The sequence below is a fragment of the Lontra canadensis genome, unplaced genomic scaffold (genome assembly GCF_010015895.1).
Source record: "Lontra canadensis isolate GAN:19392208 unplaced genomic scaffold, GSC_riverotter_1.0 scaffold104, whole genome shotgun sequence".
In the NCBI taxonomy this organism is placed as follows: Eukaryota; Metazoa; Chordata; class Mammalia; order Carnivora; family Mustelidae; genus Lontra; species Lontra canadensis.
Genome location: NW_022631098.1, coordinates 3,702,428 through 3,846,606, shown reverse-complemented (window position 1 = coordinate 3,846,606; position 144,179 = coordinate 3,702,428). Strand labels below are relative to the sequence as shown.

General features: G+C 43.4%; 2 protein-coding genes across 6 annotated transcripts in view; one reads left to right on the top strand and one right to left on the bottom strand.

Moving 5' to 3' along the window:
- RDX (radixin) overlaps nt 1-30,407 on the top strand; it is a 72,514-nt gene extending 42,107 nt beyond the window's left edge. Inside the window, exons 13-15 of one of the 2 annotated variants that reach the window (XM_032838364.1) lie at nt 1,292-1,452; nt 27,084-27,181; nt 30,256-30,407. In XM_032838364.1, the coding sequence (XP_032694255.1) occupies nt 1,292-1,452; nt 27,084-27,150 (228 nt within the window). In that variant the 3' untranslated portion in view covers nt 27,151-27,181; nt 30,256-30,407. Of the gene's footprint in view, nt 1-1,291; nt 2,160-27,083; nt 27,182-30,255 lie in introns of those variants that run through there. The other variant, XM_032838365.1, reaches the window with a different exon arrangement.
- A 31,727-nt stretch (nt 30,408-62,134) lies between these two features.
- ZC3H12C (zinc finger CCCH-type containing 12C) lies at nt 62,135-140,300 on the bottom strand. Of its 4 annotated transcripts, none has more exons than XM_032838337.1 (6): nt 139,964-140,300; nt 100,416-101,164; nt 72,980-73,119; nt 68,368-68,602; nt 66,356-66,462; nt 62,135-65,747 (listed from the first exon to the last, which is right to left on the bottom strand). In XM_032838337.1, the coding sequence occupies exons 1-6, from the start codon at nt 140,003-140,005 to the stop codon at nt 64,351-64,353; spliced, it is 2,670 nt and encodes an 889-aa protein (XP_032694228.1). In that variant the 5' UTR covers nt 140,006-140,300; the 3' UTR covers nt 62,135-64,350. The 4 variants fall into 4 exon arrangements, with proteins under 4 accessions (XP_032694228.1, XP_032694229.1, XP_032694230.1 ...); XM_032838338.1 differs by lacking the exon at nt 139,964-140,300 and adding an exon at nt 135,680-136,055; XM_032838339.1 differs by lacking the exon at nt 139,964-140,300 and adding an exon at nt 135,474-135,557.
- Between the last annotated feature and the right edge of the window lie 3,879 nt (nt 140,301-144,179).

Below are 144,179 nucleotides of genomic sequence, written 5' to 3'. Positions count from 1 at the left end.
TTCTTTACAGAAGAACATTTGATTTTTTTTTTTTTAAGCCTTTACCACTAGCTGGCCTTGTGGTTGGTTTGTGAGTGGTTGGCCTACAGTTACCTTGTTTCATTTCTTCCACTGTAGCAAATGTTTGTTAGCCTTGGGTGATTAACCCTTAACCGGTAAGTTATTCTTTTAATTACAGCTTGACTCAATGTTAAAAGGTAGGAAGTATTTTAATGCTGTCTTTTTTTTTTTTTTTTTAAGATTTTATTTATTTGACAGAGAGAGATCACAAGCAGGCAGAGAGAGAGGGGAAACAGGCTCCCTGCTGAGCAGAGAGCCCAATGTGGGGCTCGATCCCAGGACTCTGAGATCATGACCTGAGCTGAAGGCAGGGAACCAACCACTGAGCCACCCAGGCACCCCTTAATGCTAATTTTAAAAGACAAATAAATTTAGTTTTTAACCAGTGAAGTCTACATTAAAAACATATATAATAGACTACCTGTATGACATTACATAATCTGAATTATTTGTTCACATTTTGTAATGGCAAAAGATCAGTTTATTAAAAGCACATAATTAAACCAAAATAGGAAATTTTAACTTTATTAGACCTTTTTTCCATATAAGTTCTCTAATTTTTTAATTGGTGAAATCTTTAAATATTAATAAAAAGTGATGGGAGATTTTTTTTTTTTTTTTTTTTTTTTTTTTTTTAGATTTTATTTATTTGTCAGAGAGAGAGGGAGAGAGAGCGAGCACAGGCAGACAGAATGGCAGGCAGAGGCAGAGGGAGAAGCAGGCTCCCTGCAGAGCAAGGAGCCCGATGTGGGACTCGATCCCAGGACGCTGGGATCATGACCTGAGCCGAAGGCAGCTGCTTAACCAACTGAGCCACCCAGGCGTCCGTGATGGGAGATTTTTAATAAATAAAGACTTTGGAGAAAGTTTCTCTCATGGCATAGATTTCAGATCTTAAAATAGCATTCTGTAATATCTCCATTGAACTTGTTTTTTTAAGTTATTTCAAGTATTGTATGAGAAAGTTAAGGAAATGTAGAATAGTACACAAAATCATCATGGTTGATGAGCGGAGAAATGACATGCAAGGAGGGTACTCTTCCCTCACCTCTACCTCTGCTGTGACTACAAGCAAAACAGAGTTTTGCTTTAAAGATGTGACAGTGGGAATTTGACTATGGGAAAATGTAAGATACGTGATTTGTGTATTTTTGTCTTTAAAACTTTTTCATAATCTTTCTAAAACCTACCAAAAAAAAAAAATAGTCATTTTTTTCTTTCTTACTTATAGGCACTAAGTTCAGAATTGGCCCAAGCTAGGGATGAAACCAAGAAAACACAAAATGATGTTCTTCACGCTGAGAATGTTAAAGCCGGCCGCGATAAGTACAAGACTCTGCGGCAGATTCGACAAGGCAACACCAAGCAGCGGATTGATGAGTTTGAAGCCATGTGAGAGCTGTTATTTTGCATACGTGTTCTTCATAAGCTGAACCACCAACAGAGAAAAGCAGGCCTTTGCAGATGTGATGGAACGCATCCCACCTTGCCAAAGCACTTACACCAGTTGACTGTGGTGGCTAAAGACATACTTGAGGGGAGCTCTTCAGCATTAAGGCAGTGTAATGTCATGCTTGATTTTCTTTTCCTTTTGGCCCAGGGAGTGAAGGACAGCGTTCCATCGCCTCCTGTCACATTTTCAGTTTCCATTGTTTTTTTTTTTTTTCTGTTGGAGATTAACACTAAGGATCATGTCTGACAAATGTGTATGCGTGATTTCAGCACTTTGTACAGTTCAAAGGATGATGGTGACTTAATGAGTGTTTAGCTGGAGCACTCTGTTTTCTTTTGCCCCTTCCATATTTTGCCTGTGTGTATTTCCACATTCTGTCTCACTCATATCCTCAGCGTGCCCTTCTCCTTGCTGTGCCGATAGCCATAATTCTGCCATTATACAGGTCATCGGCATGGTTAAAATGAGGATAAGCGACAGGGTAGACAGTCTTTGATAATTATGTAGAAGACAGCTGTGAATCATGAAAAGGATTAGAATGTTTAATAGTGTAGGATGCAGCTGGTGGTTAATGTTTTAAGTCCCAGTTATATTATTGGATATTTGATATTTGCCTGCTTAATTACAGTCATCTTCGACAGCCGAATTGATTGGTGTTTCATCTCCTTTCATCTTTTGGTTTTCTTTGCTTACTGTTCACAAAGGTGTAGACAGCAGGTAGTAGTTCCCTGGGAGAATTTATTGATTAAACACTACCTGCAAATAATAATTGTCGATTAAGACGTCTGTTCTATCATATACGGATTTAGACAAACAGGTGTTTAAAAAAATCATTTGTTGGTAATTTATTGTAATCATTAAAAAAAAACAAAAACCCTGGACCTTTCTGGAAGGGCAGCACATGAAAACATCAGTTCCAAGGAGGGGACAGTAATACTACCTCACTCCTACACCTGTGGTGATTCTTTGTTCCAACCCAGTGGAGTGTGTAAGCTCTGTGTTCTAAAATACATACCAGTACTTTCAATCATGCAAGGAGTATTTCTGAGATTTTCCTTCAGAATATCTTAGAGTGCTAAATTTTTAACTGCCTTTTTGTTGAGCTTAATTGCAGGACCAGCTCTCTTGGAGGGATGTTGTATGTCCAAGGAAGAAGAGAGAGTGAATGAGTGTGTGTGTGTGTGTGTGTGTGTGTGTGTGTGTGTGAGAGAGAGAGAGAGAGAGAGCGAGCGAGAATTTGCCCTTGTAGCATATGAATGTCTGTACCTTCATTTCTTGATATAATTGTTACATAATCATTTCAGCAGATTTGGTTTCTAAATCATTGTGCTTATTTTTTTCATTCTCTAGCTAAAAATACGTAAATTTGGTTTGTTAATCCTACTTTAGAAATTTTAGTTTATATTGAGTTCAGTTATGTCTTAAGAAATCTTTCCATTTGAAAGATGTTCTAATATTCACATGTTCTGGTATTTTCTTTATTGTAAAACATCTAGACTTGGAGATAAGGAAAGCCTTGTTTTCTCTGTGTGGTTCAGCTACTTTTCATTTGGTATTATGCACTCAAATTTACATATAACTATTAAAATTGCCATTTTGTTAAGCATTTTTCATGCACAGTAGATACAAGTTGTGTCTGAAAATATCTCTTGTGCTTTTTTGATTTTGCTGACTATAAAAGGATTAATCTGGGCAGACATATGAAAAGGAAAGGCTTCACTTAATATATTTTTTTTGGACTTTGTAGGACAAAAGATAACTGGTTAATAACCTTGAAGTGACTGTTGTATGGTAGTTGTGCACATGCTTCAAAACACTGCAGAAGAAAATATTTCTCCTTGCAGCACATTAGAGGAATAGACGGTGAACTCTGCTCTTCATGCTTTAAAGCATAAGTGTTCACTGTTCCAAAGCATCAGGGCCATTGCCATAATAAGTGGAAACTTGGACTTCCATTGGATTTTTATTAATTTTCTACATTTTGAATTGTGTGCACTACCATTGCTACATCAGTTTGATATCAGTGTTGGAAAACTACCAGTTATATTTGCTGTTTATAATCTATTTGTAGATTAGGATTAAAATGGATTTAATCCATTTTTAAAGCTGTGTGAATTTTTCTAAACAGGAACAACTATTTGCAATATGGTTTTCATAGTGATTAAACCAGTTATAACTCTTATTAGCAGTTGAGAGCACATGTTCATATAGCAATGTAAAATATATTAATGAGTATTTGGTAAATTCCAACAGACTTCTACCATTAGCATAATTTTGTGTTGTACAATTAAGTTACAATTACATCTATAATTTTGGATAACATTCATTGGTTAACAATAAAGTGACAAAAGCTCATGGCTTCAAGGTCCACTGTTGTTATTTAACATGGATTTTTTTTATATTTCTCAAAATTAGATTCTCTATAAGACCCATGAATCATCACATCTTAAAAGTGAGAAAGGGATAGGGAAAAATTGCAAAATCCTCATAGATTTATCTTCCGCCAAATTACACCTCTTTTGGTATGGAAGTAATAGTGATTGTTAATTTTGTGAAAAATTAAATTGTTAAATCTCTTGGTAACAGAAATCATTTAGGATTTCCAGTCATTGCTTTAATTATATATTGTTTATAGTTTCTTTTTCCTAAAGAAGATATAGTTTCATTGTCACTGATTAATCTTGCTATTAAAATACGAATGTTCTTTAAAGAACTATATACCAAGTGCATTTATTTAAATACATATTTTTATTTTTAAGTGACATTACAGCACAGTTACCATAAATCTAGAAAGTTATTGTCTTTTTTAAAAGCTTCTTCCTGATTTTTAACATAAAGATTATTCTTCTTAAGTCATAAATCTGTTCTAAAAGGAAAAGCTGGGAGTCTGCTCAGTTTATAGTAAACTGAACTTTTAATTGTCTTAACTGTCACTTGATTATTTTTTTCTCAAAGTCAGGTAGTGATTTCTTTATTCCAATCTTTGCAGAAAAGAAAGGGGAATTTTATAGGATTGCTTTATATCTACAGTTTTTCTTTAAGAACTACAATTACCACTTACAAAGTTGTCTTAGACTGTATTAGAACTCTCATTCCTAGTGATCATTAGAGAAGAATTTCAGTATTAGTGTTAGGATTAAAAATAAAAAATGTCCCTAGTTTCTGTCTCAATTTTTGTTACTTTGTTGATTAGTGACATTTGTAGAAATGAAAGTAAAAATTTTTTAGATTCAAAACCATCCCATTCTATGTATGCATGAGAAAAACAATAGGTTTTTTTTAAATCTAAAGCTGTAAACTGTTAAGTTTTAAGTTAAGGAATTCTAGCCTTTATCATTAATTTGCTGAACTGATTAATAAACCAAAATTTAGATATCCTTAAGGATAAGGGAAATCATTTTAATAGGGAGCTAGCTATACTGGTAGATACCTTTTTTTTCTTTTTTTTTTTTTTTTGGACCCCTTCCCAAGTTTTTTAGATGAGCAGAACTCAAGCATTTTCTTTTTCTGCACTTCATTTTTGTAATTAGAAGATAATCTATCAAATACACTATTGTGGTTTCTTATGTAAAAGGGCAACATTCTAGTACATTTCAAAAGTTCAGTGGATTCTGCAGATGTTCCAATAACTTCATAAAATGTCAAGGCAATCCTCACATTCAACATTGGTGGTGAGGAGACCTTGGCTCATATAGTATTTCACATATTAAAGTATTTCCCATATTCCACATATTAAAGCTTATCACATTCTCATCCTTGACTTTTCTTTTTCTAAGAAAAATCTTAACTCCCATTTTTTCCTAGTGGACCTACCTCTTAATACATCCATCTTTCAAGATTTTAAGAGCTGCCATTTTCCTTCCAGAAAGATCCTGACTCCTTGCTTTGTTGCCTCAGTATTTTGACTTCCCTTAAACTCTGTGATACAAGAGTTACCTGATTTCAGATTACATATATTGCTTTAGGAGTTGGAGTAGCCATCATTTAACGACAGAATTTTAAGGTAAAAAGTCATGACTGAGATAATTACCCAATGGCACGTCTTTTAAATTCAGGTTTATGTTTGGCTCTGGACTTTCCCAGATTCTAATTTAAAGACCTTAATTTAGCTGTTTCATTTTTATACGCTATACTCTAGATGTGGCAGCAAGATTAGAATGATGGTGACTGTTTTGGACTGTCTTACAATGTGAAAGTTTCAATACTAATTTCTCTTACCTCTTAGATCATTTGCATTAATCTGATAAAATACTAGATTTCTCTTAAGATGGCACATCACTTTGTTGATTCATGTTGTTTGTATGCCCAGATTCCTCCGTGCTTATATGAAGTCAGTTGCTTCCATCCATGTAATTTATTATTTTTATTACTTGGTTTCAGTTGTTCGCTTTTATTTAATGATCATTTTAAAAAATTAAGATTCACTTTGATATTGATGCATGTCATTTAGTTTACTCCTAAAAGTAGTTATACTGGTTTTCAGTACTGTTGACCGAATCTAAAGAGCCAATGTCTGTCTTCCTACTGATAATACAGCATCAGAATCTCTGAGATTTAGGTGATGGTCCTTGGAAAAATTTCTTTTGATAAAATGTGGATTTATTATGTGGAATTCTTTGTTGTGTTACAACATATGCTATGATAACCCTTTTAATTTTTTTTTCAAGTTAAAATGTCTTAACTTATGTGTTAGACCTAGAAATGCATGTGTATTTTAGACTTAGAAGGCAATACCTCCTCCCTCCCTTTCTTTTGGTTTAAACTGAAAAGTCTGTGTAATTCAAGTCTAGCACTGGAATCCTGTACTATCACTCCATTTATGTCATTGTTTACTTTAAAATTTTAGCTGTTTTGGATAAAAGATACAGTTGTATGATGAAAGAAACTATAGCATAAAGAAGGTCAGTAGAAGAAATTAATAAGGGTGAGAATAAGAATGCAGAGTCAAGTTTTTCAAGTTTGCTTATTCTCTGATAAGTTACTTAATTTTTATTGCATAGGTCGAATTTTAAACACCGTATTTAAAGATATCTTTTAAAAAGTACCTAATTGCAAAAGTTTTTCTTTGTAGTAAAACTCATTTTATATCCTACTGACAAACCAGTCAAGCATAGTAATTCTTAATATTTGTGTTAAATGTTGAGAATTTCATGGAGTCAGTTTTCAGTTGAATCTTCATTTTTTTAGTTGTTAAAATATATATAACATAAAATTTACCATTTTAGCTGTTTTCAAGTATGTACTGTTCAGTGACATTAACTACATTCATGTTATACAGCTGTCGCCAGCTGTTCATCTCCAGAACTTTTTCATCATGCCAAACAATCTGTACACTCCAAACACTCATTCCATCCCTCCATCTTCCTAGTCCCTGGTTACTGCCACTTCGTACTTTCTGTCCTCTGAATGTGACTGCTTTAGTTACTCACAACGTTTGTCCTTTTGTGTCTGACGTCCTTCACTTAGCATAACGTTTTCAGGGTTAATCCATGTTACATGTATCAGAATTTCACTCTTTCCGAAGGCTGGTTAATATCCCAGTGTGTGTGTGTGTGTGTGTGTGTGTGTGTGTGTGTGTATGCCACGTTTTTTAAAAAATCTATCAGTCAGTGGACATTTAGATTGTGTCCACATTTAACTTGTGAACAGTGCTGCTGTGTACATTGGTACACAAATATCTGTTCTAGCCCCTGTTTTTAGTTCTTTGGGTACATATTCAGAAGTAGAATTGCTGAATCATGATCATCTTATATTTAATTTTTTGAGGAATTGCCATGTTATCTGTGTAGCAACTGCACCATTTTACAGTCCCATCAGCAAATGCGTAAGGGTTCAGTTTCTCCACATCCTCACCAACAATTTTTATTTTTTGTTTTTTTGTTTATTTGTTTGTTTGTTTTGGAGAATGGCCATCCTAATGGGTGAAGTGGTATCTCCTTGCAGTTTTGATCATTTCCCTTTGATGTAGTTCTCTGATACTGAACATCTTTTCATGTTCTCATTCACCAGATATATACTTTCTTTGTGGAAGCGTTTATTCATGTTTTGTCTACTTTAAAATTGAGGGGGGTTTTTGGGTTTTGTTTTTGGTTTTTTTTTTTTTTGGTGTTCATGAGTCATAGGAGTTCTTATGTATTCTGGATATTAATCCCGTGTCAGATAATGAGTTGTAAATAATTCCTTGCCAGATAGAGGAGTTGCAAGTATTTTCTTCCATTCTGTGGGTTGTTTTTTCACATTATTGATAGTGTTTTCTTTGTTGCACAAAAGCTTGTAATTTTAATGAAGTTAACATATGTTTTCTTTTGTTGTGCCTTTAGTGTTCATGTTTTTTAAGGAGAAAAACGTTTTTTGACAAAAATATTCCTGAAAAGATGTAAAGCAGAGAATGATTTTGTACAGTGGTTATAGTCTATAAAGAGTGGGCTGTCTTGACTGGGATAGGAAATGTGATTTCACTGTGCGCGGACGGCAGGATGGTGAGGTCAGGGTGGGCTAGGCCAGGAGTTTATGGAGCCTTGACTCCTGTGCTGAGGTGGTTTAGTTTGATTTGAAGACATCTGGTGCTTTTTGGGAACATAGTTACTAAGGGAACCATAATTAAACTTTGCTCCAGAGGAGAATTTATGCCACTGAGTAAGATATAATACTAGAGAGTGTGGAAATGTGAGGAAAGCTTAATAAAGAACTTCATATCCAGTAATTAGCCTGAAGAAAGGCTGTGGTGATGGTAAAGAATTGTATTACTGCCTTCAGAGAATTTAAAGGAAATATCTAGATGTAATTTTCTCTCATATTTGCTATGTGTAGTTAATATTTTTTCTTCTGCTTATTTTCCACATGATCTCTTTGGGGACAGTTGAGACCTCTGTTTTCATTCTTTTATCTGTGACCTTTCGGAGAGTTTCTACAGTGGCACAAAAAGAGAATCAGAATTGAAAGGCATTCAAGAACAAATGGATTGGATTCTGAGTGCTAATACCAGGTCTTACACTCTCCCAGTTTTGTTTTGTTTTGTTTTGTTTTTTAAGATTTACTTCTTATTTTACAGAGAGAGTGCGGTGGTTGGGGGTGCAGAGGGAAAGGGAGAGTCTTAAGCAGACTCTCCTCTGGGCTTAATCTCATAATCCCGTGATCACCACCTGAACCAAAACCAAGAGTCAGACGCTTTACTTACTGGGCCACCCAGGTGCCCCTGTACTCCAGTTTTTATTAGCAGTTACAGAGTTCTGAAGTAGATGGTCCTTGCAGCATATTTCTCTGGAATCTGATTTAGACACTTTGATGTAGTGCCTGACCAAGGTTAATATCCATGTATTTTGAATCACTAATACTTGTTTATAGTTGAAAACTCTTAATGCAGGTGCACCTGTGTAATTCAGACAGTTAATCGTCTACCTTCGGCTCAGGTCATGATCTCAAGAGTCCTGGGATCGAGCCCTACATCGGGCTCCCTCCTCAGCTTCTCCCTCTCCCTCTGCTTCTCCTCTGGCTCATTCTCTCTGTTTTACTCTCTCTCAAATAAATAAAGTCTTAAAAAAAAAAAAGGGAAAACTATTAATGCAGAGTGTGTTTACAGCAGTCATTGCATCAATGTCATTTCTGCTTCCCATTGGTCCTGATGATGTAGTGACTGGAAGAAAGAGGATTTTTTTAAATAGGTTTTAAGGGGTTAGAAAAATAGTTCTTTCAGATCATTATGAAGGGGTTAAATTACTTACCAAACAACTCAGATTGTCTGTTGATTATTTCAGAATATACATATGAAATTATTCACTGGCTGTGACAGCTTTGAACAACTTACTTTGGAAATTTCTGTAGGTTTTTAAAAGTTGAGATTTTTATCCCCCCCTTTTTCCTTTTTTTTTTGCTTTTATTTGCCCAAGAGAGAAAGAGGGCACAAGCAGGGGGAGTGGCAGGCAGAGGGAGAAACAGACTCCCCACTGAGCAGGGAGCCTGATGTGGGACTTGATCCCAGGACCCTGGGATCATGACCTAAGCTGAGGGCATACATTTAACCAACTGAGCTACCCAAGCGCTCTAAAAGTTGAGGATTTAAAAGTTAAGATTTGATTATGCTTCATCTGTGTGGCTTTTGCTAGAGGTAGGATTTGATTCATCTGTTTATGCCCAAATAATACGTTAGGGTTTTTCTTCCTTTTTGTTTTCCCCTAATATACTTTACTTCTTAATTTTTAGGCCATAAAAGTTTTTGAACGTAAGGAAGTACAATCTTTTGGTAATCTAAGTTGCAAGTGGATGGTTTTCTTTTCCACTAACTGTAAGATACAATACCTTACCATTGTAGCTTGAATGTAGAATATTACAACTTTTTCATTTGTGTTTTATTTTATTTCTTTAATTTATTTATTTATTTAAAAGATTTTATTTATTCATTTATTTTACAGAGAAAGAGACAGCGAGAGAGGAAACACAGCAGGGGGAATGGGAGAGGGAGAAGCAGGTCTCCCGAAGAGCAGGGAGCTCGATGCGGGGCTTGATCCCAGGACCCTGGGACCATGACCCGAGTTGAAGGCAGATGCTTAACCAACTGAGCCACCCAGGTGCCCCTTAATTTGTGTTTTAAAAGTACTTTCAGGGATGCCTGGGTGGCTCAGTTGGTTAAGCGGCTGCCTTCGGCTCGGGTCATGATCCTGGCGTCCTGGGATCGAGTCCCACATGGGGCTCCTTGCTCAGCAGGGAACCTGCTTCTGTCTCTGTCTCTGCCTGCCACTCTGTCTGCCTATGCTCGTTTGCTCTCTCTCTGACAAATAAATAAATAAAATCTTTAAAAAAGAAAATAAAAGTACTTTCAGAAGACATAAAATATTTCAGTGTATGCAAAAGGAAATAATTCAAAGGTCTGTTTACTTTCTAAATAGTATTTGCAAATGTGGTATCAAACAGTGTTTATAATAAACCATAGAATGAGAACCCAGAACCTAATCATCTGTATACTTATGCTGGGCCACATTATATTCCAGTATAAACTGATGCTTTAAGGATGTTATAATGAAGTTGGGAGACATAGACTGTATTAGAGGCTCTGCATCAAAGTGTATAGAAAATGTATTCATTGGAAAAGTAGTTTTGCATCTTTAGGGGGAATACTGGCGTTAACATTTTTGGGGTGTTCTCAAGCGTTAGAACTGGAAGTGAATGTATCTTCTAGATTACTGGTCTGGTGCTTTCAGGTAAGAAAATATTCTCTCCCACCTTTATTTTTGAGCCGTTGTGCTGTAGGCTTTAGACATGAGAAATTTAAAAGGCTTTCAGTTTAGTGGTGTTACGAAGGGAATGCTGCGTTGGAGACAAGGAGGAATGGCTTTTTCCATAAAGTGATAAGACTATTACATATGTACTTGTGCATTCATTCTGCCAGGGATTTGCAGAGCAATTGCTGAAAGAACAGTTAGGGGGATGGCTGAGGCCCTTTGACTCTGTTGTGGAGTTTTGTTTTTTTAAGATTTACGGAGTTGGTAGTCAAGTCACGGAGTTGAGCCATGGACCCAAACTGAGATGTAGAAAGTCAAGTAGTAAATAGCAGAAGTAAAGGTGCAATAAAATGTTGGAAGTTAATTGGGAGTTAAGTTAGAGGTTGCTTACTAGGTGCTAATTAGCAAATAAGCATAATACTGACTTGAGTGATCTGGCCGGGAAGTGTTTTCTTCATTTATAAAATGACAGCAGCTTGGGGAGCAGTGACGTTTATAAATTCATCACCAGGGCAGACTAGCTAATATTTTAGATTTTTTAACTGGGTTCTCTGCCACTGAGAAGTTGCATAGTCCTTAATATCCAACGTAAATGTGTCTGGTTTTCTTACAACAGTTTATTTAATATAAGCAACCTTATTAATAATGGTTTATATTAGGATACCCAGTATTGACACATAATTTAATATTAACGTTTTCATTCTATTGGTTTTAACTTGCTATTAAGTTGAACAGTTTTTACTACAAAACCTTTTTTTTTTTTAACCTTAAGTAAATATTAGGATATATATTCCCTCAGCAGTACAGGTAGGGTTTTCTTCTGAAACCCTTGTTAATTGTGTTGAGTTTTGTAAATTTATAATGACAATGGCTTATAACAAAGCATCAGAAAACGGGTTTTTTTAAAAAGATTTTATTTATTTGAGAGAGTATGGCGGGGGGAGGATCAGAGGGAGAAGCAGACCCCCCACTGAGCAGGGAGCCCAACGTAGGACCCCATCCCGGGACTCCAGGATCATGATCTGAGCCGAAGGCAGCTGCTCAACCAACTGAGCCACACAGGTGCCCCCAGAAAACAGGTATTTCAAGATTTTTTGGTAATTTTTCTTTGGAGACTTTTAAACACTAACGTGGCCCAGTTATTGTCAATTCCTTCCTATTCTATTAAAAACAAACAAACTTTTCACCATGCTTAAAGAAAATTGTTTAAAAAAAAAAAAACAAAACTAGAGGGTGCTGGGTGGCTCAGTTGGTTAAGCTACTGCCTCCCCGGCTCAGGTCATGATCCTGGAGTCCCAGGATCTAGTCCCTCATCAGGCTCCCAGCTCAGTGGGGAGTCTGCTTCTCCCTCTGACCCTCCCCCATCTCATGTGTGCTCTCTCTCTCTCTCATTCTCTCTCAAATAAATAAATAAAATCTTAAAAAAAAATCACTAGGAAAGTAGGTATTAAATTACAAGTGTTTTTAGGAAAACTGTGTATTTCATTGGCTTCCAGTGTTAGTTTATCATGTGTTGAAGTTGCCGAATTCTAAATTCTAAGCGTACTCTGCACTTTAGGTGCTGTTTAGCTACTGTGGCTAAAGCCGTATTTTAAAACGTTAAATCACTAGAATTTAAAAAAAAAATAAGTGATCTCTGAAACATGGAACAAGTCAATACCTAGACTAGGATAGCACTCAAAAAAGCCTTCTTTCTCCATCCACTGATTTCCAGCTCCTCCCAGAGGTCACTATTGTTTCCACCCGTACCTCCTGTTGGAGATGACCTGTATCCAAGAGTGTGTGTCATACGGACTTACTGTGGCTCATGTTCACCCAAGCCTTCTGGACGCATGGTTGTGCACTTCTCACTGCACAGTGTGTTTTGGAAATCATCACCTATCGTCCAAAAATCCTGTAGCATTTCATTGTACAGCTGCTCCATCACTGCTGGGGAACATTTCTTGTTTTTACCAACCCTTTGCTGTGGTAAACAATATTGTCACGTATTCTTGCACAAATACTGCTTGTGTTTTATTCCAAGAAATTGTGTTACAGTCTAGGGCATGAGGTAAGTTGACACAATATCTTTTGTGTATTTTAGGTATTCCAAAATTATACGAGATTATGTTTTATTTAAATGTGGGTATACTTTTGACATTTAACAAATTTAAATAGTAATATGTGCTTATGGAAGCACCTTTAATAGGAAAATAGACATTTCTCCTCTCCCTTAATTGAATTTCTGTGTATTAGGTTTACTTCAAAGGTAGGTGACCCAGCTATAATGGTTTTAACATTTCACTTTTGGGGGTCCAAGCGAGAAAGATCTGCCAATAACTAAAACTTCTCTGACTTCTTCAAATTCTGTAGTCAGAAAATGTTACTTAAAAAACAGTAGGGTAGGGTTTTCTAAATGTATGTTGGTGGCTTTTTGGTTCTTTATTTCCTTTGATTGCCACCATATCCTCAGGGGTTTGAGTCTGCTTTTGCCTGCTTCTATTAAAACAGCAACGACAAGCTCAGGTCGTTGTAAAACACTTAGTGATCTAAGGTACTTTACGAGGACACCAAACAATAATAGAAAAAGTATTACAAAGCAATTTGATTCTGCAAGTTTTTTTTTTTTTTCCAGTTTTAAGTTGACGTAGGTCAACTTAGTGGTTTTTTGAACCTGTTCAGAAACACTTCTAAGCTACAGTGTTTGTGCGTCTTCTCTTAATTCAGTGTGCTAATGTGGTCTTTCTGAAGTTAAGAAAATGTACTTTGATTTCAGAACTTTCTTTTTAGATCAAATATTGCTCTTGTGCCTTTAAACTTTGACCTAGTTCTTAAATGATTTTCTTGGGCCACAAATAATTGGGACATGTGGGGCATGCAGCCTAGATGTTCAAAAGTGCTAATGATATTTCATGTTAATGAGATAGAAGAAACTTGATCTTCATGGCTTGTGGTCTCCCTTTCTCCCCCTTTTTCCAGGAGACTCACACTGAATTCTAGGCTGATTTCTCGGGAAGGCCCAGAAGTCCATAGTGGTCACCATTTTCCATGGCTCTTCCTGCTACATTCTGCTTGCTCCTGCCTCTGTCCTTTTCCCAGTCAGTGGAGGGCAAGTCCATTCTTTCAGTGAATCAGGCCCAAACCTTGACCGTATCTATTACTCTTCTTTTTTTCTCACACCCGCATCCAACCCAACCACAAACCTGTTGGCCCAAGCTTCAAAGTGCATAATGTGTCCAGAATATGACCATTCTGTGCATCATCCCCAGCTGGCCCTCGATTCCTACTCCAGGGTTGCGTGGGTTGTTGCTAGAGCCTTCTGATGGGTTTTCTTGATTCCTATCTTGCTAGTCTACATTTATTTTTAAGACAGCAGCCTTAAAAGGCAAGTCAGACCCTACTACTACTGCTCAAAATTCTCGGGGCTTTCCATTTCAGAGTAAAGGCCGTAATCTTCTCAGTGGCGTCCAGAGCCCAAGATCCGGTCCCTTGTTGCTTTTGGACCTCATTGATTTCCTCTCCTCATAAATAGAAGTCTACTGGCTGCCTTCTTAATCTTTAAACTACCTCAGGGCTCTTATTACCTCAGCTTGATATGCCTTCCCACCCCCCAGATATTTATTTAATTCACTTCCAGGTGAACTCCAGGATTTTTGCTTAAATGTCCCCTCACTGTGGCCTTCCCTTACCACTTTATTTAAAATTGCATCTTTCCCAGTATTTCCTACACACGTCTTTCCATTATCTTTCTCTATAGCACTTACCATCTAGCGTACTATATGTTTATGTTTGTATGTGGATCGTGCTCAACTTATATGGGGTTACATCTGATAAGCCTTTTGTAAGTTGAAAATACCCTAAGTGGAAAATGTATTTAATACACCTAACTTGCCCAACATCCTAGCTTCCCCGGGCTGACGTCAGACAGACTCAGAACTCTTACAGGAGCCTGCAGTCAGGCAAAATTGTGTAACACAAAGCCTACGTGATAGTCCAGTGTTGACTCATGTAATTGGCTGAATGCCACACAAGGCAGAGACAGAATAGTTGGGTACAGAACAGTCGTCCGTGTATGGGTTGGTGACCTTCGGGATGGTGTGGCTGACGGGGAGGTCTGGTGCCGCATATCGCTAGCCTACAGAACTCACATTTTCACAAAGTCTGGTTTCTGCTGAATGTGTAGCATTTTCACATCACTAAAATGTCTGCAGCATTTATTGCCAGCCTTCTCCCATGGAACTTGAGCTCCCCGAAGGCAGGCATGCGGTGCAGCACTCTGGCCTCCGGGCCCAGAGCCGTGACTGGCACGGGCCAGTGCTCTGTGTTGCTGCTGAGTGAACAGGGCACAGTGTGGGAGCTCCGGAGGAAAGGCCCTCATCCTGCAGGAGGGCTCCGGGCAAGAGACGATCCCTGAGCCAAGTCGTTAAGAATCGGGTTATTCCTAATCAGGGGGACAAAGACAGGAAGACTCTCCGGACAGAAGGAACTCCCTACACAAATACACGAAGGCACAGCAGGAGTGAGTGTGGTGGAATTGTCCGTTTACAGTCGAGAAGCACGAAGTTCGAGATTCGGAAAGTGGTGTCGGGCAACCTAGAAAATCATGAGGGGAAGCAGTCACGTGTGTGCCCCTGACGTTTCTTTTTGGACAGCTGCAGTGCGGAACGCGGATGGAATGTCCAGTGAAATCTGCCAAGGTAGAGTGTAAGGAGAGGGACCGCGTTTCGTACAGAACCTTGATGAGAGTAAGGCATTCACACGCCGAAGCAGGAAGCGGGGGATGGCCCCAGAAGAGCGCCACACAGCCCCTCCACGACAGGGATGTGTGTGGCTGCTGGTGTCCTAGAAAAAAACGTCTGTTGCAGCATTTCAAGTGGACAATGGTTTTGCAACAGGAAAGTAATTGAAAAGAGGACTTGCCCTGCAATTAGAGTTGTTTTCTTTTTTCACTTCCCGGTACAGTGTCTTCTGGAACTTATTCCCACAAACTTCTGCATATGCAGGAAAATGCTCTTCCTGGCAGTGTCCTCCATCACCTCCAGACATCTGACGCTGACACCGATAAGGACCCCACCCGACACCCCTGCTCAAGTCCATGAGATGATGTCTGGCAAATGAACGTCTGTCTCCATGTCTGCCTTCTGGGGATGCTCCGTGTGGCACTTGAATGATTGAACCTACGTTAAATGTTTGTTAAATACTTGAAGAAGCTTGCGGATTCACAGATACTTTCAAAAATTCATAGTCTGGAGAAGGAAACAGAAGAGTTAAGAAACAGCGTGACAAAGAGACAAGTAAACAGGAGAACACGTACAAACATCTGGGCAGCAGCCAGCCTGCTGGGGACGTCTGCAAGCCTGTGGAGGCTGCGGAGATGGCCAGCAGTTACCTCAGGAACAAGCACCATTCCCCAACCCCTTCCCGCTTCCTTTTAAGGCTGAAGGAACATCTCAGTGGATGTCCGGTGGTGGTCTCAATGCTCTCTCCAGGGAAAGTCCCACCTTCCAAATCATTTCTAATGCTAGAGCTAGGGGTGTTCGCTGTGGGCAGATGCTGAAGTCCGGGACCAAAGCCAGCTCTAGAACCCAGTAGGGGGCATTGCTGAGTAGTGGTAGGACTGCCCTGGGGTGTGGATTATAAAAGTCCACTTCGAACTTGGGCTAATTTTAGAGACCTCGGGATTTTGTGTATGTTCTGGAGCTGCTAAGGAACTTTTGGTGGGAAGAGTCCTTGCATTTATTCACCCAGATATTTTAGTACCTACTACCAGTGAGTTACAGTATACATATCGGTCATTGAGAATGTAAGAGTCAGTAAGACCAGATCCTTATCCTAACAGACTTACTTCCTATAGAAATACAGGAAACACAGGCTGAGTAATTAAAAGTTTGTGAATTAGACTGAATTGTGAAATTGCCAGTATCCAACCATCTTTGACCTATAAAAGCTGCAAATTTGTATCAACACTATGAAAAAACCAAGCGACTGTGTTGGGGAAAATATGAGGATAACTGGGGTTAGGAAAGTCAGAAAAAGCCTCTGTAGGAGGTGGCATGTAAGTTGCCCCCTGAAAGAAGAGAAGGCCAGCTTCTCCCTTTTATTTACATCGGGGTGGCGAATGCCAACATGGGAGGGATCAGAGCAGTGCCCTGGGCCTTGTGGGGCTGGTGCGTCACCAGAAATCTGCTCTAAGGAGCTCCGCCGCATCTCAGATGCAGGAGGCCCACTGTTGCTGTACCTTCTGGTTTTCCAAGATAAGCCAGAAAACAGCTTTTTAAAAAAGAACATTCAAAGAATAATGCTTGAGATAATTAAGTTGAAATATAATTTTTATGTGAAATTTCCTAAGTTTTACATGTCAGCTATCAAAAATTTCAGAAAAAAAATTTTTTGTGTGTGTGAAGACAAGAGGCAAGAAAGGGCTTGACTTGGAAGAAAGGGCTTGACTTGTTGGAGGGCAGTCTATGTCCAGAGCTCAGTGAACCCAGAGGAGAGTGTTGTGTGAGATGAAGCTGGAGAGGAGCCAGGGCACAAGTGCAGGTGTAAATTCAGGGTGCACACAACTCAACTAGCATGTACCCTGGAGCCACACAGGGTCACATCTGCCTGGAGGAAAGGAGACTTTCCCTCATGCACACAAAGATGTCCTAAATGTCCCAGGTGTCCTTGAAGGTAGGTACGTGACTCCATTGCACAGTCGAGTCAGCTGCCTAAACACAACCGCACTGCCATGGTCTGCGTTTGTGTCTGGTTTTCTTTGGAGGTTCCGATCCTTGTAACTATAAAACACCAAGAGAGGGAGGTTTATGTGACACTGCCCCTTGGTGGATATTCTTGTCTGCATGGCTCAAAGAGGATGTGTCCATTAATTTAAAGGCCAAAGAAGTGCTTTAAATGCGAAGTTGAATACAGAGAAACAGTGACCTGAAGATCAAACCCCACAAAGTTGAAGACCAGACTTATTTATTCAGCTGTTCCGTGTGGGCTACTAACACCAACCTGCCAAGAGTTTGGTGCTCCCATTTTCAAGATAAGGTGAATATCACTTAAAGCTGAACTACATGTTTTACTCTTGTGGGGGTGAGAAGGCATCCTTTTCTTTGTATTGAGTGTTAAAGCCTTGGAAATCAAAAGAAGGATCTGTCTGTACTCAAGGGACCTCAGACATTCAGAGACAAGTGAATCAGAGAAGTGAAGATGAATGTGGATAGAATAGGCTTCAGCCACACGCTGGGCGTTGAATAAAAGTTTCAGGATCCCAGTGAGCAGGTCCTGAGTGATAAGAGCTGAACTCAGCCTGGAAGACATTCAAGAGGTTGGGGATCAGAGGGAAGAAGGCTCTTGCCAGGAGAGTCGTCCGAGGAAGAGGGGAAGGTGGCTGCGGTGGAAAGCCCGAGAAATGCAAGCCATGAGCAGCATTCAAGACAGGCTTACAGGCAAAGTTCGCCACCTGAGTGAAGGTCTGCTGGACGGGTTTCTAAAGTAGCTTTCAGAATGGGGCCTGAGAGAGTGTTTCATTAAAATTTACCAGTCGCTTCTTTGTCACTTACTAGAATATTTGAAGAGAGGAAGGAGCATCATTAGTAACAATTTCCAGATGCTCAATGTGGGTTATTTGATGTACTTTATAGATAAAAGTGGATCTGATTTAAATTTCCTTATGATTCTTTGAGCTGCTAGATTTTTGCCTGCAGAATTAAAAATGAAAATTGCATTTTTAAAAGAAATCACTGTGATTGCCTATATTTTGTTTTCAGATTGGTAGATTCTAGTTATCAAATAAAAGTAGAAGTTGGCAAACTCTCTCTGTATCGGTCCAGATACTAAACAGTCTTGACTTTATGTGCCAAAATTTTCTTATTTTTTTTTTAGATATTTTTTATTTATTTGACAGAGAGAGAGATCACAAGTAGGCAGAGAGGGGGAAACAGGCTCCCTGCTGAGCAGAGAGCCTGATGTGGGGCTCGATCCCAGGACTCTGGGATCATGACCTGAGCTGAAGGCAGAGGCTTTAACCCACTGAGCCACCCAGGTGCCCCCCCCTTTTTTTTTTAAGATTTTATTCATTTGTCGGGGGGAGAGAGAGAGAAAGAGCACAAGGAGGGGGAGGGCCAGGCAGAGGGGAAAGGAGAAGCAAACCCTCCACTGAGCAAGGAGCCCCATGAGGGATTTGATCGCAGGACCCTGAGATCATGACCTGAGCCAAAGACAGACACAGCCATGTGAGCCACCCAGCCAAATAGTTTCTATCAGTGACACATCTCTGCTATTGTGAAAAGGTGCTATATATAGGCATGTGTAAGTGAATGAGCAAGGCTGCCTTTGGAAAAAACTTTATGTATGGCATGCCTAGGTGGTTTAGTCTGTTGAGCTTAAAACTGTTGATTTCCTTGAGGTCATGACCGCAGGGTCCTGAGATTGAGCTCCTATGGGGCTCTGTGCTCAGCGTGGAGTCTGCTTGTCCCTCTCCCTCCCCATCTGCCCCTCCCCCTGCATGTATGCACTCTCTCTCCCTCTCTCCCTCAAATAAATAAAAATATTTTTAAGAAAGAACTTTATGTATGGACACCGTAATCTGAATTTCATTTAATTTTTATGTATTGTGAAATATTCTTTTGATTTAAAAAATGTGTTAAAATCATGGTTTCTTCCAAAATGGGGGTGGGTGGAGGGTTGAATTGGGCCCATGAGCCATGGTTTGATGACCCCTGAAATGAAAGGATTTGAAAATCAGTCATGTTCTGCAAAGGCCCGTGGTATGGTTTTCCTGGCTGTTCTAGAATTTTGTTTGATCACAGAGAGGTCTTATTTTGCTAGAGTGAAAAGGGTTTTGTTGTTTTTGTTTTTTACACATTTGAAAAACTTTCAGCAGTGGCTCTCACTAGCATACATCTCACCTGGAGTGTTTGTTTAAAATGCTGATTGCAGGCTCCCCCCCCCCCAAGTTTTTGAGTCAGTGAGTCCACATGGGGCCCAGGAACTTGCATTTTTAGCAGGTGAAGCTGATGCTGCTGTGCTGGGACCATTCATGAGAAGAACTGACTTCAGAGCTGAGAACGTCCAACACTGGGAATAACGTGGTTGCTTTTACTCAGTGTCCTTAGAGTAACTATTGACTTTTCCACCTAGATGGTTTCTCTGAGACCTTCAAAACTGGAATGGTTTAACAAAGATGACTGATGAGGTGCCTGGATGGCTCAGTCAGTTAAGTGTCTGCCTTTGGCTCAGGTCATGATCTCAGGGTCCTGGGATCAAGCCCCATATCAAGCTCCCTGCTTAGCGGGGAGCCTGCTTCTCCCTCCCCCTCTGCTGCTTCCCCTGCTTGTGCTCTTTCTCTCTCTCTCTCTCTCTCTGTGTCAAATTAATAAAGTCTTTAAAAAAAAATATATATATATATGTGTGTGTGTGTGTGTGTGTGTGTGTATACAAATCTATAACTTCCCTATCTGTTGTAGTATTTTTCCTTTTTTGATCTCTGACTTTTTTGAACACTTAAAAACTAGAGAATGTTTTATCCCAGTGTTAGGGAAAGAAATATGCCTAGGAGAAATACACACACACACACACACGCATATGTTTATATGTGTGTGTGCATGTGTATATTCTCATATATATTATTAAAGTATTAACACATGTTTCTTTTATAATATTATACAGTTGACCCCTGTACTACATGGGGGCTCAGGGTGCCCACACACTGCTCAGCTGAAAATCCATGTGTAACTTCTGACTCCCCCAAACTTAACTACTAAGAGTCAACTGTTGAGAGGAAGCCTTACCAAAAACCGTCATTTAACACATATTTTATATGTTATGTATATTATATACTGTGTTCTTGCAGTAAAATCAGCTAGAAAGAAGAAACATCATAAGGAAAATACATTTACAATACTAGACTATAAAAAAACTCCTCCTGTAAGTAGACCTGCACAGTTCAAACCCCTGTTGTTCAAGGGTCTGTGTATATATAAAATAGATACTCATGTGTCGGGTTTTGTTTTTTGTTTTTTTTTACGTGGGGGAGGGACAGGAGGAGAAAGAGGGAATCTTTTTTTTTTTTTTAAGATTTTTATTTATTTGACAGAGAGATCACAAGTAGGCAGAGAGAGAGAGGAGGAAGCAGGCTCTCCCTGCCTAGCAGAGAGCCCGATGCGGGACTCGATCCCAGGACCCTGAGATCATGACCCGAGCTGAAGGCAGAGGCTTAACCCAATGAGCCCCCCAGGCAGCCCGGAGAGAGGGAATCTTAAACAGACTCCACACCCAGTGCAGAGCCTGATGCAGGGCTTCATCTCACCACCCTGAGATCATGACCTGAGCCGAAATCAAGAGTCAAATGGTTAACGGATTGAGCCACCTAGGTGCCCCTCATGTATCAGTTGTAAAAATAGTACATTGCCAGTAACTTTGACATTCTGTAGCCCTTCTCTATCACATCAGCCTTGCCGGTTTTACACTGTTTGTATCCACAAGTGATGTGATGTCTGGTTTATGTGATGCCTAGGTTTGCGTGAATACGAGCTTCATGTAGTTTCACCACACGGACAAACACATCCGTTTGGATGACTATAGCCATGGCTCATTGGCACTGTGTGATTGTGTTTACTTTATGAATGTACTGCCATTTATCCATTCCCCTGATGAGGGACATCTGTTTCTAGTATTTTTTATTTTCAAACAGTACAGCCATATTTTTGTACATATATCTTGGGAATGTGAGCCTGAGACCTAGGCAGGGGAATTATTCAGTTACAGGGTACACCCATTTTCAACTTGACTCTGTAGCCATCAAATTATTTTTTAAAGTAAAGATACATTCACATCTTTGCTACATGTGATAGTACTAGAATTTTTTAAAATTATTTTTATTAACATACAATGTATTATTTACCCCAGGGGTTACAGGTCTGTGAATCGTCAGGCTTACACACTTCACAGCACTCACCATAGCACATACCCTCCCCAACGTCCATAACCCAACCACCCTCCACACACGCCCCCCAGCAACCCTCAGTTTGTTTTGTGAGATTAAGAGTCTCTTACATGGTTTGTCTCTGTCCGGGTTTCATTTTTTCCCTCCCTGCTCCCCAAATGCCTCACTCTGCCGCTTAAATTCCTCATATCAGGGAGATCGTATGATAATTGTCTTTCTCTGATTGACTTATTTCGCTCAGCATAATACCTTCTAGTTCCACCCACGTGGTTGCAAATGGCAAGATTTCATTTCTTTTGATGGCTGCATAGTATCCATTGTATATATATACCACATCTTCTTTATCTATTCATCTGTTGATGGACATCTAGGTTCTTTCCATAGTTTGGCTATTGCAGACATTGCTGCTATAAACATTCAGGTGCACGTGCCCCTTTGGATCACTACATTTGTATCTTTAGGGTAAATACCCAGTAGCGCAATTGCGGGGTCATAGGGTAGTTCTATTTTCAACATTTTGAGGAACCTCCATACTGTTTTCCAGAGTGGCTGTACCAGCTTGCATTCCCACCAACGGTGTAGAAGGGTTCCCCTTTCTCTACATCTTAACCAACATCTGTCGTTTCTTGACTTGTTAATTTTAGCCATTCTGACCAGTATGAGGTGGTATCTCTCTGTAGTTTTGATTTGTATTTTCCTGATGCCGAGTGATGTTTGGCACTTTTTCATGTGTCTGTTGGCCATCTGGATGTCTTCTTTGCAGAAATGTCTGTTCATGTCTTCTGCCCATTTCTTGATTGGATTATTTGTTCTTTGGGTGTTAAGTTGGATAAGTTCTTTCTAGATTTTGGATACTAGCCCTTTATCTGTTATGTCCTTTTTGAATATCTTCTCCCATTCTGTCTTTTGGTTTTGTTGACTGTTTCCTTTGCTGTGCAAAAGCTTTAGATCTTGATGAAGTCCCAATAGTTCATTTTTGCCCTTGCTTCCCTTGCCTTTGGCGATGTGTCTAGGAAGAAGTCCGAGAGGCTGAGGTCAAAGAAGTTGCTGCCTGTATTCTCCTCAAGTATTTTGATGGATTCCTGTCTCACACTGTGGTCTTTCATCCATTTGGAGTCTATTTTTGTGTGTGGTATAAGTAAATGGTCCAGTTTCATTCTTCTGCATGTGGCTGTCCAATTTTCCCAACCTCATTTGTTGAAGAGACTGTCTTTTTTCCATTGGACATTCCTTCCTGCTTTGTCGAAGATGAGTTGACCATCGAGTTGAGGGTCTATTTCTGGGCTCTCTATTCTGTTCCATTGATCTATGTGTCTGTTTTTGTGCCAGTACCATACTGTCTTGACGATGACAGCTTTGTAATAGAGCTTGAAGTGTGGAATTGTGATGCCACCAATTTTGGCTTTCTTTTTTAACATTCCTCTGGCTATTCGGGGTCTTTTCTGGTTGTATATAAATTTTAGGATTACTTGTATTTATTTGAAAAAAAAAAGGATGGTACTTTGATAGGGATTGCATTAAATGTGTAGATTGCTTTAGGTAGCATAGACATTTCCACAATATTTGTTCTTCCAATCCATGAGCATGGAACGCTTTTCCATTTCTTTGTGTCTTCTCAATTTCTTTCATGAATACTTCATAGTTTTTAAACTTGTGCCCATTTGATGGGTTTAAAATGGTATCATAATGTGTTTATAGTTTGCATGTTCTTGATTACTAATATAATTGAGAGGGTTTTTTTCTCATATTTATGGGCCTTTCACGTCTCCTCTTCCTTGAAATGACCTTTTTTTTTTTTTTATGCTTGTTTTCTATTACCTTCTTGATCTTGGTCTAATTGCTTCAAAGAATTTCTTTATATTTTGGTTATTAATCATTTGACAAATGTTTTACAGTTATCTCCTTCCAAGTTGTAACTCATCTTTTCACTTTTTTATGATGTTTTGATCGATAAAATTTTAAATTTTAGTGTAGCTTACGTTACAAATCTTTTTTCTTATGATTTTCTGGCAGGTTTTTTTGTGTGTGTGTATCTTGTTTAAGAAATTCTTCCTTTCCTTGAGGTCATGAAGGTATTCTGCATTTTTTTCTAAAAATTTTGAGTTTTTAAATTTCCTCTAAATGTTTGGTTATTTTTACACTTGGGTCTTTAGTCCAGCTAGAAATAACTTTTTGTATGGTATGAAGTATGGATTCATTTTTTTTTTTTTCTAGCTAGATGACCAGTTGCCTTAATGCTTGGATAGTCCATTTCTCTCCCACTGACGCATCACCACTTCTTCCCTACATCAAGGATACACACATACAGTCTGTGTTCTGTTCCAGGGGTCAATACCGTTCTCTCTTAATTTTAGCCGTAGCTTTATAACAAGTCATACTATCCTGTAAAGCTTTCTTTTTTTCTCTACCTTGTTTTAATAATAAACTCCTGACTAGTTTTGGGCCTTTGTTCTACTACATAAATTTTACTGTATTTTAAGTCGTCTCTACACACCACATGGGGCTGGAACTAACAACCCTGAGATCCAGAATCACATGCTCTACCAAGCCAACCAGACACCCCTTGTACCACATTAATTTTAGAAATCATTTAAATTGGGAGCACCTGGGTGGCGAGTTTGGTTAAGTGTCCAACTTGTGGTTTCTGCTCAGGTCCTGATCCCAGGTCATGAGTTAGAGCCCTGACTTAGGCTCAGTGCTAAGCACAGAGTCTGCTTAAGACTCTCCCTCCCTCTCCTTCTGCCGCTCCCTACTGAGCACTCTCTCTGTCCCTAAAATAAATAAATTTTAAATTAAAAAAAATTTAAATTATACGGGGGGGAAAAACCTTTTGTTTGGAAATGTATTAATAATAATTGATATTAATTAGATTCATTCAGGGAGAAGTTATTAAGATATTAACTATCCTTAGGAACTTGTTCTAGTTCTTGTCTCTAGTTCTCCATTTATTGATATCTTCCTTAATGCCTTTCAGCAAAGTGTACATTTTTGCCCTCAGATCCTACATATCTTTTGGCTTTATTACTAAGCACATTCATTTTTACCATCTTCTAAAAGTTACATTTTAAAACTATTTGTGGGTGGTATACAGAAATAAAATGGATTTTTGTTTGCTGTCCCTATATTCAGGAACTTTGCTTAGTTCTTATTGTTTCTAATAATTTGTGAAGTTTTGGGGGCTTTCTATAGAAATGGCCACCTGCCAATAATGTCAGTTCTCAATCTGTCTTCTCAATTCCTATAATGTGGATTTCTTAGTCTTATCTTACTGAGCTGACTTGACTGAAATTTTCAGTACAAAGTTGTACATAAGTGGCATCTCATTTCTGATTTAAGAGGAATGCTAACATTTCTAACATTTGCTGCTACGTGTTTGCTCTAGAGTTTTAGCTCATGCTTTTTATCGGGTTAATGAAACTTCCTTTTATATACATATGCCTATTTTGCTAGAGTGTCTTTTTTAATATTGCTGCCCCTCCATAGGTATCGACAACCCCTCCCTTCCCCTTCAAGGGTTGCAGTCTTCTACCAAGTTCTTTTTAAGCTCATGGTGCCACCTGGTGGCATTCTTTGAAATTTCTGGCTTTGATTATCTTCTGTATCTTTCAGGGAAATACATGGATATAGTTTCTTCTGTTAACATTGACATCCGTCATTTAATTCTGTTTTCTTCCTTGTCCTTTATATTTCTCCCATTTGCTCCCCCATCATCCTTTTCACTGGTTCTTCCATACTTCAATATACTCATGCAAATCATTTTTTCCTTCCTTAGTTTTCTTCTTTTATGAGTGTAAATCTACCTCACTTATGGTTACTCATGGTAAAAGTGATGCTGGTGAGTAAGGGGAAAAAAATGCAGCACATACTTTTTAATGAAATCTGATCCAATGATGTTCCAGCTCTGCTAACCCTCGAAGTCCTTGAAAATATTTAAGGTCCCCTTTAAAAACATTCTCAAATTTCAAGTACTACTTAATCATTTAATTAATTGATTTTGCCCAGTTTAACATCAAGTATTACAGAAAAATTTAAAAGATTTTTAAAACCATTAGTAAGTTTCATTGTTTCTCTGTTCCTTTACTGCCAGCTTTGACAAATTTGGGGTTTCTTTTTTTTTTTTTTTAAGATTTTATTTATTTTATTTGACAGAGATCACAAGTAGGCAGAGAGAGAGAGGAGGAAGCAGACTCCCTGCTGAGCAGAGAGCCCGATGTGGGGCTCGATCCCAGAACCCTGGGATCATGACCTGAGTCGAAGGCAGAGGCTTTAACCCACTGAGCCCCCCAGGCGCCCGACAAATTTGGGGTTTCTACTGTATTTTACTGCAAAGCCTCAGTTTATCATGGGTTAAACTGCCCGGAAACTGCACTACAGTTGATCTCCCCGGGAAACAGCCCTCCACAGATGCCCTGTGGGCACATAACTGATCAGTAAGGCAGAGATAGCCACTACCTGCATTTCCAGCTGCTTAAACCACAGCCTAGAAACTACTGTCCTCGGCATTCTCCCCAGTCAGGGACCTCACGCATGGATAAGCTTGGCTGGGTCAGTGGTTTCTTTGTAGGGTTCATTGTGATCTCATTTTTGGTGTCTCCAAGGGCTACCCCTGAGCATGGCAGGGGAGACAGACCTGAGACAGTAGGGCTGACACTGACCTCTTTAGCCACTGGAGGGCCCTGTGGCTAGGGTGGAGGTGGTTTTTACTGTTCCTTGGTCTTAACCCAGCCCAGGCTTTGAGCAGGTAGGTGTAGCCTGTTGAGAATTTGCTTAATCAAAGACAGAACAGGGCCCCTGGAGGGCTCACTACTTGAGCGACTGACTGTTGGTTTCGGCTCAGGTCGTGATCTCAGGGTCAAGAGATTTGAGTCCATCTCGGGCTCTGTGCTTAGCATGGAGTCCACTTGGAACTTTCCCTCTCCCCCTCCCCCCTGCTCTCTTTCTCTCAAATAAATAAATCTTAAAAAAAAAAAAAAAAGACAGCAACTATTGATTTCAAAGGAAGTACCACTAAGTGTTTTGGGCCTATAAATGGTTGGTGCCCAAAGGACATTTTAAGAGTACCTAGATGAATTAGGAGAGAGCCTTCAGTGTTATTCTAATACTTAACAAAACTTTGGTGTGTAGGACTTTGAGATCCATCAGTATTGGTGTAAAACTGACTTGTTTGCGTGGGGTTGCAAAAACTATTAGAATTCTCGCGTCCATCTGAAAGGGAGATGTCAAGTTATTCTCATTTCCACATTGTCATGGTGCAGATTCAAGACTGGATTAGGAAGAAAAAAAAAAAGTTAAAATTTGAGAAGATCGCTTTGGCTGCTTGGCTGCCCCGTTGGCCCTCCCGGATCCAGGGTGATGAGGGCGCTCCTGTCATTCTGTGATGTCTGACTTCCTTCTGTGTTCTTCTGCTGAGTACTTCCTAACCCCTTGATGTCTCTTTTGAAAGGTGGGGACCCAAACTGTATGCATTGTTCCAGATGCGTTCTTGCCAAAGCAGTATAAAGCAAATGTAACGGTTAGGAAGAAGGCTCCCTCCCTCGCTAGGTAAGTACAACTGGCCACCGGGGCCAGCCCACCTTTCCGTGACACCTGCCATGCCTCTCCCCAGCCAGGATGCTGCCAGGACCCCGTAAAACCCAAACCTGTGCATCCACAGCCCAGAGCCTTTAATCTCCTGGAGTGAATTCCCAAAGGAGCCCCCCATAGCAGCCCCTACCATTACAGGTCCTAGTTCCACCCCTCCCGGTGCTTTCTCCGTTGTTTAACTCTCTTGGGCTTTCAGCCAATCAGGAACATCTTCCTCCCGTGTGGTAATTTTGATGTCAGATGAAATGAGATTTTACCTGTAAACTATGTGAACCGATGGGATGTGCTACTGCAGACTGTTCTCTTTGGTGACGTGGAGTATTACAGTGCAAGTCCCCACATATGACACCACGTGGTGCTGGAAGACTTTTTGTCTTATCTTAAAAAAATTCAGATATATTTAAAAATGAAGGGAGATATATATATGTGTGTGTGTGTGTGTGTGTGTGTGTACATATATCATATATATATGTATATATATATACATATATATATGAGGAAATCTAGAATTGGTTCATTAGCCAGGTTGGTGTTCTGCATTGATCTCAGTCTGGAAATACTTTAACATCATGGACCAACAATCATGGATCAACACGATTACCTTGAAGCAGGTTATTTTGAAAATTTTTTTTTAAAAGATTTTATTTATTTGACAGACAGAGATCACAGGTACGCAGAGAGGCAGGTAGAGAGAGGGGCGGGGGGAAGCAGGCTCCCCGTGGAGCAGAGAGCCCGATGCGGGGCTCAGTCCCAGGACCCTGAGATCATGACCCGAGCAGAAGGCAGAGGCTTTAACCCACTGAGCCACCCAGGTGCCCCTATTTTGAAATTTTTAATTTATTTGGCACAGACTGTTCTGACCCATCCCATTTCTAAGTAAAACCACAGTGATAATGTTTACCTTGTAGATCTTGAATGATATATTTGAGTTCTCCCAAATTGCTGATTAATCTGCTCCAAGTTCTATAAACCTACTTCTAGCTGGATGAGAATGTGTTTGAGGTAATACTTTAAGATGTGAATAAATGTCTGTAATAACGATATTATCTTTTAGATTTTTTTTTAATGTGACTTTACAAAATGATCATATATGTTCAGCTCTGGGTGGGAATTTTTAGAAGTGATTTGCTTCTTTGGCCTTGAATTTTATTTTATTTTTATTTTTTAAAGATTTTATCTATCTATTTGACAGACAGTGAGAGAGGGAACACAAGTAGAGGGAGAGGGAGAGGCAGGATCCTTAATGAGCAGGGAGCCCGGTGCGGAGCTCAGTCCCAGGATCTCAGGATCACGATCTGAGCCGAAGGCAGAGGCTCAACAACTGAGCCACCCAGGCACCCCTGGCCTTGAATTTTAGATTGCTTTGCAATGAGTTTAAGGTTCTGCAAGCATCTCTGACATTCCATGACATCATCAATACATTGCCACTGCGTCAAAGGCCATGTGAAGGGCGTGTGACACATCTGTCATCGTGAAAGCAGTATAGACGTCATAAAATGGGAGAGTCCTGTTTGTCCTACTGCTGGGATCCAAGCTAAAATCCATATTTCAAACCTGTTCTTAACATTCTGTTCATAGCCACAAACTGCACTCTTCCCAGTTACTTGACTTTAAGACATTTCTTCCAACACAGGAATTTATGTCACTCTTTTCCATTTTGTTAGCTGATGGGTGAAAACCCCCCAATTAAAATTTACCTGGTGTTCTGCAGTGCTTCCTCATGGGCTGTCACCTGTTAATGTTTTTGCTTTTTAGAGTGAATCCTTTGAGTGAGTTTAACTGTGTGCTCTTGTCATCAGAAGTAGGAAAAGAAAGTTTCTGCATGACTCACCAGAAAAGTCAAGATCAAATGAGAGATTTTTGATTCATCCAGAGATGAATTTATTAAAGGATCAAAGGAGCTGGCAAGCGCCACATCCTTCAGCTAGAAATGTCACCACCAAGCTGGCGGCCTTGGAAGAACTCCGGGGCCCCTCTCTGGCTGATTACAATGCTGTTGACCCAAGAGGAAGGACAGGGACTTCGAGTGGTTTCCGGCCCTTCTCCCACTGTCCTTAGGGTTTCTCCAGCGGAAGTCAGCCTGTGGGATTATGGTGATGAGGAATTAGAGGCACGTCTATAGCCATGGACAAGTGAGAGCCAACCGAGTTCTTCAGGGATAGAGGCCCTACGGCCTCAGGTTTCAGGGATCACTTTCCCAAAGGCCTCTGGTCGTCTGATGTGTTCCGACTCCCAGATTTCTTGCTCTCATCCTTCAGGCCTTGTCCTTTTCCTGATGTGCCAGGCGCTTTGAGCCTCAGAGGCTGTGTTAGACCTGATCTGAAGACCCTCCCTCCCTGGCTGGATCCTGAGTGGGAAGAGGCCTGAGGAGGGAAGGCATAGCTGCTAGAGATGAGGGGAGCTTGTGGCTTGGGCGCGCCTGCGCCACGGGCCACTCAGCTGGCTCTCTTGTGATTCCCGGCGCAGCGGTTTATGGAACTGTGACACGAAAGGGGGTGGGTTTCTTTTCTTTTTTTTTTTTTTTAAGATTTTATTTACTTATTTGACAGACAAGTAGGCAGAGAGGCAGGCAGAGACAGAGAGAGGAGGAAGCAGGCTCCCTGCTGAGCAGAGAGCCCGATGCGGGGCTCGATCCCAGGACCCTGGGATCATGACCTGAGCCGAAGGCAGAGGCTTTAACCCACTGAGCTACCCAGGCACCCCAGGGGGTGGGTTTCTACCATGGTCTCAGAGCCACCTCACAGTCCTGGATCTGAGCATCGCAAGATCCCCTGTTAGATCCCCTCTGGGATCAGGACAGTAGCGGGGCTGAGTGGAGGCTCCGCAGAACCCCCTGTGTTTTGGTGCAGCCCGTATTTCCCTGCACCCCCTGAGCACTCAGTCCCCGCAGCACACTCCACGATGGCCAAGGGTTACCCGCGACACGCGGGGGGACGTCTAGGGCCGTGCCCTTTTTAGCCCTAGTGTGGTCCTATTAAAATGTTGTCTTCCTTCCTGCCTAACCTTCCTGTTGGCTGTCTGTCTTCACACAGGTCCCTGGCGTCTGACACACAGCGAGCTGTAGGATAAGGACACACCGAGGCCGGCCTGCTGTCCCGAATCCACAGCCTCAGCGGGAACCAGCCGGACAAGCCTTCCTTCCACCCGGGCTCTGGCTGTGGTTCTCTTCACATCTCAGTTTACTGTTGGTTTCCCCTTTCTTGGCTATTCTGTCTCCAAACCCTTCCTGATTGCCTTTCCTAGGGACAGACCTTAGAACGGTGGGCCAGGACTTGGGGCTTTATGGCCTTGCTCTCTGCAGCCCTAAGCCCACAGCCCCTGCCCCCCGTCTTCAAGGCACCACCCCTTAAAGAGATGCCTGAAGGCATTAGCTTCTGAGAACCCACTTTCTTTCTGCATGACTAGCTTGTGAGGAGGGATGTAGGGAGAGAATTTCCAAGAATTTTCCACTTTTTCAAAAAACGTATGTGACTTATTTTTGGCTTTGAACTGAGAGCAAACTTTGTGGCATACAGCTCTGTGTACTTGTGCTCATCTGTGGGATCCAGAAAACTCCATGCAGCACTCCCTTTCCTGTCTGGGCTGTTTGTATAATTGTATATACATGTAGCAATAAATACGTTCTAACATCAGCCTGGGGCATTCCTTTCCACTTGGCTCCGCATCCCCACAGAAGGCCCCGGGTCCAGTTCTTGGCCTTGCTGATCTCACCAAGCGTTAGGTGTGGAGTAACCCGGTGTTTGGAGAAAGAGGCTTGAGGGTCCTGGTGGCAGAGCTGGGATGGGAAGCGGTGTTATGTCACTAAGGGGCACCAGTCCTGATGCTCTGGGGTACCTCAAAGGTCCAAGGCCTGAGGCTCAGAGGATCAGGTGACCATTTGCCTTCTGAGCTATGTCAACAGTCCCTCCAAGAAAGTCTGGGGCTACAATGATAGGACAGACACCTACGGGTGCAGTTACCTCTTAAAGCTTTTCAGAACACACACACACACACAAAATACGCCCTATGATACTGAATTTTGCATCTGTTCCCGATGTTTTTCAAGGGTACTAAATTGTTTCAGAAACCATGTCCTCCTAAAGGGGACACGTGAGCAAATAACCTCTTTATTTGGCAGGGATAGTGCTGTTTGTCACACGAGGAGAATTTGTTCCCAAGCGGTCTCATGGTTCATTTGAAATCTTTGGTTCTCAGGCATTTTTAGAACTTAAAAGAGAATCACATGCATTGTTGTGGTTTCTCATCAAATTGCTATTTCTCCGTCTCTTCTTCAATGATGAACGGAAATCCAGGTAAAAGGTGAAACCCTTCAGCACCTGGCCTGCGGTGGGGCCGAAGGGGCCGGCCCTAGGTCAGCATTTGAAAAACAACTTTTTCTGGATTAAAGCCACATGGCCTGAGCGCCCGAGGAAATCTCGCGGTCCGGCCGGGGAATGGCTGGTCTCACCTTGTAACAGACCCCTCGGCACCTGCGGCCTGGAGACCAGGGATAGAGAAGGCACAGTGTGGGCTGCGCCTCCCACCGTGAATTCCCGCGAGAGAAGGCCGCACTGACCTTCCTACACATGGAGTCTGGCCAGGACCTCGGGGTGGGGGGAGAAGGGTGTTTAAAAAGATACGGGACAAATGATCAGTTGCTTCGGGTGATAGCGTGTTAACAGATAAGCCCTGTCCCAGAGCCTGCGGTGTAGCCCACACTGCACAGGCTTGTCCCCGGAGCCCTGGAGGCTGGGGGAGCGCCCGCCTCTGGTCTCACACCTGGGCACAGCCGGCAGGACCTCTGATGGGGTGTCAGGGCCTGGCTGCGTCTCTCCAGCCTTCTGCACCCCATTCGTCTGCTGCAAAGTGCAGTGTTCTCCCTGAGCAATTTCTGAGAGCCCTTCTGTTCTTCCCGTCTCCTCTCCTCGGGCCAATGGAAAGGGGCGGGGGGCGGGCGTCCCTTCAGTGCTCCAGGCGACGTGGTGGGGATGGCACAAATGGGCCATTGAGAGGCAGGAGATAGTTAGGAAGGGGAAAGGCCAGTCCAAGCACCGCCCCTCGGACCACCTGTGAGGAGACGAGGGCCTCGACTTTGCACGTCCCACTGGCTGGCTTTCTTCTCGGGCTGTTTTGCGGAGGGCAGCAGGATGGCAGTTGACACCTGTCCTTGGGACAGACAGGAAGCAAACGCCACCTTCTTCGCGAACCGCCCACCCCTACCATGAAGGGCTCCGTGTGGCCCTTGGGTCCTGCTCACGCAAAGCTGACGGGACGTAGCAACCAACAGGGAGAAAGTTTGGCTCCTTCCAGTCACCGGCTGTCACAACACAGTGTGTTGAGGACCGTGTTGGCGTGGGGGAGGGGCGTCTCCCTCCGTGGGCCTCGGGCCGCGCTCCGCCGGGTACTCCCGCGTCTCGGCCCACCTGTTCCCTCTCCAGGCAGGTGGGATGAGCGGGCGTGGAGAGGAGCGGGGTACCCGGGGCTCGCCTCCCCTCCCCGCTTTGGGGGTGCTCTCTGCAGGAAGCTCGCCAAGCGCGTCCGAGTGTGGCTCTGGCGCGGCCGGGGTCCGGGTCGCCCCGCCCGAGCGCTCGCGCCGCAGCCCGGCTGATGGGCGGCAGCTGAGATCCCCGCGCTCGCCTGCGGCCCCGCGCCTGCGGCCGTGTTAAAGCGCAGACGCCGGCTCCGCTCCCGCACTTTCGGATGCCCCGGCAGGCGCGGGGCTCCGGGGTTCGTACCTCGGATCAACTTCCCGGGGCGCCTGCGGGGCCGGGGCCCCGTTTCCAGACGCGGGGAGCGCGCGGCGTGAAGGCGCCCCCTTTCCTGCCCGCGAGTCTCAGGACCGGGTGTTCTGGCGGCGGAGTCGCGTCCCCGCGGCGGCCGGAGCCCGCAGACCTTCCCGGGCCGGCGCGAGCAGCTCCGACCATCAGTGTCCGCTCCCACCGGGGCCTCGGGGAGCTCACACGGTTATAAAGTATCCTCCGCTCGGTTCCAAGTAGAACGTGGGAGGAGTCCCCGGCGGCGCGACAGCAGGCCGGGAAGGCCGGTTTCAAAACACGCTCGGAGAGGCCCGGGCGCGCGCGGCCTTGAACCCCGGCTTCGCAGTCATGCGGGAGCGGCTGCAGTTTGAAAACTTTCCATTGACCAGGAGATACCAACGTTTGCACATTAGCGCCCAGGCTGAAGAATCTTCAAAAACCTGAATGTACCCGTGCAGTGAGCGTAAAACCGGGGTGGGGGGGGATATGTGAGCCCCGGAGTGTCGCTGGCTTCTCCCAGGCACCAGACCCCCTTCTTCAGGTGAGTGCCGCTGCACAATTCTAACCCGGAGAGAAGTTTTACCCCTTGGTACTTTACAGAAATGCAGACATTCAGCATGTGAATTCTTTAGTGTCTGGTTTCTCCTACTTAAAAACTCAGGAATTCTTAAAAATCACTTTTCCCCATCTGCCCTGTTGACTCGCGTGCACAGCGGTCCCCCCATCACACCCCCCACCGCCCACCCCCCGTCGGGCCTCTGGGCCTCTGCTCAGGCTGCACCTGCCTTTTTCCTTCCTTCCCCATCCATGCGTCCCTTCTAGCAAAGTCAGCTTCCTATCGTCCCTGTCAGCAGTTGGACCCCCCCCCCCCCCCCGCCCCCGCCCCCGCCGGCCCCAGGATGTTGGCCATGTCTGCATGTATTTCCCATGGTTGGGCACTGGTGGGCAGGATGAAGGAGCTCCCAGGCCCGGTGTCCACAGTGGCACAACTGGGCACCCTCCACCCACACGGGGTGGGGGTGTTCCTGGTACACAGGAGCCATGTCCTCCTCCCCCCAGGGTGACGCCTGTGTAGGGAGATGGCCACACAGGACTAAGGGCAGCCGCCTGTGCCCTCAAGGGGGCCCAGTGACAGGAAAACAAGGACATGCAGACATGAGCAGATTTTGGTCTGGTGGCAGAGGAGGAAGGGGGCTGAGCTGGGTATGGCACCCCCTCCCCAGCCTAAGGGAAGGGCTGCTCATCCAGCATGCTTCTCCCTGCCCCCAGACCTTGGGTGCCTCTGGGAGGAGGCGTGTGCACCCAGACCTCTCACCCCTGCCCCTCACTGTGACATTCCTGGAGTTGTGGTTAGACCAAGGAGAAGGCAACCACCCAGTCCCTCTCATCTCTGGCCTCACAGCAGATGTCCCCAGGCCTCTGAAATGAGCCTTCCTTAAAGTCCAACTCCACCATTTTCTCCTCTGTGGCTTGGGGCAACTCGTTTAACCTCTCTGGACTTAAAATCGTTCTCTCCAGATCAAGTCAGTAGCTGCTCAAAACCTCATTTTGGTTCCTTTTGGCTGAAATGAACTCAGCAATGTTCGTTGTACACAGTTCTGGGGCGGCCTGCTCTCCTCGCCCCAAGTGGCTTGTTCCAGAAGGTGCCCTACAGGCAGAGACAAAGAGCTCTGGTATCCACTCTGACAAACAACCCCCCCCCCCCCCGGGAGCAATGAGAATGACCTTCACCTGAGGGAACACTCGTCTCTGGTTTATTTATCTCACTGCTGTGCTTGGGGCCGGGAAGGAGGCAAGCTCGCCCTCACCGTAGAACTGGGAATTGCCCCCTGTCCTCCAGGGAAGCTACCCCCACAGCCGGCCTCGCTGCTGTGTCCCCTCCCATCGTCTGCTTTCTCTCAGGCTCTGGCCTAGTCCTGAAGTCAGCCAGCAGGGTGAGGGGGAGCTCTGGGAGGGACAAGGAGGTGCCTGGAGTGTGGGGATGGTCCCGAGACACATGACTTATACTTGGATCATCGAACGTTGACTCTGGGGTCCCAGTGTCCTGAGCGTGAGGTGACTAACCATGTCTGGGAGTAGAATCTGCCTGTTTCTTCAGGCGGCTGCTATGGGGGCGGGGCTGTCCTCTTGACAACCTTGGCTATGTGGTAAGCAGGCCCCGATGCCTGCTTGTCTGCGCTCTGTTGGGAGAGGTTGCTCCACTCCGGATGGCACATTCCAGGTCCTGATTGTGCCCCTTGTCCTCTCTGGGGATACCCTTCTAATTCCTACATCTGACACTGGGGTACGGGGCCATGACCCCTTTCCTAACCAGGCCCCGATGCTTTCCCACCAATCTCCTCTGCTCTTTCTGCTTCTTGCCCCCCGAGGAGGAGGTAGTGGAGGGTCCTGGGGAAGAACCCGGTACCCAAGCGGCTCATGGCCTTAGATCCGAGTTAGGACCCACTACCCTGAGACCTAGAGTGTGTGCATGTGTATGGAGCCTGGATCCCGGCCCCCGCCTAAGCTGTGCTCCCTCAGCCAGACCTAGACACATTTGAAGGTGACGCCTGGAATGCGGCCACAGAGCAAATTTGTCCATTGGTTCATCGTCTATGTACTGAGATTCAAGTAAATCCCGTCCCTGCCTTAATGGAGTCTATGTTCTAACCCAGGGAGATGAGCAGTAAATCAACCACATGTTAAGTCAGAGGGTGGTAATTGCTCCAGAGAATGGGGCATGTCCCAGCAAATACTGGCAATGCGATTTTTAGAACACCTGTTACTGAGGTAGGGCTGACCTACAATGCTCTATTCATTTCGGGGGCCCAGTAGACTCCACAATTCAAGACACTATGCAGTGGTCAGCAGCATAAGTTTAGTTGCCTTCTGTCCCTCTAAAACATGGTTATGATATCATTGACTGTATTCCTAGGCAATACTTTATATCACTGGGACTTATTCTAGAACTGGAAGTAAATACCTCTTAATCCCCTTCACCTAGTTTGCTGATCCCACCATCACACCCCCAGCTTGGCAGTCCTGGTTTGTTCTTGGTGTTTGGAAGTTTGTCTGTGTTGGTTTGTTACTCAGATCGCATGTATCCGTGATATCCTCTGGCATTTGTCTATTTCTGGATGACAAATTCCACTTCAGCCTAGTTCCCTAGAGGTGTGTGCATGTTGCCAAGAAAGGCAAGAATTTAACCTTCTTTATGGCTGAGTAATGTTCCACGATACATATACCAATGCTTTTTAACTATTTATCGATTGTCACAGGTTTCTTCCCTAATTGGCTAACGTAAATACTGATGCAATAAACATGTTGGGAGGTACATGATTTTGAATTAGTATTTTTGTTATGTTTGATAAGTACACAGTAGCAAAACTACCAGATGGTATGGGATATCTCCTTTTATGGGATGATTCTTCTCCTTCTATGGGATTTTTGGAGGGACCTCCATATGGTCTTCCATGGCATCTATAAGAATTGACTTTCCCACCCACTGTGCACAACGATTCCCTTTTCTCCACATTCTGGCCAACACTTGTTAATTTCACGCTTTTGATATCAGCCGTTCTGACTGGGGGAAGGTGATATCTCCTTGTACTTCTCAATTGCATTTCCCTGATGAGTGATGTTGAGTGTCTCTTCATGTGTCTGTTGGCCATCTGCATGTCTTCTTTAGAAAATGTCTGTCTGGGCCCTCTGCCTGGTTTTCCATCAGATCATTTATTGGTTGGTTGGTTGGTATTGAATTGTATCAGTTCTTGATTGATATTTTGGATATTAAGTCCTCACGGGTTATATCATTGGCAAACATGCCCCAGTCAGTACTTGGCTTTCATTGAGTTGATGGTTTCCCTTGCTGTGCAAAAGCTTTTTATTTTGGTGTATCCCTAGCATTTATTTTTGCTTTAGTGTTTAATTTTTATTTTGCCTGAGGAGACATGTCTCGGAAAATGTTGCCGGGCCGATGTCTAAGAGATCACTGCCTATGTCTTGTAGGAGTTTTATGGTCTCAGGTCTGACATTTAGGTCTTTAATCCATGGTGGGTTTATTGTTGTGGATGGTGTAAGAGTGCTTCCTTCTTTTGCAGGTGGCTGGCCAGTTTCTCCAATGCCATTTACTGTAGAGCCTGTCTTTTCCCCGTTGTATGTTCTCGCCTCCTTTGTCTTAGGTTAATTGACCATGAGTGTGAGTTTAATTCTGGGCTCTGGTTCTGTTCCATTGACATATGTTTCTCTTTTTGTGCCAGTAGAATACTGTTTCGACTATGTTAGTTTTGCAGTAAACCTTGAATCTGGGACTATGACATCTCCAGCCTCTTTGTTCTTCCTCCTGGTTGCTTTGGCTCTTTGGAGTCTCTTGTGGTTCCATGGACAATTTAGGATTACTTATCCTTTAAGGAATGCTATTGGTGTTTTGATACAGATGACTTGGAATCTGTAGGTTGCTTTTGGGAGGATGGACCTTGGAACAACATTCTTCCATTCCACGAACATGGAATATCTTTCCATTCGTTTGTGTTCTCTTCAGTTTCCTTTGTGTGTGTTTCGTAGATTTCAGAGTACAGGTCTTTAACCTTCTTGGCTGAGTTGATGCCTAGGTATTCTCTTTGATGCATTGGATCTGAAATCATTTCCTTCATTAGTCTATCTGCTACTTGGTGATTAGTATGTAGAAATGCAAGAGATTTCTCTGTATGAATCTTGCGTCCTGCCACTTTCTTGAATTCACATCTTCTAATGTTCTTTCGGAGGAGTCCTTAGGGTTTTCTAGGTATAGTATCATGTCATCTGCAAAAAGTGATGGTTTTCTTCCTCAGCAATCTGGATGCCTTTATTTCTTCTCCTTGTGGGGTTGCTGTGGCTAGGACTTGCGATACTACCTTGCATCAAAGTGCTGAAAGTGAACATTGTCCTTCTGTTCTCGATTTTGCACCACTGGTCATGATGCCACAGTGTCTTTGTCACACATGGCTTTTATTATGCAGAGGTATGTTCCCTTGAAAACCATTTGTTTTGTTTTTGTGATCAACTCATGCGGAGTGTTGACATTGCTACTTTTGTATCTATGGAGATATTTTCCTTACTGTTATCTTTCATTTTGTTAATGTGGTACATTATTTATTTTCTAATATCATCCTTGTATTTCTTGGAATAAAGAATTGTTCATGTTAAGTGATTATTTTAATATATTTCTGAATGTCGTTCATTACTGTTTTATGGAGGTACTTTATGTGTGTTTATCTGGTTTATTTGCCTGTAGTTCCTTTTATTATAATAACTGGTTTTGGCCTTGGGTAATTTTTCTTTTGAAGAATGTGTTTGGAATATTTTTTTATTTTTTTTGAATAGCTTGAGAATAGAAAATAATGCTTCTTGAATTTCTCATTGCATTCACATTTTAACCCACGTATCCCTGGACTTGGATTTGTTGAGGGTTTTTTTTTTTAATTACTTCTTCAATTTCATTATTAATTTTTCTATTCAGATTTTCCATCTATTTTTGGGGAGATATTGTTGTAATCCTTTGTTTCCTTTTTGTTACTAGATATTTTGCTATATATAAATATATATATATATATCAAAGTTGTCTCTTCTAATGTTTTCTAATTTCTATGGTGTCAAGTATTACTTTTGTGCTTTCACTTCTGATTTTTTTTCCTTTTTTTTTTTTTCTTCATGAATCTAGCTTAAAGTTTATCAATTTATTAAAATTTCAAATATCCAGCTTTGGTTTCATTGATTTCTTTTCCTTTAGTTTCTTCTTTCATTATTTCAACTCTGATTTTGATTATTTTAGTTTTTCTACTAATGTGATTCATTTGTTCTTCTAGTTCATTTAGTTGTAATATTATTTTTTGCCATTTTTCTTTTTTTGGCTAATTTTATTAACATATAATGTATTTTGTGATTGAGTTCTAGTTTCAGAGCACTGTGGTCTGAAAATATGCAGGGAATGACCCCAATCTTTTGGTACTGGTTGAGACCTGATCTGTGAACCAGAATTTGATCTATTCTGGAGAATGTTCCATGTGCACTAGAGAAGAATGTGTATTCTGTTGTTTGGGATGGGATGTTCTGAATATATCTGTGATGTCCATTTGGTCCAGTGTGTCATTTAAGGCCTTTATTTCCTTGTTGATCTTTTCCTTGGATGATCTGTTCATTTCAGTGAGGGGGGTGTTAAAATCCCCTACTATTATTCTATTATTGTCGATGTGTTTCTTTGATTATGTTATTAATTGGTTTATATAGTTGGCTGCTCCCATGTTAGGGGCATAGATATGTAAAATTGTTCTTGTTGGATACGTCCTTTAGGTATGATATAGTGTCCTTCCTCATCTCTTATTATAGTCTTTGGCTTAAAATCTTAATTTTTCTGATGTAAGGATTGCCACCCCAGCTTTGTTTTGATGTCCATTAGCATGGTAACTGGTTTTCCACCTCCTCACTTTAAATCTGGAGGTGTCTTTGGATCTAAAATGAGTTTCTTGGGGCACCTGGATGGCTCAGTGGGTTAAAGCCTCTGCCTTCAGCTCAGGTCATGATTCCAGGGTCCTGGGATCGAGCCCTACATCGGGCTCTCTGCTCCTTGGGGAGCCTGCTTCCTCCTCTCTCTCTGCCTGCCTCTCTGCCTGCTTGTGATCTCTGTCAAATAAATTAAAAAAAAAAAGAATCTTAAAATGAGTTTCTTGCAGACAGCATATTGATGGGTCTTGTTTTTTTTATCCATTCTGATATCCTGTGTCTTTTGATTGGGGCATTTAGCTCATTTACATTTAGGGTAACTATTGAAAGATATGAATTTAGTGCCATTGTATCACCTGTAAGGTGACTGTTACTGTATATTGTCTCTGTTCTTTTCTGGTCTGTTACTTCTTAAGCTCTCTCTTTGCTTAGAGGACCCCTTTCAATATTTCCTGTACGGCTGGTTTGGTGTTTGCAAATTCTTTTAGTTTTTGTTTGCCCTGGAAGCTTTTTATCTCTCCTATTTTCATTGACAGCCTAGCTGGATATACTATTCTTGGTTGCATATTTTTCTCATCTAGTGCTCTGAATATATCATGCCAGTCAGTCCTTTCTGGCCTGCCAGGTCTCTGTGGATTGATCTGCTGCCAACATAATATTTCTACTGTTTTATGTTACAGACCTCTTGTCCCAGGCTGCTTTCAGGATTTTCTCTTTGTCACTGAGACTTGTAAGTTTTACTAGTAGATGACAGGTTGTTGCCCTATTTTTATTGATTTTTGAGGGGGTTCTCTGTGCCTCCTGTATTTTGTTGCTTGTTCCCTTCTCCAAATTAGGAAAGTTCTCTACTATAATTTGCTCCAATATACCTTCTGCCCCTCTCTCTCTCTCTTTTTCCTTCTTCTTCTGGGATCCCAATTATTCTAATCTTGTTTCGTCTTATGGTATCACTTATCTCTCAAATTCTCCCCTCGTGGTCCACTAATTGTTTGTGTCTCTTTTTCTCACCTTCTTTATTCTCCATCATTTGTTCTATATCATTGATGCTCTCTTCTGCCCCATTCATCCTAGCAGTAAGAGCCTCCATTTTTTTATTGCACCTCATTAGTAGCATTTTTTATTTTAACTTGGTTAGATTTTAATTCTTTTATTTCTCCAGAAAGGGATTTTATTTCTCCAGAAAGGGATTCTGTAGTATCTTTTATGTTTTTTTTAAGCCAAGCTAGCATCTTTATAATCATTATTCTGAGCTCTAGTTTTGACATCTGACTAATGTCCTTTCCATATTGATTACATCCCGAGCCATTGGTCCATATTGATTACATCCCTAGCCATTGGTACTGTGTGTTATTCTTTTTTCTGAGTTGAGTTTTTCCATCTTGTCATTTTATCCAAAGAATAGATGAATGAGGGAACAAAATACCAAAAGGGTAGCAACAACCCCAGAAAAATATGCACTAACCAAATCAGAAGAGACCTGAAACTGGGGGGGAAAAGGAGAAAAAAATATATGTATGTGTGTATATATGTATATGTATATACACACATACATATATATAAAATGTACATATGTATTATGATTAGACTGATGAATAGAGCAGAGCCACACACTTGATTTTGGGTGTAGTTTAGTCTGTTAGAAGAAAATGCCTTTAAAGAAAGAAAAACTTACATATATACAAAAATATGGGTGAACATGATGAAGAGATGCAATATGACTGTAAAGATGAAAATTAAAAAAGATTTTATGAAAAGGAATTGATAAGTTGGTTGAAAAAAGAAAAAAAATGTGATCAGGCTGGAGACTAGAGCAAAGCCATATGCTAGATTTAGGGTATATTTTGTTCTGTTAGAAGAAACTGTATCCCAAAATTTTAAAGAAAAAGTTTTCTGTATACAAAAAATAAGGTTAAATACAATGAAGAAATAAAATGTGACTATAACAATGAAAATTTAAAAGATTTTAAAAAAGGTATTGATAAGATAAAATAGTTAAAGAGGTTAAAATAGGAAAAGGGAAAAATTAAAAAGAATAGAATAAAAAAATTGAAAAAATTTAACTTGGAAAGACTAAAGAATCATGGGAAAACGCCATGAATTCTAAGTGCAGTATTCCCTGATCTCTGAAGTTTTGCCGTTCTCATTGATTGGTGAACTTGGTCTTGGCTGGATGTTCTTGCTGATCTTCTGGGTCATGGGCCTGTTGCAGTGATTCTCAAATGTCTTTGCCGGAGGTGGAATTGCACCGCCCTTGCCAGGGGCCGGGCTGATTCATCTGCGCGGTTTTGGTCTCGGGAGCTTTTGTTCCCTGATCGCTTTCGTACCGCTTTGGAGGACGGGAATGAGGATGGCGGCCGCCCAGTGTCCAGCCTGGAGGCGCTGAGAGCTCAGGGCCCCCCTCCTCAGTGCGCCCTCAGAGAAAAGCCGTCAGTCCCTCCCGCCTCCCTGGTCTCCAGCAGCACTTGTGCTCCCCCAGCCTGTGACCGAGCATTTCTGTCTCTGACACACGGCCCCGTTTGGAGTCTCCAAACCCAGCAGATTTCTGCTGCTCGCTCTTGTGCCCATTCTCCCAGAGGAGGAAGGAGGAGGATCTCCCCAGATCTGCCACTTGTGGGGTCCCTGCTTGAAGAGCAGTGGCCTGACTGTGCCTCGGATCATGGTTTAAGGTAACCCCGAGCTGACAGTCCCCCTCAGCTCCAACTCTGCAGCGGCTTCCCAGCTCTGATCCGGGGCAGCTCTGCCACACTCAGACACCCCTAGTCTTTCTGTGACCCCACGGGACCTGAGACCACACTGTCCCCACGAGTGTTCCACCCTTCATTTAGCGTCTGCAGTGATGTCCATCAGTGGAGCAGACTTCTAAAAGTTCCGATTTTGTGCTCCGCTGCTCCACCGCTAGCCGGGAGCCGGCGCCTCCCCCCACAGTCTCTCTTACCGTGGCTACGGATTCATTTCTCCGCACGTCCTGCCTTCCAGAAAGTGGTCGCTTTTCTGTTCCTAGAATTGCTGCTCTTCTCTTTGATCTCCTGTTGAGTTTGTAGGTGTTCAGAATGGTGTGATAACTATCATGCTGAACTCCTGGGACCTGATGAAATTTAGGTCTCCTGCTCCTCCTACCCTTTCTTACATTTACTGATGCTTGTTTTATGGCCTCACAAGGGATCTGTCTTGGAAAATATTCCATAGGTACTTGAAAAGAATGTGTATTCTGTTTGGTGTTTTTCTTTTCTTTTTTTTTTTTTTAAGATTTTATTTATTTGACAGAGATCACAAGTAGGCAGAGAGAGAGGGGGAAGCAGGCTCCCTGCTGAGCAGAAAGCCCCATTCGGGGCTCGATCCCAGGACCCTGAGATCATGACCTGAGCTGAAGGCAGAGGCTTAACCCACTGAACCACCCAGGCGCCCCTCTGTTTGGTGTTTTGATAGACTATTCTGCACATATTTGTTAATTAATCTTATTGTAGTGTGTCATTCAAAGATACTGTTTTCTTTTTAAAATTTTAATATTTAATTCAGTGGCCCAAATATTATGTCATGCCATTGTGCAATCAAGGCAAATGTGTCGATTTAAAAAATGTCTCCTATTCTATTTGAGTTGATTTTTGAACTTTCTAAACCTATTCCATGAATCTAGGTGGGGACTCTCTCAACAGTATCATGAGTGTGGTACTTTATCTTGAAGTGAGGTAGTGACTTTTTAATTATCAAACATTCCAAGGAAAGGTTAATGTGAAAAAACAAAGTTAAAAGAAATTCCAAAACTATTGGATCGTTTCTCTTGTGCATTAAATTTGAGAGAAATGTTGGCAGTGTGGTTGCATGTATGTTTATACCCCATTGTGACCCTGCTTGATACAGATTGAAATTTCATATCATATATGTCAATCCCGAATTTTTGGTGTTTTTTAAATTATGGTAGTTAACATACAGCATTTTATTAGTTTCAGGTTTACAACATTTTTTTGGGGGGTATTGAGTTATGTAAGTTCTTTCTATATTTTGGATACTAATACTTTATCAGATATGTCATTTGCAAATATCTTCTCCCATTCAGTAGGTTGTCTTTTAGTTTTGTTGGTTGTATCCTTTGCTGTGCAGAAGCTTTCTATTTTGATGTAGTCTCAAAAGTTTATTGTTGCTTTTATTTTCCTTGCTTCAGGAGCCATAGCTGGGAAAATGTTGCTAGGCCAGTGTCAGAGACATTACTGCCTGAACTCTATTCTAGGGTTTTTATGGTCTCAGTTCTCATATTTAGAACTTTAATTAATTTTGAGTTTATTTTTGTGTATGGCATAATAAAGTGGTCCAGTTTCATTCTTTTGCAGGTGGCTATCCAGTTTTCCCAACACCATTTATTTCAAAAAAATGTCCTTTTTTTCCCCATTAGCTATTCTTTCTCCTTTGTTGAAGATTAATTGACCATATAATTGTGGGTTTATTTCTGGGTTTTTTCCTCTGTTCCATTGACCTAATGGGTCTCTTTGGATGCCAGTATCATACTCTTTTGATTATTACAGCTTTGTAATATAACTCAAAGTATGGAATTGTGATACTTCCAGCTTTGCTAATGCTTTTCAAAATTGCTTTGTCCATTTGGAGTCTCTTGTGGTTCCATATAAATTTTAGGATTGTAAGTTCTAGTTCTATGAAAAATGCTGTTGGTATTTTGTGTAGATTACTTTGGGTAGTATAGACATTTTTAAGAATATTTGTTACATAAAATAGAGCAAATATTTTAACAATATTTGTTCCATGAAGCATGAGCATGGAATGTCTTTCCATTTGTGTCATCTTCAATCTCCTTCATCAGTGTTTATAGTTTTCAGATTACAGGTCTTTCACCTCCTTGGTTAAATTGATTCCCAGTTATTTTGTTATCTTTGGTGTAATTATAAATGGCATTATGTTCTTAATTTCTCTTTCTGTTGCTTCATTTGTAGCATGTAGATCTGCAACAGATTTTTGCACATTGATTTTGTATCCTGTGACTTCACTGAATTCATTTATCAGTTCTAGTAGGTTTTTGGTGTAGTCTTTAGGGCTTTTCTATATTTGCATCATATCATATGCAAATAGTGACAGTTTTACTTCTTCCTTACCAATTTAGATGCTTTCAAGTTCTTTTTCTTGTGTGATTTTTGTGTCTAGAACTCCCAGTACTAGGTTGAACAAAAGTGATGAGAGTGGCCATCCTTATCTTGTTCCTGACCTTTGGAGAAAGCTCTGTTTTTCCCCATTGAGTATGTTAGCTGTGGGTTTTTCCTACATGGATTTTATTATGTTGAAGTATATTCCCTCTAAACCTGCTTTGTTGAGGGCATTTTATCATGAATGGATGCTGTATTTTGTCAAATGATTTTTCTGCATTTATTAATATGATCATATGGTTTTATCCTTTGTCTTATTGGTGTGATGTATCACATTGATTGTTTTGCAAATATTGAACCACCCTTGCATCCCAGGAATAAATTCCACTCAATCTTAGTGAATGATTTCTTTAAATGCATTGTTGGGTTCATTTTGCTAGTATTTTGTTGAGGAATTATGCATCTACATTCATTGGAGATATTGGCCTGTAGTTTGTCTTCTCGCTCTCGCTCTCTTTCTCTCTTTTTGTGGTGCTTTTATTTGGTTTTGGTATCGGGGTGATGCAAGTTTTAGAATGGATTTGGAATTTTTCCTTCTATATTTCAGAATAATTTGAGAAGAGGAGGTATTAACTCTTCTTTGAATGTTTGGTAGAATTCACCTATGAAGCTTTGTGGTCCTGGACTGGTGTTCACTGGGAGTTATTTTATTACTTATTCAATCTCCTTGGTGATAATCTCTTCAAATTCTCTATTTCATCCTGGTTCAGTTTTGGAAGGTTACATGGTTCTAGGAGTTTATCCATTTCTTCTTGGTTGTCTAATTTGTTGGCATCTAGTTTTTCATAATATTCTCTGAAAATTGTATTTCTGTGGTGTTAGTTATTTATTCTTTCATTTATGAATTTGAGTCCTTTTTCTCTTTTTGATGAGTCTGGCTAGTAGTGTATCAATTTTATTGATCTTTTCCAAGAACCAGCTCCTGGTTTCATTGACCTGTTCTATTGTTTTTTAGTTTCCATGTCATTTATTTCTGCTCTAGTCCTTATCATTTCCTTCCTTCTGCTAGTTTTAGGTTTTGTTTGTCATTCTTTTTCTAGCTCTTTTAAGTGTAAGTTAAGTTTGAGATTTTCCCTGTTTTTTTGAGGTAGGTCTGTATTGCTATAAACTTCCCTCTTAGAACTGTTTTTGCTTTATCCCAAAGGTTTTGGACTATTATGTTTTCATTTTTGTTTCTTTCCATGTACTTTTTAATTTCTTCTTTGATTTCTTAGTTGACCTATTCATTATTAAGTAGCATGTTATTTAACTGCCATGTATGTGTGGTCTTTCTAGATTTTTTCCCTTGTGGTTGATTTCTAGTTTCATAGCATTGCAGTCAGAAAAGATGTATGATATGAGTTTGATCTTTTTGAATTTGGTGAAACTTGTTTTATGGCCCAATATGTGATCTATTCTGGAGAATGTTCCATGTGCACTTGAAAATAATGTGGATTCCCCTGTTTGAAGATAGAATGTTCTGAATAGATCTGTTTAAGTCATCTGGTCCAATGTGTCATTCAAAGCCACTGTTTCCTTGTTGATTTTCTGTTTGGATGATCTGCCCATGGATGTAAGTGGGGGGTTAAAGTCCATTACTATTACTGAATGACTATAGATTAGTTCCTTTATGTTTGCTATTAATTGTCTTATGTATTTGGGTGTTCCCATGGTGCATGCATAAATGTTTATAATTGTTGTGTCTTCTTGTTGGGTTATCTCCTTTATTATTACATCATGTCCATTTCTCTGGTTATAGTCTGTTTTGTCTGGTATAAGTGTTGCTACTCCGGGTTTCTCTTGACATCCATTTGCGTGACAGATGTTTCTCCATCCCCTCACTTTCGATCTGCAGATGTCTTTAGGTCTGGGGTGAGTCTCTTGTAGGCAGCATATAGATGGGTCTTGTTTTTTTATCCATTCTGTCATCCTGTGTCTTTTGATTGGAGCATGTAGTCCATTTACATTCAAAATAATTATTGATATGTATTTATTGTCCTCTTGTTACTTGTTTTGGTGCTGTTTTTGTAGTTTTACTCTGATCCTTCCCTTGCTCTCTTTCATGGTTTGCTAGTTTTCTTTAGTGATGTTTACTATAGTGATGATTTCTTTCTCTTTATTCTTTGCATATCTGTTATATTTATTCTTTGCATATCTATTAGTAGTTTGTGATGTGGTTACCATTAGGTTTGTATATATCATCTGCATAGAACAATCTCTAAGAGGTTGATAGTCACTTAACTTTGAACCCATTCTCTCCTCCCACTCTTCCCCTCCCCCAACATTTTAGGTATCAAGTGTCGTATTTTATATCTTTTTATTTTGTGAATCCCTTGATGAATATTTTACAAAAATTCTTAATTTTATTGCTTTTGTGTTTCCTCTTTTTCATACTGTCACTTATGGTCTTTCCTTTCCACTTGCAGGGCTGGTTTAGTGGTCAAGAGTTTTTGTCTAGGAAACTCTTTATCTCTTTATCTCTCCTTCTGAATGACAGGCTTGCTGGGTTGAATTGTTGGCTCCAGATTTTTCCCTTTCAGCACAGATCTTATTTGCTACTTGATTTTCTTCCTGAATGTTATATCTATTAATGCAAGTGGGCTGTAAGGTCTCCTACTTTCATTGTATCTGGCAGTTTCTCCCTTTTTGTCTGCAACTATTTCCTTATGCATGCATTTGCTTGAGTGAACCTATAATTGTTACATACTATTGTTGGATTTATTACTGTATAATGCTCTTCCTTGTCTCTTGTTATACTTTCTGGTTTTTTTTTTTTTTTAAAGATTTTATTTAGTTATTTATTTGACAGACAGAGATCACAAGTAGGCAGAGAGGCAGGCAGAGAGAGAGGGGGAAGCAGGCTCCCCGCTGAGCAGAGAGCCCGATGTGGGGCTCGATCCCAGGACCCCGGGATCATGACCTGAGCTGAAGGCAGAGGCTTAACCCACTGAGCCACCCAGGCGCCCCTATACTTTCTGTTTTAAAGTCTATTTTGTCTGATGTAAGTATTCCTACCCCGATCTTTTTTTTTTTTCTTGCCTTTACATGGACAATCTTATTTCATCTGCTTATTTTTAATCTGTATGTTTCTTTAGGTCTGAAGTGAGTCTCTCACAGGCAATGTATAGATGGGTCTTTTAAAAATCCATTCCATCACACTTTTGATTGGAATATTTAAACCACTTAAATTAAAAGATATTGCTCTGAGGGTTGCTGGAGAGGAGGTGGGTGAGGGAATGGGGTAACTGTGATGTAATGAGCACTAGATGTTGTAAACAACTGATTGAACTCTACCTCTGAAACTAATGATACATCATATGTTAATTGAATTTAAATAAAGTAAAAATTAAAAAATTGCTGATAGGTATTTACTTATTGCTATTTTGTTGTTTTCCGTTGTTTGTTTTTTTTGTTACTCTTCTCTGTTTCTGTTTCTTGCTTGCTTGTGATTTATGAATTTCTTTGATGTTGTGCTTGAGTTTCTTTTTGTATTTTGTATATCTTTTATAGACTTTGGTTTGAGGTCACCATGAGGTTCATATACAACCTCCTAAGTCTGTAGTAATCTATATGAAATTGACAATTACTAAAGTTCAAAAACATTCTAACCAAACTCCATTTTTATCCCCCTTCTATCCCCCCATCCCTCTCATATTTAATGTGTATGTTGTCATATTTTACAAGTCCCTTAACTAATTTTTTGAATATAATTTTACCACTTTTTTCAACCTTCATACTACCTTCATAAATTACTGACCTACTACCTTCACCATATGTTTGTTTTTACTCATAAAATTTTTTTCTTTTGTAATTTTGTCCTAATTATGGCCTTTTCTTTCCACTTAAAGAAATCCTTTAACAGTTTTTGTAATGCTGGTTTGTTTGCTTGTTAATTTATTTTTTGGTGTAAAAAGTTGGTTTTATGGGGCACCTGAGTGGCTCAGTGGGTTAAGCCTCTGCCTTCGGCTCAGGTCATGATCTTGGGGTCCTGGGATTGAGCCCCACATTGGGCTCTCTGCTCAGCAGGGAGCCCGCTTCCCCCTCTCTCTCTGCCTGCCTCTCTGCCTGCTTGTGATCTCTGTCTGTCAAATAAAAAAAATCTTTTTTAAAAAGGTGGTTTTGGGGTGCCTGGGTGGTTAAAGCCTCTGCCTTCGGCTCAGGTCATGATCTTGGGGTCCTGGGATCAAGCCCCGCATTGGGCTCTCTGCTCAGCAGGGAGCCTGCTTCCTCCCCTCTCTCTCTCTGCCTACTTGTGATCTCTGTCTGTCAAATAAATATATAAAATATATATTTTTTAAAAAGTGGTTTTATTAGTGCATGGGTAAGACCCGTGGGCAGAAAGAGCTGTGTAAGTCTGGTTTAGTGGGGGATAAACTCTTTTAATTTTATGTTTGTCTGGGAAACTCTCTCTCTCTCCTTCAATTCTGAATAATAACTTTGCTTGGATTGTGTTTTTGGTTGTAGGTTTTTTCCTTTACTTGGCTATATCATGACATTCCTTTCTGGTTGTTGCATTTTCTGCTGGAAAATCAGTTGATAGTGTAGCTGTTGATAGGGTTTCCTTTATACATAACTAGTTGTTTTTCTCTTGCTGCTTTTAAAATTCTCTTTCCATTTTTAATCTTTGACATTTTCATTATTATACACTGTGGCCTAAACCTCTTAGCATTCGTATTGTTCAAGTCCCTCTGTGCTTCCTGAACCTAGACATCTGTTTTCTTCTCCGCATTAGGGAAGCTTTCAGCTCTTATTTCTTCAAATAGATTTCCTATCCACTTCTTCCTCTTTTTCTCTTCCTTCTGGGACCCCCAAAACATGCATATTCTCTTGATATTATCCATGAGATGCATTCATTATCCTCATTTAAAAATATTTTTTTTCTTTTTGCTGTATAGCCTGGGTGCTTTCCATTACCCTGTCTTCCAGATCATGGATTCTTTCTTCCACAGTCTCTAATCTGTTTGTTGATTCCCTCTTGTGTATTTTTCATTTGAGTTATTCTTTGATTCTGGTTGTTTCTTGTTCCCATTTGCTATCTCTTTGTTGAAGCTGTCATGGAGCTCATTCACTCTTGTCTCCAGTTAAGCATCTTTATGTCCATGTCTTTGAACTCTTTATTGGGTAGGTTGCTTTTCTCTGTTTCATTTACTTCTTTCTGAGGTTTTTATCATGTTTTATTTGAAGCATAGTTCTCGTTCTCCTTACTTTGCTTGACTTTCTGTGTTTGTTCCTGTGAAATATGTGGAACAGCTAATTACTGCTAAACTTGTAGGAATGATTTGTGTGTGGGTGTCCCACTTGGAGATTTTGTGTGTTTGGTGATATTGACTGGCTGGCTGGAGCTGTGGCTGGCATCAGATGGGGGTCCCGGGGCACTCTGTGCTAGGGTCTGCATGGTGTGATGGCCAGAGATGACCTGGAAGTGGGCTGGGGTGGTCTCTGGGCTCTCCACACAGAGAGTTCCTGGTTGGACAGCAGAAGCCAGTTGGAGCATGTTTGGGGGCAGTCCCATGACTCTGTATGCAGCGTGTCCTGGCAGGAAATTGGAAGCCTGAGCAGGTGTAACCTGGGTAGCCCCAGGACTATCTCCCAGAGGCACCCCTTAAGGATACATGAAGCTGAAGCAGGTGCAGGCCAGGGAGGTCCTGGTGCCCTCTGTGCTGAGGATGCCCTGGGTATCCTGAGGTACTCTGTGCAGGAGAACCCTTGTGGGGTGGCTGGACTTGATGCGGGTACAGGCTGGGGTGTCATGGCATGCTATGTAAAGGGGGTGCCCTGGCAGTGTGAGGTAGGCAAGGTAGGTGTGGGTGAGGGGATCCTGGTACAGTCCTGGCCAGACTGCTGAAACTGAAGTGGGTGCATGCTTGGGGGGTTCTGGAATGCTCTGTGAGTCCTCTGGAGCTGAGCTAGTGTGGGCCTGGGTGTTCCTGGTGGCTTTGTGCCTGTGTCACTTGGGTGAGATGGTGGGAGCTGTAGTTCAGGGACGTCCCACTGTGGATCACTCTGGGGCTGGCTTGGTGGGATGGCTAGAGCTGGCATGCCTCGAGGCCTGGGTCTCACTGAGCTGGGCGGTCAGCTGTGGTGCCCAGACCCTGCTCCAGCTCATGCTGTCGAGGTGAAGGGGTAATGTAAACAGTGGTGCTTGCCAGTGCCTCTGAACCTCAGAAGGCTCAAGAGTTCTAGAGCTGGATTCTTTCTATTCTATTTTTTTTTTTTAAACTTCATCTTTTTCCTGTGCCTCAGGGGATCTGGGGTCAGGGCTAGGGCTTGCTGGTGTGGTGGGGTGGCAGGACGCCTGGACCCATTCCCATCTGCACTATCAAAGTGGAGGGGGACATACACAGAGGTGTTCACTGGGGCTTGGGGTCTGTCTTGGGGAGTCTGGGGCTGGTGGGGGTGGCAGGCAGAGAGGCGCGCTAGAACCCTGCTCCTGTCTGTGCCATTGGCGTGCAGGCGGGGGGGGGTGCCAGCTGTTGTACTCACAAGCACCTTGACCCTGGAGAGTGTTGGAGCTGGCAGTTCAGCAGATGTTCTAGGGCTGGTTGCTTTATATTCTGGTTGTCCTTTTCAACTGCAACTTTTTTGGTAGTGCCCCAGGACAGACAGATCAGCTCTGGGTCCTGAGTCCTGACCCTCCCCGCTGCACTGGCGACACTGGGTGGGCTATGTCTCTCCCACTGTTCTCTCTGTGTCCCCTTGTCCTTGGGCGAGCAGAAGCTGTCCTGTCAGCCGTCCGTTCTTGTTCAGGAGGAACTGCCTATGTGCAGATATAGATTCGGGGTGACTTGCGAAGGTATGGTGAGTCCACAAGGAGGGAAATTCACGGTCTTCTGAGTTGCCTTCTTGGACCCTGCAACTTTGCAACAACTACTTCAGGGCTGGTGGTTAGGAAGGCTTCACTAAGAAGGGGACACCTGAGGACAGACTGCAGAAGTGCGGGTGGGAAACATGCCGGGATGTGGGGACAAGCGCAGGGTGGGGAGGGTAGCCGGCAGAAATGCCCCAGGGGCGCATGGATGGCAGATTGGGAAGCTGCCAGGAGGCTGGGAAGGGGCCCAGTTTCCCTGGAGTGGTGTCCGAGAGACCCTGCTTCCCGGGGTGACGGTGCTGCTGTCGACTGCCCATGGAGCAGCGGGGGAGCCAGGTGACCGTGTGGGGTGGGACCTGTCCTGAGAGAGGCGACGGAAGACATCTCCAGGGGGGATGCTCCCAGCATGGGAAGACTCAGCTCTGCGCCTGGGGTGGGGAAGGCTCCACAGGCAACTGTGGGGAGGACCCAGACCAGCCTGGGGTGGGAGTGGATCTGGACACCCTGGGCCATGGCCAGCGCTCACCTTGCAGAGCACTGATGGGCCGCCCGATCTAGACATCTGGCCTGACGTTTTGCGACCAGATGGCTCTCACCCAGAGCAGTGGGGTGAGGCCTGAAGGATGAGTCTGCAAAACCCACCCCGCGGTTCCCAGTGCAAGAGTGACCGACCTTATTCACAGCGGTGAGAATATTCTGGTTGCTATGCGGAGGGGGTGGGGGAGAGAAGAATTGGAAGAAGGGGTTCACATTCTAGAAGTTCTTTAGAGACCTGGGCAGGTCAGACATTGACACTGGGCAGGCTGCCCTGGACCCGCACAGTGCTCAGGACAGTGGCCTTAAGTGGCACTCTTGGTGACCAACATAGGACCTTACATGGCCTGGATGGGCATGTGGCCAAACCCTCATCCACCACCACCCAAATTAAAAGTCTGACTTGAGTCGACTTCCGAGGCGAGTCGCTACACGGGCTCCTGTTCCACACACTGAGTTCATCTTGTTGAACCTCTCAAGGGAGGGGCAACCGTAGCAGGACCCTGTTGACGACCGTCTTCTAGATTTGTCTTCCTCAAAATTGTGATCCACCATTTGCTTTCTGTTTACAGACCTCCAGTATTTTTACTGGCCCCAGTATTACTTGTTTGCAGGGACTTCACACCCCAATTCTTTTTTTTTTTCACAGCATCAGGTATTTTATTTATTTATTAATTAACACATAATGCATTGTTTGTTTCAGGGATACAGGTCTGGGATTCATCAGTCTTACACCATTCACGGCAGTCACCATAACCTCCCCAATGTCTGTTCCTCAGCCACCTTAGCCCTCCCCCTCACCCCCCCAGCAATACTCCGTTTGTTTCCTGAGATTAAGAGTCTCTTATGGTTTTTCTCCCTCCCTGGTCCCATCTTGTCTCATTTTATCCCTCCCTACCCTCCACGACTCTGCCCTGCCTCTCAAATTCCTCGTATCAGGGAGATCATATGGTAATTGTCTCTCTGGTTGACTTATTTCGCTCAGCATAATACCCTCTAGTTCCATCCATGTCATGGCAAAGGGCAGGATTTTGGGGTTTTTTTGATGGCTGCATAGTACTCCATTGAATATATATATATATATATACCACATCTTCTTTATCCATCTGTTGTTGGACATCTAGGCTCTTTCCATAGTTAGGCTATTGTGGACATTGCTGCTATAAACATTGGGGTGCACATACCCCTTTGAATCACTGTATTTGTGGGGTTTTTTAACGATTTTATTTATTTGACAGACAATGAAAGCAGGAACACAAGCAGGGGGAGTGGGAGAGGGAAAGCAGGTTTCCTGCTGAGCAGGGAGCCCAATGTGGGGCTTGATCCCAGGACCCTGGGATCATGACCTGAGCCGAAGGCAGATGCTTAACAACTGAGCCACCCCGGGGCCCCTACATTTGTATTTTTAGGGTAAATACCCAGTAGTGTGATTGCTGGGTCATAGGGTAGCTCTATTTTCAACTTTTTGAGGAACCTTCATGCCGTTTTCATGCTGGCTGCACCAGCTTGCATTCCCACCAACAGTGTAGGAGGGTTCCCCTTTCTCCACATCCTCGCCAGCATCTGTCATTTCCTGACTTGTTAATTTTAGCCATTCTGACTGGTGTGAGGTGGTATCTCACTGTGGTTTTGATTTGTATTTCCCTGATAGCGAGTGATGTTGAGCACCTTTCCATGTGTCTGTTGGCCATCTGGATGTCCTCTTTGCAGAAATGTCTATTCATGTCTTCTGCCCATTTCTTGATTAGATTATTGTTCTTTGGGTGTTGGGTTTGATAAGTTCTTTCTAGATTTTGGATACTAGCCCTTTATCTGATATGTCCTTTGTGAATATCTTCTCCCATTCTGTCTGTTGTCTTTTGGTTTTGTTGTCTGTTTCCTTTGCTGTGCAGAAGCTTTTGATCTTGATGAAGTCCCAATAGTTCATTTTTGCCCTTGCTTCCTTTGCTTTTGGCGATGTTCCTAGGAAGAAGTTGCTAGGGCTGAGGTCGAAATGGTTGCTGCCTCTGTTCTCCTCAAGGATTTTGATGGATTCCTGTCTCATATTTCAGCCATTTTGAGTCTATTTTTGTGTGGGGTGTAAGGAAATGGTCCAGTTTTATTCTTCTGCATGTGTCTGTCCAATTTTTCCAGCACCATTTGTTGAAGAGACTGTCTTTTCTCCATTGGACATTCTTTCCTGCTTTGTCGAAGATGAATTGACCATAGAGTTGAGGGTCCATTTCTGGGCTCTCTATTCTGTTCCATTGATCTGTGTGTCTGTTTGTTTGATCTGTGTGTGTCTGATCTGTGTGTTTGTGCCAGTGCCATCCTGTCATATAGCACTCTAATTCTTGAGGCAGGCGTGACAAAATGGAAGGGCTGGTGGTGAGGGCTTCAGTCCAGAGCTGCTCACACAGGGGCGTCTGCCGTCTGGCCTCTGTGTATCTCCTAGCTTGCTCCCCATGAGCTCAGTAACTCAGCCAGTCCAGATGTGCCTGGGTGGCTCAGTTGGTTAAGCATCCCACTCTTGACCTCAGCTCAGGTCTTGATCTCAGTGTCCGTGAGTTCAAGCCCTGCATTGGGCTCCATACCCAGTGGGGCATTTTTAAACAAATTTTAAAACATTTTAAAACAAAACAATTCAGCCACTCGAAACCCTCTGTCCTTGGAAGGTGCTCTGAAACACCCCTGCCCTCTGTGCATGTTTCTTCTGACTAGTATGTTCTCTGGCTCCCTAAAGCCATCGCCTGATTGCCTGAAGCAGCATCCCTGGTCGTAAGCCTCCTGGACTGCTTCCCTTGTTCCCTTTTCCCTGGACTATGATCTTTCCTGGGCAGAAGCCAAGAGACATAATAGCTAACTTGTAACCCTGAACGTGAAGTAGGTGGTGGTAATCGTCCGTTCTCTCCAGGTATTTTCGTCTTCAGCACCTGCCTCAACAAGAGCTAACTTAGCAACTGATGAATGAATGAATGAGTCAGTCATAGGGCAAAACTGAGCCCAACACAGCCACTGTTCTTGAGGCACACTGACTTGGCCCAAGGGAGAAAGGCCATGGGTCAACCAGCCAACTTCTCGAAATCCTACAGCCCAACCCCACAGAGGCCTGTCCTAAAGGAGCGTGGGCCTCCCCTCTGTTAGAAAGGCTGGGGAAAGCTGTAGGGACGGGTAGGGTTTCATGCGGAGCCGTGCATTCTGTGTAGGCTGGTGAAGAAGGGATACCTATAGGTGCCACCTGGAGGGCTCAGGGCCTTCCTGCTGCTGGTTGGGAAGGGTCGGGGGTCTCGAGTCTGCGATGGCTGTGCGGTGGGACAGTGCATCTGTTGGTCACTGGGACTGGGCGGGCTGTGACGATGGTGATAAGGCGTCTTGCCTTCATCATCCAGGCAGTGTCTGTGGTGGGGAGGTGGAGGTCAAGGGCTTCCAGGAAGCGCATCAGGAGAAGCGTAACTCCAGGGAGGCCCACGTTTTGCTGTGAGCTGCCATTATCTACTTTACTACCGGAGAGAGCCAGTGTCTCTCAGAACGTGCTCTTTTCCTCTGGGAGCACCGCCTGCCTCAGAAACACGGTGTCCCCGAGGGTCGTGTGGGCAGAGCTTAGCGGGTGGTGCTGTGCTGTGACCCGAGGCTGAGTCCGGTGGGGGGGTTGCCTCCCCCTCCAGGTTAGCAGAGAAGGGTTGGGAGGCACCCTGGTGGCAGTGCCGCCTGTCGATCGGGACAAACAGCGCCCCACGAGATGGCCAGTCAGGGACACCCGCCCCTGGCTCCCTGAGGGCCAAGGACGCGAGCTGGGACGCTGCTGCCTGGCTTCGGCCGGGATGCCCAGTGCCTGGCTGCTCCGTCCTTGGTGCGCGTCGAGCTTTGCACCATGACTGGAGCTTGTGGCTGGATTCCCATGTTCCCTGCATCACCCTCTTAGCCACGGGACATTTTCTGCTTCCATCTGGAAGGTGGCCTCGGAAGTCTGTATATTAAATTCATCTTGGAGGGATCAGGATCTTCCTAGGCCAGTTGCCAGGGTCCTCTTTCCCCACCCCCATGGCCACCGCCACCTGGTGAGCTCAGTGTCACCAGGCAGCCTCTGGAGGGGTGGGGTTGTGGGGGTAGAGAAGCAGCAGAGTGGAGAATCCTGATCTTCCTGGACGACTGGGAACCAGGGGGAGCTGGGGAGGGCGGCCTGTGAAGGCAGGGATGGAGGCACTGATGTTTTTAGGAACCTGGGACTGGTGGAGCCTCGCTGTGCTGCCCCTAGGCGAGGGGCGGCCTCCGGTCCCACTTGGGTCCCACCCACGGCTGCGGGCACCGCCCATGGCTGTACGCCTCCCTGAGTGCGCAGAGGCCATGAAGTTGAGCTTGAGCTAGAAGAACGTGCATGTGCTCTGCATCTCCCTTGACGGATTCAGAATTCCCGGCCTCTCAGGGCGCCTTGCATCCGTGCCTTGCCGCGTGCTTGGTGCTCGCCGTGTTCATCCGGTGTCCTACACAGCAGCCCTGCAGGTCTCCTCCCGGGCTGGACTGAAGAGCTCTTCGGGCGGTTACGATTGTGTTTGCCATCTCCGTGAGTCTTCCCATGTGCACACTCGAGCGTTGCCCAAATGAATGATAATTACAGGTTTGGAAAGTGGAGTGGGGAGAGAGGAGTCATGAAGCCTGGGGTGGAGAAGCCCGTGTCCTGGCGCCCGGTGTGGGGTGCTGGCGGGGCTCACGGTGCCAGGGGGTGGCCCAGCTGGGACGCTGGCCCACAGAGGCTTCTGAGCAAGAGCGAGAAGGGCAGGGCATTGGGTGGGTGAAAAGTGCATTTCAGTCTCGTACTTCCTGCGTTTGGAGAATTCTGCCCCTCACTGAGCTCTCCCGGGGAACCGAAGGGAATCTGCTGGGCCACCTAATTAAACTTGTCTGGCTCTAATCTCATGCTGGATTTGTGCAAATAGAAGGCCTGGGAACTGCCAATGGCAGCCCCTTCCTGTGAAAGGTGTCGTGTTTGCGGTGGGCATTGTGAGTGCCCTCGCGCTAAAGGGGGCTTCTCGAAGGATGCCTAAGAAGGGCTCTGGCGTGATTGGAAACATTAGAAAAAAATGCACTGCCTTCTACTGTTTACGTGCTTCGCATTTGCAGAACCAGGACTAGGTCAACTCTCACATGCATGTGCGAGTGCAGAGGGTCTGACTTGGTCCTAACAGGCCGCAGATGAGGTGGTGGTTCTCTCTGGTCACTAATCTGCCCGTCTCTGCACACAGCGGGTGGACGCCAGTGCCAGTTCTGAGAGCTGCACAGAGAGGAATGCAGTTTTTAAAAAGTTGCTTTAAAAAAATCTTAAGGCCAGGTAGTGCCTGGGGGGCTCAGTTAAGCATCTGATTCTCCATTTCGGCTCAGGGCATGATCTCAGGGTCGTGGGATTGAGCCCTGCCTTGGGCTCCGTGCTGGTGTGGGGCCTGCTTAAGGTTCTCTCCCTCACCCTCTGCCTCTCTCCCTGCTTGCTTGCTTTCTCTAAAACATTTTTAAAACAACATCTGCGGCTGAGGCACAAATGTTCATAGGTGTTGAACTGGTGAGAGACCCTGTGATAGGTATTTTGTTGTAAATAAACTCAACCTTTGAGTTGCCGTCTCAACTCTCCCTTTCCCCAGCATGACTTGATTCATCAGGATGTGAATCCTCGCTCTGTAGACGGAGGAACTACACGGGGAAGGATTAAGGGACGGGCACTAGCCCACGGGGCTGCCTCCTTGGACGCCTCCCTGGAGCTTGTCCCGCCCCTCCGGCCTCACACAGACTTGGAACCCACTGCCTTCTCTGCCGGCTACAGCGGGGCACCACAGTTAGATCTGGTGCCGGTGAGGAGAGGAATCCCCTCACTCTGGATCCCAGGTAAAGAGCTTACGGGGAAGAGGGAGGGGGAAAGAAAACACCTGACAAATGGTGATTGTAGTAAAAAAAACCAGAATCAAAACCAAAAAACCAAGAAGCAAAATGAAAAACTGAAAAACAACGGAGGAAAAAAAATCCTGATCTGGAAATAGAAGTTTCTTAGACATAGACCTAGAACATGAATATGCTAGATCCTGAAGATCCGGACACCATTTTGGATTTGTGACTACAGATGACAGACTATTTTCAGTTCCCAGTGGGTATCAAATAAGAGAAGTGACGCTACTTAGAGTAGGCATTAGTGGGGTCCTAAGCTTGATTCATGCCAGGGAAGGAGCCGCAAACAAGAGACATACAACAGAGACCTCATCAGGTCACGAGATGATGCAGAAGGCCCTAAGAAGCTTATGTTAATGACTGGTGGGAAATTATTAGAATAGTGAGGAATGACTAGATATCTTTGGCCTTTAATTCCAATTTTCCCATGAGTTAATGATGGCTCTGACCCATTGGTAGTGAACATGTGTGTATCCTGTGTTCCTAACCACGGCCTCTAGGCAAACGGCGGGACCAGAGAAAGGGGTTCCTGATTACTTAGAATCTGTGCTGCTGCAAGGAGGTCAGTGTTGTCATGACACAAAAACAAACCACCATTTAAAAAAAAAAGACATTTTTAATTTTTTTTTTTCTCAGTGGCAGATTCACATCGCTGTTCTGATACGGATTTCCAGTAAGTCTAAAATACTGCTTTTTGGAGTTGTAAAAATTCCATGACAGAGACACAGAGCACAAACAGAGGATAAATAGAATTGCATCGGTTTGTTGGATGGTTGTTCTAAACATTCTTTACCTTATTTTCCTCTAAGAAAAGTTGGAGGGACCGAATTGGAAATTCCATCAGCATAGGATTAGGGTTGGGGGGGGGAGGGGGGAGACAATCTAACAGGAAACAATGAGATCAGTCATCTGGTTTGCTAGCAGCAATGGGTTTATGTCTCTGAGGACATCTGCGTGTTTGTGGGTATTTTGTGTTAGGTAGGAAACATATAATTTCAAAAAACAGAAGATGTAAAACATACACTGTATAAAAAACAAGCCATTGCTTTTCAGTTTTTTTTTTTTTCCTTCCCTTGAGACAGGATGCTTTAAGTAAGAGAGGGATTGAAAGCTTTAATGGACAACAGTTATTCATCTGAAATATCTATTATAGACAGTTGGCCAACTTGGTACATGTTTCAAAAGTGAAGTTTTACAAATTTTATCAAACTGAATTAAAAGATGGACAGACTTTTCAAAAAAAATTTAACTGCCAAAGGGTCAAAACCTTAAACTGTTTTTAAATCTTCAGACTAGGGACCATAGGGAAAAAGCTACTCCTAATACATAACAGCGTTATTGTGACAAAATAAAGAGCAGGTTATCAGATGGCACTTAAAGAAAAAAATAACCATTCTGAACCGTAAACACTTAAAAAGCTAGCGTTGTATTCCAATTTTAAAAGAAAGTATAACTGAAGTGGATGGTAACATTCAAAACTATTTAATGATCTTGTGGAAATGTTATAATGTTAACACGATTTATAAAGCACTGAGAATGAACACGCTCAGCAGTTGTAGTTTCAAATCATGTTTAAAGTCAAATCATGATCATGTTTAAAATCACACATGATCATGTCAACAATATCGTTCACCAAGGACAGTCCTAAGGTGTCTAAAAAGATCTATACTAAAGGTCTGGACAGAGAAAGCAGGGATATGCTTGGTTTCTTAAGAGTCACAATACAGCAAATGCACATTTTAGCTACAATTACACTAGTCACAATTTTTAATCTTACAGAATAAAGGTATCGTATGTGAAATTACAATATATTTTTCTTTAAAACCATTTTTAAAGAAGGGCACATCTGTCATTTTTCAGAAGTCAAAAAACCAGCAGAAAGACGTAACTGACAAACACAGTCTTTAAAATATTTTGTGGCTAATTACATGCTAATTGTCAAAGTACAACAGAATTTTTGGTCCATGAGGCCCTTAAAAAATGAAATGTAGGTAAGGTAATTCCCATTTATCAATAGAAATACAAAGTTCATGAAAAAACTTCAATACTTATTAAAACCTCTGTTGACAGAATGCTTTTTTTGTGTGCGGTTTAACACTGAGAAGTATCTCTAATAAGTAATGGACAGGACAGAAGAAACAAGGAAATGAAGAGGCTTTAATAGGGCCATCTCGAAATCCCCTGTTGAAGGCCATCAGTAATAACATGGTGTTTGAATGTCAACTGAAACACTTCTCATTTCTTGTGTTAACACGGTCAGGACTTCCGGCTGAGCCACGCCGGGTCCCCCCTGGGACAGGGACGCGCGAACTCCCGCCCACCAGCCCAGCCCGCGCAGCTACCCTGTTCACGGACACTCTGGTCTGTGCGGCTTCCGGGCCGTGCGAGCGGCGGTGAGCAGCTTGGAGAAACCAGAGGATTCCCCAGGCCTGGGTTAGTTCCTGCCTGATCTGTGACTGAGAAGAGCCGGTCAGTCCCGGCCCTAGGGAGCTGGCCAGGCCCATCGGAAACACCGCGGCTTCTCCAACTCGGATCAGCTCTGCTTTCTCGGACGCTAACGCTCGTGTGTAGTTCCTGGATTTGACTCTTCATTTTATTTGTGGGTGTCGACCTAGGAAGCTCATCTTGAGTAAGGCAGTCGGAGAGCAAAAACGAGAACAGAGGGCGCCTGGGGGGCTCAGTGGGTTAAGCCGCTGCCTTCGGCTCAGGTCATGGTCTCAGGGTCCTGGGATCGGGTCCCGCATCGGGCTCTCTGCTCGGCAGGGAGCCTGCTTCCCCCTCTCTCTCTGCCTGCCTCTCTGCCTGCTTGTGATCTCTGTCTGTCAAAGAAATAAATGAAATCTTAAAAAAAGAGAACAGAAACAAATCTACCTTAGGGCCAGTGCCATTAAATGGTGGCCGGGGGGGGCGGGGAGGAGAGGGGACAGCTTGAGAGTTCTCAAAGCACACACACATACGTATCTCGAGCCCTATCTAATCTATCACAAACTAAGAGCTACAACGTAAAGTATATTTGTTTTATAAATATATTACTGTCCATATACATAGATACAACCGTAAAAGACATGTTAAATAATTATCTGTATAATCAATACTACTTTTAAGTTTTTTGTGTGTTTTAAAATTACACATTCTATTAAAATTATCAAAATAACTCTTTAAAAATACCAGGAATAAAACCACTGAAGAGTTGCTTTCCATTCAAGTGGTTCTAGAATCTTATGGTTGGTCCTCCAGACTCCAGGCTTGGTCCTCCACAAGTCAGACAGAGTCCAACGGAGGGAACGAAGGTGAGCCACCAACGGCATGACACCCTCTCCCGTTTGTAATACTTCAGGACAAGTATGTAGGCATGTATGTATATATACATATAAAAATGCTCTTTTTAAAGTTATGTTACATATTCTCATAAAGGAAATTTCATAAAAGCACAAAGTTCAAGTTTCTACCAGTATCACCACACACTGGATACTGGCGTGCGTTTCTTTCAAATGTTGAGGTCAGTGACAAACTCTATCAGGATACAGAGGTCATAAACGGACGGAAAAATGGACGTATCGCGCGCAGGGAGGAAACCGTGAGGGCCAGGATTTGGCCAGCTGCATGCTACTCCCTCTGTACGGAGACACAGAGACAGTGAACCGGCTAATTACTGGGGAAAGGACAGTCAACTGTCCAGCGTTCAGGGGCAGAATATTCCAATCCAAATTCTTTCTCTTCTATCAGTTGACCACTCTGGGCAGTTTCTCTGCTAACCTCTCCCTCTCCAGTTATCTACTAGCACATCTGGTAGAAGATAGGATTAAGGTTAAAGTTTTGGCTACAATGAAGGTTCAGAGTCAGCTATGGATTTAATTTAGTGATGGATCCTTTTACTTATTGCTTTAGAGAATTAAGAATTTGCTGTATCAAAACTCTGCCAAATATCTCATTCTTAAGCTCTGAAAGCAACACGGGTATTTAAAAAAAAAAAAAAAAAGGGAGGGGGACACATTGTCTGCTTGACCTAAGAAAACTGCTCTTTCTTCCCTCACAGGTCACTATACTGAAGGATTTCAGCGTGAGCTCTCAACTGCTCAGTGGTGGCGAGCTACACTCTCTCCCCATAGTCCAGAATGCACGGAGCGACGACAGACAGTGAGCTGACCCCACGAGGAGCTCAGACTAAAAGTAAGATCCGCACGTCACGGGCGATCTCCCTGATACAGGTTTAGTGAAGTTTGGCAGAGTCTTCAGAGAGTAGAAATGCTAACATGACGAGAATGGGAGCGAAACCTACAATTTAAAAAGGATTTCATACTGAAGAAAAAAAAAAAAGAAAAGGTTTAGAACAGGACTAAGAAGGTACTCCACATCTGTAACCCTACTTTTGGCACTCGTTTACTCCGACACTTAAACTTGTCCTACGGAGAGTGACCGACGGAATCAGGGAGAAGAGCTTGACAAAGCAAGCAGGGTCGCCCCAGACCTCGCTCAGATGGCGTGTGGCAATGTCTGCATTGTTTCCGGGTCCAGAGGAGGGCCACACTCCGCTCACCACCACCAGTAATTGTGTAGAACACCACTTTCCTGAATTAAGTTTGCTGAACACGGTTCAGATTATTGGATATGTCAATATGCACAATGCCTTTTAGAAGCATTTACTGTATACCCAAATCCTACTTCATGCAACACACAGTGTCACACAAGTAGTGAAAATGTTATCCTAGTCAAAGGCGCTGGACGTTATTTTCAGGCAGCATTTTACCTTTATTTTTAAGTTCTCACTAGGTAAGTTTTAGGAGAAAGAAAATGCCAATAACTGTAGTGAATATTTTTAATATAGTCTATAAAACGAAGACAGACACTTTTATTTACCTAAATTGTTGCTTTTATGTTTCTACCCTATCCTAGACCTCAATTTTACTTTAAAATTTTGTACTTAAATAAGGGATAAAATGTTGCCCAAAAGTCTAATCATAGTTACACATTTGTGTTTTCACTAGATCTACAAATCAAAATAGTTCTTATAGTTAAAAAGATACAATTTGTATCAACAGTAAAAGGTACTTTCTGGCTTTTTCAGGGCTTTACTTCCAACTGTAGCATGGAGGACGGTCAGAGTACCCAGGGCATCGAGGCAGACGCCAGACGCAAACTAGGAGTCTGTCGCGCAAAGTGAAATTCAGAGCCTGGAGGCGACAGTGGAGTCATGTGAGGTACACGACCCTCTACCCTCAATGCAAAGGTCTGTCTGCTGAGAACAAAAAGGAATTCGCACCTAGCAAAACCCACTTGGAAACCAGAAATATCCCTTACTAATACTAGAACAGACTTTAGTCTGTAGCTAAAACTACACTATTTGTGGCAAGAATCTGGCCTTAATAATATAACAGGCCCCCCAAAAAACGACCTTCAGGAAAATGGAAAATATACAGTATCTTACAAACATTTTTAAGTTACCACTTAAAATGCCTCCACCGCCCTTCCTATAGTGCAGTATCAATAAATTTTGCATATCCTCAACACGTACACCCACCTCAGGCCAGCCTTGATAAATAGCAGGAAAGCGAAGAGTATATTAAATATAAAAGTTGCATTGAGAATAATTAGATTCATTAAAAACAGGCAAGTACTGTGAAAGGGTTCTTTTATCCAGTCTTGTTGTGCCCCGAAACAAAAAGGACGAACACATTAAAAATACAGGTTCATGAGAATCTGGGAATTCAGTTCCATTTTCTACCGCCTAGAAGCACATCAGCTCTGGGTCACAAAGCTCTAAACTGGCACAGTTACGGCTTTTGCCTTCTTAAAAAAAAAAAAAAATGGAAACAACTTTTTCCATTGATTGCATCTGCTTTCCTTTAAGTCATCCATATTAAATTAACTAATTACCTAACGGGGAGGGAAAAAAAAAATCCAAACAAAAACAAAACAATGAAAAGTGCCGTACTGTAAATCATTCTAATATAGACTGTTACCCATTTCCATATAAACTGGTAACTTACATTTTGTTTAAAATATAAAGTCAGTGCTGTAGTATATCTTTGTTTCTATAAATAATGATTATAGCACAAAGAAGCCCACCTTCCCCAAATAAAAATAACTTAAAAAGCTGTAAAAGATTCCAATTAAGCTTGGCTTGCAAAAATAGTTGGCTAGGGTCTAGTCAAAGGTCCGACATTCGGAAAGTATTGTAATTGCTTGCAATTGATAGACAAACACCAAGGTAATAAAACACGAAACAAGGATAAAAAGTGCTGCATATAAACCCCTGATGCACCAAAGATTAATATCAAAGATCACAGAGACATCTAATAAATCAAACTGGAACAACTTCCAGCCGAGGAGAGAGCTTTTAAAAAGGAAAGGTTTTAAAAAAAAGTTTGGATGTAAAGCGATCCCGTGCTACTTCCGCTCTGGGGGGGCTCTACGTCCAGATTCCATGATACAGTAGTTCACATAAATGGATACTTTATAACCTCCTTGCGCCAAGGAGATCACGTGTGCTATTGTAGCAAACCTCCCTCAGCATTTGAGCTGAACAAAAAACTACTAAACACCACGAAGATGCATCGTCTCTCAGTAGCCCAGCTGCGACTTCTCCACGAGGATGGCGGCGGCCAGCTGCTGGGCGTCTGTCACGTGCGGGTTCCGCTTCATGACCGTCCGCACGAGGTCCGGGGGGAAGATGTTGCACAGGTTGATGTAGATCTTCTCTCGGTTGTCCTGGTACCGCGGGGGGTCCGGCGGCACCGCGCAGTAGGGGACGCGCCACGCGGGCTCCGGCGGCTCGGGGAGGCTCTGGAAGGGGAACTGCTCGTAGCCCGGCTGCGTGGGGTTGTCGGGCAGGGAGTAGGTCTGCCGGTAGCCGTAGGCGTCCAGGCCGTAGCTCTGCCGCTCCCAGCTCGCCAGCCCGTCCTGGTGGGAGTAAGGCTTCCTCGGTCGGGAGGGAGAGCTGTCGTACAGCCGCGAGTCCGAGATGCTGTCCAGCCGCGTGGCCACCAGCGAGCGGCCCAGGTGCGGCGCCTTGGAGTGCGCGGAGCCGGGCGGGGAGGGGTAGTCGCCGGGGCAGCTGGAGCGCGCGCCCGCGGCGGGGTGCTGCAGGTGCACGGCCAGGTGGGGCAGAGGAGGCTTGTGATGGTACTTTGGTTCTTCGTGACTGTAACTTTGCACTCTAGCTAGGGGGTCGTGGAAAGTCTGCAGGAAGGGCTGGGAGTTAAGGCGGCTGTGCGGGTGCATGTGTTGACACTTGAGACTCTCTTCCAGCTGAGGGTCGGGAGAGCTGACGTAGGACCGGTCGTTGTACCCCACGTAGGAGTCACTGCTCCCACAGCTCATGCTCCCTTCGCTACTGCAGTCAGAGGCGACGGAGCTGATCCTGTAATCTGTGTCCAGGGAGAAACGCCTTTCGGGACTGCGTGGGCCTGAGATGCTCAGGTTGGAGTACGCGTTCAACATGGAGTAGTATCCGATGTCGACGGGCGAGTCGCACTTGGGATACTGTTCGTAAGGCATCGGCGTTCCGTGATTTTTGGTTGCCATCATCAGCGGAGGATATTGTCCCTGTGGTCTTTGATCCTGAGGTGGGAAGTGAACTCCAGATGGAAGGCCATTGCTTAGAGACGGAGCGCTTTGGGGTTTTGCGGTGGAAGTAGCCGGGATACTGACTAAAGAAGGTACAGACCTGGTTTCCAATTTGTTTTTGGTGGGAAGCTTTTCCTCGAGGTCTTGGTAGACTTGGGTCCTTATGCTGGGGTCCGACTGCCTCTTTGGAGCACCCCGCTTGACGTCGGCAGTGCTGTCCGCTTTCGTGCTGCAGGGCACACTGTTGCTCTTCACCAGCCCTCCCTCGTTGGCCGTTTTGGCCGTGGTGTTTCTAGACATGGCCCGAAGCTCGTCGGCCACCGACCGCTGCGGCTGGCTGCCCCGCTCGGGATGGTAGTATTTGCACTTGTGGCCGTAGGTGCACTTCTTCCCTACGGAGAGGAACATCGATTAGGCAAAGGAGCGCCCAGTCTGGCACAACTGCTGTAACTCGGGAGACGAAGGTGGAAATGGAAGGGACACTAAGTTGTTCCTGTCCCTTCCTCGGGAGACCTGCCCCCTCTCCGTCGTCCCCGCTTCGGTCCTCTTTAGAGCGACCGACACACTGGCCGGGTGACTGAGTCACCTCCCGAGGGTTGGGTTAATGCCCTGAGCCCTCATCTCCTCCCTGCCCATCCTCTTCCCGTCTGGCTTCGAAAGTGGGACCTTCTGTTCTGGAGAGCCACGCGCACCGCAGTGACGCGCTTGCCCCTGCCCGTCTGAGGTGTGGCTCGAGGTCAGAACTCCACATTTTGACCTGCCTGGACTAGCGGAGTTTTTGGAACCACGTTTTAACTTTGGGAAATGATTCTGCGTTGAACTTGACTAGGTAAAAATAATAACTTTTTTTCACGGCTAAGATGTTTTCTTAAATTTAATCACAATCCAAAGAACCACATACTATGCCATCCAAAACATAACACGTTTATTTTTAGTAACAAAAGTTTAACAACAGACTGTGCTCTGAAGGCGTATATTAAATAGTTCTAAGGAAAGTTACCGTATGGACAAGGCTGCTTTTTGTGTTCAGGAACGATAGGTTTCTTCCTCAGAAAATTATCCAGGCTGGGGCCGTGTCTGCCAAGAGGGTCATCAGGAGGCATGAACCTGTCAGGGATAGAATGAAAAGTGATCCCTGAGTAGGAGGTTGATAATTTAATTCTGAAGACAGAAGGTAGAGATTGATTCACTCTAAGGACTTCAAAACATATATTTTTTTAAAGATTTTATTTATTTATTTGACAGAGATCACAAGCAGGCAGAGAGGCAGACAGAGAGAGAGATGAAGGGAAGCAGGCTCCCTGCTGAGCAGAGAGCCCGATGCGGGGCTCGATCCCAGGATCCTGAGATCATGACCTCAGCTGAAGGCAGAGGATTTAACCCACTGAGCCACCCAGGTGCCCCTAAAACATTTTCCATCAAGTATTTTGATTCAGTGTCTATGGGGTAAAGAATCTCAGTACACAGAATTTCCTTAATGAGCACAAAAGTGAAACGTGTCAAGCCGAACTTGTATTGGTTTTAACTCAAGTAAGTTTTGAGCCTTGCATACTCTCATGAATTCTTTCTTCCTGCCAGCCTCGGGATTCTGTAAGGACTTCAAAAAACAGCACCAGGCCATTTTAGGAGGGCGCTGTGAGCCTCGATCCTGTCCAGTACAGAGGCCGGGTGAGCAAGGAGCAGCGGATGGGAGGACGGACACCGGCCCAGCCCCGGTCCAGGCCCGAGGCCGTGCGTACCCCCTCGCCTGTCTTCCGGACAGTGGGCCCTTCAGGTATTAATTTTTGCAGATTAATACACTTTCCTAATTAGCGGACTTTGATCTGAGCTCACACGGCACAGCTGAGACTGCACGTCGAACCCCCCAGCCCATTCTCTTGGTGCCTCGGCAGAGATGGACAAAATCTCCCGGACACAGGAGTTCCCAGCCTGCACAGCACGACAGGAGGGAGTTACAGCTGAAGAGTTGTGCTACTTGTGAGGTCAGTGGTAGAACCTGAAATGGGCCAAGCAGTTACCCAGAAAATGTGAACGTTAGACCAACTCTTATGGGAGCGTCAACGTGGCAGCATTATTAAGAACAGAAGAGTCACTCAATCCTAGGACCTGAATACAATTGTTTTTCATTTATGTGTTGCATTTTAGTCGTTTCTGTATGCATACACATTTCCCAAACACAAATACAACTTTGTGTTTTGTCTTTTTAACACATAAATGTCCGTGTCCCTCAAGAGCCTTCATGCTCCTACTCGAAGAGCCGGAGAATATTCTACTAGGTGCAGCGTGGCTTAATCAACTTCTCTGCTGTAGCTTTAGCTGCCTCTGAACTGTTGCAATTCTAAAACACACAGAAATGACCCTATCTGGTCTTCCTCTCAGATCCACTCCCAGAAAGGAGATGATGGGCCGCAGAGGGTACGTGTATTTCCAAGGCTTCTGCTGACCCACGGCAAACTGTGTGAACAGTTTCCTTCCATCTTTAACAGCACAAAGCACATGCAAAAATATTTCTGTGAATTAAATGGGTGAAAGAAAGGTTCTTTGTAGATTTAGTTTGCATTTTTGATTACCAACAAGTGAACCTGCCCCCTCATCTGTGAATACACTTATCTCTCAGGAGACGGCTTTTTATGGTCCTCTGCCCATTTACCAACTTAATGGTGGCTGGAGTCTTACCACTGGCATAGGATTTAAAAAAATCACATAATTTAAAAATAGATTTAAGGCTCTGGGTAGCTTTGGAAAGGCAGTGTCTTGGGGGCTGATCTGTTCCAGAACCATCCCTCTCCGTTCTGACAGACGGGCCGTGTGCGCGACCTGCCCCGCAGGCCCCGTCCCTCCTACACGGCTTCCTTCCTCCCACGGAGGAGCAGAGGGCGTGTCAGCCATGGGAAGAGACGTGTCTTGGGTCTGGTCCGTGGCTGGCGGGGCGAGCGCTCCTGCCGCAGCCGGCCCGGATGGCTCCGTGTGCAGGGCGGCAGGACCCCGGGGTCCGGGAGCGGGTTCACTTACTTGTCGTTGACGAAGGAGTACATCAACAGTCGCTCATCTATGAACTTCTTCCACTCGGGTTTCTCGTTGGCCAGGTCCCTGTAGTTGTCATTGGACACGATGATCCCGTCCGACTCAAATGCCAGCTTCACGATGAACCGGTCATCGTAGCACACCACGCGTCGGCCCTGCACGCGTCGGGACGGCGTGAACACCAGGATTTTCTCCTTCTCCAACTTCCGCAGGATTTCCTGATCTGCAAGGACAAGTGGGGCTGACTGTCAGGAGTGAGTACATCCCGAACACGGAGGGCGACGCGTGTACAACGTGACTTTTATGAGACGGCCTGGATGGATGCCATCATTTCACCAGGGATATGATTTACAGCACATTTTTAACTCCCAGTATTTTTCCTTGAGGACTACGGTAATAAAGCCTTTTAAAAATAGCCCCCAAGGTGACTAAACAGGGTTTCAAACTTTAACAGAATAAACATCAGCTTGCTCAGTGACGTTTTCCAGCCATTCTGACAACACAGCCGTGTGGGGCTCAAACCCGTTGATTCTGCCCTGTTTTCTGACGAGGGGAGGGGATGGGAGAAGAGTTCAAGAAGCAGGAGCAGAAGTCGCTGAGGTGGCCGGGGAAGATCCTGAGGTTGCGGAAGGGTCACGGAGGCAGGGAAGTCACAACTGTTACAGACGTGACCGGTGCATGTTTTGTGTCCTTTCCCGGGACACATGTGGCAACAAGTGCAGTGTCCTCCCCGAGGCTGGGCTGCGGGAAGAGCTTAGAAGGGATTGGCCGGGAAGGGGCCCCTGCGGAGTGAGGAGAGCTAGGGGGACGCGCCTGCGGGCTTCTGCGGGCTTCTGTGGGCAATGCTCACAGCACCCGGGACGTACTCGGACTTGTTTAGTGGCTTTTTTTTTTCCCCCAAGGGGCTGGGGTTTCTACTTTGATTAATGATAAAAATGCTCTCTCTACCTTGCCTTCTTCTTGCTTTGGCTCTTCTACCTCCTGTCTTTCTATCGTACATTCTGGCCCAGGATCATGAGGTCGTGATTTTTTTTTTTTTTTAAGATTTTATTTATTTATTTGACAGACAAGAGATCACAAGTAGGCAGAGAGGGGGAAGCAGGCTCCCTGCTGAGCAGAGTGCCCGATGCGGGGCTCGATCCCAGGACCCTGAGATCATGACTTGAGCAGAAGGCAGAGGCTTAACCCACTGAGCTACCCAGGCGCCTCATGATTTTTTTTTTTTTTTTTAAAGGCTACTTCTCCATGTTTGTTAACTGGAATTGCTAACTTTTAAAAAACCTCTGTCTTCAGGGACTGGATGTGGCGGGCCTATGCTACAGTGGGTCACATATCAATGGCCACCAACATTAAGAATAGCCTCTTCTCAGGAAGGTGTCCATCACGGGACAGGCACGCAGACTAGGTAAGCAAGGGTTGTAATCACCCCGCAGGGCGGTGGGGGTGAGCCAGGGTCCCGGGGAGGGAACAGAAGCGGGATTAGGGGTCGGCTGGCTCCCAAGCTGGCATGGAGATTTCATGATGTTCCCGACATGATTTCATCAAGGCCAGAACTTTGGTTTAGAAAAGCAGCAGAGTAGAACTGGAGGACATGTGGGTGTTAGAAGCAGCAAATCATAGGTAAATCTCAGGTTCTGGCATTTTCTCTATCTGGCGGTCCTACCGTATTGAGCCTCCGATGCAGTCAGGAAGCTGGAAGTCAGGGAGCTGTGACAGGGACAAGCACAGAGCACAGTGTCTCCTAAGCTCTCAACACTGTTCAGCTGCACTTTAACAGACGGAATTGTTGATCTCTTCGTTACAGAAGACCAGGACATACCCCAAAGCTCCGTCTTAGCTACAGGATTTGTCATAAGTAAGTATTTTTGTGTGTTGCCCTGGTCAATGAGACGCGGTACCTGCCCTCAAAGTGTTTGTTTCCACTAGCGCTCTGCCCAGGAGCAGAGCAGGAGCGAGTCGTGTCTGGAGAATGAACGCGTGGGGCACTTAGAGACGGCGCTTCTGAGGGCTTCCGGGTTAGCCACTGCGTTCAGGAAGCAGCCACGCTACTTTATTCGCGGGAGTGTTTGCTCATACATGATAGGCCACGAAGTGATCAGAGAAAAATGGTCAACATCACCTTGCTTAATCTGCTTTTTCTAGGATAGCTAATGAGGTAAAAAGGACATCGGTCAGGGTCAGTAATCCTAACTGACATAGATCCGGGTTCAGTAGGGCTACTAAGCGGAACCGAATCTCCTTCCCAGCACAGCACTGACCTGGAGCTCCGTGCTTGTAAGATAGGCGTTAGTTAGCTTGCTGGAAAAAAGCGCTATTCAGAAACTCCAGGGGTGCGCCTGAAAATATGGTCAAGCTTCCTTTTTTGTACAGTGAAAAATAATGGACTACTCTGTTTACCAGGTTTTAGCTGGAAGTATTACCCAGGGGGAGAAAACACCTCCAGACCTTTGAGCAGCCCTTAAACAAGGCAGGGGTTAGGGTGCTGACCCCCTTTACTTTTGGACCCCCCCAACTTAACCACCGTGTAGAAGCCACATCTTCTATGTTATGTGTATTTTATACCTTTATATCTTAAAGTCCTCTAGAGAGAAAATGTTACAAAGAAAATTGTAAGCAAAAATGTTTATAGTACTGTATGGTAAAAAGTCCATTTCTCTGTTGTTCAAGGGTCAGGTCGAGTGGTGTGGTCCAGAGCCCTGGTGCGCGGCTATGTTAAAAATTAAACTGAGACACACCTGTCATGCCCGTGATCATTTTGCCTTCTTTCCAGTCATTTACATGTTCAAATATTTTCTCCTTTTTGATTTATTTTCCCCCCTGACTTTAAAGTACTCTAAGTTCCTTGAGCAAAATTAGGAAAGTAAGGGGAAATACTCAGAAGGAGGGAAACATAAAACCTCATAAAGAGTGACAGAGTCACTGTCAGTAATCGACAGAGTCAATTACTGTGACTACCTTGGCATATTTCCTTCTAGTCATTCTCTGTGTATTTCTGTTCTTGCTTCTGTTTAAATATGCATGTGTGTACGTGTGTACGTGCAACACAATAAAACTTTTATGGAAAAGAGCACTTCCTCAGCTCATTAGAAATTCTGCCTAAATATTCTAAATACTCAAACCATTATAGTGAATGTATGGTTCATTTCCGTTTTTTTTTTTTTTTCCAAGTAATAATGCACTGAATGTCTTTATGGTCCTAAATCTTTGCCTGTAACTCTGCTTATTTTCTGAGGAATTATGCCTAGAAGGGGAACCAGCAAATCTAAGAATATTAATATTTTGATTCAACTGTTTTTTTAGATAGGTTGTAAAAATCTGTTTCCACAGCAGTGAAGGAGGAGCTCCCGGAGGCTTACCAGTTCTCCAATCTCTGCTGATTTGGTGGGTGAAAAGTAAGTTGTTTAGTTTGTCATTTCGTGACTTGCTTCTCTTATTGGGTCCTGCATTCTGTGCTGCCTGTTCCTACCATGTTACCATTTATATACCGGGGAGAGCCCAGAGCCTGCTTTCCCAGTGTCTACGAGCTCTTTAGATGTTAAGGATGTGGATTCTTTGTTTCTTTTCTCCCTTAGGCAAATGGAAGTTCTCATTTTAAAGAAAACTTCTCAAAACACAGAAGTATACATTTTCATGCAACGAGACTTAGCTTTTCCTTTGTCATTTCTTCCAAAAATATTAACTTTAGTAAAGTTTACCCCAACCATGCAAAGACTACGGTTTCCGATGATTCTTCGACCATGCGGAATGCGCCGTTACACGGAGGAAGATGAGGATCTAAATGTGTCTGTTTTTTCAGAGCGTTACCCAGGGTCTTGGTGCTCTTGGTTGAATTCTGGCACCTTCCTCCCTTGACAGTTAACACGGACTAGAGTCTGATTGCACAGTTCTGACTCGAGCACGTCCTTATGCCAGCTCAAGTAATGACTTAAGGATTAATCTTCCCTTCAGGTCTGTGGTCTGTGCTCTCTGTTTTTGATTTGAAAAGTATAGTTTTCCTCATGCAGGTTCCTCCGTTTCTGTTAATGTTGGAGGTGGATAGAGGGGGAGGGAACGGTTAACTTCATCAAAATGTTCAGCAAAAATCATGAGCAGTTTCTGCCTAAAATGCATACGTTTAAAAATGACAAAACAACGCAAAATAGAGACACTTTATTGAGACGGAGTCCCTTCCTTCTACTTGACCCCAGAGAGCGGACCCCCAAGGGGCCTGCCAGTGTGTTTTGAACTATGTTACTGATTTTATACTGCAGATGAGGAGCAGAGGTCCAAATGTGGCTCAGAATTTTAATCAAGGTCTCCTGACTCCTAGGCATGTCCCAAAGTCACAACTTTACAAAATCTGAAGTAAAAAGCTTCCAAATCACAAAAGGAAAACCAAAAACCCCAAACCACTGGTTTACGGAGCAAGGCTATTACTGCTTTCTCATCATCAGCAGTGAGTTTGTAAAGACCAGCAATGCCGAGGTCTCGCCGCGGGGAACTGGGCGGTCACACAGACCAAGGAAGCAGAGGGACATCTTCGTCAGCGCAACACTTGACCGTGTCCGATGGCCCGCCCGGGAAGGTCCGAAGCCGCGACCAGACCGCTCACAGGGCTTACCTGTGATGAGAGCATCGGGTCGAGACTGCTCTTTTCTCCATGCCGGAACAAAAACTGTAACATCTTTGTGGCCTCTTTCCAAAAACCAGTCCACTGCCAACTTGATTCCCCGGCAGGAAAATACTTCTTTGTTTCCATGGCTGAAAGGTGATTTTAGAACACGTAAGACACCACAAAATCTAAATTCAACTCAATTCAAATCTGTAAGCAGAAATGGCCACTTAATTGCAAAAGTAATGGACTTCAAATTTAAGATGGAATTGTACAGCTCAGAGAAACACTGAGAGATCCTGGAAAGGTGAGACTCTGAGGAAAACTGGGATCATCATTGTGGGGAGAACAGATCAAGTTGTAAAGGCTAACTGGTATGAAGATACAAGCTCTGTTTAATCAGGATGGGGAGAAAAGGAAGGGGTCTCCACCACAGCCAGAACTGTCAGATGTGAAAAGAAGTCACCTAGGAAAACCCCTGTGAATGGAAATTTATGTTCACAATGCTTACACTGCCTGTAAGAAACGCTTCCCATGTCCTTTAATGAAAAGACACCTGGAGGGCACCTGGGGGGGCTCAGTGGGTTAAAGCCTCTGCCTTCAGCTCAGGTCATGATCCCAGGGTCCTGGGATCGAGCCCCATGTTGGGCTCTGTTCAGCAGGGAGCCTGCTTCCCTTCCTCTCTCTCTGCCTGCCTCTCTGCCTACTTGTGATCTCTGTCAAATAAATAAAAATCTTAAAAAAAAAAAAAAAGACACCTGGTTTTAACAGTATCGTGTCGGACAAGGATTAATGATGACAAAAGGGCACTCAAAATTGGATTACGCAGTCTTAGTGCCTATGAGAAAACGCTCAGATGAAAGTGTGGTCACTCAATTATCTAGCACCAGGCTCTGCCTGTGCACTTGAACCGAATAATTACAAAATTAACACCGATTCTAATGGTTTTAAAAGAAATAGTCTCCTCCTCTGAATGTAACAACTGTTTTTATATTTTTTTTCAGCTGGAGTTCCATAATGGAGACAGATCTTCTTCACTTCTCTGGGCCGAGGAGGGCTGAGTAAGGTAAGTAAATGCTCTGTTAGTGTTTAGCACAAATCAAATATTAGGTATATTAACACATTCTACTAAACCCTGGGAAGTACTAGAACCATCTAAATAATCATTTTAAGGACAAAACAGAGATAGACCAACTTGCTTTGTACATCCTGAGGCCTGCAAATGCAAACCACGAGATGGTTTGTGTTCCATAGGGTGGTCCGGGGCAAGGAGACAGGTGGACTCAGATGCTGGGGAAGTTTCAGAGGCAAGAACCAGGGCAGGGCAAGTTTGAGGTCTGAGCTCCTAGGTCAAGTCGGTCGACTGGATGTCCTGCCAATGCCCCAGCAGACGACACACAGTGATGCAGAGTTTCATAGCAAATACTGAAACTGGCCTTCTGAAAAACTCTAGAAAACACTGGTATCAGCTCTTGAGAGAATAAATTTATTATTCCTAACCACAAACATTCCCTGCAACGGACCATATTTTTATTTTGTATTAATGCTCTGAAATCTAAGTGTATTGTGCCTTGCTCGTTGTTAATGACATGTGGTTTCCTGAGGCTTGAGCATTTAACTGCTTCTGGCTCTAAAGAGAGCACTGCATCCGCACTTTCTCCCTGTGACTTCGCTTGGGAAGGGAAATGGTCACATCTGACTCACCACAAGATAAGATCTTCTATTTCTGCAAAGAATGTTCACAAAATGTGTGGCAACAGCAAATCGTTTACAATCATGGGACAGAGATTCTCTGGAGGCTGAAACAGGTATTATCCCATGTGATGCTGACGGTTAGGGCTGTTACTGCCCTCTCCTTGCCCCCCAACCCTCCCCCATCCAACAATACCTCACAGGGAGAAAGCCCACAAGAGATGAGGGGTGACACGGTATGGGTGATACACAGACAAAGAGCAAGCGGTTGGGCCCATGCCTACCTCTGACCTTGTGCTTTGAGAAAAAAATACCTACTTCGATTTAAGAAACTGTAGTCAAGTTTTCTATCATTTATAGCTACACTAAAGTAAACTTGGAAAGCTCTATGGATATATTTTAAAATGGAAAAACATTAGAAGGACAAAAAAGCTATCAAGACATAGTAAAAAGAGAATTCACAAGGATGCTTTAATAATTGAGAACTGAGTCTCCACATGAGTAATGCAAAAGATGACTCAATGAGTAGAAAGAAATCATTAATTGAATGATGAAGCAGAAAATGTAGTAATAATACAGATCAATTACAAGATTGACCTAATGGACATAGACAAAGCCCTGCACAAGACGAGAAATCATTTCAAATACATGTGGAAGATTTAGGAAATTGGCTATGTACTAGGCCCTAGAACAGATTTCCATAGACAGCAAGAAACTGTATCATATGGACAATATTCTTGGACAATGTTATTACCCTGAAGATACAAGGTTCTAGTTCAAAAATTTGTATTGCTCTACACTAGCAAACCAACTAAAAATTTGAACTAAAAAGTCCCATTTGTAGGGGTACCTGGGTGGCTCAGTCAGTTAAGCTGCACTCTTGATTTCAGTCCAGGTGATGATAGTAGGGTCCTAGGATCAAACCCCGTGTTGGGATTTGTGCTCAGCAGGGAGACTGCATCAGGATTCTCTTTCTCCCTCTCTCTCTCTCTCTCTAATAAATAAATAAACAAATAAAATTTCTCGTGCTCGCTCTCTCTAATAAATAAATCTTAAAAAAAAATCCCATTTGTTAAAGTAACAAAAACTAAAATCTAAAGAGGGGAAAAATAGACAAGAGCTTTATGTAGCAAACCAAAATGGAAAGCCTGTATTGAAGGGCGTAAGTGAGGACTCGAATGAAAGGAACAAAAACATACTATTTTCATGGATGGCGAGACTCTATTTATGAAGCCAGCAATTCTTAGATTAATCTGTAAGTCCACTGTATAAAAGTCCTTAAAAGGGATTTTTAGGGAACCTGAGAGGCTCATCATAAAATTAGAATGGGAAAACAATACGCAAAGAATGGCTGAAGAAAAGAGGAGGAACTGTCCCATTAGCTATCAAAACGTAGTATAAAAATACAGAGATCCAATCAAGGTTATATTGATACAGGCAAAAATTAAAAAAAAAAAAAGTAACAGAAGAGTGAGCTGAAGGTAATACACGTGTATAAGTGACATTAGAAATTAATGAAGCTGGACCATTTACCATGGTCCTAGGGCAACTATTATTTACATGGAAAACAACTATATTTTTATCTCCTACCCTACACAAAAATGAATTAGAACAAAGATTTAAACATGAAAAATACTGTAAAGCTTTAAAAAGAAATTACAGGACACACACATTAGGATGGGAAACACTTTTTTTTTAAAACATTTCATTTTAGAGCATGTGCACATGTGCAAGCGGTGGGGGGAGGAAGGTGTAGAGGGAGAGGAAGAGAGGATCTTCAGCAGACTGTGCTGAGCACAGAGCCCCAAATGGGGCTCGAGCCCATAACCTGAGAGCAGGACGAGTTGGAACCCAGAGTCAGAGGTTTGACTGACTGAGCCACCCAGGCACCCTGCTGGGGAAATACTACAGAAGACACACTACCATGTGCTGTCAAGGAAAAGATGGACAGATCTGAGTACACAAAAGCTTTACGCAAAAGAATAAACAAAAAATGCCACAGATTGGGAGAAGGTATTTGCAACGTGTAGGACCAAAGACGAGGCTGGTGCTAAGACTATATAAAGTATTCCTACCCACTGAGAAGGGTAACCATTTTTTTTTTTTTTAAGGCAAAAGATATGAACAGTGAATTCACAGAAGAAGAAACCCAAATGACCAACGAACATATGAAAAGATGCTCAATAGTGAAGACATGCAAATTAAAACCAAAAATGAGACGCCACTTCACACCCGTCAGATTGGAAAAAATAAAGTCTGCAAACACCCGATGTTGCCAAGGATGTGTGAAAGGAGCTCAGACACACTCAGACACTACAGGTGGGAGTGTAAACTGGTATAACTACCCGGGAGAACAGTTTGGCGGGGCTTTGTCAAGTTGATGGCGTGCTTTCTCTGAAACAGAGTAATCCATAGCCAGGTACAGTAACACCCCACACGAGTATGAAACCAGATTTCACGCAATTAGCAACTGGCTGTCATGCTTGACCCAGACTAGGAGCTCACGTGGGCCGAGGAGAGGCAGGCGAGTGTGGATATGCACAGCAGGTCTCCTGAGTCTGTGACACTTTTCCAGCCCATCTTCTCCCGATCAGACCAAGGCAATGAGGGCTAACCATGAAATCCTTGGAATGGTTGCTGTTGCCCTGCTACCAAGGCCCAGAATCGTCCCCTAAAATACTGAAAGCCGAAGCAGATAACTGACAGGTGGTTCCGAACTGGAGATGGGACTTGTACAGACTAGGAGAGCTTAGGAGACTGAACTTATCTCCCCTTCCTGAGGCGTGTTCAAGGACATGCGTCACCACGCGTGCTGGACAGGATACTTGTAGGAGGTTCTGACAAAGAATTATACAAACAGGACGTCAGAGCAAGCATGCTGTAGCCCCTGGTGCAAATGAACTGTCTGTTGAGTATTTACTAAAATAAGTAGGATGATGTTTAAGAACTGAAGTTTTAATTCCATATAAATAGAGAAGAAAATTCATTATAGTTCTGTAGTCACTTGTGGGCTCTGTCTGCATGCATTTTCTCAGTAGTAAAAATAGCTAATTCTATATTTATGAGTTGGCATGTTCCTTTGGGCCGTGGTTTCTTTTTTATTTCAACAATTTGGCAATAAAGATGGTATACCTCATGTGAGGCCTTCTGATGCTGACTGGCTGCAAGATTTGTGCCCACCTTTGATTAGGTAAGAGATCCCAAATGTTTGATAAAACCTGTCCTGTTGACTCAGTGGGACTGGCTTCCTGGGGATAATTCTAAACTCTCATGGCAAATTCTGAGTTCTTGTATAATACAAACTCAAAGTTTGCATGGGATTCTCCACTGGCTAAAATGGTAGAAGAATACAAGAAGTCTACCAGCAGGTACCTTTCTTTAAAAGGCTTATTTTACTGTCATGTTTGGAATATAAGCATGCTTATAAAAATCCTGCTTTGTGATGACCAGAGAAAGGCTCATCTGGAATAGGGATTTTTAGGAAAACCCTACTTAGGGGGGCCTGGGTGGCTTTAAGGGTCATTAAGGGTCTACCTTCAGCTCAGGTCATGATCCCAGGGTCCTGGGATCGAGCCCCAAATCAGGCTCCCTCCCCTGTTTATGCTCTCTGACAAATGAATAAAATCTAAAAAAAAAAAAAAAAACAACCCCCCCCCAAAAAACATAAAAAACCCTACTTAAAAAAGGATTACTGGTTTCTTTGAATATCAGGAAAAAAAGAATGAACTACGACAGCCATAAAGAATGCATTAAGAAACACTAGGCTCCTTCCTCCTGGTTCTCAAGACTTTTTGCTGTTGCTGCTTCTTCCCCTAACTCCCCTTCAACTCCTTTGTCTAGGACTGAGAAGAAAGAGACGGTGACTTTTTGAATGGCTACTTCCCAAGGCTTTGGGGTCTGAGAATAACTTCCCTGCGGAAGAGAGACTTGCCAGCCGCACTTAACTGTTGTGATGTGAGCTCCACCTCCAAGATCCCCTACGTTCAACAGGCAGAACACAGGGAAGCAGAAATGATGAAGAAGAAGGAAAAAGGAGTCTTGAGAATTTGGATAAGAGACGTCCTAGATGAAAGTATGTGGCTAGCAAACCGTAGCCCTGATAATTTGGAAGAAAGGGGAACTAGAGGAGTCAGCCCGGTAAGCAGTGTACGGAACCGGACAAACCGACTTTTTGGCAGAGGGTGAGCAAAATCCGACTGCCTTTAGGGCTGCAAGGACCCCCTTGCCTCTGAGACGTTAGCCAGGACTGCTGGGTGCATCAGCTCTGGGAAAGAGTACATGCGCCCTTTTCCGAGCTGATATGCGCCGTCCTAAGAGTTACTTTCCAATACTCTGGAGAGATCTGCAAAGACACACCAAGGTCCTCAGCAGCATGTTTTCAGTCCTACAGCCCTACGCCTGAGGATGGATACTGGCGGCCTGCCTGGAGTGGCGACCCCGCACGGCAGAGGTACGATGGGGGCCCAGGCTGAGCCCTCACGGTGCAGAGCCATGGCCTCATGCGGCCGCTCCTCCGCGAAGCACCGCTGGTGGCAGTCCTTGAACTCCTGCAAAAGGGGACGTGGGCAAAGCTGCAGGGCTGCTGCCGGAGCGGTCCGTCAGGGTTCACGGAAGCACTTTCTACACCAATGCGGGGGGCAGATGAGCGAGACCCTGCCTCCTCTCGCTGCTGTGGCAGCCTCGCTGTTCGATTCAGGCGCGAGGAAGAGACGGGCTACTTGCTGGTAAGACTACACAGGTCCTCAGAGACTGGCTTTGGGCAAGACGTTCTCCCAACATTTTGGGAAAAAGTTCACTCAAGACTGCAGTGTTACCAAACCTTATGAAGCTGTCTTTTCCCTCTCACCTTAGTCCTTTCCTGGCGTTTCCTGTGGCTCCTACAACAGTGTGTTCTGCAATTTCTGTTGTTTTCTCATGTTTCACCCAGGTCCAGACACACACGCCAGTTGTGGTTATGTCCAGACAGCCTTTCCCCTGGGAGGCTCCCGAGCAGATCAGAGATCCCCTCTTGTCTCCCAGTGAGGGTTAATCTGCTGGGAAAGGCTACCCTATTCTCTGCTCCAGGTAGAGTGTTTCTGAAACTTCTGGGAGACAGGGCACCTCAGCTCGTTAATGTGGGCTGGGGAGCCGCCGGGCTCTGGGCCAAAGTTGGAAAAAGAGAGACTTTAGACCATCAGTGGCGACTAATAAACCACAAGGGAAACTAATTGCGGATTTATTAGTCATCACAACTTCCCCAGCAGAGTCTGTAATTCGTTACACAGCTGCTTCCAGACAGTGGGATGGAATTAATTTGCAGACCGAGCTGCAGAAAGGGTTACTAAGTTGGCTGGGGTCTATGGAGGGAGCAACTCCCTGTGAACTAGAAACCGGAAACCAAGGGGAACCCAAATAAACACAGGGCATCTTGACAAACATATTCCTGGTTAAGCCTTTTGCTATTCCAACTTTTCCGTACATGCACGGTCGCCATGTCTAACAGAACTATCTTTAATGTATTCATATATACTCCCGTACTAAATTTGAAAAGTACATGAATCCTCCTTTTTTGTCAATTCCATTAGCACTCAGAATTCCATGATTTACAACACAATAGACGCCTCCCAGTGGAGAACTATGGAGAACCAGCTGTGATGGTTAATGGGTATAAAGGCATATTCTGCAGAGAAAAATTCAGGTAAGCACATATTTTCATGTAGTTGGCTTCAAAACAGGACTTAGGAGAGGGGGACAATGGGCCAGCCATTCCATCAGCCATATCTAGCAAAGAGAATTTCCTAGATAACACTTCCCTTAAGCTAGCTAGCCAGCTATCTCTTTCCCTCAATCTCTCTCTCGCTCTGTCTATATAGATCACTAACTGGGCTAACCCAAGGATGGGAAGGGTTACTTTAAAATGATAACTTGTCCAGTGGTGGACATGAGTACCCCAAAACACGGAGAAATATAAAAACGGAACAAGGCTTCTAGTACAAGGGACTGCCTCTTTTCAATTCTTTCAAGGGCACTGAAAAAGGAAAACAAAGGAGTCTCTTTTAAATTACCTTTGGTTTGGATTAACACACTAGCTACCAGCTTGTAAAGATCGCGGGGGGGAGGGGCAGGGAGGAAGCTGGTGCGGTAAGAGGATCCCGGGTGCACCCGTCCCCGGGCATGCAGGTACCGGCACTCCCTTGGAGACTGAACTGAGACCCGAGAGGGGATCACCACACGGAGGAGGGTAGGCAGAGAGGAGGTCTCCCCTCCCGGTGGCCACTGTGGGGCGGCCACCCACAAGTGGGAGGGGCATCACAGGCTGAGTGTGTGCCTGAGAAGGGAGGGACCAAGCAGGGCGCCCCTGACCCTGGGACCCTGCCCTGAGAAGTCAGGCCCATGATGTCTGGCTTTGAAAATTGGTGGGACATCACCCTGGGAGAGCTGAGGGATGTAATAAATCCTGTCTCTTCTCTTAAAAGGCCACCACACTGCATCTCTTAGCCCGAGACCCAGCAGCGTAGCAGCAGTTTGGAAAAAGTACCTGGGGCACGTGTGAGGATTTACTCATCTTGGACGTGTGCAGAGCAGACAGGAGGTGAAGGTGCCGCTTCTTGCCCTCCTTCATTCTAGCCGGCTCCGTGTTTGCTGGAACCAATTCGGACATTCCCCTGAGGACTGGTCCCAGCCGGCAGATAGCCCTGGTCAGGACTGGCGCCCCCTCGTGGTAGCTTTCCCCGGGATGGGGCAGTTAGCGCCCCCAGCCAGCGCACATACAGTGGCTGGAGCCAGACCACTCGGCCAGAGGCAAGTCCTGCCAATCACGGGCCACAGCAGTAGCACAGGTGGTCTCTGCAGGCAGCCGGGCTGGGGGCCAGGTCTGCCCACCAGAGCACGCTTATGAGTTGAGGACAGCCACGACAGGAAGGTGCCCGGTGCTACTGGGCACCACAGAGCACCTTCTACGTCAGGCCCCTACCTGCGGGACCAGGAGGTGTAGCTGAACTCAGATGCAGTAATACGTAGACTGGCAAAATGAAGACAGAGAGATATCCAAAAGAAAGAAAATGACAAAAGCTCAGATAAGGAGCTAAACAAAAAATGGAGAGAACCAGTCTACCTGATAAAGGGCTCAAAGTAATGATCGCACAGATGCTCACGGAGTCTCCAGAGTATGTGAACTACGGTGACATCTTCAATGAATGAAAAAGGAACCGGTCAGAGCTGAGGAATACAATGACTTAATGAAAAACACACCAGAGGGAATCGACAGTGGATTAGAAGATGCGAACCATCAGTGCACTGGAAGACAGGTAATAAAAAGCACCAAGTTAAATAGCAAAAAAAAAAAAAAAAAAAAAAGATTAAGGCATCTCTGGGATGTCAAGTGTCCTAATGTTTGCATTACAAGGGTCCCGGATGAGATGGGGTAGAAAACTTACAAGAAAGAAGAGCTGAAAACTTCCTTAACCTGGGAAAGGAAAAAGACCTCCAGGTCCAGGAAGCAACGAGAGCCCTAAACAAGATGAACCCAAGGGGGTCCACACCAGACACTAATCAAAATGGCAAAGATTAAAGAGCATATCCAGAGCAGCAAGAGAGAGGAAAACCGTTACATTCAAGGAAGAGCCCCTAAGTCTATCCGTTGTTTTCTCAGCAGGAAGTTTGCAGGCCATGAGAGAGTGGCAGGGACTATGCATAGTGGAGAAAGGGGATCAACCTCCAACCAAGAGTGCTCTGGCTGGAGAGACTGTCCTCCACAACTGAAGGAAAAAGTTTTTGTACACAAACGAAAGTTAAGTTCACCACCACTAAACCTGTCTTACAAGAAATACTAAAGGGACTTCCTTAAGTGAAAAGAAAAGGCCCTAACTAGAAGAAAAATAAAAAACTTCACGGGTAAAGGCAAACATAATGGTAGCAGATCCATCACTTACAAAGATTAAAAGACAAAAGTAGTAAAATTAATTATATCTACAAAAATTAGACAATCGGCTCAAAGGGGCGGGGGCAGGGAGGAGTAAAAATGTTTTAGAATGTGTTCAAGTGACCATGAGTTCATATAGACTGCTGCAGATTGAGGCTGTCCTGACAATCACAACCTAAAACCTGTAATAAATACACACGAACAGGAAGTCCAGCATCACCCTAAAGCAAGTCACCATTCCCAAGGAAAGATCAAGAGAAGAAAGCAACAGAGAAAGTGTTACAGAAACGAGCCGGACCCAAGGACCGGAAGGGCCACTGGCAGGAAGTACACGCCCACCAGTCACTACTTAGGCGGACCCCGTGCTGCAGTCAGGAGGCACCGGGCCACGGAAGGGTAAACTGACCCGATGACAAACTTGCCTATGATCCTGCAGGCAACTCATTCAGCCCAGAAGACGCACCTGGACCGGAGGCGACGTGGCAGAGACACAGGCGCTGTACACACGGGGGTGAAAAATGTGGGGATAACAATATTTATATCACAACCGACTTTAAAACAAATGATGATAAATCAACCCAACCAGAGGCGATAACACTGGTGAACACCCACATTCTCAGTCTAGGAGCACCTAAATACATAAATATTAACATAAAGCAGAATCGACAGCCCTCTGGCAGCTGGAGGATTTGGCGGCCTGCCTGCATCGGTGAATAGATACCCCGGACAGAAGATCAACGAACAGTGGCTCTGAGGGACACTTAGACGAGACAGCCCTGACACACAGCCCGAACATTCCCTCCAGAAAGAGGAGAATCCACGTATCCTTTTTGAGCACACATGGAACATTCTCTAGCATAGATTACACACGGGCCACAAAACATGTCTCAACAAATTTAAGATAGAAATCAAGCATCTTTTTTGAGAACCGGGGTATGAAAAAAATTGGAAGAAACACAGGAAATGAAATTCTGCTGCATTTCTATACCTTAATAATGAACTAGCAGAAAGAGAAATTAAAATAATCCCATTTACAACTGCATCAAAAAGAATAAAATACCTTGGAAGAAATGCAATGAAAGAGGTGGAAAACCTGTACTCTCACAAGGATAAAGGTATTGAATAAATGTTACTCAAATGTCCATACTACCCAAAGCAATCTTCAGGTTCAATGCAATCCCTATCAAAACACCCACTGTATTTTTTACAGAGTGAGGACAAGCAATTCCACAGTTTGCATGGAACTGCACACGACCCAAATTAACGAAAGCAATGCGGAGCAAGAACACAGCTGCGGGTGTCCCACAGCCGTATTTCAAGACCGACTGACTACAAAGCTGTAGTAATCAGAAATAGCAGGGTAATGCTCCCCAAAACAGGCGCAGAGATCAACGGAACCAACCTGAGAGGCCGGAAACAAGCCCACATTTCTATTTAATCCTTTAATCCATGATGAAGGAGGCATGACTCTACAATGAGGAAAAGACATCTCTTCAAGAAATGACGCTGGGGAAACTGGTCACTTTCTTACCCCAAACCTCAACATGGATTAAAAACCTGTAAGTCCTGAAATCATAAAACTACTAGAAGAAAACTTAGGCTGTGATCTCCTGGCCACTGATGTTAGCACTATTTTTTGGGTCTGTCTCCGAGGCAAGGGAAACAAAACCAAAATAAAAAAGCAACCTACCTAACTGGGAGAAGATATTTGCAAAATTAATATATCTGATGAAGAGTTACTATCCAAAATATATAAGGAACTCACACAACAAGCAAAACAAAAACACAACTCAACACCCCACAAACAATCCAATTAAAAAACTGGCAGAGGATCTAAACAGACATTTTTCTAAAGAAGAAATAGATGGCCAAGAGATACAGGAAAAGATGCCTAACATGCCTAATCATCAGGGAAATGCAAATCAAAACCACAATCAGATATCACTTCCAGCAAGTCAGAATGGTTAGTATCAAAAATGCAAGAAATAACAAACGTTAGTGAAGAAGTAGAGAAAGAAGACAACCTTGAGCATGATTGGTAGGATTATAAATTGATTCATCCACTATGGAAAACAGTATATATGTCCCCCCAAAATTAGAAATAGAAATACTATACAGTCCAGTAATTCCACTTCTGGGTATTTAGCCAAAGAAAAAGAAAACACGAATTTGTAAAGATGTATGCACCCCTATGCTTACTGCAGGATTATTTACAATAGGGAAGCAACCTAACCACCTACCAGTAAAAGAATGGATCAAGAAGATGTGGTACAGATAATGCAATGGAATATTACTTAGCCGTAAAATCTTGCAATTCATGAAGACATGGATGGACCTAGAGGGTATTATGCTAAGTGAAATAAGCCTGACAAAGACCATGCCACATGGTTTCATATGAGGAATCTAAAGGAGAAAACTAACAACATACCAAAACAAACATACAAATGGTAAGAACCATGAATACAGAGGACAAACTGGTGGCTGCCAGAGGGGAAGGGTATAGGGGAACAGTGAAACACGTGACGTGGACTGAGAGGTACAAACTTCGTTGTAAGTCACAGCGGTAGAAAGTACACCTGAGGGAAAACAGTCAACATTTTAATGACTTTGTAGTGACACATGGTAACTGGGCTTACTGTGCTGAGCATTTCCTCACTCACATAATTGCTGAATCACTATGCTGAACACCTGAAACTAATACCATGTATGTCAACCATGCTTCAATAAAGTGGTGAACTTAGGAAAAAATAAAAAAAAAAAACCCAAAAAACTTGGAAATCACAGGTGACTTTAATTCTTGTTTTGACATTTGTGTAGCAAGTATACTACTTATATGATCCAAGGAAAGCTATTCTTAAAATGATTTTCCCATAACTGATCTAAAATCTAATTATAAAAATAATAGAATGTCATACTGTAATACATTAGCACAGCTAGTTATTGTAGTAGTTCCAACACTAGGACTACTACATGGGGATGGCTTAGAGAGTTGCCCAGTATGGTGAAAATGACACGACCTTTGGGTATTTTCTTTACCAGTTTTCTGTGTGATGGTGGGAGTTACTTGCTCTTAGTTTTCTCATCTTTAAAATGGAGATAAACCCAGGAACCTTGCAGGTGAGAGACGAACAAGGCAGTGTCCATAAGGTGTCCTGTACACACAGTGGGCAGGAACAACTTTTAGTGCCTTTACACTCTCTTGACCCTGTAATCCTAATTTGTGGAAGATGGAGAAAACTTGCTTTGGAGTGAAAATGAACCCAACAAAATCTTCATTAGCTTTAATCTCACCACTGATAGTAAATTGTGATTTTGAGAGCAATACATTTGAGGTCTGGAGATCACTGCACTGTTTCGGTTTTCAACAGAAACCAAAAAGTAATCAAGGTTATCAGAGGGCTGCAAGGAGAACGGCTTTTTTTATAACCTTGTATATGTCATTTTCTATTTAATCAAGAATGTGACTTATAAGTACACTCTGTTCTGCACGGGATGGTCCAAGGAGGACTGTAAACCCCAGGGGCTTTAACGGGCCATTGTCACATGAAGCCACCCATAAGAACACACATTCGCAAGGTTGTCAAGTCGTTACAATGAAAAACTGAAGAGCCAGAGGTACCCCTTTAAACTCGAGAACCAGGTTTGAATCTTCTGTGCCAAGCCCTTCAAGTTCAGATTTAACTCCGTCACATTACAGGAAGTCGGGCGCACTAGATGCTAATCACAGAGTAACTGGAACGTGGAAACACTCACAATAAAGACAGCGAACACTGAATTACTAAGACACCCAGATGCTCTTCAAATATTTCATTGCTTGATATTTTTTCCCTCAATTTTTAGAGGCCTGATCATACATAAACCATGTTGGACATTTGAATGTATTTTAACTTCAAAGAACTCTTTGAAAAGTGGCTTTAAGACCTTCAGTGATTTAAAAGAAATTCTCACATCTCTCCTACGTTCCTTAAATAGGGAGAAAGGAGTGCAGCTGGATGGAATCTTGAATACAGAAATAAGATAAAATCCTACTTTCTGTCATTGCAGTCTAAATTTCATATTGTATGATAATGTATAATGAATTCCATGCACTGTCTTATGGAAATCCAAAATTTTCTTTTACGCTGAAGACTCATGCGACTGATTGATTGATGTCTCTTTTGTCACTCTAATAGCTCCTCAGATTTGTGATCTCTGATCTTTTTTCCAATATACCAAGGGCACTCTGAAGCTAAACCTACCGGTTAGGATGCTAACCACTGTGTGTACCACCAGAAACCAAGTCTACGCTCCCTTACTGGAAGTCATTTAATCAGTGTTCATCAAGTTGTGTTCACCATTTCCACACTGTGGCTCAGAGACACCTCTAGGTAGCAGGGAAAGGAATTTTTAAGTGGAAAAAAGCCCACCTCTAGGAGTCCCAACAGAATTCTGATTTTGTCTGTTTTAAAAATATGCTTCCAAGATTTGCAGGATTAGACCGCTTAAAAAAAAGTGAAAAATCGCTGATGTTCAATAATGAAAATATACGAAATGTAAACTAGTTTGCTATCACCCTCCACTTGGTTATGGATGTAACGGCATTAGAGTCAGGAGAGCTTTGAGAACAGAAAAACATAAGGAAGAAGGAAAGGGGAAAGACTGTGTTGACCTTATAAGGTCCATAATTTGAAGCCAAAATTAATAATAAGCATATCTAGCTGATCCTGACCCAAGAGGGTCATTAGTCTAAAGATGTTGAAGAGAACATATCTGTTAAGTAGGTATAAAAATGTCTTCAATTTCAGCAAAAGTAGAAAACAGAGACCCTAGTCACATTTTCCTATTTTTATAACTGGGTAACATTTCCTATTTCTTGTAACTGGTAGCACTGCTTAGGGGATCTGTAATTAGCTTCATTCGTATGTAATGGGATTGCTACTGTTGCTGAGTCCTAGGTTAGGTTTAAACACATCTGAGATAACATGAAAGTTTTCTGACACCGGCCTGTTAAAAAATTCCTGGTTAATGACAACCAGAACCGAGAATTCAGGGTTATAGAGAGACGCAGCGGAATATTACCAGTATTTGTCTTTGTGGTCCTCCGTACCGATCTAATTAAAACCAGGAAAAACTAGTCATGCTCGTTTCTTTTTGTAGTCTCTAAGGACTTTTTTTTTTACAACAGTAAGAGAAATGGGACACTGCCAACTAACCTGTAAGTAATACCTAGAGTGCTCACCTAGGGGGAAAGTAAGCTGTCCTTTAGTTAATGGTAAGCCCCAATTAAGCTGGGGCATAAAAAGCATTCCACTGAGAAGCGATCTAATAGAAATATAATGTGAACCACATACATAATTTTAAATGATCTAGTATAGTGCATTTTTAAAAGCAAAGAACAAGTAAAGAGCAGTTGAAATTAATTTTAGTAATATTTCAGTTCACTTAATTTATCAAAGATTATCACTTTAAGACATAACAAAAGTGACTGCTATATTTCACATACTTTTTCGCAATGTGGTATGTATTTTACAGAATATCTCAGTTTGGTCCAGGTGCATTACAAGAGCTGAAAGCCACTTGTGGCCAGTGGTCACCATGCTGGACCACAGAGGTCTGCTGCACCGAATTTCTATTTATTTTTGTTGAGAGAACCAAATCAAATCTGAATGAACTCTCCTCGTGTAAACCATACGCGTGGGGAGTAGGCTCCGGGAGGATTTTATTAACTAGATACTGGGCCTGTACTTACATGCTAATCAGGCAACAGGACAGCAAATCCACCAAATAATGGACAGCAAATTTCAGAGTCCGGCTGAGATGACCTTCAATATTCAAATTTACATTGAAAGGAGTTCTCAAATTCACAGAACTTCACAAACCAGATTAGATACATGAAAGCCTTTCTGCGTTTTAAAGATCAGAAGCTAAATCCCGTTACACAGATTGCTAAACTCTGCTTGTTTTTCATAAATATCTGGGTTTACCCCACTAGTCTTGATATAAAGAAAACTTATCACAACTTACACATTTTTCTCTGCTCATACTCTAAAATCTGTATCTGATTTCTGTTCAAACTTTCACCGATTCACCTGGGGTGTCTGAGTACATCCCTGTTAACACTGAGATGTGTACTAATAACCAGTTCCTATCTTGAGCTTTTTGGGGGGTAGAGGTAGAAATGGTTACTTTCTCCATTCTTTGCTGTGTGACTGCTACACGAAAGCAGTGAATATTCCTAGTTCATCTTTTTTTTCCCAGTTGTCCACAACGTAACCTTTGCATATATTTTCAAAAATATAAGTAGGTCTCCTCGTCTGCAATCTTAGTGCTGAAATCCTTTTCTAAACTTATCTGCACAGTGAACTTTTTTTTTGCTTTTCAAGATTTTATTGATTTATTTGAAAGAGAAAGAGCGAGCACAAGCAGGGGAGGTGAGGGAAGGGGCAGAGGCAGAGGGAGAAGCAGACTCCCCACTGAGCAGGGAGCCGGCAGCGGAACTCGATCCCAGGACCCTGAAATCATGACCCGAGTGGAAGGCAGATGCTTAAGCCACCGAGCCACCCAGGTGCCCCACAGCGAACTTTTTAAAAGGCTCATCTGATACGACCCTCCTCCCCCCTTGCTTCAGTTCTTTCAGTGGCTCCCGGTCCTTATCAGAGACGCAATATAAGGATGGATCCTGTTGGCCAAACGTGGTCCACCCGAGATTATTAGCAAAGAAAATATCTATCCTAATTCTCTCAACAATAAAGCCCACCTACTAGTCAGGAGGTTTGATCTAAATCCAGAAAGCCTGGTTCCCTGACCAAGACAGAGGACTTGCCGTGATTGGGGGGAGGGGTAGGGGGTGCGTTTCAGTAATTCGTTTGCGTCAGAAAGAGATGAGTGGTGCGCCTCGTCTTCATTCTGCTCCATGGGGGAATCTGTGGTACATCAGCGTGCAGGGGAGTGATGAGGCTCTGGGCGCTTTCTTGTTTACTACTCACTGAAAGGGTGGAAGCTAAAGATAGAGATACAGTTACTTTTAATGAAGTCAGGTGACCAGGTCATGGACACACAGTGAAGAAATCAAGAACTCGAGTCGGGAAGATGGCAGAACAGGACGCTGGGCTCCCCTCGACAGGACCCCACGGGCTCACTAACAGCTACATCCACATGACAAATTCTGAAAATGACCTGAAGACTGACGGAGCAGACCTGCTACAGTTAATCAGAATTCGGAAGACTTACTGCAAAGGAAAGGAGGGGTGGGGCCCTGCTTGGGAGCCAAAGCTCGGGTGGGAATCACCGTAAACGGGAGCGGCAAGAGGATCAGACCCCACGCCAGGCACCCACAGCAACCAGAGACCTGTCCTGGGAAGGTGAGTCCACAGAACATCCGGAAAGCCCTCCCAGCTTTGAGAACCAGGAGGGCTGAACTTCAGGAGGGCCAGAGGGCAACAGGAAACGGAGCTCTGTCCCCCAAAGAGCCAGAGTAATACATAACTCCACTGAGACACAGCACAGTAACAGCGGTTTGGAAAGTGCCTGGGGTATACAAGCAAAGGGGTTTACTGACCGATCTCAGAATGTGTGATGGAGGGAGGGGTAGAGAACCGCAAGAGATTTCTCTAAGAATTAAAGGGCTAGTGGGTGCCATTTCTCATCCCCACCCTCCACAGCCCAGACAGCCAGATGCTTGTAAGAGTCCTATCAACTCTCCACCTACCTTGCCAGCACACAAACCCTGCCCTGACATTCCCCTGCAGCCCTGTCCCATCTAATCCACCCATCCTGGCGGGCAAACCTCCAGAGCAGCTCTTGTCCCCAACACACCCTGCAGGCAATCCCAGAGGGACCAGAACCGCTGCAAAGTGACTCCTGCCTGGGGAGGGAGAGACGTCCCCACACACCAGCATGCCCACAGTTCCAGCAGCCCCGCCTCTAAGCTGGCTCCATCTGGAGAAAGCCCTGCCCTTCAGTGCACCTGCAGATGTGGCAGAGAGGCTAAGGGCACATACCGAGTCTGACTGCTGGCCCCACTCACCACTAAACGCCTCTCTGACACACGGGGAGCACGGCCATAGTGGGTGCCTGCAGTTGTGGCAGAGAAGCCAACTGCAGACAACTAGTCTGACTGCCGGCCTACCCATAAGCCAACCATGGCAGTGGCCTCAGGCCTCTCAATAGCCTGGGGACCAAACCTGCCTAGTACACCCACATCACGCAAAGTGGGTCATTGTAGTTTGCCGGGCTGAAAGCTATCACAAATCAGCCACAACAGCAGGGAACACAGCATCTCTTCTACACAAGACCACTATGAGACCAGAAGACACAGCTAACCTACCCAACACACAAAAATAGACACAGAGTTAGACAAAATGGGGAGACAGAGGAGTATGTCCTAAATGAAAGAATAAGACAAAATCACAGAGCTAAAAGAATAAAATCAAATCAAAGAGCTAAAAGAAACGGGGATAAGCAATATGCCTAATAAAGAATTCAAAATAATGATCCTAAAAGATACCCAGTAGCTGGAGAAGAGTGGATGATCTCAGAACTTATAGAAACAGGTAGAAAATATAAAAAAGAGCCTGTCAGAGCTGAAGAATTTAGTAATGGAAATAAACAATACACCAAAAGGAATAAACAGCCAATGAGAAGACACTGCAGACCAGATCAGTGATCTGAAAGACAAGGTCACGGAAAGCAACCAAGCCAAAGAGCGAAAAGAAAAAAAATAATTAAAAAATGAGAGTAGTTTAAGGGAATTGAGCAACATCACTGAGTGTAATAACATTCACATTACAGGAGTCCTGGAAGGAGAAGAAAGAGAGAGCAGGAGGCAGAAAACTTCTAAGAAAATAACTGAAAATTTCCCTAATCTGGGGAAGGAAAAAGATATCTAGATTCAGGCAGCACAGAGAGACCCCAAGAAGATGAACCCACACTGGTCCAAACTAAGACACATAATAATTAAATGCCAAAAAGTGGTGATAAAGAGGCAATTTAAAAAGCAGCAAAAGAAAACAGTTACATACAAGGGACACCCCGTAAGGCTATCAGCTGATTTTTTTTTTAGCAGAAACTCTGCAGGAAAGATAAAGTTTTGGATAAACATTTGCAGGAGTGGCAATTGTGCTGAAAGGATGGAAAAAATCTCTACAACCAAGAATACTCTATCTAGCAAGATTATCAATCCGAATAGAAGGAGAGTTTCCCAGATAAACAAAAATTAAAGTTCATCACCACTCAACGTGCCTTACAAAAAAACATTAGAAGGAGTCCTTTAAGTGAAAATGCCACAATTAGAAGAAAATTATGGAAGAAAACAACTTCGCAGGTAAAAGCAAATATGTGGTACAGGTAGTAGATTAATCACTAATGAAGCCAGTCCGGAGGCTTCAACACAAAAGTAGCAAAATCAATTATATTTACAAAAATTAGTCAAGGGACACACAAAATAAAAAATAAAAGGTAGAATATGACATCTATATATAAAATATGGTGGGGGAATAAAGATTTAGTGCTTTGAGAATATGTCTGAACTTAAGTGACTATCAGCTTAATATAGTCTGTTAATACAATGATACACACAAGACATTAAATGGCAACCAGTGAGAACTACAAACCAAACCTATAATAGATAATACAAAAAATAAAGAGGAAGGAATCCAAGCACAACACTAAAGGGAGTTATAAAACCACAAGGAAAGAGAAAAAGGAGAAAGGAACAGAGAACTGGGAAAAAAACAAAAAACAAACAGAAAACAATGAGGCAAACGGCAATAAGTGCATAGCTGTCAATAATTATTTCAAATATAAATAGACCAAATGCTCCAATCCAAAGACATAGGGTGAGTGAATGATAAAAAGCAAGACCAGTCTCCAGCTGGTGAGGACACACACGGACTGAAAGCGATGGGGCAGAAGGACGTGCACCGTGTAAATGGAAGCAAAAAAGAAGCAGGGGCGGCAACACTCATGTCAGACGAAATAGGACTTTAAAACAGAGACTAGAGCAAGAGACAAAGGGCACTACATAATGATGACGGGACCAACCTGTAAGAGAGTATAACAACTGTAACCACCTATGTTCCCAACACAGGAGACCTAATCCATAATACAAATATTAAGGGAGGACATAAAGGGAGAAAAATGACAATACAGTAACAGGAGACTGTAACACTCCCTTACATCAGTGGGCTATCACCCAGATAGAAAACCAAAGGGAAAGAGTGGCTTTGAATGACACATGAGACCAGATGGACCTAAAAGAGAGAAAACATTGCCTCCAAAAAGGGCAGAATACATGATTTTTTTTTTAAAAGATTTTATCTATTTGACAGACAGGATCACAAGCAGGCAGAGAGAGAGGAGAAAGCAAGCTCCCCTCAGAGCAGAGAGCCCGATGCGGGGCTCCATCCCAGGACCCTGGGATCATGACCTGAGCCGAAGGCAGAGGCTTAACCGACTGAGCTGCCCAGGTGCCCCAGAATACACAATTTTTAAAGTACACAAGGAATTGTCTCCAGAACAGATTACAGGACAGGCCACAAAACAAGTCCCAATAAATTTAAGAAGACTGAAATCATATCAAGCGTCTTTTCTGACCACAACTATATAAAGTTGGAAATCAATTATAAGGAAAAATCTGAAAAGAACAAGAATGCACAGAGACTTAAAAATGTGCTACCAAACAATGAATGGGTTAACTGAAATATTAAGGAGGAAATTAAAAAAAAATACCTGGAGACAGAAATGAAAACAAATGGTCCAAAATCTCTGGGACACAGAAATAGCAGTGGGAAGAGGCAAGTTTATTGTGATACAGGTCTATGTCAAGAAAAGGAAAAATCTCAAATATACGACCTAACTTTACACCTAAAGGTACTGGAAAAAGAACAAACAAAACCCAAGGCTAGAAGGAAGAATAAAGATTATAGCAGATATAAATAAAATAGAGAGCAAAAAAAAAAAAAAAGGAAAAAAGATAAATAAAACTGATAAACCTTAAAGTATGCTGATCATGAAAAGGACATGAATAAATACAATAAAAACAAAAAGAAGTAACAACCACAGAAATAGTATGGATTATGAGAATATCATGAAAAACTACACCAACAAATTGGATAAGCTAGAAGAAATAGATAAATTCACAAACACATACAATCTTCCAAGACTGAATCAGGAGGAAATAGAAACATTGAACAGACTGATTACTATTAATGAAACTGAATCAGTAATCAAAAAACTGCCAAACAAAAGTGCAGGACCCGACAGTTTCACAAAAGCAAAAATAAGCCACTGTGAGTACACCAAAATAAGTTTTTGCATAAAGGAAACTGACGGAACGAAAAAGCAACCTACTGAATGTGAAAAGATATTTACGAATCCTGTATCTGATAAGGGGTTAGTATCCCAAAAAATATAAAGAATTCACACAACTTAATAGAAAAAAAACAAACTTGCAAGGATGTTGAGAAACGGGAACACTTGTGCACTGTTGGTGGGAGTGCAAGCTGGTGCAGCCACTCTGGAAAAGAGTGTGGAGGCTCCTCAAGAAGTTAAAAATAGTAATACCACAGGATGAAGTAATTCCACTCCTGGGTATTTGCCCAAAGAAAAGGAAAACACTAGTTCGGAAAGACGTGTGCACTCCTATGTCTCCTGCAGCTTTACTTACAACAGCCAAGACATGGAAGCAACCTCAGCGTTCATCCCTAGTTAAATGGATGAAGACCCACACATGCACGTGACCACAACACACACACACACACACACACACAGAATATTAGTCACAGAAAAGAATGAGATCGTGCCATCTGCAACAGTGTGGATGGGCCTAGAAAATACTAGGCTAAGTGAGGTAAGTCAGGCAGAGAAAGACAAACGCCCTATGGTTTCCGGTAAATGGGGGATCTAAGAAACAAAACAGATGAACAAAGAACAAAAGGACAACCACACTCCAATACAGAGAACAAACTGGGGGTTGCCAGCGGGAGATCTGGTGGGGGTGGGGATGGGTGAAATAGATACAGGGCTTCAGAAGTACAAACTTCCAGACAAAAAAGTCAGTAAGTCATTGAGATGAAAGACACATCGTAGGGCATATCGTCACCATTACGGCAGTAACGTACGGTCACTACACTTACGGCGAGCCCCGAATGAGGGACGGCGCGGTCAGATCCACGCGGCGGACGTCTGACGCCCGTACAGCACCTGTCCGCGAACCGCGCTTCGATTACAAACAGAACAGTCACCGAGGACTTTGGGTAATCGAAGTGCGCGGGCACTCGGGCCAGCTTGCCAGGTGCCCATCCCTGTGGCACTCAGGACCGCACGGTTAGCCAAGTGACTCGTCATCAGACCCTTAAACCACAGGAGGATGAGAAGAGCAGTGGATTTAAGGAAAAATACGAACAAATTACTGGATACCTTTGGACAGAGACGAATTCGATACCCACCACTGAACTACCTTCAGTTGGATGGAATCACCGGGCTTGAAAAATTGTAAAGCTGCTTGGAGGGAATGAACACCACAACAGCCTCAGAATTTCATTCCAGAAACAGGGTACATGCTACTCATGCTTTCCTTCCTCGTCTGCACTTGGGGCATACGCCTCCCTGAACATCCACATTACCCGGGTGTGTCCCCTTGAAAGAAAGAGGCTCAGTGACCAATCTGCAGGCTTTTTCTTTCTTTCTTTCTTTTTTTTTTTTTTTTTAAAGATTTTATTTATTTGACAATACAGAGTTCACAAGTGGGCAGAGAAGCAGACAGAGAGAGAGGAGGAAGCAGGCTCCCTGCTGAGCAGAGAGCCCGATGTGGGGCTTGATCCCAGGACCCCAGGACCCCTGAGCCGAAGGCAGAGGCTTTAACCCACTGAGCCACCCAGGTGCCCCTCTTTCTTTTTTTTAAAGGACTTTAAACCAATTGCACTTTTTTTCAGGTTAGTCCAGCTCCACTAAATGTAAATTTCATTCTGTTTCACATTTCAGAAACCAAACACATTGTGAATGCCTAGTACTATATATGTAAACGTTTAGGGCTTTCCCCAAATGTAGTTTACCTTTCTGTTTTAACACGCTATGCCCTCCACTCTCAGCAGTGAAAAGGTGTCACAAATTGTGCTGCACTAAGTTCTGGGTCATTGTCAGTTGCTTATTCAACAAACTTGCCCAGAACCTCTATCAGTGTGGCACATTTTAAAAAGCATATTAATCATCGGGAAGTAGAAACAATCTCCCTCCATGGTCCCCTAGGAGGGTCCCTGCTCTCCTGGGAGCTCTGGTGTCTATCTCGCTTACGTGGCTTCTCCGTGCGTGACCTGGATGGCGCCCAGATCTAGGAGCCCAAGTCGTCGTCGTCTTTTCTTTTTTAAAGATTTTATTTATTTGACAGAGAGGGAGAGAGCACAAGTAGGCAGAGAGGCAGGCAGAGAGAGAGGGGGAAGCAGGCTCCCCGCTGAGCAGAGAGCCCGATTCGGGGCTTGATCCCGGGACCCTGAGATCATGACCTGAGAGGAAGGCAGAGGCTTAACCCACTGAGCCACCCAGGTGCCCTGAGCCCAAGTCTTCTTTCTGAAACTGGGGAAATCATCACTGAAAACCACTGATAATATAAACTTGAAGCAAGAATTAAAATACTCCTATAAATCGTACAAATAAAATGGACTGTGAAATTGCTATGTTTATTAGATACAAACAAACCCAAAAACAAAACCCTGGGATAACAAAGTATTCATTAGTTACGATATTCCGGGTTGAAATACAAAATCTAGCTCTAATGCAGTAACTATAATTTACTGAGCACCTATGACATGCCAGGCACTTGGTATTAATTATCTTTAGTTCTCATAACAGGTCTGTAAGATAAGAATTCTGTTTTTTACAATTCTGAAAAGGAAGGTTGGAAAGTTTTAACAACATACTTAGAATCACAAAAGTGCTACAGAGAGAACTCTTTTTTTTTTAAAGCCTACTTTGGTAATTTTAATAAAAATACCCTTGCTTTCCTACTTCTAATTTCTATCTAAAGAATCATTTTCCATCAGTTTTATAGCAGGCGTTTAAATGAAACTAAAAATATATTCATCTTATATATGCACTACTTCTGCCTGAGAGATCAGAAAGAAAATTAAATAGTATTCTAGTCTTAACTCATCCCCACATTTACTTATTATTTTAACATCCTGTGTACAAATTATGTAATAGGTTTGCCTAACTTAGCGTGAGTGGGCAATTAATTTTAAAAGTAAAAGCATGTTCTAGTTTATGAGACATGAAATGGGTGAAATCTGTCCGCGTTTTTTGTTAAAATAAGAGTTTGAATCTGAAGTAGATAGGTATTTTTAAATGCTTTTTTTTCTTCTTACTTTATGAGGATCTTACAAATGGCTGAATATAGAAGTTTACTATGAATTTTCACGAGCTCTGGCACTTCCAGAGCTACGGACGTGCTACAACATTGTATTGTGACTGACAGGATAATGCTGCTATACTAAAAATTTCCTGTCAACTTGTTCTGTCCTGAAATGCCTGGAGCACATCAGTCCCAGCGTCAGATTAAAATACAAGATGGTGAGAAGAGCAGACGCTGCACCGTCCCGCCCGTCCAGCAGGGGGAGCTGGTGGGGCCGCACGAGTGTGGGGGCAGACGTGCGTCTTCTTACTTACAGGAGGGCAGACCGTGTTGACATGCCTTCAGGATGCCGCCTCGTTCTGAACCACGGTTCTCCTGGGGAGGATTTCCACCATGTGCGGGGAGTGGACTTTAGAGTCGGATGTAAATTTTCAATTATTTCCGGTGGAAATTTTCATTTCCACTGGGAACTAAGTGTTGGTCGTCGGAGTGGACATGAGGCTGATCCGACTGTGACACTGTTTATCTAAATGACATCCATCTTAGGAATTCATTTCTGTGGGCTCCACGTTCTAGAAATCTCGTGCCCTGCTCCCCCTCCTGTCTGTCTGTGTCTGTACATTTCACGGTACATTTACCTCCATTGCCAGATACTCCCCTGGTGCGGGTCTTGTTCTCCCCCTTCAGCACTCGGCTTCCAAAGTTCAGCTGTCCCGGTTACTGTCCCGCGGTTACCGCCTTCCTCTCCTGCGGACATGCTTTCCCTGGCTCCTCTGCTTACCTAGGCTCATTCTTAAACCCCAAACTAAACAAAATCCTCCTCCAACACATCTTCCTCCTCTTTCTTCCCTTCCTCCGTCAACTTTCTAGAACACCGATCTAGCTCTATTTATTCTTCTTCTTTTTTTTTTTTTTAATTTTTAAGGAGGCTCCATGCCCAGCGTGGGGCTCGAACTCCCAGCCCTGAGATCAAGAGTCACGCGCTCCTCCGACTGAGCCAGCCAGGCACCCTGATCCTTAATTTCTTGACATCCTTGTAACTGGGCTTCTATCTTCAATGCCAAATGGAATTCCTGAAAATAGTGGCTTCCTGGCTGTCATGTCCTCTGATCGTTTTTCAGTACTACCCACAGGATAGTCTATCCTTAAAGCCTGCTCTCCTTCCAGTCCTGATGGCATCTGTGGCTCCTTGGTTTTTCCAACACTCGTATTTTTCACGCTACTCTTCTCCCCTCCTGACCTGTAAATACATTTCATGCAGAAATGACCTGTGACACTGGCTATGTACCAGAAATACCTGGGCACTCAAGAAATACATTATTATTTGGGCTCTATTATAGCCCCATTGATTCAGATTCTCCAAGAGTAGAGTCCTAGAAGGTGTATTTTTTTTTTTTAGGACTTCCCTGGGGATTCTGACTTCTGGCTATAGTTCTAGATGGTTCCTCCAGATCCTATCACCTTCCCTCACTACTCTTTCTTCTGGAGATTTCATGATGTTTTGGCTTTACAAGTTACCACTCTGCTTAGGTAACCATTTCCTAGTTCTTGGTTACAAGGAAAAAAAAAAAATCATTCTGTGGCTAAGTTTGGGAAAGATTAAACAACAGAGAGATTATTTTACTGAAAGTCTTGTCAAGGCCGTACCTACACTTCATAACTCTAGGACACTCGAGGCCCTCTTTAGTTCATCAGAAAGGGTTGTGGGGAGATCCAAATTGATCTCCTACATCCAGCATCCACTTTAAGCATCACGGCCGGGTTATGAGCATAAGGAATAACTCTCTTCCTACATCCTCTCCTCAAAAACCTTCAGGTACCTTTGGATTAGGGTCAAGTTTAAATTCTCTGGCTTGTCACTCAAGACCTTAAAAGGTCTGGCTTGAACCTTTTCAACTTGTTTCTATCTCTCATTATAAGATAAAAAGTACACAGACTTAGAAGTCAGACATATTTGGGTTTGAATTATGCTTTTCCTTGGATAAACAATTAATACCCTGCAAGTCTCATCTGCTTGTAAATGAAAGGAAGATAACACTGCTTCCACCTGAAAAGGTTATATTGAGGATCGTAAGTTGATCCTTCTCACACCCTGGGTGCAAGCCCTTACTCTCACCTGCTAAAAACCAGTGGCTCCCAGATTTCAGTACACGTTCTTATTAGCTGGGGGAATTGTTACAAAAGGCGATGCATGAACTACCTCTGGACCTGCACTTGGTGAGTTTGTGTGTGGGATGGTGTCTAGAAGTGACCTAGGTCTCTCTAGAAGTGACCGTTCAGTATAGTGGCCACTGGCTAGGGGTGCTATGGAGCGCTGGAGTCTGGCTTGTCTGAACTGAGACGTGCTCTAAATGTAACAAGGCCAATTTTAACTCTTACTGTCAGAAGAATAATGCAAAATATCTCATTAGCGATCACATGTTGAAATGATATTTTGGCTATATGCATCTAAATAAAATATATCCTTTCCTATCAACTTTACCTGTTTCATTTTTTAATGTAGGTACCAGAAAATTTAAACTGAGGTATGTGCCAACATTATATTTCTATGGAACAGCACTGGTCTAGACGCTTCTCCAGATGATACCTGTGGTAGAGAACATCAGAGCACTTCCTAAGAAATAATACAGGAAATTCCAAGCTCTCTGAAAAGAGTGGACACCTTTCCCGATTTTTAGATCCCCACCAGTGTTCAGAACATTGTGGGTAATTAACTTTATACTAATTGAATTTAGAGGCACTTAAAATGTTATGTTATCACAATTTGTAAAAAGAACTACATTAGAAGTTTTTGCTTTTTTTAAAATCCCATTCCTAAGAAATTATTTTTGAATGTACATTTTTAAAAAAAGATTTATTTATTTATTTGACAGAGAGATAGACAGAGTGGTAGGCAGAGAGAGGGAGAAGCAGGCTTCCCACCAAGCAGGGAGCCCAATGCGGGACTCGATCCCAGGACGCTTGGGATCATGACCAGAGCCAAAGGCAGACGCTTCACCAACTGAGCCACCCAGGCCCCCTTGAATTTACATTTAAGTGAAACAAAAGAAATTTGAAACTCTAACTTCAATTTGTTCCCAAATCAATAAAAATAATTTTCGAAAAGAACTGGCCTTTTTTCCCTATGGTTATTTGACTCGCGTAGAAACAGACTATTTCTCCGACTAGATTTCAAAACTGCCAAAATATCACCGAACTCGGGACCTCCCTTACAACCAGCGGTTAACACTCGGCCGGGGACATGCGCTAATTTTAATGCCACAGTAATGTAGCCGGATGAGGGAAAGGAAAGAGAGACTTACAGGGGGGGAGAGGGTCTGCCTTTAAGGACAAGTGCGGTGAGAATGCTGACCCCCTCCCCGAAGCAGAATGGCAGAAAACCAGAGGTGACACAACTAGGACACACGTAGGCCAGCGCCGGGATGCGGGACCACCTCGACTTCACCGACTGCCAGGAGAGAACCGGCCCTGAAGCGAGCAAGCCCCCCCGCCCCCAGGAGGGGAAGCAGGGGCGCAGATGCCCGCCTCACCTCATGGCCACGTTGCTGCCGTCGATGACCACCGGCCTCAGGTTCTCGCCGTCGTCCGCGAGCGGCTCCTGCATCGGCGAGTCCGAGCGCTGGGACTCCAGGGAGGACGAGTCCCGCGGCGCGCTGGGCATCGCGCTCACGGCCGGCTCGGCGTCGCTCTTGTTTCCCAGCTTGACCAGCTCTCCCAGGATGTCGTTGATCAAAGCATCGGTCCCGAGTTTGTGGAGCACGAGCTGCACCTGCTCCTCCGAGTAGCCCAGCTTCAGCGCGAACTCCAGCTTGGTCTGGTACTCCCGCAGGGCGTCGGGGGGCTGCGCCGCCTCCCTGCAGGCCGCCGGCGCCTCCGCGGGCTGAAAGTCTCGCAGCAGGTCACTGCGTGTGAGCACGCGGGGCTCCAAGCAGGGCGACCGGCACAGCTGTCTGTGAGTCTTGGTCAACAAGCACGGCTCCGCCGAAACGCTCAGTCGTTCGGACTCGTTGTCAGAATGTGCGCTTCCGTCCGAGTCGCCCGAGCTCGCGTTCCCTCCCGACACGTCTTTCTCCTCCTTCCCGGAGTGCACTTGATCCATCGTCGGCTTCTCTACCATCGACCACGGCACAGGTGCACTTGAGTGTGGGTCAGTGCTCTCCACATAAAGGTGGCCGAGGTCATGCCCCAGATGATCCTTCAAGCCCATGAAGCTGTTACGTGTACTTGACTCCACTTTGCTATTTTTTCTGTATTCCTGAATGCAAAGCACCCCGTATTCCTAGAGAAAAAACATGTAAGACACTTAGAATTTTGGACGGTTTCATTTGTTCCCATAAAGAACGTGAAAGAACATTGCCCGACTATGGAATATCCATCGCGGAGGTTTCTCTCCATCTCCCCACCCCTCGCAACACCTTTGCCCCAGATAGTACCATGCCCTGTTTTCCAGATAAAGCAGCTAGGAAGTAGAATGCCACGCAATCCCTCTAAGGCAGCAAAGAAAATAACTAGTGGAACTGGAGTTGTTTTTTTTTTTTTTTTCTTTTTTGAACCCAGTTTTGCGTGACTTTTCCCATTCTATCGTGCACTCCTCGACCTTTCGTGGAAGAGATCTCTCCACTGTCAGAAAGGCCAGTGTTTGAGCGACACCTACAATATCGCCGAAAGGCAGGTTCTAGATGAACTGCGATAGGTTACGTACATTTTCTCTAAAAGAATTCATAAACATTTGTAAAGATTATTTGAAGGGAAAGCCATATGGAAAGAAAGGAAAACACTAACTTACTATACTTGAAAAACTGACATTAATTTGGATCAAGCTTAACAACAATCTGAAGACATTCCAGATAGCATTTAGGAGGAGTGCTAAAAGAGCACAGGTGACAACAGTCAACAAATTCGAACAGTCAACAAAGAACTAAATAATCACCGAGTGAATTATACTCCAGTTAGGAGACGAATAGTTTTGCCCTAACAATCCTTATTTTGTGGATACAGAGCATAGTATCAGAATACAAACTTTAATGGTATGTTACCCTTACTAAGGGTCAGGGACAGTGCCATCTATTTCATTCCAGGGGGGAAAAACTCCTTTATTCTCTGCACATTTACAGAAAGCAGAGAAATGGTACAGGTCACATGAAATTAACAGCAAAGAGTTAAAGTACACTGAATACATGTTATCTTGATTTCTGAATCTAATGTAGGAAAATACTTCTGGGGGCGCCTGGGTGGCTCAGTGGGTTAAAACCTCTGCTTTTGGCTCAGGTCATGATCCCAGGGTCCTGGGATCGAGCCCCGCATCAGGCTCTCTGCTCTGCAGGGAGCCTGCTTCCTCCTCTCTCTGCCTGCCTCTCTGCCTACTCATGATCTTTGTCTGTTGAATAAATAAATACAATCTTTAAAAAAAAAAAAAAAGCTTAAAAAAAAAAAAGAAAATACTTCTGTACTATATCGATAATTAATTACCCACTATCCGCATTTGGTTAAAAAGTCATCTTCTCTCCTACTTCGCCTCCCCTCCCTCCCACAGGAATGCTTTTACGGTTTAAAACACTTCTGCTATTTTGTCAATGTTCCTTAAAGTCTCTTGGGAATCACTGCTATTTCTTGACCGGGAATAGGTTAGCAAAATAAAATTATTTCTGCCCTTGTGTTTCAGCGTGAGGACATAGTCACATGAGCAGTTTACTTCCTAGGGCAACTCCGGGGTTCCATCCAGGGATAACGCCAGTCTGGCAATGGTGGCTGGACTTCAGACTGTCATATGACACCTATTTAAATAATCTAAAGAAGCAAATTGCAAAAACATTCTATTCTAAAGCTCTTATTTACACTAGAAAGGAGCTATTAAATAAATGTTAAGAGAAAACGCTAAGTGTTTTTCTAAGGAGTCACATATCGGAATGCATCCTTGGTGAACTTATTAGGGAGGGAAATATGGCTACATAATGAAATAAATTATATTAAGTGTGATAAACACCCGAGAATAGAACATGGGATCTTTAGCTTGATAACGCCGCATTTAAGATCTCCTCAGCGGAGAACTCCACATTCTACAGGAGTTTCTTCAGGTTGAGAAGACAGATAACATTGAGAAGACAGATAACATTGTCCTCGTAATACAGCGCTGCTGAGTTTTAAAGCAACATCGAGCTCTCCTGACTCCAGACAGCACAGCTGATAAAAAGAAATACTCCTTAGGAGAGCTCTCCATACATCTGCTCTGTGACGGAGCTGTATCCATTTCAAAAATTGTTTTTCCTATTAATATGGATATGCATGAGCCCAATAATTTAGAATTTGAGGAAGGGATTTTGAAAGCAAATCTTTACACTCCGTGATTTATTAACTACTGTAATATACTGACACCATAATGCAAGTAACAAATCACAACAGAATCCTAATGAAGGGATACAGTTAAAAGGAAAATCTGCACTGTGGCCTGCGCAGAGCTCCCCACCAAAAGTATCTTGAACAAGGAAAACCTATTGGAAGCCGGGCTGCCTGGCAACCAGAGGCTGGTTGCTAAGCTGCACTCCTTTAACACGCCACCGTGAATGCCAGCCCAGTGAAACAAGAATTTTGTATGAACAAAAGCCTATAAAAGAGACTGGGACTTAAGTGCGTCTGGTTTACCCTCCGAGAACAATGCAGCTGCCAAACCAATCTGGAAGCTCCGACATCATTGTTCTGTCAACCCCACAGTCTGCTTCGACTGCAGGAAGTGTATTTAATGGGCAGCGTTTCTGATCTCCCCGGAAAAGTTTGAGTTTTACAGAAGTGCTGCTGTGAGATAATTCTTCAAGATAACGACTCACTGACCAAATCCCGGACTTGAACTAGGAAATATTATTTTAATATTGGGCTCAAGTGTTTTCCTTTTGGACAGTTTCAAACAAGATGAATACTGCATGAAAAACACAGCCACTGGGGAACATGGACATGAAATGTTTATAGAGAATAAGCCAAATTAGTCTTCATTTTCACAGCATTCAAGAAACAAAACCAAATACTACAAAGTTTTTAAACGAAAAATTATCCACGCTAAGGATCTAAATCTTTCTCTGTCACTTCAGTCTGATATAAAAAGAAGTGTTCATGATAGTGTGTAAATCTGCTCTACTGTATCACTTTCTTATATGGCTATAATATAGGGAGGGAAACTAGGAGAATACCAACAATTTGCTTTTTATAACATTAAACCAGAGAAAACTCATTTGTATACACAAGTGTATTTAGTGAATACCACACACTTTTAACTTGTAATTTCCAACTCATCTAACTATAGAAACTATGGAAGTAAAAAGCTTACAGTCACTGAGCTAACATGATTGTTAATACTGACCTACCCTACTTTAAAAAAAAAAAAAATCAATATCTAATCTGGTTAGGCACCATATTTTTTCTTTTAAGATACTCTAGTTAAACTTCCTCCCCACACTGACAGGACTCTCTTCATGTTCCGTACTTCACCGGTTACGTGAGAGAAAGTTACCCAATGTCATCTTGTCCACAATAAGCAGTTAAATAGTTATTTTTAGTTGCAATCGATCAATAGTCTAAATATGAAATAGTACAAATATGGGCAAAGGAGTTCAATTACCAGGCCTAGATCATCTCCGCTACATTATCCAAATCTGAAATAACCTTACTTGTTGTGACCGGCTGGGAAACATTTGGTTTTTAAAACTTTGTTCTGAAATGCTTCTTCACCCACTTGAGATCAGTGAAAGATTGCCCTGACTTCACATGAGACTTAAATTTTTCCCCACAATATCTTGAAATCACTCAATAAAAAAATTAAATGCTAGTCTTTAAGATTTAAAAGCTGAAAAAAATATTTTCATAGGTTGTAGTACTTGTCAAAGTAACGTCATGTGTAAAACTTATGAGCTAGTATTATAAGAAATCTCAGGACAAAGAATAGTAGAGAATCTATTTTTGTTCAGTGCCTTAAAAATGATCAATATAATGTTGAAAAAGATAGCAAAGACTCCATCACCAAATTTATTATTATAAGTAAGGTAGGAAATATTTTCTTCTTAATTTCTAAATCATTTATTAGACTTTTAAGTTTTGCATTTACTCAAATGCAAATGTATGCAAGTCATCTTTAAATTAATCAACTATTAACTGATAAGGATAATTCTCATTTCATGAAGCAGCAGCACAGACAAAATGTCACACACAAAACAGGTGTTTATATTCCCATAGTTACTAAAAAAACCTTACAAAACTGCAAAAAAATATGGCTTATCTTTGAAGTTTTATATCAGGAATCCATTGCAATTGGCCTTTACACACTATATTCATGAACACAGGAGGCACTGGGCAAAAATATAAATGGTCTGAATGCAGATTTCTACACTTACAAAGCTAAAGATTCCCTCCAGATACTGTACTGCAAACGAAAATAAGTTTTCTTGCTAAAGGCCTAATAAGTTAAAAATCAAATAACAGTTCTTGAAAAAGACCCAAATTTTCATGCTAATCTTACAGATGATGAAGTATAACCAATTATTTTAATTGTCAAAAGAAACTTTGTATTCGCTGAAAGCAATATGGTCATTTACTTGAAATTTGTTGTAGACACACAAACTCCCCCATTCGGTGAGGTCTCTGAAAGTTCTCATTAGATGACTTGGATAATCCTTCACCTCAAATCCAACGGGAAAATTTTTTTTTTTTATTTCTAAAGAGCCTCATATCAATTCATTAGGAATATGAGAACACGATGTTGTTAAATCCATTTGTTTGTTTGCAAGGTAAAGTTACAATGCCATAAAGTGGGTTCTGGTTGTTATCCAAATGGCAATACTAGGAGAACAATGAAAATAAAATAATGAATATGTAATAAATACTACTGCTGTAGTCTCCGTGTATTTAATTACCATTGTATTTCAGGGAGTGCTGTTGTCTGCATCCCTCTGGCTAACAAAGGAAGGATGGCCCTTTGAACAGATTGGTTAATGCTCTGGGGCAACAGATGTCCTCCTGGAACTGCAGGAGACCAGCAACTGGTGGCCTGCCCGTCTTCTGAAAACTTTCAATAGACTCATGCATATGTTCACACAATAGGGCATGTGGTAGAAATGAAAACCTCTTTTTAACCCTTTATGCTCGCTCTTTCCCTCCCAACTGACAGATGAAAGTCTTTGTCTCCTCCTCCTTTCCCCATCACGGGACTCCTGCAAGCAGTAGTTCTTGGAATGACACCTTCAGCCTGATTTTTGAAACGAAGGCAGAGGGAAAAAAATTAAAAGATGGGAGAAATTAGAAACTATACATGACTGTCGAAACTGCTGACAACGCAGGTGACTGCTCGATCATCCTGTTTACAACAGGCTGTCCATAACCTCTACCTGCGCATCAGTCCGTCTCCCCCAAGCCAGATTTTTAAGACAATGGAAACATCACATCTTACTACCAGTTCACAGCGCCCACTTGAAGAAACACAAGAACGTGACAAGATAAAACCCAAGCTCATTATCAAAACATCAGAACGTGTCAGAACTCATCCTTAAGGACCAGAAGATCACATGCCATGCCTAACACCGTGCAAATGTTCCTGAGGCTGTAACTACTGATGTGACTCCAGACCTAGGTCTACAGAGAGAATTTCCCTGTGTCTTGGCACCACGTAACAATGGGTAGCCGTCCATTTCAGGTGCTTCCCGTCCTTCAGAGTTCAAATTAATACTCTCAAGGCTTAGCAAAGTTTAGCGGGCGAGGCATGAAGTAGCACAGATACTCACGTTCGCAGGAAAATACAAAGACATTGGCTTCTGTAGCAGCTTCAGCAGTAAGTGGCTCCTTAACACAGTTTTAGCTGCAGACTTGCAGGCAGGCAGCAAGAACAATGCATAGCTGAACAGATGGAATGGCGGGGTCTTTGCTTAACCTATTACCGAGTGGAGGAACAGCCAATCGGGGGCCAGAGAGCTCACAATTAGTTGGCCGGGCAGATGCAAGCCAACCTCAGCACCCTGGGTCAGGTTCGCAGGTTTCTAAGATAAGCAAGTTGATGTCATTCCCGGGGTCTGCCCGGGGCAGCGCGTGTATTCACGAGGGGTGTGCTCCAACAATAGGCCAGACAAAGCCGACTGGCAGGCAGCTGCTCTCTGGGAGCCCCGTCATTAGGCAGCGGGCTGCCAACAAGAAACACCTGGCTCGGGCAGCCTTCGGCTTCTCCTCCTTGTTTTTCATGGGTTGAACAAAGAAACCAATTATATTTGCAAGTCGTAAAAGTTGCATGTTTCCAGAAAGTTGAGGCTATCCTCCCAGTCTATTAGCTTGGGGGTTTTGAGAAATAAAGAACACGAGGTGTGTCAGAGTAGCAATTCGCTCCTGCGGTAATCCCTTGGAATAAATGAGACAGTAGTGAAATGGGACAGAAGGTTATAGTACAACTATTTCCCTGGAAAACACCAGGAAATCCAAAATATTTTTAGAGATTGGTTAGTTTGTTGCAAGGCAATAAAATGAAAAAAAAAAAAAAAAGAACGAAAGATTACAAAAGACAAAGGTTTAAGAGCTTACAAACAGAATTTAAGAATGTCCATTAAAAGCAGAGCATAGCATAAGAAGATAAAACTTAAGTGTGGTCCAACTGTGTGCCCAATGTGTACTCTGACTGTACCTTTAGATAAAACCATTTAACTTCAACCTAAACCTACCTACAGCCCACCTTATGCATGTCCAATAGCAATGTAAAATTCTTTTATTAGGGATTCTAGTTACTCGTGTCACTAGACAAAGGCTTAGGTTATGTTCCAATATACAACACATTATACCTGTTAAAAGCATTAGATTTTTCATAAAATTTGTTCAGATGTAATATTCAAATTTCAGCTCAGGGACAAGTTAACTTTATGAAGAAGTAAGGTGGTATTTTAATTAATAAGCAAAAGCCAGTCTCCTCGCGGAGGAAGCTTGTCCCTCCCTGCGCCCCCCGCGCCCCCCCCATGGCCAAAGTTCCCGACTGCAGTATTTATGAGGCTAAGCACTACTTGCTTTTGAGGGTGGCATAAGTTGCAGGTCGAGCGTCCTCTGATTATTACAAAAGTTCAATCAAAATTTAAACACCATTAGATGTTGCCAAAGTATCTCTGGCTCAAGGGAAAGGGAAAAGACGTCTACAGCTGTTCTGCGACCTACTTCGGGGAGAGAGCGCCCCCAAGCGGCCCGCACCGGCGCGCCTGCCCGATCCACTGCCGTGCCGAGGAGAAAGGCGAAGGCAAGAGTTGCTTTTACAACTTTCTGACACAGGCTGAACGATGCGGCTTTTCCAAGCTACAAGATTGGGGTAAAGCACCCCAAACCATCGAAAGCCATTCTCTTTACACGTACACAAACACCGAGGCTACCTACGGTTAGGGTGACTTGTGAATACTTGGGGAGCGGGAGTAGTTGTTGGGACTCCTGGCCACTGGGGACTTAACTGTGCCCACTCAAGTGTAATTGAGATTTTCTCTGTTTACAACACAAGAGGAAGAAGGCCTACCGTACATACTTTAAATTTTTCAGTTATTTCCCAGAAGAAAACATCCCTTATGAGTACTAAAAGCCTAAAAAAAAAATCAGTTACCAGAAATAAAATGAAAATACAAAGTATGCTTTAGATCACCATTTGTCTGCATTTTTCCTCAAAAGAGCTTAATATTTTATGAAAGTATATCATTCCCAAAATGTTGGAAAATTTCAAAACCTGTGAAAATATTTAACTGAATGTCATTATTATTAGGTCTGCACGACACACTAATTTCTAAAGCAAAACTCTTCTTATTCTGCCAAGAGTTGCAGGAATGTTTCTGCATTGGTTAAGCCTATGGTCTGATGTCAGGAGCCCATTAAAGTTAAAGCATCTTGAACATTACAGTTTATTGCAAATTAGAAGGTGAACTACCCAGAATCCTAATGTTATATCTTGGGTAGCAAGTGAACACAGAAATGAAGAGAGTTTAAAAAAAAATTTTTTTTAATGATTTTATTTATTTGACAGACAGAGATCACAAGCAGGCAGAGAGGCAGGTAGAAGCAGGCTCCCTGCTGGGCAGAGAGCCCAATGTGGGGCTCCATCCTAGGACCCTGAGATCATGACCTGAGCCGAAGGCAGAGGCTTAACCCACTGAGCCACCCAGGCAACCCCCCCAAAAAAATTTTTTTTAAAGTGGTGTGGTGGTATTTCTTTTTGAAATTTCATGAGTAAAAGGAGTAAGAAATATAAATCCAGACCAGTCAGATAGTGAGTAAATACACTCCTTCTGGTAAAACTGAGTTTGATTTAGTAAGATAAAGATAAAAAATATACATTAATTGCAAAGTGATTACAACAATTAAAACCTAATAAAGCTTATGTGAGGTCCCTATTTATGGATTCATATTCAAACTTGCTTGCGTATAAAAAGTAAACTCTTTAGTATGAATAGAAAGTCTTCTCTTTTGCCCTGGCTTTTCTTTCTTCTCTTTATCCCTTGCTACTATAGTTACTACTTTATAGCTTTCATTCGAGAGGAGGAGGAGGAGGAATCTTCTCACTAATTCCTACCACTGGTGAACACAAAGCAAAGAAAACTACCCCAGGGCTCAGCAGGAGGCCTGATCTCTAGCACCGGATTAAGCTTTTTTGCAAACAACAAATAAAGGCAGTGATCTGAAAAAGCTAATCAGATCCTGCTGTGGTATTTAGACTATCTTGGTTGCTGGTATTGGATAATGTTAAGCACATTAAAACATCTGTAGGTGAAAAGCCCGTCTGGCTTCCCTAGTCACAAGCCCTGGTCCACTTTCCACCCCAAAGCAAATACAAGCAAATACCCTGGGCTGTGTGGGGCGCCACAGGAGAGGACTGAGCACGGTGTGCTCCCTAGGACAGGAGTGGGACACCGAGGACGGTGTGGGGTTCTAGGGGCACGCGGACATCTGTCAGTGCCAATGCCGTGCCTAATGTCAAGAGCTTCGACCACGTGAGAGGACCCTGTCTGTTCCCTGAAGTCTGAATACGTGGGCTTTGCTGCCGCTGGTCCATTCTCTTCATCACTGTGACCCAAGCCCTATTCCTGGTACCTTTCTCTTAATATGGCTTTGCTCTCCCCATTAATATACAGTCTCTCCGGATCCAAACAGTAACACCATGGAAGCAAAATTGTTCTATCAAATTTCCCCGGCTGTCCCCCGAAAGGTCGAAAGGTTACAATTTCAGCAAAACCTATTACTTTTGAGAATTAAAAACAAAACACAACAAAACACCAACAAAACCCCTAATTTATACACAACAGTGTAAGAGAATGGAGCAAAATCAATCAGGGAGTAACATGGGAACAAAAGTGCTCCTGGGCAGGTTTTATTTCTAAGACCGGGTGAGCTTCTCCAAGAGCCCTCAGCTATCTGCACTGTAATGCCCTCCATGGAGGCTGCGGCCAACACTCAGGGCAGCTGCAGGCTGAGGGCGCTCCAGCATTGTGGGGATGGGAGGGCTCCTCCCTGAGGGTCTCCAGCTCTGGCTTCAGCCTCCCAGCCAGATCAGCCTCTGCTGGTGCAACTCGCCCCTGGGGCCTTAGTCTCCTCCCCGGAGGAGGACTTACTGGGTGGGTGAGACTGGGATGAGGAATTTTGTAAGCAAAGCCCGGCCCCACTCCTGGGCACTTTTCTCCTTGGGATCTACTAGTCTGCCTTGCTCCCCACCACCGCCTGAGGTTGGGCGGTGAAAGCTTTCTAACTTGGAAGATTCAGTGTCTTTAAGCCCTTTAAGCTGGGCTCTTGTCATGCCCTGCAATAGTTCCACCAAAAACGAGCTATTTTGATGTCCATCTGCCTGGCTCCTTTGTCTATTTCTCAATTGGCTCAGAACTAAGGCAGGAAAAACACCCGCCTTGAACAACACTGAACAAAAGTTTTGCTATAAAGGACTATTACAGAAAAAAAGTGATAAAAAGACTTACATAAATTAACTCTGACCAGACCCCTTTTAAAACACATATGAAGGGAAAGGTTAAAAAAAATTTAAAAATCCTGTAACAGAGAGGGAAGATGATGTTCTTCCAAATAAAAATTCTAGGGTCTGACAATCTCTCAATGCCACATCAATAAAAGCAAATACACCCCAATTCTCTTCAGGGTTCAGAGACAAATACTGAATAAATCCACAAAAACAGTTATTTCTTCCCAGGGGTCCAAAAAGAAAAACTTTTCTGCAGTCACTTTAAGTGCTAAGCCACAGCATAAGACTTCAATTATTTCCCCGTATTAACTTCTCATTCAGTATTTTAAAAAATTCATTGAACTAAGTCTTTAGAAAGCTGATCTTCAATTCTCATTAAACTTGTAAATAATGAAAGAATTTTAGGAAAGCTCAGGGAATACAAAGGCCATCTGAAATGCCGATGAAACAGGCTACTAAAGCAGCTCGTGTGTAAGGGAGGAAGGGAGAGAAAATTCATGAGGGAAAGAGGCCATCAATGATTTTTAAAAAGAGGGATAGAAAGCACATCATCCATACTAATACAACACAGTAATATTAAGTGTACTGAAACTGAGGAAAAGCTGACCAAAAGCTTGTCATCTTATATAAAATATAGACAAGACATTCTCTGCATTCTAACAACTTAATGACACTTTGCCTCTTACAGTAATAACATTCGCAACTCCATCATCGAAGCCTAGGAAGAACTTCTCTCCTGATATCGCAGACCTTATGTCCCACAGTCTACGTGCCATCCCTCGCTCCCCGCCCCCCCACCCCCATGTGTGCTCATTTGCATACATCAGGCTCTCTCTGGGCTGTGCAGCCCAGCTGAGGATGGGCACGGGGCATGTTCTTTAGGCGTTAAATTATTCTACTTAGCAAACCAATTCAAACACTGCTTGGCCAGGAGCGCTGTGAAAACACAGACTGGCAGAGTCATTCTATAAAGAGGAACTATCAGGTTACAAGAAAGCTCTAGCATGAGGTCCGTCTCTTCTTACTAATGGTCTAGAAGAGTGTGTAAGCATGTACCGTGTACAGGAACTCGGGAAAGAAAAGCATGGCATGCAATAAAAGATACAAAAGCAACTACAAACCAACTATGACCCAAGGAATGTTCTCTGTTAATTAGGAATTCCATCGAAATTCTCCCTGATAATCAAGACAGAAATAGTGCCTTACCTATTAATTCTTTATGAGATGGTGCAATGAATTGCTTGGGTTAGTACTTCCAGTGGCCCTCACACCAGTGATTTTAAATTCCTGCACACGACTGGTTTCAGATGACTGTCCTGGTGTGCAAGAAACGGAAAACCACGGAGAGGCTAACACAACATATGGTTGTGTTAGACGATGCTGAGCGAAATCAGCCTAGAGGTTTATAACAGAATTTCTCTTTATAGCCTTCTATTCATATCAGAGGGCGATGTAATAATTTTGATATTAAATTTAGATTTCTGAGCAGTGAGGACAAGATTCCTCCCAAATACGAATCATCATATACTATCATCAGTTACATTTAGAACCTGAATCCTCCTGAACAGCCAGCAGCCCCATTCGACTGTAAACCTGAACAACGCAGGGATTCCCGGCTCCTGTTTTCAGATGTGTCTCCAGGACCCTGCAAAGTGTCTGACACACAACAGGCATCTAACAGGTACGTGCAAAAAACTGATGGCATTCCCATACCTCGGTCAAAATCCCTTATTCGCTCTTTCCTTCACGTAACCCATATTCCACCCAAACACGATTTGTGCAATTGGGTTGCACACTTGAGTCATCTGGGGAGATTTAAAATACACTGACGCCAGCGTCTCATACCTAGAGACGTGTATTTTTGGACTGGCCAGGTGAGTCTGAAGTGTACCCAAGTTTAAGAAGACCAGTGACCGTTCTTCTAAAATATCTTTCTCCACAGCGTCACGTATTAAAATCCCACCCGTTACTCCGGAACATTCAGCCAAGACCCAACTCTGCCAGGAAGCCCTCCCTGGAACACGGTTAAATTGGTCTTTGGATTATTGGAGTTTCGGGCAGGGCCTGGCACAGGGCCAGGCCTTGACAAACATCTGAGTGATGGATAATTCTGGGAGCAGAGCGCACAGAAACGCAGTGTTTATTGAGCGAATGGTGCGTGGCTGGTCCTCATTATTTGCAGATTCTGTATTTGCAGATGTGTAACCTAAAACGAATACCCGGTGCCTGACTCGACCGCCGGACGTGTGCGGAGGCCGAACATGAGGGCTGCTGGAGGACACCGTCCAGCCCAGGCTTCGGGAAGCAAGGCTTCTCCTCCTTGGCCAGCGCTCATCATCACCCCCCACCCTGTCTTCAGAACTCTTCGAGAGCTCCCCTGTAATTTTTTTTTTTTTTTAAAGATTTTATTTGACAGAGATCACAAGTAGGCAGAGAGGAGGCAGAGAGAGAGAGGAGGAAGCAGGCTCCCCGCGGAGCAGAGAGCCCGATGCGGGGCTCGATCCCAGGACCCTGAGACCATGACCTGAGCCGAAGGCAGAGGCTTTAACCCACTGAGCCACACAGGCGCCATCCCCTGTAATTTTTCATACCAGTTTCACTCAGCAGTCGGGCACCTCCTAGGGGCCAGGTGCTGGGGACACAGCAGGAAGGAAGCGAGTCTTTCTGTCACCAAGCTCACAGTGCAATGGCGGGGTGGGGCGGGGGGGCAGTAGGAGCAACACACACGAGTCAGGTGATGGCGAAGGCTGCGAAGCCGCGGAGTCGCGGAAGGCTTGTGTGATCAGGTGAGACGTGTGCCGAGACCTAAAGGAAGCAAAGCAAACGTGCCCAGGAAGAGGGAGGATAAAGCGTGAAGCCCGGATAGCAGAGTGAGTGTGTGGACCAGCAAGGTGGCCAGTCGTACTGGGCACAAGCGAGCAGGGGGAGGAGATGGAGGGCAGGAAGGCGCGCTCAGGAGAAGGGGGTCGCGTGGCGCTCTGGAGGGCCGTGCGTCCCGGACTTTACAGCGTGTGCATCCTGAAGATCTTGCAGATCCTGATTCAGGGAGTCTGGGGTAGGGTCCGAGATGCTGCATCCCAACAAGCCCACGGCTGATGCCCTTGTCCTTGGCCCACGGACCCCATACGGAGAAGCAAGATCGAAGGTCACACTAAGGCTCTGGCTTGTACTCGGCGATGGAAAACCTTCGCAGAGTTTGAGCAGAGGGAGGGATAGGACCCTCCTTTATACGAACGTCTTGTAAGCCTGGGCTCACTTCCACACTTCCGGCTGGGTCCCATCGCTCTCCCAGTTCGGTGCGCGTACCAGATATTAAGACTGTAGACTTAGGGCATACTGGGAACACTGCGTGTGCATATCTTCTTTCACTACATGTTTTCTCCTCGTTTTCATATATTCATCCTGGCTATTTTTACACATACATGCATCCAGTTACTTTAGAATTGTTTTGATGGATTTTAACTAAAAAGCTGTTAGGAGTTTGATGGGGACCATGCTGCCCTAATATTTCTTAAAAAGCGCTCTGAGTTGCTCCACTGTTTCACCAAGAACAACGTGGTACACACACAAATACTACTCAGCCACAGAAGGGGATGAGATCTTGCCATTTGCAGCAACGTGGATGGACCTGGAGGGTATGATGCTAAGTGAAATAACTCAAAGAAAGACACAAACCATATGATTTCACTTGTGCAGAATCTAAACTGCAAAACAAATGAATAAAATGAAATAGAAACAGACTCACAAACAGGAAACAAACTGGGAGTTACCAGACGCAGAAGGGTTCGGGGTTGGAGGGCAAAATAGATAAAGGGGATTGAAAGGTGCAAACTTGCACCTACAAGGTGAATAGGCCCAGAGATGTCGTGTATAGACGGGGAAGGTGGTCAGGGACACGGCACCAACCGCATATGCTGCAGACGGTAGCTGGACTTTCCGCGGAGGTCATTCTGTGACGTTGAAACCTATCGTAGCACTATGATGTACACCTGAAAATTCACAGGATGTGATTGTAAATTATTCCTTAGTAAAAAAGAACTTACTGACATTTTTTCTATCTTTCAGTACCGTTCTCTAGATTTCTTCACAAGAGACCGGAGTTTCTTACTAAGTTTGTCTTAAAATATTTTCTTTTGTTCTTGCTGCTGTGAATGAAGGTTTCTTTTTCCTTCTCACATTATATTTACTAACTAGTTACTACATGTGTCCAAAAGGTTATTATTTTATTCACATCCAGTGTCAGTGAAGCTGGTATTTCCATGAAGTCTCCGTGTCTCTATCAGAGCTTCACACAGGCTCTGGGGATCTCCGGGTATCTTGAACAACATAAATCATCAGATGGCCTCCTCCCTACTCAATCCTTTTGTCTAATTACACTGTATTAATGGCTATTTTGTGTTGTTCCCAGTGTTGATGGGAATGCCTCTACGGTTTTATTATTAAGCATTATATGGCTTGTCCGTTAGGCTGTACACACACATAAATAACACACACATACATCACCTTGGGCCAGTTTACCTCCCCAGACCTCACTTTTCTCAATTGTAAAAGAAGAAGAAGAAGAAAAAAAAAAAAGACAGGATATGGTTGTTTGGAAACCAAATGAGCTAATAAATAAAAAAACAAGTGGAATGAAGTCAGACACATAGTAAGCACTCAGGAAGTGTTAGCTATATGTAACTTTATGTTTACGTATATATCTATACATATACACACCACATTGTATAGAGCCTTCGAAAAGGTCATTTATAGAAATACGTTTTCCTCCTACATGAAAGATTTAGGAAAAAAATTAGGAATGTAGATAGCAGTAAGAATATGATATTTTTTTCTTTGAGAATTATTGTGAATTGTGAACATTGTGAATTATATTAATAGACTAATAGAGAAACACAATTATATTTTGAGAGGGTTATATATGCTCCTATTTCCCCCAAGAATTTTTATATCAATAATCATAAGACTGGCTTATCACTCTCCTTAATGTATTTTCTTTGCCATAGTTGCACACCCCTATTGTGAGGTTAGAAAAGGGATATGGTATTTCACCCCGACTTTTTCTCAGTGACAAAACAGTTGCTCAGTGCACCAAACGGAACTTGACTAGACTGGGCCACGCGTTCCTGCAAAGGCACCACGAGGTCTAGAGATCTGATTTAGCCCCTGAACCTTACTATAAATCCCAGGGAAGCGTCTACTCCAGCACGGGGCCCAAAGGAAAAAGGATGACCAAGAGGAAGATGGTACAGTTTATGGATATAAAACCCAACACCATACCATACCCTCTTCCAACAACTCAGTAAACTGGACAAGTTATTTAATTGCTGTGTCTCAGTTTTATCCACTAGAAAATGGGGACAATACACCAATGGCATAGGGTTGTTATAAAGATCGAATGAGTTAATATACTTGGTAACTTAGAACAGTGTCTGGCACATAGTAAATGCTGAGTATTATCTTAAAGTTTACAGGAAAAGTGAAATTGTACAACAAAAATCCCCAGGAAAACGGATTTTCATTATTTTATGTTCTCCCTGATGTAATTCTAAAAGTTCTCTCTTTACTAATGACAAGAAAGAATACGGAGGCAAAGGCTACGCTGGTGTCCCATGAGTTCTCACCACATATTTACACAACCAAGAACTCAAGCCACTTGGGAGTTCAACTGCCTCAGGCTATGCCTTTGTTCACGATCTTGTCACCCGAATCTTGTTAAATTAATAATTTAGGGCAGTGCTTCTCAGAGGGAAAGGGGGTAACATTTCGTTTGGAAAAGCCAAACATACTGAAGGTGTAAAGGTCATGAATACCTCGGCCAGAGAAGAACAGCAGGAAATGCTGATGGAAAGCCGAGAAGGATCATGGGCATCAAAGTGGTTGGGAGCCAGCGATTCAGAAGAAAAACACGGGTCTGACAGTGGGCGGGAGGAAAGGGATGAGGGAGAAAATGCAAATATAATTAGAAAAAAGAAAAAAAAAGAGAGAAAGAAAGAAACAGTGAGAGACACCTGAAAGGAAGCAAGGACTTTTCTTGGAGAAAATGAGACATTTCTTCCAGTTTAACAATGGAGATGGTGGGCTGTGACAAATTATTTTAAAATAAATGGCTCTCGACAAGGAGCAGCCATCCCCTCCCACCTCTCTCATAACATAATTTCATTACCATTTTAATTTCCAGCCACAGAACTCTCTCCTCAAGTAATAAATTGCTACACTTTCCTGAGTTAGCTTTCTCCCAAGATCTAGGAGTTATTAACTACTGAGAAATTAAAGCCATGATGATTTTTCCCCTTAAATAATTGCTATTTAACAAAATCTTCTTTGAAATAGAGATTCTTATGACTGAGGGATTTTGTCTAGAGTACTATCATTAATTATGGAGTACCTCAGTTCTTAGGGCATTTTTATATATAAATGTTAGCTAGTTGATCACATTTCATTTTAAGACTGTGTACATTTAAGCAGTGATACTGTGGTGTCAGGCACGAAAATAGCAGCGTGTTCCATGATGACCCAACCAAACTGAATGAGAGGTGCAGCCAGTTTGCCATGAACTGATGTGCTAACTGAAGAACCATGTATGTGAAAGCCGGTATTTGAAAGTCAAAGGCATAATGCTGAGTGTGAGAGACGGTATAAACAGGCAGACAGGTGCTACCCTAAGGAATATAAAACTGTACTAGGGAAACCAGATAAATGAACATCTAGAAACTAGAGGGTATATAAAAATTAATGCCACTAACAGCAGTATCAGTCCGTACAGGAGACAAGGACATTGGCTATGGTTTGAGGTTTGGAGAGGAGATGGCTGGCGACAATACAGTCCCAGTCGGACTATGGTGTACGCATCTGTGCTCAGGGGAAGACGGGGAGCATCTTCTGTTGTCCTGAGAACAACAGGATCAAAGGCCCAAGGATGTGAGAGATAATAAAATATGCAGAACACTGTGTGATTAATACTGCTGTTGAAGAGGCTAGAAAGTCAGGCTGCAGCTAGTTCATGAAAAGTTCAGAACGCCAGCCATACCAGAGTTTCAACGTTGGTACTGGGAAACCACTGAAGGTTTTTTAAAAAAGGGAATAGTAGGGGCGCCTGGGTGGCTCAGTGGGTTAAAGCCTCTGCCTTCGGCTCAGGTCATGATCCCAGGGTCCTGGGATCAAGCCCCGCATCGAGCTCTCTGTTCAGTGGGGGAGCCTGCTTCCTCCTCTCTCTCTGCCTGCCTCTCTGCCTACTTGTGATCTCTGTCAAATAAATAAATAAAATATTTAAAAAAAAATTAAAAAAATAAAAAAGGGAATAGTAGAGAGCACAGGTAGTACTGTCTCAGACATTGGCCATAGGAGTATTGCTCTAGATAATGTCTCCTGAGGCAAAGGAAGCAAAAGCAAAAATAAACTATCAGTACTACATCGATATGAAAAGCTTCTGCACAGCAAAGGAACCAATCAATAAAACTAAAAGACAACCTAGTGAACAGGAGAAGGTATGGGCAAATGACATGTATGATAAAGGGCTAGTATCCAAAATCTATAAAGAACTTACATAACTCAACACCCCAAAACCAAATTAGCCAACTAAAAAATGGGCAGAAGACATAAACAGACATCTCTCCAAAGACATGCAGATGACCAACAGACACACGAAAAGATGCTCAACGTCACATCATCAGGGAAATGCAAATGAAAACCACAGTGAGGGATCACCTCACCCCTGTCAGAATGGCTAAAATAAAAAACACAAGGAACAACCAGTGTTGGCGAGGATGTGGAGAGAAAGGCATCCCCATGCTGTGGGCGGGAATGCAAACTCGTGCAGCCGCTGTGTAACACAGTATGGAGGTTCCTCAAAAAAGTTAAGAATAGGGCTACCCCACAATCCAGAAATTGCACTATTGGGTATTTACCCAAAGAATACAAAAACACTAATTCAAAGGGATACATGCACCTGATGTTTACGGCAGCGTTATTTGCAATAGCCAAATTATGACAGGAGCCCACATGTCCATCCACAGATAAATGGATCAAGATGATGTGGGGTCTATAAATAACGGAATAGTACTCAGCCATAAAAAAGAATGAAATCTTGCCATTTGCAACAGCATGGATGGAGCTAGAGGGTATAATGGTAAGTGAAATAAGGCAGTCAGAAGAAGACAAATACTTTATGATTTCTCTTACATGGAATCTAAGAAGCAAAACAAAGGAAAAAGAGAGACAAACCAAGAAAGACTCTTAACTCTAACGAAAACAGTGCTGGTCACCAGAGGGGAGATGGGTGGAGGACGGGTGAATGAGGTGATGGGGATGAAGGAGGGCACCTGCCATGATGAGCACTGGGTGGTGTATGGAAGTGTCGCGTCACTAAATTGTATACCTGAAACTAAAATTACACTGTATGTTAACTATACTGGAATTGAAATTTCAGAAGGGAATGGCATCTCTACCCACATTTTAGAAAGGTAATGGGAAAACCCTGAGAGTTCTGGCAATGTGAATGATGTGTGTGTGTGTGTGTGTGTGTGTGTGTTTAAAGATTTTGTTTATTTGACGCAAAGAAAGAGATCACAAGTAGGCAGAGAGGCAGGCAGAGAGAGAGGGAGGAAGCAGGCTCCCCACTGAGCAGAGAGCCCAATGTGGGGCTCGATCCCAGGACCCTGAGACCATGACCTGAGCTAAAGGCAGAGGCTTAACCCTCTGCGCCACCCAGGCGACCCTGAAGTTTTTCTAACTGTATTTTAGGATGATAAGTCCAGCTGTGTTAAGTTTGTGTGTGGGGGGGCAATAAACTAAAAGAAGATGCATTAGGAAGGTATTATAATAGTTCAAACAAAAGGTGACTTGGTGTCTAAAGTTATGTAGAGGTAGCTGGGTAGCTCAGTCGGTTAAGCGTCTACCGTCAGCTCAAGTCATGATCCCCGGATCCCAGGATCAAGGCCCGCATCGGGCTCCCTGTTCAGTGGGAAACCTGCTTCTCCCTCTGCCTCTGCCTGCCTCTCCTCCTGCTTGTGTTCCCTTTCTGTCAAATAAATAAAATCTTTAAAAAAAAAAGTTATGAAGGGGAAAAAAAAAAAAAGAAACAAGATATATTACCCAAGATAGAGCCAATAGATTTATACAAAAGAGGAAGGGGGCGCCTGGGTGGCTCAGTGGGTTAAGCCTCTGCCTTTGGCTCAGGTCATGATCCCAGGGTCCTGGGATCGAGCCCCGCATCAGGCTCTCTGCTCAGCAGGGAGCCTGCTTCCCCCCCTCTCCCTGCCTACTTATGATCTCGCTGTCAAATAAGTAAATAAAATCTTAAAAAAGAGGAAGAGGTAAAATAAAAATATAAACAAAGATTAAAAAATCGATGGCATCAAATGACACAAATATATTTTATCATGACTGAGAAGACAATGCTGGATAAAGGCATTTAGCGGCCCGGGATGGAACTGCTTCAGTGAGTTGAGGAGCGGGGTGGACAGCAGACGGTCTTCACCAACTTTCCAGACCGCACGGCCCTTCTTGACTCCTGAAGTTCACAGACCTCACTCTAAAGACAGGCTGCTAAACATGTAAACCAGAAACACGGGGGGCACTACAAAGAAGCCAAACAGAGTAAAATACAGTCATCAAGATATGTAAAAACTGTGATTTTAGTGACATAAATATATATATATTTTTTTATGAACACATGGAAAGAACAAGATGAAGAAGCCGTTCTCATAACTACCGTGATTTTGAAGTAGCTAGAAGCAAAAACGGTATTTTGGAGAATTCACTTCAACTGTGACACGACAGGGAAACATTTTTGGTTTCTGCAGGTGAGAAAGTCCTATGTGCTATTATTGACACTGGATTTCTTACTCACATTCATAACGGAGGGACATGCTAGACTTCGATGAGAGGACAGGAATATAAAGATGTACATTTCTCCCAGCCAACATCACAAAAGGCCCATGGGTCCTTGGGGGAACCAGAAAAGGCAGGTGACAACTTCCACCTCAGTGTGGGGAAGAGGAAAGGACAGCACACGTCTTCTTTTAGTAAGTTAGGCAGGACAGGCATAAGATAAAGATATTTGGGGGGGTTTGTTAGGGAAGGATAAGGTTTTTTTCTTTACAAAGTGTAAGCCAGGAGAATGGATTCAATGGGGTCAGGGAGAAAAAAGGTGTGCACATCCGTATATGGATGAACTGAGGGTAAATCTGCTGAAATCACCCCAACTCTGCAGACTTTCCCTCTGTGCGACCCAGGAGGCCAGGACTGCCAGGAGTCAGGACCAGAAGTCAGGAAACGGACTTGGGTGGGGTGGGGTGGAGGGCTGGAGTGAGGGGAGACTCGTTTTCTTTGCTCTCCTACCTCCTCTCTGGATCCATCTACCACCTTCTGTCCCAGCCCTGGAGACACCTACAGGCTTAATGCTGCCATTCGGTAATCTCCTGTAAAGATGCCCCTCGTAGCTTCTTCCAGACTCCCTCCACCCAAAGTCAAAACGCCCAAAGAAAGATCAGTGAGGGGACTGGGATGCTTACATGATTAAAATAATTATGAAACATCTAAGTGTGAAGGATTCTTGGGGAAGGGGTAAAGGTGCAATGAGTATTATAATGACAGCTTGTTAAACCAAATGACTACCTAGATAAAGAAACTGATGAAAGACTATTCAATGTAAGAGTGTTAGCTGCACCGTGGTCCTCCTCCTTTGGCCCTGCACCTTTCCTCCTCTGAGATGGTGTGTGTGTGTGTGTGTGTGTGTGTATGCACACACGTGTGTGCGTGCAGACGCACATGCACGGAGAGAAGGGGGTACACGGAGGACGGAATCAGCTTACTCTGTTTCTCACTCTTCGGAGAGTTTCCTAACCCACTTGCTTTGGTAAACAGAGAGCTACCTTACTGGAAAGCGAAGCTATGGCGACTTTGGAACCAGTCTTTCTAAGATAAATCACTAACCTTATTTGATTTCCAGGACTGATTATTTTTCCAGTGACCATACAAAAAGCTGAGAAGCGGCTATCACACAGTGGAAGGAAACCAGCTCAGGATTTTGGTCAAATGGAAATCCACGCGCAACCGTCCCGCTTAGCTGAGGTGTCGATCAACAAATTCGTGCTCACAACTACCGAAACGCACAGAAACTTTACTCACTTGCTACCAAGGCGGGAAATGAACACTTCGGATCTGCCCGTTGTTCTGAGGAATGCTGAGGCCCAAGACGCAGCCCCCCGCAGCACACTTGCCCAACCTGCATTCGGGCTGTCACCCCGGTGCTCCAGAGCGCTTTCTCCACCTGCCACGGCTTCACTCAGGTGCTCTCGAGGCTCGTCTCGAGGCTAAGCGCCCAGCTGCCCAGGCCGGCTCTGAAACCTCCTACCTTGACCCGAGCGACAGCCTAGGACATCGCCTCTTGGGAGAGGATTCCTAGTGTTTCTTCAAAATCATACCTTAAACATGCTCCCTGTGCTCTGAATCTAGTCTCTAAGGACAGAAAATCTCGGTGATCTGGGGACAGGGTGTGGCTTCAGATGTTAGCTGTCCTTTGCTCCCTGCAGACATCCTCTTTCCGAAGGGGAGGGCGTGTGGACGTGGGGCCTGATGGGCGGCTCGCTCTTTAATGCCACCAGAAGACCCCCGAGAACACGGAGCAGTCGGGAGCTCACCCGGGAATTACAAAGGCAGTCATCTGAAGCACTTTGGTTCTCCAACAGAAACAAAGGTCATTTGTTAATTTCTCACAGGAATCACACGAAGTGCCACTGTCCCGCATGTTCAAGAGTGTGGAGTAATGTCTATGAGTCTACTCTTTCTCTTGGCCAGTTTATTCATCCCACCCATAAATATGTCGGCAAAGATCAGTCGATTTTTATTTCCAAAGCTTCACGATCTTGAGGGGGATGGTAGGGAGGACTCAGAAGATGCTCCCTGTCACATCTTCTGCTGGTGAAGAGCATGGCGAGGACCACGGGGAAACCAGGGCCGCTGGCCTGACCCCGACCCCAGGGTGTCCTGACACTCGCAGAGGAAGGGGACACACGTGGCCTGAGGTCTGCAGATCCAGGAGCTGAGGGGACCCATTGAAGGAATTTGAATACTTTTGCAACAAACTGTGAGATCAGCTTATTCTGAAAGTTAACACCATCCTATCTTCACATAAAGATGAAAGAAAGCCCTGACAATCCAAAGCGTTAGATTTACTTCTCTCATTCACTGGCTTGTAATGATGCTGATGGCATCAAACTCTGGGGTTTACACGCATTTAAGCAACAACAATGATAATAAAAATGACCCTTATCTCAAGTACTCAGAGTAATTCACCACAGGCGGCCTGACTTCAAAGTTGAGATACAGGCAGACAATTGCACTAGAACACCGCTTTCAAGGCCTTTAGTAAAAACCAAAACCTAGAGAATGGAAATATACTCTGGCCATGATAAACAGAGAGGAGATAGCAGCAGATAGCCAAAAACAAATTTTAAAAACCAATGATCTAAATTAAACTTCTCTTCCAAAGAACTGTATAGTTAAAGAAAAATAAGAAGTAAAATTATAAGCTAGGAGATGTGGCCAAACTGATACACAAGGAAAAATTAATCGTAAGCTGTATTTAATAGAAAACAAGAAATCAAGGAATTAAAGATTTAAATTGGAAAGGTTAAAATGAGCAGGCAACCAAAAAAAGGTGAACAAAGGAATAAAATTTAAAGCAGAAATAAACGAGGAAGCAAGAAAGAAAAAGCAGAGCCGGTTAATAAAATGGAGCTGGTTCTGAATGCACGAATGAATGACGAATGTCCTAAAACTGTGACCAAGAGGTGGGGAGTTCTGCATCTACCTCACAAGACAAAAGTAAAGTTCAATGAAATGGAAAGGATTCTCCTCATAAATCTTCATGCGAATAAATTAGGAATCTATAATGAAAGCTGACCTAAGAAAATGTTACAAGTGTTAACACCATGGAAGAAAGAACACTCGGTGATTTATATCCTCTATTCCATTCCTGAGAAAGGATGCTCTACCTCTAGTTTCTATGGGTGCATTAGAGCAAAACCTCAAAGCATCCAGCTTCACTTCGATTATTTTAGGGCACTGGAAAACATGGGACACATGTCAGTGGTTTAAGAGGCTAGCATAATTGTTTGATGAAACCTAACAAAGATGGCACAAAAACTAACCAAATATACGCCTAATCTTACTTATACTATCCACAGAAGCTCTACAAATAAGAAAGGTAAATTACACAGCGTATTTACATTGTAATGATACACATTAACAGGTGGATTTTATTCCATGATAATAGATATTCCTAATATTGAACTTTTTTTTTATTTTTAAGATTTATTTGAGAGAGAGAGAGAGACAGCCAATGAGTGGGGGCGCAGGAGGAGGAAAGGGAGAGGGAGAAACAGACTCCCTACTGAGCAGGGAGCCCGATGTGGGGCTCCATCCTGGACCCTGAGATCATGACCTGAGCTGAAGGCAGACGATTAACCAACTGAGCCACCCAGGTGCCTCTGAACAACCTTGTTCATTCATAGCATGTATCGATGAAAGGCTCATGCACTGGATTGCTTCTGGAAGAGCAAAGAGGGACCTGAGCAGTCAAGAACTTCTAGATTTTTGGTTTGAAGAGCTGAGAAGAAGGTAGTAACTCTTAATGAAGTGAAGAAGTCTTGGAAAGAAAGATTTGGAAGGATAAAAATTGTTTTAGATAATTTTCATTTCAGATACCAATAGCTATACAAATGGAGCTGTCCCAAGACAGCTGCATAAAAGAGAGAGATAACCATGCACCAGTGGTAATCATTGGCAGGATGAAGGCATTTTAAAATACAATAATGGATGGATGGAAGACTGTAGAAAAAAGGAGAGGCTCCAGGACCAAAATTTCAGTAACCCAATGATAGAAGAGTCTACCTAAATCTGTGAATACCATATTTTCATCTGGCACATATTACCATACTTGGTCATCTTTTTAGACATGCTAAATTAGAACTTCAGTGCGAAATCTATTTAATAAAAACCTCATGACCTCAGAAGGTGGTTTTCCTGCTAACCACTGAAAACTTCAGGTATAGTAGCACTGTTTTGGGGGGATTTACAAATTATTTGAATCTTTTTTGAGGGGAAGTAGTTTTCAAACACTGCTCTAAAAAATGCCTAAGAGGCTGAATATGGAGGACAATGAGACCCTAATCCCAAGATTTCATTTGAATAAAGGGTTCTATTCCAGGGGTAAAAACTGTTTCATTTACTTTTATTAATATTTTTTTAAAGATTTTATTTATTTATTTGAGAGAGAGAGATCACAAGTAGGCAGAGAGGCAGGCAGAGAGAGAGAGGAGGAAGCAGGCTCCCTGCCAAGCAGAGAGTCCGATGCGGGACTTGATCCCAGAACCCTGAGATCATGACCTGAGCTGAAGGCAGAGGCTTAACCCGGTGAGCCACCCAGGCACCCTACTTCTATTAATATTTTACAAATATGATGTAACAGTGGACTATAGTGAAAAGAGTAGGTCTTGAACTATCACTGAGACAAGGACAGAATCATTAAGTATACTGAAAGCAGTAATATAGTTCAGCCTTGCTGAAATTTAAGATTTGTTTAAACTGATTGTGCGTTCAATTAAAAAGGAAGAGAATATAAATTAAAAACTGAAAAAAATATTTTTGAAGATGTGCCTAAAAGATACTTGGGATTTAAAATTTTAAGGGAATCCTCCCGTAAGATATATCTTATATCCAATAAGATATAAATCGATTTTCAAGTTTCTCACATTTAACTTTCTAGTTATTTTCAGGAATGTGTGTGTGTGTGTGTGTGTGTGTGTGTGTGTGTGTCTGGGTGTGTGTGCACGCGTGCATGCGCATATGAGGCAGCTATGTATGAAAACAATAGCCAGTGACATTCAAAGAGCGAAATACCAGAGAGGAAGTTCCATTAAAATCAGACATAAGCCCAAATGCCTACTATTAATCAACACTGTTCTCTAGCTTCAACCAATGCAATAAGAAAAAAAAGTAGAACTGAAATATTGAAAAGAAAATGCATTATTACATCACCATCATACATGTTAAAGATCAAAGGCTCAGCTAAAAAGTGTTGGAACTAAGTCCTACATTCAACAGAGCATAAAAGAGGAAGGTAGTTAGATGGTTACTTAAAGTGAGTGACTTTTCTTTACACCAGCTGTAAAATTTGGCTACACCAGATTACAAAATATAATATGGGGAAATCTCGTTCATCATAAATAATGGTAGTTCGCATCTCTCAAGGACTTTATGCGTCAATACACATCACCTGCTAATCTCCACACCATATTAGATGATAGCACCATGATTACAGGCACTACTATCGCAATCTTACAGAAAAAGAAACTGAGGCTTAGGGGAATTATAAGAAAACTGTCCAAGATGATGTAGCCAGTAAGTGTCAGAAAAGGAACTCGGACTTAGTCTGACTCTACAGAATGAGCTTCTTAGCACTGTTAAGCCCATTCTTGTCTATCAAATTAATAAAGCGAGGCTGCGTGGGGAAACAGTGACCGATTCAAAGAATGGACTCATTCCTGCAGTGTCAATAAGAATATAAATTGGGGGGCGCCTGGGTGGCTCAGTGGGTTAAAGCCTCTGCCTTCGGCTCAGGTCATGATCCCGGGGTCCTGGGATTGAGCCCCACATCGGGCTCCCTGCTCAGCGGGGAGTCTGCTTCCTCCCCTCTCTCTCTGCCTGCCTCTCTGCCTACTTGTGATCTCTGTCAAATAAATAAATAAAATCTTTAAAAAAATATATAAATTCGTATAACTTTTCTAGAAAGCAATTTTCAAGATCATATCTAGGAACTTGTTAAAAATAGAATCAATGTGTAAAATCATGAACATACATGGACATTTATCACACTGTTGTTTTTAACAACAAAGAACACTCGTTACACTCTAGTCAACGATATGAACTTCATTAAACTGCAGTGGTTAAATACGAAGAATACCATGCGGCCAATTAAAAATAAGCATTTAAAAGGATAGTTAATGACACAGGAAAACATACTGAATGAAGAGAAATAACCAAAACTACATACGGACACACATTTTTTAAAGGATGTGTTCATATTGACTAGAAGATTTTAAAAATAAAAACACTGATACCAAAACTATCTCTAGGTGAGAATTATAGATGATTTTCAGTATCATTTTAGGTATTTTTCAGATTCTAAGAATGAGATTAAGTGTGTGTGTTAAGTAAACTCAAAATTTAATTTTAAAAGATAAAATGAAGTAGTCAAAATAATAGAAATGTAGTTTAGAAAACATTTCCCCTATTTAAAATCTGTTTTTTCCTATGCATGATACTGCCAATTTTAACATACTTTTATGCCCCTGACTTTTAAGTTGCTTAAGGTACTTTTCTATCTTAGCAACAGTAGAAATGATACCTACTTTATCAAAATAGATAATTTACTGCACATTTTAAGCCTTTTAAATCTATACTAGTCATTTAAAATTACAGCAAAATTCCAGAAAGTATCTAATACATAAGATCACCAACCCAGTGAGGCAATTAACAAAAATGACAACTCAAAGGTAAGACAAAAAAATGTCTAAGTCGACAACAAGGAGAAAGCCTCAGCTACACGGGAAACCAGCTCCCTGTAAGTACACAATAAAAATGAGCTGTAAAGTAAAAGCCAAGATCTGAAACAGACTAAGTCACAGAATAAGGATAAAAATAAGCCCACATAATTTTGAATAGTAAATGAGTACAGATGACTAAGAACAAAGAACAAAAACTAATTTTAGCTTCACCCTAAAAAACATGAAGTAATAGATTTGAAAGCCCTTTGGAAAAAATCTAAAATATAAACGGACATATTAAAAGCAGTAACAGTAAACTTGATCTCATAGGATTTTTAGATCTGGTAATCCCAGTTACTCAGGACACGATCTAGAGCGTCTGAATAAGTGGACAAAAAAAAGAAACAGACAAAGTCTCTGTCCAATCAAATCAGTGGATACTGCTAAATCATTTTATAATAACACCCAGTGCCTCCCACGTGCCAGGCACTTCTATGCTCATTATCTCAATTCCGTAAAAACAACTCTGCAAAGTACACAGTGTTTGACAGATGAGAAGTCAAAGAGAAGCAGAGACTTGCCTAAGGTCACAGACAGGCAAGGGCAGAGCGGAGGTGAGGATCCACGTCTACCTGCTTGCAGAGCTCCTGCCCGCCCTCCCTGTGCAGCCTCATCTCTCTGTTCCCCAACTGAGACCATCTGAGCATCCTATAGGCCGTCAGTCACTGCCTAGACACTTTTATTTTAGGCATAATATGAGCTGTTGTCTTTCAGTTTTGCAGGGCACAGCAGCTTGGAAGGGAATGACAACATCAGCAAGGAACAGCTAACACCAAGGAGAAAAGGCCAAAAAAGTCACTGATCTAAATCAATAGAAGTCATCAGGTCCTGCTGCCCCTGTCATCTAAAAAAAAAAAAAAAAAAGTATTGTCATTTAGTTTAAGATAAACCAGAAATTGATAACCTTGGCCAAATTAGTTAATATCTCTAGGCATCAGTTCTATCACGTGGAAAACAGCAAAACAACAGTATAAATCATATAGAATTGTTGCAAAACCAAATCAGATACTGTAAATAAAGTGCTTACTACTGTGCCTGACATAGTTAGTGCCCAATAAATGTTAGCTATTATTGTATTTCACAATCAGTTGAAATTATAAGCTGCATATTATTCAATGGTAGAAAAATATAAAAATTCACATACAAAATTTTCCGTTTAACATCGTTAAAATGGGGTGCCTGGCTGGCTCAGTAGGTAGAGCCTGTGACTCTTAATGTCAGAGTTGTGAGCTCAAGCCCTGTGTCAGGCATGGAGCCTACTTAAAGCAAAAAGAGAAACAAAGAAAAAAAAATAAATAGTCTAAGTGTTTTGCTCTTGAAAGACTTTAAAAGGCCATATGTAACCCGGTGTTCATAGCAGCAATGGCCACAATCACCAAACTGTGGAAGGAGCCGAGATGCCCTTCAACAGACGAATGGATAAGGAAGATTTGGTCCATATACACAATGGAATATTACACAGCCATCAGAAAGGATGAATACCCAACTTTTGTATCAACATGGACGGGACTGGAGGAGATGATGCTGAGTGAAATAAGTCAAGCAGAGAGAGTCAATTATCATGTGTTTTCACTTGTAGAGCATAAGGAGTAACATGGAAGACATTGGGAGAAGTAAAGGAAAAGTGAATTGGGGGACATTAGAGAGGAAGACGAAGCATGAGAGACTGTGGACTCTGAGAAAAACTGAGGGTTTTGGGGGGGTGTTAGGTGAGCCTGGTAGCGGGTATTGTGGAGGGCACGTACTGAATGGAGCACTGGGTATAGTGCATAAACAATGAAACTCAGAACACTGAAAAAATAAAATTAAATTAAAAAAAAGACGTTAAAAATAAATGTTCTAGAAAATTAACTTCTGTAATATCCTTTCCCTTCTAAGTGGGGTAGGCAAGGTTAATTATATTCTTAGGAGGCAAATGTGTATGGCCCCTCAAGAAATCACCTTATACATTCTAGGGCGCCTGGGTGGCTCAGTCGATTAAGCATGGGCTTTCGGCTCAGGTCATGATCCTGGGGTCTTGGATCGAGCCCTGCATTGGGCTCCTGGCTCAGCAGGGAGCCTGTTTCTCCTTCTCCCACTCCCTGCTTGTGCTCTCTCTCCCTCTCACTCTGTCAAAATAAATAAATAAAATCTTAAAAAAAAAAAAAAAAGAAATCACATCATACATTCTAGGTAATCTTTTTAAAGTTTGGGTACCAATTGTGTTATTTGCTCAGAATTAATTACTGTGACCATCTCTTAGCCATCTACAGGCTTTGTTCATCCTACCCATATCAGCAGGTTCATTTTAAGTAATAAAAACACATTCATGAAGTGTCTACTATGTGCCAAGTGTTGTACAAGATTTGGGATACAACAATATAGACCATCAAGTTCCTGCCTTCAGAAAGCCTGAAACAAGATTTAAAAAAAAAAATCATCCTAGGCATAGTAAAAGTACTCTTACCAACATTTTGTATTATCAGTAAATTGTTATGACAAATCTATGCTCTAGGCAGTATATTCTGTTTTACAGATGGAGAGCGGAGACACAGAAGGTAGAAAATAAAGAAGAAAACAGTTCACCACCACCCTATAGTCAAGGCTTAGGGAGGAAATATATTGTATTTTGAAAACAGAAGGGAGTAAGCAAATAATTTTGCCTGAAGCTGGGAGACTATGAAACACTTGTGATTCTACTTAAAAACCCAAGTAAAAATTCTGTGAAGTATACCTATGGGAATAAAAAATAGAGTATTTGTCCAAGTATTTACATTAGTTACTTCTGGGTAAGGAGACTGCAGGTGGCTTTCATTTTCTGTTTGCTTTTTCTTAATCAAATCCACCTGTACTACTTTAACAATTTAAATTATAAGTAGAAAAAAAGAAGTGAGCATTAAAATTAGGTATTAATATTCATCTAACAAACTGTCAGAAATTTAAAAAGTCAACAGTACATTCAAAGTGGGATGAAATTAACTCCTGCTCTTTGCTAATAAGTGTACATATCTATATGGCTTTTCTGGAAGGCTGTTTGGCCATCAAAAACCTTAAAGCTTATTCTCTTTGATGGTGACGTCTGTGAATCCTAAGAACACATATGCAGAAAACATTTTTTTTCTTACTGGGATATTCAACTAATGTATTATGATGTTAAAATATTGGGGGGGGACCCAGATGTCTAACTGAAATAGAATAATGATTAAATAAAGTGACATGTTCTCAGGAAGAAAATGTTAAAAAAAATTAAAAATAAAGAAAAAAACATTTCAAAGATTTGAGAGCGAGAGGATACGAGCAGGGGGAGGGGCAGAGGGAGAGACTCCTCAAGCAGGCTCCCCGTTGAGCGCAGACCCGGACCCAGAGCTTGATCTCAGGACCGTAAGATCATGATCTGAACTGAAATAAAAAATTGGACACTCCAACTGAGCCACCCAGGTGTCACGTCCTGAAATATTTTTAATATCATGAGAAAATCCTTAGTGTATGCTAATTGGGGATAGAAAGGGGGGGGGATACAAGGCTCTATAAACAGTAACATTCTAATTATACAAGAAAAAGGTCTATCTTTCTATGCACACACTCCCATGAAGGAGGCAGCGGTAGGCATTACACGCATTAATTCATGTGTGGCACCCAGAACAATGACTGGCACAATTAAATGTTATCTACTGTTACAAATCTTAAAAGTACAAGAGTAAACTAAGTGAGGCCTGAGCTGAGGTCTCCACTATGGGATATGGGCCAGGCAAAAGGTAAAGCGGAATAGGAGAAAATGTTCCAAGCAAACAGGGCAACCTGGGATTTTCTACTTTTCCCCTACCCACCCTCAGGGATTTGATAATTACCTTAAAGGAAGAACACTTTTTATTTTCAGACATGTGCTTGTGGGCTAGTTCACGGAGCATTAAGAATTACTATTAGTGTTGTGACACAGAACCATGTAAACTATCCTTTACGGGGGATTATCTTCTATTGCAAGCCAAGTGAAACAATCCTTTGCCAATGTATAGAAAAATCAAAGAGGGAAACCCATCAAAATGTTGTTAGTTATCTTGGGGTTACGGGGATTTTCAAAATTGTTCACATTTCTCTTTGTTTTCCAAGTTCTCCACAATTAAGTACATTATATTACTACAATCAGAGATAAGTGCTGGAAAAATCACTAAAAACCACTACTCATAAAAAACCTTTGAGGTTTCCATCCACCCTCCCCCCCCCGCAAAAAAAAAAAAAATGCTCTCTTTGGTGGAACTACACTGCTGTTTAACATATGCCATACCAGACCAAAACTGCCTTTGGGCTTATCTTTTAAGGACCTAAGCAACCTGCTGGAAAGACAAGGTCCTTGCCTTCAAACAATTTGGCCAGACAGGATTTCATGTTGTCCTGTCACTGGAGTACTTTATAGAGAAAAGGTTAACATATCTCTTATCTTCCAGACCCATCATGCTAATTATCATGTGTCTCTTAATTTTTTTTTTTTAAGATTTTATTTATTTGACAGACAGGTATTACAAGTAGACAGAGAGGCAGGCAGAGAGAGGAAGGGAAGCAGGCTTCCCGCTGAGCAGAGAGCCTGATGTGGGGCTCGATCCCAGGACCCTGGAATCATGACCTGAGCCGAAGGCAGAGGCTTTAACCCACTGAGCCACCCAGATGCCCCCGTCTCTTAATTTTCAAACGATGTGTGTCAACATGGGTACACCCAAGGACACACTTTCAAGGAACAGAGTAAAAACTGAATCACAGGGCAGCAGACCTGCCCAAGGGGTAAGAGCATGGTTTTTAAAGTCAGACAGCATAGGTTCAAACTCCCTTCTGCAACTTTCTAGATGTGGAACTTAAAGTTACTTAAACTCTTGTGTCTGGGCTTCCTCATCTACAGAACGAGGGTAACAAAAGCAGTGCATAAGCATGGTGCCTGGGATCTCGGTGTCCAGCACAGAATAGCTATCATTGTGTCAGCTACAAAAACTGAAGCAAAGACAGGGAACTGATAACCTCCACATTACAGATTTGAAAATCATCTTTACGCCATCAAGTATCAAAATTACTATGTGCCAGACGGTGTACTTTTCACATGCTATCTCATTTAAATAGCTCAAGTATCCTATAAAGTTTTCTTTTTCGAGCTCCTGGAGACATATTCTGGGATGAAACAGTGTACAAAATCATATTCTCAATTCACTTCTCTGAACTGCCACTAGTGAAACAGCAGCAATAATTGTAACATGTTTTTTGGTGAATCTTAAAATCCTAGCTTTGTGAAGTCATGAGATTTTCTAGGTTGTAGGTCCATAGGGACTGTTAGTGCTTAAAAACACAAGTATCTGTTTTTGTTTTCTCAGCGTTTGGCAGATTTGAGATCAGACCCCAGAATCTCAGTATTTTTAACTTGGTTTTACTTCAGTTTGGATTTGGAAACCTGATTTAATCCATGTTGGTGATGCCCTGACCTTTTCACTTAATATGTCTCCTTCCAATAAAAGCTATATCCTGAAACCATCTTTGCCACTTCAGTCCCTCACTACTTCTATCACCTACTTAATGTTCCAGACACACTGGCCCACCCACTCCCTGCTTTCCTTGACTCACAGCATTATTCACTTGGAAATGACTCCTCTCCAGCTCTACCCGCTTGCATCTTACCTTTCAGACCTGGCATGCAGCCTTCCCTACTACAGTCCCCGCATTTCTTATTCTTTGCTTGTCCCACTTAGTATATTTCATCTAGCGTTATGTTCTATCTGTTCATAACCTCTCTTCTTTTAGAGGTCAGGAGCTCTATGCAGCACCTAGATCAATACTAAATTAATTATCTGCTGAGGAAATAAAAGTGTACCAGTGTCAAGTGAGCAGCAACAGGAGATTACTTTACAATCCCCCATTCTAACTAAAAAGATAAAAAAGGTCTCCTACTTATCTTATATTCGTTTCTTTAACACTGCTATCAAATCAGGAGAAAATTCTTCCAAATTTATCTACAAAAACAATGAAAAGCCCAACAAGAGTATAAGAAGATATAAAAGGGCACAGAAATGGTACTAAGAGTTATAAAATGATGGCAACACTTTTCTATCTGTTACAGTAATTAAAATTAATGTAAAAAACCATCCAGTCTGCTAGAATGAAAACAAGGCAATCCAGTTGTAGAATGAGGAAAATAATTTAAAAACAGAATTTCCACGAAGCACTAAGGTCCAATTTGGCAAATGTGATCCATGAAGATAGCTCTAGGGAAGCCAGTGACAGAAAATAGGATGTTTTTATTAGTCTTGTAATTAAAACAAGTATGTAGTAAAAGGAAGTGACTAATAAAAACTCCCATCAGCATACAAACATTCCAAGTTTCTGTTTCCTATTCTCCAATATTTTCCTTTATAATAAAACTAGTTTCATTAGATGTTCATTATCAAATGCCGTTTAAAAAATACTGGCCTTTTTGTTGTTTTGTTAAAAAGTTCATTTTACTTCGCTTGTAACGTTTGAGTACTTCAGTGATGACCAAATAGACGCTTGAGGTAGAACTTAAACGTACTTTGAAAGTAAAACCCATCCTTAAACTAAAAATACTCAACCATCTTGAATTATAGATACAGGGTTACTAGATCATTCTGATATTTAAGGGTACCTTCAAATAGACAGGTTTGGGTAACTTAAAATAAGAATGCCAAATCAGAAGAAAACACGTGAATGGAGGTAAGATGGTAAAATAATTTTACAAACATTTGGTGAAGCTATGTTTATAGCCGAACACTGGATGACACCAATTAAAGAAACTGCTATTAAAATTCATTTACATATGATTAAGTAAATGGGAGTCATACCTTCTACAACCTAAACAGATGAAATACACACACACACACACACACACACACACACAAATTATATACATATATGTAGTACACTCTATTGCTGACTTCTTGTGGTTCCTGGAAAAGCCCCAAAAGTGTTTTGAGACATAGCCACTGCTCTCCGTTTATGATACGCTCTAGAAAAACTAAACAAGGAAACGAGTAAATTGATGAACTTTACCAAATTTCTAAATATACCAGCTCCAAGCGTCTCTGTAACTATTCGAAGATGGTTTAAAAAAAAAAAAATCTGAATCAATAAGCGCCTCACCGGCCTGGGGATACTCCAGCACAGTCTTGCAACCAATAGGAAAACTTTCCCTAAATCTGGATTCGTATTTCATCTCTTTATCACCAAACACGGAGCACAGACCAGTATTGTTAACGGTTACCCAAATGGCAAGCCTCCCAGTCAGAGTAATCAGCACTTGGAAGCGAAGGTTGTTTCCGAAGGGCTTTAAGGGGTGAAGGGGCAGTTTGGGGAAGGAGAGCGGGGGTCGCTCCTCCAAGTTCGACCCCGAACACGTCCGTGCGGGGGGTTGACCATGGGAAGCAGCAGCCCATCTACCACGAACGCGAGGTGGAACCGGGAGGGCGCGCGAGGCTGCGGGGTGAGGGGCGCGGGAGGGACCGGGACGCCGCAGGGCTCTCCGCGGGGGTCGGAATGAAAGGCTAATGGCTGGGGCCGGATCCCAGGTGCGGGAGGACGCCTCACCCCGCGAGCGCGCGGCGTCCGGAGCCGCAGGAGCAGCGCTGTGGGTCCGTTTCCGTGCGGAGCGCCCGGGCTCGCCTCCATCTTCGGCGGCCGTGCCCCGGGGCGGGCGGGAGTGGACCGCTGCCCTAGGCCGCGGGGCCCGGGTCGCCGGCCTCCCCTAGCCCGAGAGCCCGGCGAGGACGGCTCTGCCCGCGGCCACGGCGAGCCGGGCTCTCCGCTCGGCCCCACCCGAGCCCCGGGAGCCGCGGGCACTCGGCCCCCCCTCCTTCGACCTCCGGGGGCGGGGGGCCCCCCGACCCGCCCGGGGCCTGGAGCTCGCCCTGCGCCGCCGCTCCGGTCCGCCGGCCTCTCCGCCCAGCGCTCGGGCGCGGCCTCCCGGCCCCGCCACCCTCCCCCTCCTCCCGCGGCTCCCTCAGGGCGGCCCCCCCCACCCCGCTCCGCGGCCGCGGCCAGCCTCCCTCCCAGCCCCCGCCGCCCGAGGGACAAACCTGGGGGCCGCTACCCGGCATGGCCGACCCCGCGAGGAAGCGGCGAGCGGCCGCAGCGACAGCGGCCAGCCCGGCCCTCCCCGCGCGGCGCCGCGCCCGCCCGCGCGCCCTCCCTCCCTGCGGGCCGCGGCCCCGGCGCCCCCTCCCCCGGCTTGCACAACTCGCGCCCCGGCCGCGCGCGCACACGGAATTGCTGCTCAACCTACTTGCGGTCTCCTCTGAGCGGCCATCACAACATGCCCTGGAAGCCGGGGCGGCCCCGGGGCCCTGCGGCGGGCGGCCGCCTCTCGCCTCCGCCCTGGGCCGCCGCGGCCGCCGCTAGGGCGCGGGGCGAGCGGGAGGCTCCCCCATGCCTGCCCGCCCGCCCGCCGCGGCCTCGGCTCGCCCGCCGCCCGCGCCGCTGGTCCGCGGGCGACAGCGAACCCGGCTCTCCCGCCTGCCGCCTCGCTCCTCGGCCGCCCGCCCGCCCGCAGCCGCAGCCGCAGCCGCTGCGCCGCTTCCTCCTCCCCTTCCCTCTTTCCCTTCTCCTCCTTCGCCTCCTCTGGAGCCGAGGTTGGCAAACCAGCACCTGCTGCTGGAGATCACCGAGAACTGAAACAGGAAACCCCGAGCCAAGGGGAAAACCCGGGAGGCGTGGAGAGGGGTGAGGGGAGCCGCTGGAACCTGTCGGGCTCCACCGCGGCTCCCGCGCCTCCTCCCCTCGCACCCCTTCCCCGGCCCGGCTCGGGGCGGGGGGTCCCCGGCCTCCGGTCCCGGCTCCCCCAAGCCCCGTCCAGGAGGGCGCCTCTCCGCTCGGCAACACCTCGTCCTCCCGGCAAGAACGGCGGACCATTCCCCCGCCAGTCTAGGGAACCGAGAAGGTGCCTACTTAGGGCGAGTTTCCCGCGCCTGTTTGCTTGTTATCCACATTCTGTAGTGAGGAAAAAACCACACCCGCATTAGAAGACCAATAAGGCAACTTACACGAATGAGGCTGTTGGGATTTCACCCGGGGGAAGGACTTCTTTCGGTAAGGAAACTGGCCTTATTGGAAATGGCAACATGTCAAAATCGAGGTTAAGCCCAGGATAAATCCAGATCTCTTTCTAGAGGTTGGGAGGAGACAGCCCTCTGCACTGAGTTGCAAGTGTGAAAAGCACCGAGAGAGGAGAGCCCTTTTTTTTCTTCCTTCTGTCAATTGTCCAACACCTGGTACCACATCTCAGTAATGCTGGAATAATCGTATTCACCTGCCTGTGGACTTCTCACCGGGTGCCTCACTCCTAGCCTTGGCCAGGATGCATCTGCTCCTGGAGTGAAAGGGAAAGGAATTTAGGTGGCTTGTGCCCCTAGCATGTGCCACAGACTAGGTAGCCTGTTTCAAATGCATTATCTCATTTATGTGTCACCACAGCCATGTGAGCTGGGTGTTATAATCCCCTTTATCCCTCAGCAAATTGAGGTTAGAAAAATTTGCTGAAATGACACAGTTCGAATATGAAGAATAGAGGTCTGTGTGCATCCAAAATACTTGTCTCACTACACCAGAGTTCATGCCTTCGATGGCACTTTTCACCTTTAATACAATTATTTCTTACCTCTGAATTGTTTTCAATAGCGCATATATGGGTCAAGCCTGGATCTGTTGAATTTGCATGGGCTACTTAATGGTAGTGAGATACATAACACTTACTGGGGCTAAAGCTTTATAGTTTCCAGCTGTCTAAAAAAAACAACAACAAAAAAGTCTGCCTTTATGGCTCAGTTGAGCAGCACAGATGTCTCCACTTCTTTGGCCAGTATTTGCAGCCCTTTTGCTATTGATGAGGGGGTCCCAACTGTGAGCGTCCTATGGCTGGTGCCCATGGGCATTCTCACGCTGCAAGACGAAGGGGTGCATTCGCTGAGCCTGCTTTCCACTTCAGCAGGCCAGTCTTGGGCCCTGTTAAGTGAACTAGCAGCCTGGTAGGTTTCCTTGGGGGCCATGAGAGCTCTCTGGCCCACTCTTCCCGTATCACCTTTAAGACCTTTAGTATGTCTGGCAACCTGCTCTCTGCAGCCAGGTCAGTTTCGATTGGCAGGAAGGGAGGGATGCTCTGGGAAATCATCCCTTGTTCAGTGAGCCAAACCCTCAGAAAGTCTCTTGAGCAGTAGTAGGGAGTGGCATTAACCTAAAAAGAGTCTGGCTGGGTGACAATAAGTGACAGCATCTGTGGCATGATTTTAGTGATGCCAGGAGTTCCCCTAGTCCACACTAGATCACCCACACAGTCTACCTTAGTTCCCTCGTTGACTCAAACGAATTCCATTCGGTATTGATTAAGTGTGGTTACAGAGCAAGCCACTAGATTAGGTACTTTGGAGCTAGGAGACATGGATAATTATTGTAATTGCCAACATTTTGTGAATGCTTACCATTCCAAGCACTCGGCATGTGCTCTTTCACCTAATGCCCACAAAACCCCTGCGAAGGATTGAATAACTATCACTATTTCCATTTCACAGATGAGAAAATGCAGACCAAGATTACAGCCAGTAAGTAACAGTGCAAGGATGAGAACATCGTCTTGCTCTAGCATCAGGACCCATTATGTGAACACAGTCCCATAACTGCCCTTAGTTACCCTACTGTGTAGTTGGGGAGAGAAAAACATACAAAAGTTCAAAGAAAACTAAGAAGACAAGAGAACTGAGGAGAGTTAAATATGTGCCGTGGGTAATAAAGGCAATGAAATTTCAGAGGACAGAAGAGTTGCCTTAAGTTGAAGTGGTGGGGAAGACGGCACAGATGACTGTGGGCTTCAAAAAGAACAAAAAAATGAAGCTGGATAATGAAGAGGAGTAGTATTTTGACAGAGAAGATGGGGAAGGTCATATCAATGGAACAGCGTAAATAAAGACGGAGTGCCAGGAAAATGTGGAAAATAGGGATCAGGGACAAGTAGGACCAAATCACAGAGAGACCTGCAAATGGGGAGAGAGAGACAGACAGAGACAGAGAGACTGAGAGAGAACGGGAGAGTGAGCTCAGCGTGGCAGGCATACAGGGGGGAATTGTGAAGGGTTTTGAATGCAGGGTGACATGGAGAACATCCTACTTTAGGAAAATAAATATTGTGATGGTTACTGGATGGTTTTGCAAGGGGAAGGACTGTAACAGGGAAATGAGTCTGACGTCCAATATGGCAGAACAGGCGTGAACTATTGAAGTAAATAGCAAGGGAGGAGAGGAGGGGACAGTTTAGTGAGACATAATGACCTGAAAAGCACCGAGTGATTGCATACACTTGACGAAGATGGACTTAAGAAAGGGGAAAAGTCCAAAATAACTTCGCAAGTGTGAATATGAAACCTATAGTAATGCTGACTGGAAAAAAAGGGGAAGTTTAGGGCTAGAGGAACTACTTTTTTGAACAAATGTTTCGAATAGTTTGGTTTTAGGCATGTTTTTGTGGTAACAGTGGGATATTCATGTGGAAATGTTTGATAGTATTATCTAGAAAAGACAAAGAGTTGGGTAAATGAGACTTTTATGTTATTGAGAGGGTATGAAAACTTTAAATGCTCACTATTATAATAATAACCAAGTGTGGTTGTTCATCTTAAGTAAACCAGAATTGAAAGAAAATCTCACAAAAATAAAATGCTTCTACGACTCTGAGACAAACAAGCAGTAGGGAAAGCATCTTTTCTTGACTCCAAGTTATATTTACTTAAAAGGAAAAGAGAATAAATAGGAAAGAAATTCCAAGGAGTTTAGAGAACGAACGACTGATGAGAGAAAACTTTGAGATCATTTTCATCTGCTCCCACTTTGCATTTTGCAGGTGGTGAAACTGAGGAACAAAGGCTGAATGTCTGACAAGAAAACTTCAAAATAGGCATTGGGCAAATACGGCACGTTGGCTGTGACCAGTTCTGGAGAGACAGCCGATCTGTATTTTAGTTATAAAATCAAGGCTGGACCTTGAAGTGTGACTCTGAATTGCACATAATTAAAGAATTTGAGTGGTTGTGGCTTCATAGTAGGCAGAGCCCTGGGACAGCCTCGCTAGTTCAAAGCAAATGCTTTGGAAAGAACAGATTAGGGGCTGGGGGCAGGGGAGGGGGGTGAGGGGGTTGGGGGTGGGGGGAGAATGATTGCCAGAGCAGCACTTCTTTTTAATCTATAGCTCCCAGGTAGACTGCTCCGCACCTACATTCACATTTGAACCTCAAAAGACCAGAGTTTCGGACGGCCATCCCATCCCACCTGGCTGCCTCAGCCGGCACCTTCCAATGGCCACCCACCCTCTCGAAGACCTCCGGACACCTCAAAAGTGATGACACATAAGTCACCCTCAGATTCAAAAGTGGCACACCCCCGTGGCAACGGCTTCTATTCTACCCAGAGCTCTCATAGCGCTGTCCTTGTGTGTTTCCTCATTGAAAATGTGTGTACCCAGAGGACACACTTAAGGACGAGAGAGAACTATTTCCCCTGCCTCGGCCATTTCTCCCAAAACACTTACCTTAGTTGAGACAAAGTCAAGTGCCCCTTCTGTGGGCTTCATCGCCAGCTCTTTGGCCAGCACTGGACTTTCTTCAGTTGCCGAGCTTCACGCCCGGAGCCAGATGACTACTGTGATTTTTCATTCAGTGTCTTTTATGTCTTCCAGAGGAGTCTTGGTTAATTCCAACCATCTAGGAAATGTCAAGTTTTCTGAAGAGCAGGACCCTACACAACCATTTCCTAAGCCCATGACTTGCGTAAGACAGACACGGAGGGATACAACATATTCTTGCCCATGTCCTTCAGCCACGGCTTAGAGCTGCTTTTTAACGCTGAGTTCACAGGGAAAGGAAACCAGGGGACACGAGATATGTGCTCTTGGCCAATCCCAGAACTGCTTCCTTTTGATGAGTTACCACAAGATTCCATATTAGCAGCACGACTCTCTTTCCCCCTAGCATTTGTCGGAGGCCACCAGAGAGCAGAACAGCAAGGTTTTCAATCTGCTGTGTCATACAGTCATGCGCTTGGTTTTCTACCTGAAACAGACAGCGTGGCTGCCCTCATTTACTACATTGGGTCAACATAGGAATTTTGAGAACGATGAACACTTAGTGTTGAATTTTTAAAAATGTTCCTGAGGTGTTGCTTGGCTATTTTGACAAGGGCCATATGTTTCCCAGCAGCTCACCTCACTCAGAAGTGTAAAAGTTTTTTTTTTTGTTTTGTTTTAACATGGAATTTCAAGTGCACCAAAAACATCCTCATCACCTCTGCGAGCATCTGTTGTTTTAAAAGGAAATCAGTATACAGAATTACAAATGCACATCACTGAGCTAGCTGGAGAGGGAATTATGGAATTTTCAGGTTAGAGTGCATCCTATGTGAAAAGGCACTGTCAGGAGAATATTAATTGCAGCGTTATTTGCAAAAGCCAAAAAAAAAAAAAAAAGGAATAAGCCTAAATATCTCTTAATAGGAAACTACAGAAATTGCAATATCTGCATACATTAGAATGTCATTCACCTATTAAAGAGAGTGAAGTGGCTTTATGTTTATGGAATTGTTTTGGAAGAAGTCAGGTAAATACCAGTGAATCTAGTATGCTACCAGCTGTGTGAAAGACAAAGAAGATCTCTGCATGGGCTTAAATGTGCCCTGTATTATCTCTGGAAGGACACATAAGATACTGGTAATGCTCATTGTCCTGGGCAGGTGGACTGGATGATTATCATAAAGAAAGAGTGCAAAAGAGGGTCCCTTTTTGTTCCATAGCCATTTACAGCTTTTGAATTTTATTTATTTATTTATTTTTAGATTTTCTTTGTAAGCAAGCTCGACACCAGATGTGGGGATTGAACCCACAACCCTGAGATCAAGAATCATACGATCTACTGCCTGAGCCAGCCAGGCGCCCCAGCTTTTCAACTTTTAAATTGGGTGCTTGAATTATTTATTCAAAAACACATTTTTAAAGTCCACGGTTATTGGTGACGTGTGCGACTATCCACCCCTTCCTATTTGATATTATACATAAGCAGATACTATTTTTGGAAATGGTACTGTGGCCACAAGGAAGAAGAAGTTGCGGGAGTCCTGTGAGTTGCACATGTGCAACTCTGGGGCTTCCCAGGCAAGGGAAAGATACCTACGGTCACGTGGAAGGAGCCGTCCCCAAACTGCTAAAGGATTCCCAGCCAACGGCAGCTAGGGATTAGTCAGTGTTTTTACAACTTCCTTGCCAAAGTCTCCAAGCTCAGATTCTATGAGGATTTCTGATGGGACTGCTTTACCTGGAGGGAGTGTACCGGGAAGTTCTCACTAGCAGACACAGGACAGGTTCGCATAGGCTGTAGGCCTCACAGAAAGTCAGCAGGAGGCACGGGGCTGATAACACCCATCACTGAGAATTAGGTTTCTTTGTTTTATCGTGTTTTCCCACATCAGAATGTCAGCGCTAGGAAAGCAGGAGCTCTGCCCTGTTCCCTGGGGCACCGGCAGTTGCTCGGTGCCCAGCATGTAGCAAGCACTGGGGTTGGCTACATCCTGGGGACCATGGCGGCCCATGACTCTCCAGCCTGTGGCTGCCTGTAACGCACTGATCTGTTAGAAGGCAGTAACCACTTGGCCAGGGGAACCAGGTTCAGGCCTCCAGTCTCTGAAAGCATGGGCCAAGCAGAGTTCAGATCTCAGAAGAAGTGGGGAGTTAGAAAAATGCTTAGAAGGACAAGGCAAGGAGCAGAACAAGGTAGGGGCTGGGTTTAAAATAATAATAATAAAAATAAAGGGAAAAAGAAGGAAAAAAGAAAAACAACCATGCACAAACAAATAAAAACAAGACAGTTGCCCCAAACAAACAACTAAGAGCATAACAATAAAGGAGAAGGCCTAGCCCCGTAATTAGGGCTGCAGCTTGCCAGAAGTACAGGATTCTCAGCATAGCACGTTTGCTGCTGAAGTCACTTTACCGCGGGAGTTGGGCGATTGGGGTGGGAAAGGCACCTTGATCTAGGGTCTAGGCTGGCTTCAGAGTCTAGGAGAGGGGACAGGTAAGTGAGCCTCGTGGCTAAGGGCAGAGGGATGCAGGGAAAAGGGCCAGCCCACATGTTCTAGGTATTTACTTCTAACCTCAGAGTGGAAGTCCAGGGGAAATTTCCACTGCCAGCTACTTCTGTCTGAGTGTAGACATCCCAGGGATCTTCAGTCCAAGAGCACCCGGGAGCCAGAAATGAAGGGTCCAGCTACACGGAGAACCTTAAGCACATCACGGGTCCCCTAAGAGAGTGCCTCAGGGCTAGGACCAAGGCTAAGAGAGAACTATAAAGCAGCTATCTGATGGCTTTTACTGATTTTGGTAGGTCACAGATCACCATCAACACTTTGGTGGAGGTGATTTCTGACCACAGAGAAACTGTCTGTCTTCTGTCTTACCCAGCCTGTGGTCCGTCCAGAGCACACAGATTTAAACTGTGTAGGCAGAGGTGGAGTCAGTCTAGACCTTGGCACAGAGATCGGCCACTTACTGACTCCCGTGTCTCATGGCCCTTCATTTGGGTCAAAATATTTACCTTATGGTGGCTCAGTTGGTTAAGCATCTGCCTTCAGCCCAGGTCATGATCTCGGGGTCCCAATGGGTTCCCTGCTCAGTGGGGAGTCTGCTTCTCCCTCTCCTTCTGCTCCTTCCCCCTGCTCGTGCACGCTCTCTCTCAAATAAATAAGTAAAATCTTAAAAAAAAAGTAACTTATTTGAAACAACATCACTATTCCCCTGAAATGTTTCTCTCGATTTTGAGTTTTATTCACAGAATGCTGGTTTACTGAGAAGGCCTAGGCCTTCTGGGTCATCTTTACAAGCATCTGTTTTAAAAAGTGAGCATTATCTGTCTTTGGCAGTCTCTGTTTTTTAATGGAGAACTTGCTAGAGGAATTCAGGAATGTATTTTATTTTGGATAGCTGCACAAGGCACTTAAAACGTCCAGTAAACTTTGGCAAGGACAAAGTCTTTTACTAGAAGACACTGTCCTGATGAAATGTATTGTCACCACTTTCCATGTTTACTTTGCTAAAATATGTTTGTAAGAAATTTTAGAGTTCTGTAGGATCAGGTCCATACAATAACTTGTATTGTCTTGGTTTTCAGTTCTTTATATACAAAAGCGAGGGCTGGCTTCTTCCAGGGCTCCTTTATAATATATGTAGTTGGCCAATGGGTAAATTGATGGTCAAGTACTTCAGCTTCATGAATCTTGAACAAGGGTTAATGGAAGTGGTTTTCACTGGCTTTAATGTCTAGTCCCTTGTAATATTCTAATGTATTATTTTAAATAATCGCAAGAATACGTGTTCATGGTAAAAAGTTCTTAGGACACGTAAAAATGTAAGGTTTCAAAAATACAAATAATCTCTTATCCTATCACCCAGAGATAACACTTACAATTGAAATTTTTTTTATTCTATATCTATATTCTACTACCTTTCTTGATTTAATTAAATCAAATATGTTGTTTGTTGAGTTCTAGCACTGGACTTTGGATCATTAAAAAAAAAAAAAAAGACATGGCCCATATCCTAAAAAACCAAAATTTTAAAGGAAAGATAAGACACACATTTGAAAAAAAGAAATCCAGATAAAACACTAGATAAATATAATCAAATGATAAACTTGCCTGAATTAGGGACTCATTCAAAGAGCTGTGATCCCCAGGATGCAGATCTCAAAACAATTCCCTGTCCG

Bases quoted from the DNA above. Each gene is read 5' to 3' on its own strand.
- ZC3H12C (XM_032838340.1), bottom strand. From the start codon at position 135,066: ATGGAGGCGAGCCCGGGCGCTCCGCACGGAAACGGACCCACAGCGCTG. The intron at 73,120-100,415 runs GTGAGGCGGGCA...ATCACCTTTCAG, and splicing joins GGCAGCAACGTGGCCATGAG to CCATGGAAACAAAGAAGTAT. The intron at 65,748-66,355 runs GTAACTTTCCTT...TCCTCTCCGTAG, and splicing joins AAAGCAGCCTTGTCCATACG to GGAAGAAGTGCACCTACGGC.